Source organism: Gobius niger (assembly GCF_951799975.1).
Source record: "Gobius niger genome assembly, chromosome: 12".
Taxonomy (NCBI): Eukaryota; Metazoa; Chordata; class Actinopteri; order Gobiiformes; family Gobiidae; genus Gobius; species Gobius niger.
Genome location: NC_136863.1, coordinates 26329011 through 26473189, shown reverse-complemented (window position 1 = coordinate 26473189; position 144179 = coordinate 26329011). Strand labels below are relative to the sequence as shown.

Here is a 144179-nt window from a genome sequence, read left to right as displayed (position 1 = left end):
AGTGGTTAGCACTAGTGAGGACGGAGAGCGGAGACATAGAGCCTGATGTAACCATGATTTAAAGGTAGGGTTTCATAAACATGACCTATCTATGTCTTCAGATCACAATCTGTTTATATAATGGTCAAGGTTTACATTTGCACATTCCCAGCCCCTGTTCCCAAGCAAGTCCTGATCAGTGCTAGCACAGCCTCCAGTCGTTAAAGCTCAGCGAACTCTGGACGTTCTGGGCTTGATGTACACTAATATTCAGCTTCCAGGCAAGGAATTTTGTGTGTGCCAAAAATGTGTGCCCCTTAAATGTTCAGATGAAATGTTGGTTTTACTGATAACAATTGTAATGATTTATTCTCAGTTATAAAAAACATTTGACATGACACAAATGCTGTTTTGTTAACTTTACATTATAGCTTTTTGTTTTGGTTCTTAACACAGTTATCCTATCAAAAAAACAAAAGAGCTGAAGCCTGAGACAGACCAGAAGATGTTGTTCAGACCACAGACATCCGTGCTCTTTGATTAAAAAGGCAAAGTAATGAAGGCTAATGCCTAATCAGGCCTTACAGATTTATACTGCTCTGGGCACAAAGGAATTCTTGAAAATGTGTACGGGCCAGATGTTGCGCATGGCGCAAGATGACGTTGAATACACGTCATCTTGCATGTGGCTCAGCTTTTGTGCTATGTGCCTGCGCCACTAGAGCAGAACCACTTGCCTTAAGCTAAGAGCACATCCCACAAAAAACATTACCTCTTTAAATTGACATAATGTCCATAACTCATTGATATTTCACATGATAAAACTATACAGACTATACAGAGTTTAAAAATATTAAAACTAAGTATTTTCATCCCCTTGTGTTGTTCCAGCCAAGTCCTAATGTGTAGGATGAGCTCAGACCTGTTCACCACAACTGCCTCTAAAATCCTGCACTGTCACTCAAAAAGGTGTTAATTCGGGTTCCAAGTGCCGTCATGCACGAGCAGTTACGCATAAGACCAGAGTTGGCAGTAGTGAGTATAAAATGACTAACTTGCATCTAGCCCCTTTAAAATAATGTACTGAAGGTTTTCAAATGACACTAATGAGCAGGACCACATACCCAGAATATCTGCAAACTTGACGTCGGGGCTGTGCATGTACTTGGCCACCAAGGAGCGCCAGGTGACCCACTTCATCTGGTTCCCGTCAAAGTGGAAATCATACAGAGTGGGCAGATGTGCTGGGTAGAGAAGACAGAGGTGTTTACTATATCAACAGTGTAGATGATGTCCACTAGAGGCTTCTTCTCGTAAACAAGTTAGTCAGTTTCCCAAACAAAAATAGTATTTGTCAGGGCTCAGCTACGGGAGGAGCTATGAGATCTGTCTGTCTATGACTACAACTTGGATATTTTTCAACAACCAGTCACAGTTCAAACAGAATTCCACTTGACATTTCCATGACCCTCAAATACCACCAATTAATATCCACAGCGCTATATTTTCAGAATGGGATTTTGAGGAGTGTTGAAGGCTTATCAAGACGAGAATACATATATATTTTAATATATTTTATACAATTTAAGGGTCTGGAAATTCTATTTAAAAAATCCATGACTTTCCCAGGTTTTCAATAGCTGCATTTCCATCACTGGATTTTACGGTTAAGGTTAGGGACAAGGAAGGGACAAAAGAGAAGGTATCCGGGCAAGACTCACAGCTAACACATGCCTTCTATCCCAACTATTGTTCTAACTAATTGATGTTCACTGGAGAATAAATCAAATTAACTGCTAAACTCTTCCCAGAAGATGGTGAAAGACTGTTGTGCCACGGAGGGAGCTGTGCAGGAGGAAGAGGAAGGAGGAGGTGGATCTGACCAGTGCAGGACACCACGCTCTGAAACAAGGACACGCCCAGGAGGCGCTGCACTGTTTCAGAGGATCCGAGGAGACTGAAGGCAGCCAGGTTTCTTTAGGTGCTACGGTTTTACTGACCTCCAAAAACATGCTGCTCAGGTTGACCCACAGTGAGGGCGTGGCTCAGTCGCAGCGGCTCAGGACTAACACCTGAACACTATTTCGTTGTGCGCTTGTACAATGACAATAAAGCATTTACTTAATTACTTAAGTTATACTTTACTTATCCCAAAAACAAAAAAAAGGGAAAAAGCCCTCACCTCGAGTGACATGAAAAAACGCACAGTATGCCCTCTGCTGGGTAAAAGCTGCAAGTGCAGAGCACCATGCAGCTTACTGCAGGTAATCAGGAAACCACCGCCCTTCTTTCACAAAAACTCTTTGATGGAAACACATGTACATTTTCTTTTGTTATGCACATTTGTTATGCATATTGTATGTTCAGTAGATGCACATTTTCTCTGACGCAACTTGTGACTGTATGAACCCTGACAAGTACACGCATGCTGTGATAGAATGTGCCCGGATGACTGAGAGCTTACAAAGATGCCTTCACCTGGGATCTGAGCGGGCCCAGCTTTCTCCTTCTCTTCCTGCACCAGCGTCAGACATGAGACCTTTTTGACAAACTCATCGAACGTGGCCCGCTCGCTCTCCAGCAGAGTGGCCCCCAGGGAGCAGTAGAGGGACTCCAAGAAGAAGGCCTCCAACACGTCCGGCCCCGGAGCCTCCTCCACCAGCAGGGCGTCCAGCATCAGGCACAGCTGTGTCACCTGGACAGCCACATGTTAGCCTGGCAAACACTACAGCCAAACCAGCCATACACAGTGATGAAAGTAACAAGCACAGAGAGAACCAATCGAGAGGAATGTGAAGGAAGACTCTCTCCACCACCGGGCTCATCTCTGTATTTTCATTATTTCACCCTAAGCTGAATAAAGTTGGTAAAAATAAAAACATGTTTCAAACGGTGTATTTTTTAGAGCAAAATATACTAAGATTATACTTGCTGTAATCAACAAACCAATTTAAAACTTTAAATCTGAAACCTCTGTCACACATGGCGCACTGTGTTCTGCAGAGTGAACCATTTCAGACAGTACCGGACTGTCTTGTTCACTTTGCGCCCGACTTCCACGAGCTCCATGGAGCGCTCAATCTCTAAAGTCGGACAGAGGCTGGTCACTTCCCCGGAGCAGGGCCTGAGCTTAGGGTCTTGCTGAGCTTGGTTCCTTTGGTGGTGCGTAAAAAGAGTGGTGCGCTAATGCCCCCAGCCATGTGTGAGGGGGCGGCGGCTAACGTGCACCCAGTTTATTTATTTTTTCCCACAAGAACGAACGCTTGCATCCAGTGAAACACGCCCATTTTAATTTTATATTTCTATTGTCTTATTGCACTGATGTGTCCACACTCTTTCCCAGAGCCCTTGTTAGAGCCCCTGCTAGTAAGTTTGACACTTTGCCCTCACCATGTTAAGGTCAGTCTGGGGCACGATGGTCTTCAGCTTCTTGCCCTGTTTGCCATCCACCATGCCATCAATGATCAGGTCGATGCAGCAGGGCACATACTTCTCAAACAGCGCTTTCAGAGGCTCCTGTTCCTGGGTTTTCACACAGAACAACTAGCTAGTGTACGAATCCAAATACATAGTGGCACTTATAAAGGGATGATCATTTAAAACTCCTCCAAGACACATCTGTCTGGATGGTACCTTCGGTGGCCTGGTGTCCACCCATCTCTGCCAGTACGGCCTGTAGCGCAGGTTCTTGGGGTCCACAAACACCATGCCACAGCGCGACACAGTGGCTGGGGAGGCGTACTGCAGGTCCCCCACCTGAAACACACCGACACAAGCGATGTTTACATGCTCGGAATGTGAATATAGTTCTCCGGAGAATGGTCCACTCTCTTCACTCAGTGCTTAATGTACATGCAAGTCAGAAAGGGAAATGACTGTGGATATGGCCTGGGATACATTCAGGGTGTGTGGGGAATAAGCTTTGGTGCTACAAGTTTGGAGCTGTAATTGCTATGATACTGTATTAAGCTATACGTTTTGCCAATAAATACAAACCTTTAGTTAAATTAGAAAATGCACTTCTCACTTGTTAATTATCTCTTTATGGAGCCAGATTAAGTTTAGTTTAGTTTATTTGTTTATTTGAGCAGTTGACAATCTGCTCAAAAGGAGTGGGCTGAAGCAAAAAGCTTATGAGCACCAACCCTTGAAATTAGTTTAAAGGTCCTATATCATGCAAAATCGACTTTTTGGAGCTTTTAGCCCTGTTGTTATGCTATTTCTTTATCAAAAACACCCCCAGAGTGGTTTGTGGCTTCATTCACGCAGCTCTCCGCAATCCTCCTGAATCCTGCTCTCTGAGCAGCTCCTGTTGAACGACTGAGTGTTCAGTTGTGTTGTAACAGCGGAACGGAAGTGCTCCACGTCTGTAATGTAATGTCTTAATTCTATGCTTACGGCCTGATTTTAATTTGAAAAACAGCGTTTTCATTATTTCTGTCGTAAGAGAGAAACAAAGAGAAAAAAATAAAATAATAATAATAAAAAAAATAAAAAAGGATGTGCCCGAGGTGCTTCCAGGTCAGCTGAGGCCAAAACAAACACCCCTGAGCGTCTGAACAGATCAGTCATGTTTGCGCTGCAGCTGCGAAGATGGAGCTCGTTGTCATCTATTCTGGACACACCTGTTCTTTATTCTTAACTAACGATAATGTCACGGACGGAGAAAAAGAAGCGCGTTTGGCTACGAGGACGAGGAGTTTATTCAACCTTTTTCAGGAAGAGGCCACTCAGCTGTTTTTTTCTCCGGGATTCAGCGACTATCACCAAAATATTGTTTCTCTGTGACTGTCACTGATGGATGTTTGGTGAACCTTCGCCTGAATCAAAGTGTATTAACTTTTATAACCAACGCGAGTCCCATAATGTAAACAGCGATGGACCAGAGTGGTGAGTCAGTCCAAACGCGTGTTAGCTTGTGTGTTAGCATATTAGCATGTGTGTTAGCCATTTATGAAGCTGTGTTGCAGATGTCAACTCCGTATAACTGCATCGTGAAGTAACTTCACTTATTGCTGTTCATTTATATTACGGTAAAGTATGTGCGGAGAGAGGGGGCGGAGTTAACGGAATCGAAGCGTTTTGTCTTCCGGGTTTGAAAAATACCTCCAGAAAACACTTATATTTATCACAAAAATTAGTGCTCCATAGTGGTAGAGGTACAATATATCATATAAATGCCTATACTTAACTTTGGAATGGCTAAAATAGCATGATATAGGACCTTTAAGATTGATTAGACCAGTGGTTCTAAAAACATGTCCCACTGGTGGTACTTGGGCTTCTTCAAGTGGTTCTCAAGGGTCTCAGGGTCATCAGCTTTATAGTCTTGAGTCAGGTTAATTAGAGGTAATTTCATGAATAATCTACAGGTATTAGTGCATTTAAGTTCATTATACTTCAGTCCGAGTAAGTTACATTTAAGATCCTTTTTGAGCCGGTTTAGTCCTGATTTAATATTAATCTTACTGGTGGCACCTGGAAAGTCAAATGTTTAATGATATGACACTGCCTGTGTGAATATGCCTCCAAACTCAACACTATTTATAGTCACATTCATCGCTAATTAACAACCTAAGTAACCGAAAAATAATTTTCCACATTATTTAACATCAATATTTTTAAACAGGGAGAGTAAAAACCTATGAGTCAAAAATACAGTAATTAAAAAAATATATATATAGTTGTACATAAATTCACAGTAGTCACAAGATGGTCGCCAGAGCTGGGTGTTATTCCAGTATCTGGGCAAGTCAGATGGCGAGGAGAGTGTCCCACCTCGAAGAGCAGGGCACAATGGTTCTGCAGGCGGATGCGCTCCCCGTTGGCCAGTGTCAGCAGCTTATTGTCGTCCATCACAGAGTTCATGTTCTCCACCCACAGGGCATCCACGTCCCCGTCAAACAGGATGTACCTGCCACAAAAGAAGACAGAGCTCTACATTTATGCACATTTTTTTTCTGCTGACAAACTGTATGCCTGATGATTTTAAAGTATTATCTTCTGTTCCTGCTTATTAATTTGGATGTTCCTTTGGAAGTCTCTGTAAAAGTGATGGTGATTAACAGATTATTCCCTGATCATGGCCAGGGCAAGAGGTTTTCTGTATTACATCCATAAAGAAGTGTCACTTAGCACACTGTGGAGATGCTAGCTACTCGGCCGTGCGGTGTAAGAATTTTGTGTGTTTATTTGATGCTGTTTACGAAGGTTTCTAGTGGCTCTCACCCTCGGCGCCCCTCTCGTTCCCCCCAATCCCCCCATGGTTCCCCGAGCTGATGGAGCCGACCGAGCCACATTCGTGGCAATTTCAGACTGCAAATGTTTAATATTTTAAAGGCAGTGTAGAATGCACTAATAGTAGTTTTTGTACTACAATTATAACTGTTTAATCTCCATGGACATTCACAAGTACAAGCTTGTAGATATACCAAACCTCAAGCTCAGAACCTGAAGACTTCAGTCACTAAGCTTTAACTAATGGAGGCAATAATAATGTAGTGCAGTGCATTCCTCACACTTTCTTAATAGCGTTCTACAGCCATTAAAGCTCTGAAACATTTTACAAAAAGAAATATTCAAATAACAGTAATTGATAATAATGACATTATTACTCTCTCCTGCCCTGCCAAACCAGTAAACCTTGGGGAATATCCAGCGTAATAGTGACTTATCAGCTTGCTTTTAGCCACTTCAGGTTTGACTTTTCACATTTTCAAAATTCAAAATGTATAGTAATAAACCAGGGTAAAAACAAGATACAAGTCACAATTTTAGCAATAGGTATGCTAACAAATCGGTGACACTGTGATAACACAGTTTGAGAGTAATACGAAACTAAACGCGTCTGGTATTAGTTTATGGGATTTGAAAATGCAGTTCAGGCTCAATCTATCTATCTATCACACGGGAACAATCCAGAACATCCAGGTCAGAGCGCTCTCTGCAGTAGAGGCAAAAGCAATCAGAGTGAACAGCATAAACCTGCATGAATGAGAAGGCTTTAAGGTTCACTATCTGGTCGCACTCGTCCTCACCTGCGCTCCTTCTTGTCAGTGGGCCGGTTGATGTCCCTGAAGATGTTGGACAGAATGCCGTCAGTCCAGTCCCTGGTGTCTGGGTCCAGGATTCCGTACAGCTCGATTACACTCATGGCTTTGGGGTTCAGAGGGTACAGCTTGGTCAGAAGTCCCAGCCTGAGGAGTAAAGGTCAAAGGTCGTAGCAACAAAGGACTATTGCATTACAACAATTACACCTAAATGTCCTATATTAGTACTCATTATTTGTATTCAGGCCTTTACAACTGCTGATGACACTTTAGTTGGACCTGGCCCGTACACTCTAGCCTCCTTCTTGAAGGCACTGAAGAGACCTTTGCTTTTCAGGAAAAGAGCAATATTCTCAGCTGCTCCCACTCTGTGCTGGAGGTTCCTGCAGCAGGATGCAGTTCTGTCTGTGTACCACACAGAGATGCAGCTGGCCAGGATGGACCCTCTGTAGAAGGTGCACATGATGGGGGCCGGGACTGAAGTCCATTCTTGATTGCTGGTGTAGTGTTTGTGGACCAGGATAGGTTCTTACCCAGGAACTTGGTGCCGGTCACCCTCTCCACAGCAGCACCGCTGATTGTCAAGATGCTGGATGTTTGATTTCCCAAAGTCCACAACCATCTCCAATGTCTTTTTCACATTTTTCCCTGCTGTAATTTGTCTCATCTCCATTGCTGATGAGACCAACCCATGTTGTGTTGAGGTTTGAGGTTGGAGTGATAGTTCTGGAGGAGCTACTGCCAACAATTCCTTGTTGTGGTCCAGAAGCCAGTTGCACCGTGACGTGTTGAGCCCCAGGGTGGACCAGATTGTGTAGCTGCTTTGGCATTAAGGAACTAAAATCTAAAGACAGCGTTCTGACACAAGAGTCTTTAGTTTCAAGGCGTGCGATGCAACAAAATGTAGTCAATACAAATCAGCGCTCTTGAGCAGAAGAAGAAAACTGCCTTAAATAAAGCAAAGTAAAACATGCAAAGGCACGTTGATTTTGCATGACAGGTCTTTAAATAAAAGTAGCGATCTGAATGATTGGGCGAAAAATTGGTCGCTTCTCTTGGGAGGTGTTCCATGCATGTCCTATTGGGAGGAGGAGGCCTCGTGGAAGGCCGAACAGCAGGTGCAAAGCGAGCGTCTGGATAAAGCCGCGTTAGCGAAGGCTCTTGACGAGAAAACTCTGTTCTCACAGAGTCTCCAAGATGCGCTGACCGTCAACAATGAGACTCTGATGGCGATTAGAGCCGACATCCATGCTCTAAACGCCCAAAACCAGGGTCTGAATGAGGAGAACAACCGGCTTCAAGCCTCCATGTCAGACCGGGACGCTAAAATTCTCCTCCTTCAACAGGAAGACGCTAACGAGCGAGAGAGTACGAAGACAAACTACGGACAGCTCAAAGTAGCAGACGCGAGTCTTCGTAAGAAAATTAAAGACCTGGAACACCAGGTCGGACAGAAATCGCTTTTGCTACAACGGCAGGACGAGGAGCTGGCGGAGAATCATCTCAAGTTTGAACTGTTCACGCTGCTTGAGATGAACTACGCCGCCCTGAACGAGGACGTCCACCAGATGGAGGGGGAAATGAAGACTCTTCGAGAGGAGCAGCTGTCCATGAAGGAAGCCAATAAAACCTCCACAGAGGAAGCTCAGGAGACCATTTTAGCTTTGAGGAATGAGATAAAAGTCCTCAATAAAGATCTGGATTCACAGCAGAGAGCGAACCAGACTCTGCAGATGGCTCTTGACAAAAAATGGTGTCATGCAAGAAGCTACAAGACCAGGTCCATCAGACAAGTCAAAACTGATGGCAGAGGAACAGAAGTCCCTCACGCTACAAGATGAAGTCACCAAACAATACGACAGCTTGGAGGAGAGTGTGAGAGACAGACTCCACGCTCTCCAAGAGTCTCATTGTATGTTCCAGACATTTCAAAAAGAGACATTAGCAATGAAGACGGACCGGGACAAGGCAATGGAAGAAACGGACAGGTTTAGGGAGGAAGCAAGCGTTCTCCGTGGACAAGTTGAGAAACTGTACGGGAACATGAAAGAGACATTAGCAATGAAGACGGACCGTGATAAGGCCATGGAAGAGGCCGACAAGTTGAGGGAAGAAGCAAGGGTTCTCCAGATAAATAACAAGGTTTATGCTAATTTATGCTAATCTGGAACACAGCGCCAATGTCTATGTGGAAATGAAGTCTGACATAGAGGCACTTCGTAAAGACAACATTAGCCTTTTACGCCAAAATATTGCTTATGAGAAGGCGGCGAAAGCAGCAGCCGCACAGCAGAAGAAGAACGAACAACAACCAGATCTGCTGAAAACCGTGGAGCCAGAGAGGAGCACAGCACCTCAGGACACACGGGCCAACAACTACGCCTCGCAAGACTACAGGAACCGGAGGCAGAACGACCAGAGGAATGATTCCGACCATAACATGCCCAACGTTCAAGGCCGGTGGAGGAGCAATGGCTTCAACGGGAGACGTCAGGAGCAGCAGGGTCAGAGGAGAAACGGTCACAGGGCCTGAGGGGAACATCTCTCTCGAGGTCTGAGGGGAACAGATCTCTCTCACGAGGTCTGAGGGAACAGATCTCACTCTGGAGATCTGAGGGGACAGATCTCTCTCACGAGGTCTGAGGGAACAGATCTCACTCTTGAGGTCTGAGGGGACAGATCTCTCTCACGAGGTCTGAGGGGACAGATCTCTCTCACGAGGTCTGAGGGGGGACTCTTCTCTCCATTCCTGTCTTCTCTCTCTCTCTTCCTCTTTCTCCCTCTTCTCCTCTCTCTCTCCTACATCCTCTCTTCTCTCCATTCCTGTCTTCCCTTTCTCCTCTCTCTCTCCTACATCCTCTCCTCTCTGTCCTCTCTCATCGCTGATAAAGCTTTTTGTCTTTCTCTTTGTTTCAGATGACCGGTCGTCGTATCACAGCCTTCAGCCCTTTCCCCGGAGGAACCGAACTGAAGCTCCAACTTCTGGACGTTCTTCCCCCCCCCTTATTTACTTTAATAAAAAGTATACAAACAAATATAAGTGTAGGTGTGCTTTCTGATCATATTAGTATCATTTTGCTCCACTGAGGGTTTTGTTCATTTCCTTCATAGCACGTCCTGAAACACGGTTATATGAAGGTCTACTACAACTACAAATCCTAGTAGTCATATACAGAGCTGCTGTTTGGATTAAAACTGCCTCCCACCCTCATAGATGTTTTGCTTGAGGCTCCAAAGATTCTCAATAGGGTTGAGGTCAGGGGAGGATGGGGTCCACATCAGGAGTTTCTCTCCTTTTTTGCCCATAGGAGCCAGTGATGCAGACTCTTCTTTTTGTACCATAGAAGAAAGTGGTCAGTCAGAGACAGGTCATTTTCACACCTTCAGGGATCCTAAAGGGGCTGACCAGCTCTCTCACCATGATTCTGGCCCAAAACATGACTCCGCCCCCTCTCTTTACTGACGTCACAGCCTTGTTGGGACATGGTGGCCATTCACCAACCATCCACTACTCCATCCATCTGACCATCCAGGGTTACACGGCCTCATCAGTGAACAAGACTGTTTGAAAATGAGTCCTCATGTATTTCTGAGCCACTGCAGCCGTTTCCGCTTCAGCTTCAATGAGCAGTTTAGGGGAGGCCGGGATAGAAGGTTTATGCACAACAGCAGCCTCTGGAGGGTCCTACACCTTGATGTTCGGGAGACTCCAGAGGCACTAGCAGCTTCTGCTGCATTTGCGTTTTCTGGTGGAATATGAACTTAATTATCACTTACAAATAAAGTCAAGTGTAAATCGGGTCCATATGGATATTTTTTCACAGCAGCAGTCTTTGTATCTTTATTTAGTAGAAAACTATATTCATAATTCAGCATTTGTTAAAGCACTTTCTGAATAATTAGAGAAAGGTCAGATTTTTAGGCCCGAGCGCCATCAGGGCTGGCGTAGGGCCTCTTGTAATCCCAAAGTGTGCGGAGCGCACAAAACGAGCGCAAAGCGCTCGCCTCCTATCAACGCACTCCTCTCGTCGTGCACGTTCCGTGCACGTGCACATGTATCAGAAAAAAAACATTGTAATTGGACAGAGTGCACGTAATCACCCAAAGTGCGCGTAGCGCACATAAAACGAGCGCGAAGCACTCCCCTCCTCTCAAACACTCACTCACTTGTCATGCACGTCTCGTGCACATACATATATAATGCAAAAATCAACATTGTAATTGTACAGAGCCCACAAAAGTCAATGGGCGACTGGTCACCAGGACCTCTACCATGAGGTAGGAATGCGCGAGCACTTTCCGAAAATATATAGTTTATGGTACCCGCGTAAGCGGAAACACTGTTTTCGTGTGAGAATATTATTAGGCCCGAGCGCCATCAGGGCTGGCGAAGGGCCTCTTGTAATCGTATAGAGTGCGCGTTCCGTGCACGTGCACATGTATCAGAAAAATAACATTGTAATTGGACAGATTCCAATGTTTTGTCAGATTCCAATGTTTTCACAAATGGCCTCTCAGTTGCGGCCTTGTCATGACCACGCCCAATAATGAAATGATGATTTTGAAAGCCACATGGGTTTGGGACATTTTGGCCAAAATTGGAGACTTTCCATTGAAAACTCGGGGATCAGGGGCCAGAAGTTCAAGAGGTACGATTTTGAAGGTTTGAGGTTCGGGCCAAGATGGCCGACTTCCTGTAGCATTTAGGGCGGGGTCATAATATCATTTTTTACATGTCCTGACGTGGTCTATGTCCCTGAACAATGTCAATTTTGTACGATTGTTTTTCTCATTGATTCAATGTAAACTGCCTGTTTGAGGGGGCACCACTGAGCCATCTTTTATAATTTTCTCTCGCGGACCCCCCCCAAAATTAGAGCTCGCGGAGCACTACTGTCTGACCCCTTTTACTTGTGTATTGGTTCACGTTTGCTATGTGAATTCTTGCGTTTTCGTCCCCCGTTATTGATTTTAATTAGTCCCTCGCGGGACACTGCGTGTCCGTTGCTCGGGCCTAATTAAAATGAGTTATACCTTGCAGCATTATTGTTCTCTTACTGAAGTAGGAGAACAAGTAAACAGGTGTGTGTAAACTGGTACAATCAGGGTTCAAAAGTACCTTGTCTGTGCCTGGCATAAGGTGCTGATGACCACAGACTTGCCTCCGCCTGTAGGACCCACCACCATGGTCGTGTGCCTGGTCATCATGGTCTCGTACATTTGCACCACTTTGTCCACCTTAAAGACAACAGGGCAAAGCAACCTACCAGTCAGGACCACAGTCAACAAAGTCAGCTAAAGATCTTACTTAGTCCACCTGACCCCTAACCCTCAGTCATTGTAGTGCCACACAATACAGCAGATTATCACAGTCATTCTGTTGATTCAGAAACACCGCTCACTATTTTCTCCAATGTGGCCGACGCTAGAGATGGAATTGTTGAACTTTTAGCGAAATTAATAATAAACTGGAGCTACAGCAGCTCTGAGACTTTAACAAAGACACACATCAGTGTTTCTAAACACCCAGGATTAAAATCTTATTTCAGTGGCTAGATGTGTGCTGGGAATGTGTTTGGGCCTTGATGATGCCCTGAGCATACCCTCCGGAGAAAGCTAATGCTACAAGCTAAAGCTCCGACCGATCAAGTGAAAACGATAAATATTAGGGCTGGGACGGTCCACTTTTGTCACCATGCGATACATATCACGATACCCAGGGGCCGATCCGATATGTATTGCGATACAGTAAATAATTATAACAAGTGATATGTTTGATACCTTAAAATGTGTAAAATGTTCTGTGTTCAAAGTTTATAAACCACATGCCATTTGACATTTACTGAAGTGTTAAGAGTGTGTGATAGAAAATGCCTCCAAACACAAATATTGAAAATATTGCGATGATTGTTAAAGTGTCATCTATATAAAGAACCATTTAACAATGATCACACACTGAGCCGGACATGACGCATTTGTGGTCTATCGCAGACTTTTCATCAACAATGACCTGTTAGATCGTTGATTCCGTATGAGAGAAAAGCTGTGCGTTCTTTGTAAAATTGGCATGTCTCTGTTGTAAGCCAAGCTTTATATTAAATGCACATTTATACTTTTGCTGTTTCTTTCATTCCGTGTCACTTATGGCGAATGACATGTGTTGCTGTATGCTAATCAGAAGTGTTGCAGTTCATAATTCTTGATTATTAATATCCAATGCATTATTAGCTCTAAAAGTGCTTTCCCAATTTTATAATTGCGCTACATCGAACTGAAAACGGTTAAAGTTATCTCTAACGCAACTTTGAAATATTTTTCTGTACAAGAACTTTCTCAATTTGAATGCCCCTGTCCTGTGGTGAACTCTGCTGAGGCCCTGTGCTGCCACGGCGCCCTCACCTGGTCAGGCAGCAGTACGTATCGGTTGTCCTGTAGGGTTAGCTCCACTGCATCGTTGAAGTCGGGGTAACGGACACGAGGACAGTCCAGACCAGGGAACAGATCTCCGATCAGCCCCAGGAACAGAGGCACGTCTTCAAACACGAACTTCGGCAGGTTCATGTCCCGCAGTGCACGCATCAGCACCACGTCCTACACACACAATATATTTGTGTTGCCATACATGTGTCAGGATGGGTCAGAAGCAGAGGACGCATACAACATTTTTGCATGTTACATGATCTAGAATCTGATGCAGATTCAGAATATGGTGTTGGTCTGTGTATTTAAGAACAGAGAACCTCGTTTAGATGTGGGGAGCCTCTCTTCAGCTCTCCTGCCATCACCAGCACCGACTTCAGCGCCCTCAGCCCAAAATCGTAGTGCGACTGCTTGGACAGCTGCTCCCGGGACAGTTTGTACAGCACCGTCATCTTCTTAGCCAGGACCTGAGCGTGAACAAGGAGAGAGCGAGCATGTTCAGAGTGGAGGGAGAGGATCTACAGAGGAGCAACACTCAGAGAGCAGGCTCGCAGGTAATGAGATAATTCATCAAATTGAGCCAAAGCAAGACTAAAATTTAACTAAATTAGGAAAATCATGATTTGGCTGTCAACAGTAAAAAAATTGCAATGTATTATGGCTTCTTGCGATAACTGTAGTTTGCTGAGCCTCAGCTCAGGGGGGAGAGGAGGACAGGGTTGGAGCACCTTAGCCATGAGGAAGCCCTCGGAGAAGAGCATGATCTCACAGATCTGCTCCAGGTCCGGCACGATGACCACCACAGGCCTGAACAGGGCTTTGACGGACTCAGGGAGCTCCGTGCGCCCGGCGTACCCAGGGTTCATAGTGATGAAGATGCCCATGCGGCTGTCCAGACTGATCTCCAGTCCCTCAAACTGCACACACACACACAAACACCAGTACTGCTGTTAAACCCACAATATGGAATAACTGTTCAAATGTAATAAAAGGCTCACTTCATTGTGCAATAAAATTCATGTAGGAACAATTGTCTCATTTTGAGATGATTAATGATCTATTTAATGTACGGTAATACTTCATAAATACAGACAGCATCTTTGAAGTTGCCCATATATGGTCATGTTCAAAGCAGCCAGAGGGGGAAAACAAAGAGACTCAAAAATCTGAAATTTCTCCCATTTCTCCCCACCATTACTTTAACAAATGCTGAATTATGAATATACTACAAAAAGCTACAGAGCCCATAAAAATGGACAATGCTAACCAGGAAGCTATGTTAGCTTCATACTACATATGCTAACATTAGCAACAAGTGCTGTTTTTCACTTCTACTGAACAACATGCTGAGAAAAAGCATCCATGTGGATCCGATTTAGACTTTATTTGTGTGTGATACATATGTTTATAGTCCACCAGAAACCGGTTAAAAAGAGTGAAGAATTGTGATTCCATGAGAGGTTTTCTTCCACCGGCTGGGTCACGCCCCCTTGTATGACACGTTGCAGAGTTTCTAAAACATTTCAAACCCTTCCAATCATTTGTTACACTTTTATAAACATCTAAATAGTGACTACAATTAAAACTCAGACCATGTATATGTGCTAGACCCTTAAGCTGGGTGTACACTGCACGATTTTGGCCGTCGGCGACGACACTCGTTGAGAAGAAAATCTTAGGTTGTACAGGCAGTGTCAGGCAGTGTCTGATATTTTGGAAGGCTAGTCTCAGAGTGAGTGAGTGACGAGACAAGATCGATGCCAGAGTCATAAACAACAGAGGCCAGGCAATGAGCGGGTCTGACTCCGCAGTTTCTGGCACTTTTCCACAAAAATAAACCCCGCTAGCATGTGGCCCTTGCCCCAGCTAAACACACACGCTGCACACGTACAATTGTCTCTTTGAACCATCGCACGGTGGAGAGGAGCAGCTCATGATTTTACAATCCCCATGTCGTGGTGTACACCCACCATAAAGGACAACGATGGTGTCTGTTATAATAATCTGCTTATAATGGATTAACAGTGGTTGGTAAGAAATGTATAAATGTTTCATAAATATTAAATGTATTTACAAATGCCTTACAACATGTTTTATGTGCAGTTTGAACACTTGAGCACTGCCAATAAAAGACATGTAGCATGGCCCTCAGGATCTCTAGAGGAGTGTGGATTACCTGGAAGCGTTGGAGGTGCAGCATGAGCGCCTTGCGGATGGTCTGGATCTGAGAGGAGATGACTGAGAGCACGGAGGCGTCGATGCGGTTGAACTCATCGAAACAGCCCCAGGCCCCGCACTGAGCCAGGCCCGACAGGATCTTACCCACCGCCTGAGACAGACACACACATGAGGTATGGAGCACTCACTTCTCCACTAACACTTAAAAACCTCTGCAACCACAAGTACACTTTGCACTTTACAGGTTGACCACCTTGTTACACCTTGTTACACCTTGTACACCTTGTACATCTTGTACACCTTGTACACCTTGTACACCTTGTACACCTTGTACACTCCGCTGTGCGTCGTTCATTATAACCGTCTAATGCACGGCACGGAGTTGTTTAATCTGCTTATACCATGGTCCCACAAACTTAACATTTATAATGATTTACTAATTTCACTATGACTACCGGGACTATTTTATGTGGGTTATTAGCCGGTCACTGAAGGCCCGTCTCAGAGCGAGCCAGTCTCCGCAGCTATTACGAGGATCTCAGTCAGGTTCAACATCAGCAACATCAGCACAGAATCACGACACAACAGGACTAACCCGGCACTTTTCCGTGGAAGTAAACACCGATATGCGGCACTCGTGGGCAGGAGTTATTTCACTTTTACGCTGTTTAACCTGAAGCTAGCTAGATAGCTCAACGAGCTCAACTGTTTATGGAAACAGCTGCGGTGGAGTCCGCTTACACCTGGGCCCCACGAACTGAAACTATTATGTTTGACTTTACTAATACAGACAAATATGCTTAAAGGGATATTTCATGATTTTTGACATAGGGCCTCATTTCCTAGTTACCCAGAGTGTTGCTGGTACCTGGAGATATTTTTTTTTTGTAATTCATGCAGTTCTTATGTTTGAAGAGTTTCGTGGCGCTAGGCTAGTGCAAGGCTAGCGTTTTTCTACGATGTCAGCCAGGCTGCATTAAAAACAGTCTTACCCACTCCACAGTGCACCTGAGGCAAATCATTTATAACGCCAGACTAACCATATACATGTCTGGTGTTATAAGTGATTTGCCTCAGGTGCTCTGTGGAGCGGGTCAGACTGTTTTTAATGCAGGCTAGCTGACATCGTAGAAATGTGTTAGCCTTGCACTAGCCTAGCGCCACGAAACTCTTCAAATATAAGAACTGCATGAATTACAAAAAAATATCTCCACGTGCCAGCAACACTCTGGATAACTAGGAAATGATGCCCTATGTCAAAAATCCTGAAATATCCCTTTAAATGCTGGGATCATTTTATGTACACCTGAAAATTATGAATAGCGCCTTAACCGTTTTCAATAGAAATGGAAAGTTCATATTTTATTAATAGTAGGCTAACCTAGCTGCTCACTCTCCTCTATTTCCCATTTATCAAACGTTTTGTTTTGGCCAAAAGCGTTGAAATGAACCACAAAATCCATCTCATACGTTCCTGTCAGTCACTAATTACGCGTTTATCTGATTCAGCTGTGCTATGCGTTGCTATGGCGATGCCCACAGCGGAGTGATATCCCAGTGATTTAACTACCGGACTACGTGTGCGGTTATACCAAAATAATGCACCAGCCAATCAGAATCGAGTATTCACCCAGACCATGGTATAATCTAAATTATAACCAGCTTGTTTTATGCTTTTGTGACTGGCGTTCTCATACTTGTATAATTTGAACTTTGGACACCAATGAATGAAACAAAAATGTGAAGAATGTTTACAGACGATATCTATTTGACCAAATGGACCAAGACAGGTGTCCAGAAAATACCTCCAGGGAAGAATGCTTGTGACCATTTCTGATAAATGTTGGAAAATACATAGGAGTTTCATGAATGTTATACTGTTATGTATGTAGTTTGAGAGTGGAGAGGGATGCAGACAAACTATGCAGGATTATTGAAACACGCATATACAAAACAACACTGCGCATGAAGACACACTGATAATGCATTTCTTTAAGAATACGATGAGTTCCTGATCTGACCTTGTAGTCCATGCCCTCTCCGCAGTTAGTGACCACACAGAGCAGCCCCAGAGCCTTGGCCAGGTCTTTGGTAGACTCAGTTTTTCCAGTCCCTGCTGGTCCGGCCGGTGCTCCACCCAGGAACATGGACAGGGCCTGTGTGCACATCATGTCCATACAACAATTCAGGCGAGGAATTTGGAGGCATTAGAGATGGCTCAGTGTGGGCATGTTCAAGCATTTAGTCAGTTTCCAAGCCTAATGCCTAAGTCTTGCCCTTTTTTTTTAAATCATTCTACACTCTGATGGATCTTCAAATAGTGCTTTGCTCTGGACCAATCAGACGACTTGTTACAACCATAAAAGCACTTAGGCGTTCTCTGGGAATGTTTTTTTCCCTCTATATTCCTGAAAACCTTCAACTATGACTTACTTAAAGGAATAGTTCACCGTTTTTCCATACTGAGATATGTTCTTACCTGAACCTAAATGAGTTGATGTGTACCTGTCTGGTCTTTGTGGGTGCCTTCAGTCACGCAAAACGACCAAAGATGTTGTCAGGATTTGGTCTCTCCCAATGTATTCCTGTAGCTCCAAACGGGGGTGAAGTTGGAAGCTACCACGCTCCTCCAAGTGCACGCACAAAGACCAGACAGGTACGCATCAACTCGTCTAAGCTCAGGTAAGAACATATCTCAGTATGGAAAAACTGTGAACTATTCCTTTAAGGCAGTTCTACTTGGAGGCTGACTGTACATTTTCACAGCACAAAAGGACCTGAGTGAGGGTGAGGTAGATGCGGTCGGTCAGCGGGGTGATGACCAGGCGTCCGTTCAGACCCATGTATTCATATCCATAAGAGAAGGAGGCGCTGCACTGACGCACAAACAGGTCGTCATGCTCCTTCATCCAGTAGAACTTTAGCTGACACTCCCACTCAAACTCCCGGGCGTCCATGATGCTGAGGACAAAGTTACACAGGCACATGTTTGTCTTAGTGAGTACATCGACTGGTTTCAATAGACTCTCCTTAATTCCTTTGTTTCTATTATGGTGCAGGTAGATACTAAATCTGTTTAAGTTCACTTTTATTCAGCATTTCTAACTCATTACCCAGACCTTTATTGGCTAAATTAAAATCTCACATATTGTTGCTGATTTGGAAAGGTACAGTCTCCTCTCCACATTGGAACAAACCTGAAACAACCAATCCATCCAAAAATGAGAACAATATAGCAGAGGCGCGTCCAGACTTTTTTTCTGGGGTGGAACCTCAAGGGGGTGAGGGGGCACTGGTAATAGATTAATGCGTTAAATATCAGGTTGTTTTACAGCTTTAGGTCTATTTTAAAGAATTGTATGTGCTGAACACTTGCAAACAAAATGGGTCAGCATTAATTTAAAAAAAAAAGTAACATTAATTGTGTCAGCTTGCACTGAAGCATTAATATTAAACATTTTGTTTTGTATTCTACTTTGGTAAAGATTCCAGTCTTAACAATCAGTGATTGGCAGCATAATAGAAGATCTTCTGATCTTGTGGGTGGGAGAGGGGTGTGCTGATGTTGCACACTGATGTAGAGGAAACACTGCTACAAATATTCGGTAACGCTTTATATCAAAGTGTGCTCATTAAGTTTTAATAAGGTATTAATAAGCATTTATAATATGCTTGTAAAGTATTAACACACTGCTTAGTATATTTCTATCTGTTAACATACAAATAGGCCATTAAGAATACACTTATTCATAGCCAACCCTTAACCTAACCCGACCTAACCCTGACCTTAACCCTTACTCTAACCCTAAAATGATTACTAATGCTTATTAATACTTAATGAGTACACCTTAATCGAAAGCCAAACCCAGAAATCACGTACACATGCCACTGATATATAACAACCATTCATTTCCTTTTCAAACATCAAAATGTATGAAATAATTTTGGTGCCTCATTAAATTAGGAGGAGCGGAGGGAGCTGCGCAGGAGGATGGAAAGAGGACCAGTGCAGGATCCAACGCTCTGAAACGGACAAACCCAGGAGGCATTGCACTACAACTATACAACTGTACAACTATACAACTGTACAACTATACAACTGTACTATGACATATAAAGCGCTTACTCAAAGGATAGACCAGTGTTTCTCAAACTTTTTACACCGCCTTCAAAAAAAGTTGACCTTCCAAGCACCACCCAGCCTCGTTCAAGATCTAATCAAAACTGCGTCTAAAAAGGATGTGATATTGACATAAAGTGGAATAAATGATGTCCAAACTGGTGTAGACATGACTCAACCAGAAAAAATCTCACAAAGTAAATGCTACGAAGTGGAATTTACCCTAATTCAAATGAATCAAGTCTAAAATGACAGATGACTGAGTACCACCTGAAGAACACAATTACCCCCGTTGGACATGGACTACGGCTCGAGAACCACTGGGATGGAGCACTGTTGGAAGGGTATCTAAAATAAATATATAACTACAACTAGTGCTGTCCGTCGGTTAAAATATTTAATGGTGATTAATCTGATGATTGTCATAGTTAACTCACAATTAATCACATATTTTCATCTATTCTAAATGTCCCGTGAACTTTCATTGTAATACTCTTTTCAACATGGAAAAGTGGATAGGCTTGCTTTGTGCTGTACCAGTGAGTCTTCCTGAGTCTTGACCAGTTGAAGGCAGTTGCAGAGCTGCGACACATCATTAATGTGGGCGGCAGAAAAATGCAACAAAACCTCAGTCGCAGGAAATCATGGTGTGTCAAATTTTGAACGCACAGGAGAAGTGTGGGTGATTTTACCAACCCAAAATGGACACACAGAACGCAGCAGCTAATGACAGAGAGGAGAAAAACACCTTATCTCCTCCCTTTTCACTTTCACTCTGCAATCACAGCCCTACACAGACCACGCCAAACAGCACAACATTATATCACCAAATGTTCACAAGAACCACCTTTTCCAGCTACATTCCAACCACAAACAGAGTTTAGCGGCTCTGAATGAGTTTGGAGTCAGACTCTATTCAGCTGCTTCTCTCACTGTCTCCTCCGTCTCGGGGCTGATGTCCACCTCCTTTTCTTACTATATCCACTTAACTATGTCCCACTATTTCGTGTCGACTTTTATTTCCATTTGACAGAACGATAAACAAGTTCAGAAAGACTCAGACCTGCAGCACTGAACTGTGTTGTGCTGACAGTGTTCAAATGACACTACTGACTAGTCACACGTGTTTCCCACGCTCAGAGAGGCATATCTTTACGGGTCAGTTTTTCAGTTTTTTTTAACCTGCGCAATTTAAAAAAAAGATGCTGTGATAAGTGATTTGTGTTAACACGTTAATTTTTGACATATTTAAACATAGGTCAAAGGTGACTTTAGCTCCTGTTCAGAGCCTCGTTCGTCTCCACGGCTGTTACCTGTGGAAGACGAAGCTGTCGGTGATGTCTCGGGCGTGCACGTCGATGATCAGCACCGTGTTGAGTTTGCGGCGGTCGTTCTTCTTCATGGGCTGAGTGATGCGTGTCACCAGCTGGTCGATCTGCCCGTGGAGCTTCTTGGCGTAGTTCTTGAGCGCGTCCTTCTCTCCCGCCTGCACCTGCGTGAAGATGTCCTCCACTTCCCACGTCCACCACACCTGGCTCGCGGCCAGCACCACCATGCCCTGGTACTGCAGCATCCAGTCCACCCTGGCACACAACAAGCACCCACAGTGAAGGCAGCGACCATGAAGGCAGTGCTACACAGGGATAAATACATCAATATAACATTGTTCTCACCATATTTGGTGAGTTACAATATATCGGACACACAGTATAACGGACATCACTGAGGTCTTCTATCTACAGCTAAAATTAAAAATGCATGGGAAATTAAAGTTCAATTTTCGTTATTTCCCTAATTAAGATACATTTTTGCCTCGTCTTGAGTCTGATGTATATATTTTTAAGTTTTGTTTTAAAAAAGAAATTGTGGTGAAAAACGAATAGGTAGCATTCACGTGACATCACAACATTCTAAAGAGCCTATAGTTTAATGTGTGACATTATGACATCACCACATTCTAAATCGTGAACGGCACCTATTGCTCGCAATTTGTTACAGTTACCGCATTAAGGACACTTTTTTAACAATGACATTTCTATGACATTACTGGACTGGAACATGTAGGGGAGGAAAATACATAATTTAACATTTTTAAACTCTGTATAGTCCCTTTAAATAGTGACCTAACGTTTGTAGTAAACATGCTGAAAACCCTAATGAATAATAAAAGACATTTATTCAGGTGCTAAATAGTGAGAGCAAGCTGAAAAATAAAATATACTGTTTTGTGGCCATGCTGCACCAAATTTACCATTTGAAATTGCCTGTATTAGAGCCCCAAATAAACGACAGAATGCTACTTGTTTTGCACATGAGCAAACGTTTGGTAAATGACCTCCTTTGTTTCAAGAGCCTTGGTTAGCTTAGAAATGATTCATGTTCCTTATCCACTCACTTTTCAAAGAAACGAGGTTAACCAGAGTGCATCCTCTACCAAAAAACAAGAAAACCAAGTACTTTTAATTAATTACTTTAAAAGGAATAGGTCACAGTTTTTACATACTGAGATATGTTCTTGCTTGAGCTTAGACAAGTAACTATCTGGTCTTTGTGCATGCTCACAGTCACGCACAACGACCAAAGATGTTGTTAGCATTTGGCCTCTCCCAGTATATTCCTGTAGCTCTAAACGGGGTGAAGTTAGAAGCGACCAGCTCTTCCACAGACCAGACAGGTATGTATCAACTGTTCCTTTAAGGCGAGACACTGTATATATAGGGAAAATCTCAACATTGACCACTGCATAAAAAATGTAAGTTTTCACCTGCCGTGTCTGGCCTGAAGTACCAAAGGTATGGGTTTTCTTTTTGAAGTACACAGAAGCTATTGTGACAGCACTCACTCCTGCTCTGCACGGACCTGGCAGGAGGGCTTTGAAGTGCACGTACCGGCTGCGGTCCGCACAGTAGAAGAAGATGGCCTCTTTGGTGATGAGGCGATTGGTTCTCTTCATCTCCAGCAGCACTGCAGTCATCCACTCCTCCACACGCCCCTGCACCGGGACAGGCTGCTTCAGCACCATCATCTCTCCCTCCGCAGACACCATGGCTGAAACCACAGTCTCGCCATCACTTTCCCCCTCGAACTGGAGCGACGCAATGTTGTCGTACATCTGGGACACATAATAGAGAGACATTGTGTGAATGTGGATAGATCTTCAAGAGATGATGAATGAATATGTGTATTTAATACTGTGCGTGTACCTTGATCATGTGCTCCTGTACACAGCTGGGGTCGCTGCTGCCCAGGATGCTGAGCAGCTCGTCGTCAGAGATGAAGAAGAAGCGGGGGAAGGCGTTGCGTTTTGAGTCGAGGTAGTCATTCAGGCTCTTCTGACACTTCTCCATCCCGTCACTCAGACCCTGCAGCTCAGCCAGACGATTGGCCACAAGGCAGCGGCGCTTGATGTTGGGGTCCTTCACCGCGTCACTCATGATCTGCAGAGAAGTGCTTCTTCAGAGTGTACAGAGGACACAGAACTCCTGTCCATACAAACAACACCCACCGCTTTGAACTTCTTATCGATGTTGTCGAACTTCTTGGCCTCCTCGGGCAGCTGTGAGCGGATGTCTCCTCCGATAAAGATGCTCTCCAGGTACATCCACTTCCTCTGCACCAGCAACCACACCTGCGAGCACACACACAAGAGCATGTACCCCATTTGTCCACACAAGACCCTGCACCTCGTTTGAAGCAGAGTGAAGAACATTTTGCTTCCTTGCTGTAAACTGCGTTCATTGACAGTCGCGAAAAGTAGCACCAATGCTAAAAATGAACTTGGCTAGTTGTTCATAGCATTCTGGAGCTGGTACAGGTCCACGTTGCTCCGTAAAGCAAGTAAACGTGCAACAGAAACACATCCATAGAAGAATGGGATGGATTAGGATTAAAGTTAGCTCTCCAGTTACAAATAGGTTTGGACAACTAACAATTTAACAAACTATCAAAATTGAATTGCGATTCTCTAACTCTGTCATTAAATCTATCCCTTGACCTAACCCTCACTTCCTTCTTGAAAAATGCCCCCCTTCCCCATTATACTGTTAAAGTCAAATCTGCTGCCTGGCCCCAGCCTGGGTGTGCCCGTGGTCAATCTAGACCCCCTCAGTTAAAGGAACAGGCCACCGTTTTTACATACTGACATATGTTCTTACCTGAGCTTCGACGAGTTGATGCTTAACTGTCTGGTCTTTGTGTGTGCCCTCAGTCACGTAAAAAAAAAACAAAGATGTTGCTCGTATTTAGCCTCTCCTCCTCTCCTCTATGGGGGGAATATAGAAGCGACCAAGCTCTCACGTTTTCCCTATTTGAATACAGTTACGTGAGTAGTCCAAGTATAGTCACGCAAAATTAAACGTATTCAAAGTGGATAAAAAGGGGTACTATATTGTAAGGCGTAATAACACCTTAGGAGAACTTCGACGACAGTAAAGTGAAGATACTGCGCAGACGTGGAAGTGCTCCTAAGGTGTTATTAAGGCGTAACCGTGTTTAAATAGCGGAAATGTGAAAGAGCTTGGTTGCTTCTAACGTCACCCCCGTTTGGTCCCATAGAGGAGAGGAGGAGAAGCTAAATGCTAACAACATCTTTGCTCAGATAAGAACATCTAATTATGCAACAACGATGGCCTATTCCTTTAAGCTGGATCAAATCTCTAGCCAAATTTGGCCGAATCACGTGCCTGGTCACGTGTGCGATGCATTGTCCTGGCGTTCATTGGCCTGCTGCAACATGTGCACCAGGAGCGCATATGCTTGTGCAGTGAGAAGTCTTGCAGCTCCTTTACACTTCTCAAAATGGATAATTTAGTATATCAGATGTGGACAGTTGGACCCTCTTTCTGTAAAGTGTAATGTGTGATATTTGATGCTAAGATGAGTTTTGATGAGAGTTCTCCCTGTGCAAACAGGTGACTGCAGTGTTGGGGCTGTTGTGGTTGTAGTAGTGTTGTTGTGATTGTGCTCAGTTGTGCACCTCGTGTCAAATTAAATCTTCCATTCTACAGGCCGGGTTTAGTTCTGGATTAGTCCTAGTTCAGACGATTTAGTGTAGATCTGGATTTAGTTTAGTTCTGTCACACACTTTTATCTTGTTCATCACTTCGTACCAGGAAACACAGAAAAGTGTTTGGCCACATCAGTACAGTACAGATATTTTTTTCTTTTTACTGGAGTGTTTACTTGACTGCCATGATTGTTTTGGACTTCAAACGCACTGTGTCACATCCGTGTTTCTCTGAGTGGTTCTCTACAAGCGCTCCACTCAGCGCTTGTTAATTCATGCAGCTCAAATGAGGGGTCCAGACTGTCTCCCCGTGTATCTTTTACATGGAGGAAGACTCGTCCCTGAGCGGAGCAGATGTACCTCGATGGTCTCACTGATGAGCGACAGATTCTTCTCCCACTGCTGGATGGTGGTGAGAAAGGGCCCGACGAAGCGGCTCCCTGCCATGCTCTGTAGGTTCATGCTGTCGTTGTCCACGCTGAGCAGCACGTCATCCACCGTGCCGATGATCGTGCCCCGTTCCTTGGTGCCTTTGAAGTATGGCTGGACAGTGAAGACCATGCTCTCCCAGGTCTCCACCACCTCCTTCACTCCCTGCACACACACACCAAACACTGGGGTTTCAAAATGACAACCTCTTAACCTCCGCCTCAGAGTCAGAGCAGGGGTGACCAAGCTCCAGCCTGAGGACAAGTGGCTGAATAAGCACAACTTGGCTAATCATCTGAGCCGCAATAGGCTCAGATGGTTAGTGTCTTTAAACAACCTGGCATGAGAGTGGACATATCATCCGTGACTGAAGGAAAGCAACATTTTATGTTAAATTTCATATTATATGTTTAAAAAATGTAAATGTTGTCAATAAAAAAAGACGCCATGAGTGACAATAACATGACACTAGATATAGTTATACAATAAAAAGGCTGAGGGCACAGTGCACTAGTCTGTGAGAGACACCTGAAGAAAGAAGTCATGGAACTTGACCCTGAAGTGGACAGGACTGTTGTAGATGTAATAGTCACAAGCATGCGTGTGTTCTCATCAGCAGCTTAAGGCAATTCAAGATCAGTTGTAGTTCTAGTGAATTTTTGAAAAGAGCACATCCTACACACATTACCCTGGTGGTCGTGGTTGTCCATGGACGCCTTACCTTCTCGATGCTGAGCTCCTTGACGGCAGATGTCACGATGTCTCCGATCACATTGCCGTACTTGTGAAGCTCCATGGCAAACATGTTCTCCAGAGTGAAGCTCTCAGGGTTCATCTCAAAACTGGTTCCTGTCCGCTCCATCAGCTCCTTCCAGTGTCTGACGGCAACAAGAATCATCACATTATGTGTACTGTATTGTTTTTAGATATTGTAGATTTCTTTGCCCTTGTTGTCCCGAGTTATTCCTATAAACACATTCAAATCCAGTGGCCCAACTGATTAGGGCAGCACAGTATTTGAAAAATATCAAACTTTATGGACATTGTGATTAGATTTTACTCCCAGTGAATGCCTTTCAACTCCTACTTGTTTATCTACTTCCACATGAGTAAAATGATTATTAATGTAACTCTTCATTGAGTCTATATGTTATCTTTTACATTGGATTGGACGGTGCACAGACCTGTCCCTCAGGGCTTCGTTCTTTAGGTCCAGCAGCAGTGGCAGAGACTCTTTAAACTCTTTCATGCGTGCGTCCAGGAAGAAGGAGACGGGCAGCGCGCGCACGTCTTTGGGCAGCTGCCTCAGCCGCTTCAAGAAGCCGTCGATGCCCTCCTGAAGGAGCTGAAGGTTCAGATCCACCCACAAAGTCTGGGACCACCGGGCCTTAGCCTCCTGTGACACAAAGCAAGATACCACAGGTCAAATGTCTCGCACTTTAACCCTCAGGCTCTTGGCACCGTTGTTGGCTTTGAGGGGTCCTTTGTTGTTCATTGTTGTAACTTTGGGGTTTCTTGTGCTAGGGTGAAGATATCTGACAAAGGTGCGCCTTATGAAATGTGTTACAAGATACAAGTGCAATTGAAAATAAATACATCATTTACCCTGTGCAGGAGAAATGCTCACACTCTCACATTGTTGACCCCATTGACTACAAAATGTTTCAAATGTCATGTTGTTTTTGATCTGTGTTTAACCTAGAAACTTGTCTTGATGAGCATTTTTACTATACAGTAATTGACAAATTATATTATATTTTGATCAGTTTACTTTACAGTTACAGGGAATCCAATTTCATGAAAAATCACAAGAAACAATAAACATACTTGCATTGTTTTGTTTTTTAACAGTGCATTTTTTTCCTACACGCTGGCATTTGGAGAGTTAAAACTAGGGCTGGGAAATGCTTACAATGCACTGCAAGGGAAGGCTGCACAGACGGGGAACAGGGCTTGTATAAGATTAACTGCAATTCAATATTAGGAATAATTGTGATTAAAATTCTGTAGATATCCGATAAATTAGTTAACACAAACTAAGTTCTTCATTTTTAACATTTAGAGGTTTGTTAAAGAGGGCCTGAAGGTTAAAAGTGAACTTATCCTGCATAAGTGGGGCTTGAAAACATTCTTATGGATACATCAGCATTGATATTTTATGATCTGGGAGAAGTGGGCCCCATTGACATGCCTTTTTTATGTTTTGTTATGTTATGAGTTCACAAGAATCTGCTCAGATTAAAATGAAAGAAGAAGAAATCGCTCTCTGGTGCCCCCCACAGCAGCACAGACCTTCTGGGCTCTGTAGATGTCATAGATGAGTCGGAGTCCGCGCATGTCCTTCTGCATGCTGACCTCCTCCGGGTACAGCGTCACCGGCAGGTCCAGCAGCTTCTCCGCACTGGTCAGTTCCTGACGCTGGGACACCAGCTGGGACAGCTCACTCTCATAGCTGTCCATGATGGTCAGACCTGTGGACAGACCGGACTTTAGGCTGCGGAGGAACCCATCATCAGCTGTGTCAGAAAGTACCTCTCTCCAGGTTGTCGCCCACAGCTCCAGGCCCGTGCATGTTGAAGCTCTCAGCGAAGATCATCACCTCCTGCTTAAACTCGTCGATTTTTCCTTTGGTGCTCTGAAGGACAACAGAACAATGATGTTATTGTCACAGTGTGCACAATGTGTCAGCTCTGCATGACGCTCAAACAGGTCACGATGAAAGGGAGAAAACATTTTACAAACATTCTCAATTGTAGGTTTTGCTTCCAAGCCAGTAATTCTGTTTATGTTAGGACATTATTTTCTTACATAGCATTTGAGTTACAGAGTTCATTTTGGGCTTTACATGAAGCAAATAAATTGGAGATTTGTACTTTACACGTGAACAGTTATTTGATTCAATCAGGAGAAAATGCAACAAAATCATCTGAAGAGAAAGTGTTTTTTTGTCCTTCAAAGATCTGAGTATCCTGTCACAAAACATGTGTCTATTTTATTCATTTGTTTATTTGTTTAGTCAAGGTAGTGCATGTTAATGAACACACATGGGTATAAACATCATCTGAACTGAGAGTGAAGCAGATCCTAAAAAAAAAAAAAAAAGAAAACTTCTGTAAGGACACCAGACTACATGATCAGGCTAATTAAACCTACCACCCTTAATCAATCCTCTTTTCACTTTTAGTACATTTTCTGAACTAGACAGTTTGAATGTGTGGGGCATAAATCCATCCAGCTCTTTTGCCCTTCTGTTCTAAAAACCAGTCCACACAATCTCAGCAGGTTAGGAGGAGCTTTACCTCGGTGAAGGACGTCTTCACTGTGGTGAGACTGCGATCCACTCTTCGGGCTTCAGAGAACAGATCCGCCCAGAACTGGGAGATACTGGCCGCCAGCTGCTCCTCCCCCTCTGGAACCTGTGTACATTGTATTAGTACATTTGTACTTAAATATTCAGTGCACCCCTTCGGAGAATGTTACAGTAAAAGCAGTACTTTGTGGAAAAAACAAGACTTTGTGCTGTCTGGATATGGTCAGCTCTATTTGTCTCACTAACAGTTTTAGGGATACACAATATTAAACACCAAAAAAGCAACAGTATACCACCAAATCACTGAGGGATTCTACAGGTGGCAGCAAGTACAATTTAAAGCTTTTTAATCGTGAAACTGAAACTGACCATAACCCTCTGGTAGACTAGTTCTGAGTAGTACTTGTTCTGAGTCTATATCACCTGGATGTTGTACATGCGCAGGGTGCGGTAGCGCTCCTGGATGTCGCGCCGCCTCATCTCCACGTGCAGGGACAGCTCGGAGAAGCGGATCTCTGAGATGGTCCCCAGCACACACTTGAGCTCGTCGAATGAGTCCGGGCTCTGCTGCAGGTTCTCCGACAGCGTCTGGGAGGAGACGGGAACCACATGACCATCACAAGGTCCAAAAGAGGAAGGAACTTTACAGGAGCGTCCAGAAAGGCTCCACACTTCACTGCTCTCAAGAAACTGGTATATTTTATCGAAGTAAGTAATTATATTTTTACTCCCCCCAACACTGCTCCTAACCCTTATGTACAGTAGCTAGCACGGCAAGAGTTATGGAAAACTAAGTGTTTTCTATGTTCTGAAAGAGTTGCACAATCACAAAGTAAACATGCTCAACGTTAACTTCAAGAAAGAATTCTTTATGATCATCTGATGTTTGAAACGTTGGCCGTCTACAACAAAAAACTCCAGTTGCGCTGATCTAGTGGACTGGTTGATCATCTACATCAGTGGTGCCCGAAGTGCGGCCTGGGGGCCAAATACGGCCCTCAGAGCAATTTTTGGTGAATTCCTGGCTTCTCGTTGAATTAGAACATTTTATTGTTAGAACGAGCTGGCATTATTGTTCCAAGCCTAAATAAAGGTGTGGGGCTCTGTTGAACTTCTGCTAAATGCAAATAGATGGAATTTTTCACTACATTTAGCAGTGATCACCGGCCCTTCACGCTGTATAAGCTTATGTGGCCTTCCATGAAAGAAGTTCGGACAGCCCTGATCTACATCAACATAGGGAGTAACCAACGTGTTGTGGTATTTTTGTGTAGTATGCATTTTGTCAGCTTCCATGATAAATATTAGCCACAATATTATCATATTATATATAATTAGATGGTCAGCCCTCGACTACAGCCTGGAAAGTGATGGTCTGTACCGTGAGCTGCTCTCTAAGGCTGAAGAGGTCCTCCCGGGCTGATGTGTTGAGCAGGTTCCCCAGAGAGGAGATCCAGGTCTGGGCTGCCTCCATGGCTGAGTGGGCCAAGAGCTCCAGGTTCAGGTGGATGCTGTGGTCCACAGTGAACAGAGCCTCCTGGGCCAACTCCTGACGCATGCCGGCGAAATACTGCAGCTTCTCATCGTACTTCACCACGCTGGGCCTCCGAGCGGCAAACTTCTCATTCACGATGCTTTGGTTCTCCTCCCACAGCCGCCTGCAGCAAAGGGGAAAGGACCACATTGTACACAAAGCTTAAGGATCGGCCAAAAGTTGATTCAGACTGACAACCTGACTAAAGGAGATGTGGAAAGCTCACTCAACTTCACACAATCAAAATCCCCCCCCCCAAAAAAAAAACATACAGAAGGAGTGAGATTGGACCACAGCTAACTATTTAGACTTTGTCCACCCACGCTTTCATTGTAAACAACAGGAAAATAAGGTAAATGCACAATGAAAGTTATTGATGTTGTTGATCACGCTCAATTTAGATCACCTTTGTGCCGAGGATCTCGAGCGACTTCCCCAGTTGGGAACGCACGGGAACGCTCACTCAACTCTCACTTCCCTGAGACATCACATCTCGGGAAACGAGCTCCACAGTGCACATGAACGCACCAATCCACCACCATTTGGACAAAATGCCCTGATGTATAAAGTGCTCTTCTCAAAAACCTGACATGAGATCTCCACACATTCGGTCATTCAGCTTCATCCTAATCGCTGTTTAAATAGCCGGATAACCAAATTGGAAGTTTCAATACATCGAGGTACGAAAATATTGCGATAAACGATATTATTGAGGACCTTTTAAGGCCACAGAAACTAACTTTAAAGCTTAAAAATGTCAGTAAAGCTTTATTCGAAAAGGATTTAATCTTAAACTATCCCATATTAAATTGAAACACAGTTGACTTAGGGTAAAAAATAAACAAACAAAAATGCAAATAAATGAACTGCAGAACTTTTTCCCCCCGCAACCCTTGAACGCCTCACTCCCACAGCCTCTCAGTGCTGCTGTAATCATGCTCCTTGTACATGTTGGATTATTAAACAGATACTATTTCATGAGGATTAGGTCACTCACATGTTTATCAGTTCACAAACTTCTCCCATAATGCTAAACTGTTAGCTGCTACATTTGCGATCTCTGAGTCTACACGTGCTTGTGTTTATATGGTGCGGGGGCATGTGGGGGTGAGGGGTGAGTTCACTGATGTTTGAGAGTAGGTCAGCCATGCCAGTCCGGCAAAATGGGGTGGCTTAGAGTAGCATTAACCAAAGTGTGCTGATCAGACTCTTTTAGTAGCCGAGTCTCTGCAGGGGAAGGTTTACCTGTAGCGTTTCCAGTGGCTGAGCTGTCTCTCCAGGCAGAAGAGCAGTCTCTGGATGTTCTCGGACACACTCATGGCGATCTCGTTGATCTGCGGGTGCTGGACCACGTCGCTGTAGAAGTTAAAGGTGAGCATCTCGTTCTCGTCTCCTCCGACGGCCTGAGGGGGACACTCGAGGCACGTGCCACGCATCCAGCGCACAAAATGCTGACAGAAAAAAGTCTCTGTTACAACCGGGTTAAAGGCAACTAACCGGAGGTGGGTAGTAAGATTTAAATTACATATCACAATATCACATGATCCAAAATTTGGGTTGGCGGGCCCAGCCTGTGTCCCACAACCTTCCTCGTCTCACTATATTTTGTCAATGTCAAGTTCAACTATATCTAAATAGCACATTTATAACCCAGAGTGCCTCACATGCAAGGAAACAACGTTAGAAAACACAGGAACAATATAAGAAAAATATTTTTTTTAAAGAATCAAATGTAAACGCCACAAATCAGACATGCAACTCAACTTGAATTGAACACCGATCAGTTTTAAATCATTCTAAAGATGGAGCAGCTCTAATGCTCGGCGGAAGGCTGTTCTAGATCAAAAGCTCCATCTCCTCGTGCTTCTTCACCAGGACCCGGACGTGTTCACGAGCAGCTGATTGGCCGACGTCCCACAGGAGCCTTACCTTGGTGCTGTCCACGCAGTCCTGCACACACTGCATGATGAGCCAGTAGATCTCGTTGCGCAGAGGCTGGATGACGATTTTGGGAGAGGACAGGATGGCGTCAATTTGGAACAGAGGAGCGTCCCCCATGAGCGCAGTGTTGAAGGAGTAGAGGTTCCTGATAGCAGAGGAAAGCGCGCCGTGACTTTAATACAACATGAGTTACCTTTTGAAGCTACTGCACTTCTGGCAGTTGTTTTTATCACACATTACTTCTACACTAGAGTAATATTATTTTGGAAGCTACAGCACTCTCACTTGAGTAAAAAAAAAGATTACTCTTCCCACTGTGACTAAATATGTGACAAAAGCTTCAAGTGGAAAAAAAAATCCTTTCAATTTGAATTAAACGTAAACTTTAACCCATTGTTATGGCGCATTGCAACTATTTGAATTTTCTTGTGATTTTATATTGTGATATTGGTTTCAGATTTTATGCTGATGTTACAACTTTGTATCAGTATCGGCGAGTACCTAACCCAAACCTATCCGACACCATACAAAGCTTTTGTAAAAGAGGACCCAGTACAGAAGCAGCCACAGCCGCTTACTGTGCAGTGGCCAGTGCTCTCATCAGTTAAACACTGGCTGCAGGGGCTTATACAGCATGTACAACCGTGCTACCACTTTAATACCTTCATTAAATCTTTATAGTGGAAGCAGAACATAAGAAGCAGCATATGTCACAGTGCAGCACTGTGTTAATAATGAGTTATGCTTCTGGGCCTGGTTTTACTAACACGCTGTGGTGTTGGACAGGTACTTGGTATCAGCAACTACTCTGAGGTCAAGAGTCAGATCAGATTGGTAAAAACGATATTGGAACAACACTAAATTCCAAAGTGGACCTGGGGCATGGGCAGATCAGAGGGACTTTACCTGAGCACCATTTTGATGAGAGAGTCCAGGACCCGGCGCTCCCAGGCGGCGTAGTACTCTGCCATGCACTTGGCCCTGCCGCTGCTGCTCCCCAGGATCAGCTGCTCTGTTTTGGTGATGAGAGGCCCGATATCTGCGTACTTCCGGGTCAGTGTGCTCACCGTCTTAGCCCGCTCATGGCTTATATGCTCACAGAAATGCTTCACACCTGCAGCAAGAGAAAACCCGCAGGAGCATCAGCCAGTCGGTCAAAAGTGTTCAAATAGGTCGGGATACCCTACCCTAATTTAATTTCATTGTTATTTTAAGTGTCAGTGGACATTTTAGGATCATTTGGACCAAGACTGAACCTCAGGTCATCTTTTACCTTTTAGGGGTAGGGCTGGACGATGGGGCAAAAAAATCAATCGATTGATTTATTTTTTCTCATTGATCGATCTTGATTCTAATTTATTTCTAAATGCTTTCAAATGCTTTCCTTCAGTTTAATTTAAAACACACAGGGCCAGATCTTGTGACTGGCGCAGTCTGTGCGCAACTCTAAACGCAATGTGGTGCACGCGGGATCTTGCATGTGGCGCAGGTTTTGCGCAACCTGCACCACTAGGGAGAGGGCGTTATTTATAAAAAAGAGGCCGACTGAGGCGTGGTTTATTACAAGCAGCACAATTGAAAACAAAAGCGAAATTGCCTTGAAAAGTCTGTTTGAGCGTAGGTTACGCACGGGCTTACTTTGATACTGTAGATCAACGCGCACACCCCTAACACCAAAACAACAACAGTTTTCCATAAATCAACCACACATGCCTTCAAGTGCCACAACACCAGGTCTAATCTGTGTTTTAAGGAGACTTTTCCATCGTGTGTCAGTGTTTACCTCCTGGTGATGCTCCTTGTGTAGCCACAGCTCAGTCCAAAAGAAAGAAGCACGTTTTACAGGGCGCATAGCAACTTTTTTTTTTTTTTCCAATTCAGCCGCTCCAAGAATCCTGCAGCTGTAGCTCAAATGTTCCAATACGCTACAGTTTTCTTGCAACTACTGCATGACTCTGCAACTCCTCCGCAGCCGATATGACAGTTTCTGATCAATTAAATCCTGTACATTTCGTAACTTTGCGCATTTGAACGGTGTCCAACGCTGAGGCTGCTGCCTCTCTTTCCCCGCCCGCTCGTCTTGGATCTGCAGCGAGTGGCTGCAGCAGCGGAGGGACAGTTTTATTTCTTTAATCTTTATTAAATATTGCGCGCTGCATCACGCATGTTACGCGTTTACAGGAGACCCCCCCCCCACAACCCACCGCCTTCCGCAGGTCTGGGGAAAGCATGGGGAGGGGGCGGCACCACAACATCACAATGCGAGTCTGTCCCCCCCTCCTGTCCTGCCCACTTTTTGCGCCAGGTATGACACTGAAGATTGCAAGGAGCGCCACCCGTCTGCGTCCTCGTCTTCTCTACAGCCTGCGCTATGAACCACAAGATCTGGCCCACAATCTTTCATTGCCTCGTCAAAATTGCAAAACAAGCTGCTGTTTCTGCCAAAGAAATGGGAGTTTATAACCAGACGATTATAAACTCCCATGACAATTATTGAGATTGACCAAAGTAGAGATTGTGATTTTGATAAAATTTCGATCAATTGTCCAGCCCTACTTCATAGCCATTTCAAAAGCAGTTTTTACAACAGAGCGCAGCAGTTCACTGGCCCCGAGGGAGCGCACCTTTAAGGCTACCTCACAAGTTTGGGGGAATTATCGCCCGGAAATGGTAAATGGTCTCAACTTTTAAACGCTTTCACCCAAAGCACTTTACATCAAGGAACCAGTCACCCACTCACACTCTCATTCACACACCGCTGTACGCTGACACCAGAGGCAAGGGAGGTGAAATGTCTTGCTCAAGGACACAACGACAATGTGCACCTGCAGGAGCCTGATAATGAGACGAGCAGGGACACCACAATGAATCGTGACCCCTAATGTTGAGAACCAATGAGTTAGAATTCTTAATCAACCTTCAGTACACATTTGAACTCATCCTGACAGCCTGTTCCTTCAGAACCCGTTAGCAGAGGACCATGTTCATACATAAGACTGTGTTACCTAAGAGCTCGGAGCTACTCAGCATCTCTTGCGTCTTGCTGTGCTGGGGGAACTTGATGAGGTTGCCGTTTTCCAGCGACTGCAGCTTGGCCTCGATGTCTCTCTCGTTCTTCAGGATCTGACTGACCACAGACTCGAACTTGGAAACAGCCTGGACGCCTCGTCTGATGAAACCCGAGATTCCTAAAAACAAAACATTGCTATTTACTATATTATTTAGAGCAGGGGTCCTCAAACTTTTTTCTCTGGGGGCCACATTATCGTTCCTGACTGTGACGGGGGGCCGGGCCGGGTTGGCTACAACATAGAATTGTATGACCCAGACCAAAATGCAGCAGGCCTCATTGTGAAGTAGAGATTACTAGCTTGGCACAGTCATACCCCACTACTATATCCACAAGAGACTTACTTTTTTTATTACATACTCAGGGATTTGTGCTCTGCAAGTCAGGGGCCGGTTTAAATCATCATCATCGGGCCAAAGGACACAAAATTAACTGGTTCCGTGACCCACTTTTGGTCAAGTGGGTCACTGTTTTACATCATCATTTTCGTATTTTGAATTAACTTATAAAGTTAACGTTTTTGAGCTATGTCATCAGTTTCCAATACATTCCGATTTAATGCCAGTTTGAAACCAATTCAATGCTTTGTAATGTCATTTATAGCCTTGATTTTGGCTCAATTAAATTAATGACTTTAATCAGTTAATGTCTGAAATGAATATCTGTCTACATGCATTTATTTTTCTGAAGATACTGTATATCTAGCAGCATAGAGGTTAAGGTTAAGGTATACTTTATTATAGTGTTGTCGCAATACTAAAATTTAAAGGGACTATATGGAGTTTAAACATTTTCAAATGATGTATTTTCCTCCCCCTACATGTTTCAGCCATGTCCTAATGTGTAGAATAAGCCCAGACCTGTTCACCACAACTGCCTCTAAAATCCTTAAGCTTAAAGAGGGGGTATTATGCTTGTTTTCAATCACATAGCACCAGTCTATAGCACACTACAATGATGATGCAACCTTCTGTTGGTCTGTAAATGCAGTAAATTAGAATAACTGCCTTGTATAAAATTGCTCTCTCAAAATGGCTGTAGTGAATGTCTTGAAATAGGCCTCTGTCTCTTTAAGAACCTCTGACCCTTTCCGGCACGCCCCCTCCACACGCTGTCTGTGGCATCAGTGGGGAGGGGGTTCTACTGAGGAGCAGTGGTTGGTTACTCGGCTGGTGATGAAAGCTCAGAGGCGTCTCCAGGAGGTGGGGGCGTTCCTAGGAGGACTCAGGCAAAGCTATCCCTAAAATGGCTGCCATCAAAGTTTTTACAGATTACTCAAAAATACGTGAATGTGCCAAGGCAACACTTCAGGCATGTTTTTAATGAGGGAGTGACATAATAACATGATGTAGAGCTTGAAAAAGTCAATTTTGCTTAATACCCCCCATTCAATATAGAAGGTGCAGTTACACGTATCACCTTCGGTGGCAGTAGTGAGTAAAATGGCCAACTTGCATCTAGATCCTTTAAAACTCAATTTCGACATTGGAAAATAAAACTTCAGCCTTGATACCAATTTTGATACCACGGCAAAAAAAAACAATAACTTTTAAATATACACTTTTTTTTATTTTTGCCTTTTCCATCTGGAACAGAAGAAGCAGAACAGTGCATTCATTCAAAGCACAAACAATGTGAAAACTGTATTCATGAGTCAAGTACAGATTTGAAACATGTAACTGCACAGCTGGCATTGGTATACTTTCATTTTGTTGAGAATGTTTAAAAGAAAATACAGCTTAATAGCCAATGCTAACTGATACATGTAAACCAATTCTATAAAAACGCCTGCTCCTTTCCACCTGCACCAGTAATCAGATCCTACACTTCGACAATGGATACATTTAGTTTGAGATTTTTATTCAGGATTTAAGTGAGTACTGTAGTCCGAGTGTTGAGCGCAGCTGCAGGTTCCTTCCGCCCTGCTCTCTGGGAGTGGAGTAGGAGGGGGAGGAACTGCTCTGTGTGCAGCTTGGAGGAGGAGACAGAAAGTAATGATACCTGCTCAAACCAAAATATAGCTTCGATGCCACTTTTAGTATCGATTTAGTATCAGGGAATCGATTTTTTTGACAACCCGACTTTACTTAATTATTCCTGTGGGGAAATTTGTTCTCTGCATTAGACCCATCCTTCGATATCACTGGGGCAGCCGGTAAGGAGCAGCGTAGGACGTGCAGCTGTGTGTGTGTGTGTGTGTGTGTGTGTGTGTGTGTGTGTGTGTGTGTGTGTGTGTGTGTGTGTGTGTGTGTGTGTGTGTGTGTGTGTGTGTGTGTGTGTGTGTGTGTGTGTGTGTGTGTGTGTGTGGAGCATACCCAGGGACTTCCAGTTTAAAGTCTTGCAGCCGAAGTGCATCTCGTTCTTCACGTCCTTGATGTGTTTGGTTAACATGACCAACATGGGCTGACTTAGACTGTCCATCACTGCGTCGTGTCGGCTGGCCAGGCTCCGCAGCTCATCCACAAGCCTGCAAACAACAGCGGTGAGCAGACAGGGAGGGACTAGCAGGTGTGGGCAACATCAGGCCCAGGCACAGAATCCAGGCATCTGACCCTAACCCAGATGCCTGAGTTGTCGAGAGGTTGCATCGCAGCGTGAAGTGTCCCATTTTGGCTGGGAAACTACGGTATTTCACCCCATCTTGGAGCTTTGTTGTGGTGATGCTTTGAGCCAGTACTTACAACAATAAAAGAGTGTTTATTCCAAGTAGGGCTGAGCAATTAATGGAAATCGAAAAATTGTAGTTTTGGAGTTTGGATGAGACAATGGAAGATTTTAGTGTGTTAAGTGAAAGCGTCTGTCTTTTGTTTGAATAAAAGTTATGTCTAAGTTCATGAATCCGCTACATTTATTTATTTTTACTACGAAAAAATCGAATCGAAACATTGACCTGCTGCCTTTCCAAGTAAACGTTACCATGACGCTTGCAAGTGTTGCGACCTCCAAGAAGGTCCCGTAAAAACTGTCTGTTGTCAGATTCTGAGCTGCTCTTCATTCTTATCCACAGACTGTCCTGGCGCGGCATCAACACAACGTTATTGGAGGCTAACACTAAGAGAAGCGAGTGGTCACCTCACCCGATAAACTTGCCCTCCTGCAGAGCCATGGTACTGGCCAGCTCGGGGACGTCGTAGCCCATGGACACCAGCTCATTCGTCTCAGCCACGATCTGCCTGATCTCTGGGGCAAAGTTCACCGTGAAGTGGACACTCCTCCGCACACAGGCCCCGGAACCGTCCGCAACCTGAGAGAGGACGACAGTGATGCCATGTATCCAAGAAGCCACGTTCCATTCACACCTGTATTGGACGTTTACCCCGTGGGTCTTGGCCTCAGTGGCGGCGGTCATGTTCCGGCTGTGGGACTCGAGCAGGGGCTTCTTGAGCAGCAGAGGGAGGCTGCTCTCCGTCTCTTTGAACCAGCCCTTGTGCTTCTGTATTTGGTAGTCCCTCAGCTTCAGCCCCAGCTCCGAGTACTTCTCTTTGGCCTGAGACGACATCATCAAAACGGCAGATGATTGCCTTTGAGATTCTCCTTTTTGTATTTAATGAATTGCAGTAAAAACAGCCGTGCAATGTCTTTTTTTTTTTTTTTAACTGAATGCTTTTGAAAGACATTTAAGGGTTTCATTTGGAACCCCTTACCCCCAACTGTAACCAAAAACATTTTCTCCAGTTTGGCTTTACCCCAATTTAGAAGCTTCATGCCCCTGGGAGTTTACTGCCTATAGGCCAGGTCATTTGAAAGCTAAGACCTACAAAACTCACCTAAGCTTCTTCCTTGTTATGATTAAATTGATTTAGTTGCATTTTTTTGTCATGTTTTTGTTTCTTTTTGTTTGAGGGAAACAGCAACAAAATCTAACAAAAACAAGGAAAGGTCTTAGATTTCAAATGAGGCATTACCCTGGCCTATAGGCTGTAAACTCATCAATCAAGAAGCTTTAGGATTTGGGTCAAGCTTGGCTAAGACGGAGGTTAACAGGTGAATGGAGTTTAATGCCCCGTGGAAAACCCGGTTATAAGACTTTTGAATTTGGTGTCTATATGTGCTACACGGTCTTAAATAGCCCGAGAACATCCAATAATACAAAAAATCAGGTATGGGGCATTTAAAGTGGAGAAGCTAGCTAGAGTGTGAGAAATATTGTTTTGAGGAAAGTGGATTCAATGAAATAATGCAAACGTTATTGTGTAGATGAGACTATAGTAGTGTTTCCAGGTGAAAGGTTACTTGAGTTACTTGAACAGAGCACTTTGTGTCATATCAGACAGTAGCTAATACTTGACATTGGCACACTTATTGCTGATATGTTTCAGATAAATAAAAGGAAAGATACCAGCTGTCCCTGCTGGCAGTTCATCATGTCTGAGTCTTTGAGGAAGGACAGGATGGTCTTCTGGATGCGATCCATGAGGGAGCGAGCCCACCTGATGGAGCCCGCCACGGGAGGCTCCACCCGGAACAGCTCCGGCCTCTCCTTTCTCGACTCAAATATCTCATTTATATTCTCCACCTACAACAGAAAATACAGGCTCCTTTTAACATCCAAGAGTCACATGCATTTCAGAACATGGAGAGCTCTAATAAAGACAAGGTAGTCGGAGCTCTGATCAAAATAATTCTGGGTTTCAGAGTTGTTCTTTACAAGCACAGCACACCTCATTCGTTTGTGTGCATAACATAAGCTGACGGTAGCAACACAACCCGCACAGTCATTTCTGATTTCCAGACACTTCTCATTCTTTAGTTCAGCAGTTCATTAGTTCGAATCTCTTTAGGCCTAAATATTAATAGACAAAACACATTCGGGGCATCTCGTCATAGAAGGGGGCGTGGCTTCACCGAGGGGGAAAATAGAATCTTTTTTAGCCTTTTTATGGTGGAATATGAACGAATGTATCACACATAAATGAAGTCAAGGGTAAATCGGGCCCATATGGATATTTTCTCACAGCAGATTGTTCAGTAGAGGTGAAAAAACAGAAGTTGTAGCTAGCACTAGCTCACCGTTAGCATTAGCCTGATGCTAACATGAAGCTGTTAGCATTCTCCGTTATTTATGTATTTATGGGCTGTTGAACCACTTTGCTTCTCTCCCTGTCTTTGTATATATATTTAGTAGAAAACTATATTCATAATTCAGCATTTGTTAAGTTAAGTGAAGTTTTTGAATAATTAGAGAAAGTTTACATTTTTTCAAAGTAGTTTTCCCCCTTAACTGTTTTCAAACATGACCATATATGGGCGATTCCAGAGACGCCGTCTGTATCTATATGGTGCAAACTTTTGCTTATATTATCGGAACCAGAAGAAATAGACTTACCTTTGTTTTTGTTGTTGTTTTTTAGAATCTGCTGCTTTTTGTCTTTCAAAAAAAAGGCTAAGTCAGCCCGATGCCCCTCATGCAGCGCCCCCTGCAGTCATAGCTCAACACTGACAGAACATAGACATCTTAAATTTTTTTTTACCAAAAATATTGTTGGTGCGCATCGCCATTGTCCTTACAGAAACCCATATTAATCGACCTCTATTATACCTCTCTATATTTCTATGATTTGAAACCTTTACTATAATAATAAATGTTTAACTATAGGCTCTTTGAGAGATTTATTTTAAAAAAAAAGAAAATCAAATTAAATTACGTAAGACATGCTTCTCTGGCTCTAAAAACACTTCCAATCGTAAAATGTGCGGATTTAATCATATTCTTGTGCTGGACCAGAACTGTAAATGACTGTGTGGGCTGTGGAGCTACTGTTAGCTTGATTCTAACGTTGTGCACAATTAACAATCGAAATGTTTTTTTTGCCATAACCAGTAAGATAGCAATTAGTGTCAAGCCGAGCACACACAGATAATAGTGTCACGAAGAAATCAACTCCTCCAGGAAACATTTACCTTCAGCTTTAGCTTTGCCCTTCTATTACAGCCATCCAAATATAGAACATAAATCTCAAACTCTAAGACAAGTCAGAGTACCTACAGGAGCTGTGCATGTCGATGGTAGATTGAGGAAACCCCGGAGCACCAGAAAGTGCATGGCTTCAGGGACTTTTGTTCGAATGTCCAGAGGATCACACATGCCCTGGGGATGTTGAATGTGCGTACCTCTTTGCAGTACTGAGCCAGGATGTCGCTGAACTTGTGGAGCAGGTGGCTGTTGATGGCCTCTCTGGTTCTGATGTGCTTGAACTTCAGGAGCATGTCGAAGGCAGCACCCGAGGAGCGCAGCGTCTTGAAGGACTGGTCTATGAAGAGGATGGCTTCTGCTTCAATGTCCTGTGAGTTCCACCACAGACAGGCTGAGTGAGAGGACTTACCTGTCATCATTACTAAAACCACTCAGAAGAACAATGTGTTTTTCAATATTTACCATCAGTACATTTATTAGCATTTTTTTTGTGTGTTACACTGTTTTTTTAAGAGAGATTTTCATGTGTTGCTATTAAAATGTTAATTAATATATGATGAAGTACATTGAGACAAAGGGATTTTGTGATTTTGATGTGACACATAATGGTTAGCGATATTAATGGTAATCGCAATGTCTCAGTAAACACTTTTGGTCCTGCATTTTGTAGCGAGTGAAAGCTCTGTTATCTTGAAAAATAAACTCAATTCTCAACATTTGAAAGACAAATAAAATACTTTCTATTCCACTTCCTAGAAACGCCCCAAAGTAAGTAAAAAGTAAACTGTGTTTGGTTTTGCCCCATTTAAAACATGTATAACACTCCAGACCAGTAGGTGGTGCTATGCATTCATACTGTCACTGACTCACAACAACGAAGCAGGTTTCTGTTGCCGTACCGGAGGCAAAAATATTTTTCCTAGGATAGTTGGTAAACGGTGGACATTCATCATCCAGTCAGAGCCTAATTTAAGATTAGGCACCAGCCCACAATCCTTAAAGTTAGTGGCTCGGGCAGGGTCAGGGTTAAGCTGATTGGTTGATGTATGTGTGACGTTTCACTCTCATGACTTGTGACTGGTTGATCTACCAACTATCCTAGGAAAAATATACTTGCGTACCGGAGGGGAATTTGGGCGTCATCTTTATGTTTTTGAAGCTGCAGTTATTACTGAAAACACAGTCATGATTTAACTGAGTGACTTTTGGTTTGGAACAGCAGCAGCTCGGGCAGCATGACCACCACGCAGGGGGCAGCCATTACTTGGTTTCCAATAATGTTGATTTTTTACAGCAATATATTGCTCCTGTGATAACGCTGGGTTAGGTATATTCAAAGAAACCAGGCGGATTTTTGTAAGAAACATTTTTGAATTCTTGTATATTAATGAGAGCCGTTAGCATCAGAGCTAAAGACGCGGTTATGACTGTGTAGTGATTGGAAAATGCAAGTGAATTCTCCATTACTGCTGGTGAGCACCTCCAGACCAGTCTTTCTGGGGCAGGAATTGGCTGGTGAGGGGGTGTGATGAAGTCAGTGCACTAGCGTGACGAAGGAAAATATCAAGTCGTAGCCAATAAATATTTTGGCAAGCGTGCGACTAAACTGAAGAGCATGTCCAAAGCAGTCAAATGAATATATCACTTAGCTCACCTCCACAGTGGTGTGGAAGTCCTGCATGATGCTCCTCCAGTGAGCCATCCTGGAGATATTGAAGGGATCGAAGGTCACGTCCTGAATGGGCAGCACCAGTCTGTCCACGCGGCTCATCACCTCGTCGATGTGCGTGGCGTCTCGGATCACATTCTTTAGCTCTGGTCCAAATATGTTGTAGAACTCATCCAAAACCTGCAAGCAACAAGCAGAGAAGTAAGAAGAGAGGAAACACCACTGCAGGTTGGACTGAAAGGAAAGGACTGACAACCGTATGGATGATTCAAGGAAGTGCTGATAACCCGTTCTTTTATTATTCTTTATGTCAACAAATGTGTATAAGGTTCTTCTAGAAAAATACTTGGTAACACAAAAGTTTGTTAAAACACCTGACAAGTTTCAACGGAGTAGAAATTGCTGGAGCTTTAAAAGAAATGGCCCTAAAACAGACTTTTTATCTAGTAGTGGAATACAATCGGTTTGGTCCTTTATTGTGATGTTAAAGCAGACATTTGTAATAAACCTCTGCGCAACACCCATATACGTAATTATAAATCCTTTCTTATTGATGAACGAGCAGCTTACTGTGACCAGTTTTGCTTCCTGAAAGTTGAGAAATGTGCTTGAACTCATGAACTCATCCCAGACGGTGAAAAGCTGGGATTTTAGAAACATTACGAACATAAATAATTCAGGTATAGGTATTATATAGTGTCGAAAAGGTTCTCCACAGAGGTGGTCCGTGACACTAAAATCCTCAAGAGTGCACGAGTTAAAAGATCTGCAAAAGGTGTACAGTAACAAGACTATGTTACTCACTCAATTTGGACCAAAATGATGCATTGAACTTTTGAACCTGTTTGAAAGTGAGCTTAAACTGTGCGATTCTGAGGGGATGACGACGCTAATACTGTATAAATCGCATGACTATTTTTAGGTTGGGCCAAATTTCAGCATCACCATGTGTCTCTCTGGTGTAGTGGACTGGATGGTACGAGCCAGGAGAAGCCAAACACTGGATGGACAGAGCACGGAGGTGAGAGAGGGAAATGCACCACTGATAACTTCCTGAACATATCGCCGTACACATGAAAGTCAGCAAAGGTTTAGAGGATACTGACTGTAATATAAGCTTGGCTACTTATCATTTGTTACTGAAGCTAGCCCTGCCAACAGTTTATTGAACACTTGAGTGTTAAAACACGCCTGTGATAGAGGATGGTAGGACGGACCGAGCCTGTATCCACAGAACAGCCCCACTCTGGTCACATCCCCCGTACACTGTGAGCAAGCTACCAAAATGGCTCAGTGAAAGGCCAGTTTGAGGAGGGATCCTGCTCTGCCTCTCTATGGCCAGGAGAGCCCAGGTGGAGCAAACCTTCAGCTGTTTTTTTGAGATTTTTCTTTGAGGTTGCATTGGTGAGATTCTCCTCTGTAGCGATGGGTGATGCCACATTTTTCTGAGACGATACCAATACTTTTGGTGTCATTTTTGTCTATATTGATATTGATTCTGGTCATTTTATATGGGTGAATGTATTTCAATCAATGTAATTTTTTAGAACTAGGTATTCTATATATTATTAATATGTCAATTAAAATGGTATTACTTTATCTGGTTAATTAAACAATGTCAACACTCCGACGGACAACTGTGAGGGCCTCCTTCATAATCGTTTTGTCTTGATTATGCTTTTTTGTGTAGTAACCAAAGTTGAATTTGGATTGCTTTGCACTCAAAAGGACGCCCGTGCCCACTTAATAGGCATGGGCGTGCCTATAACTCCCCCTGGGTCACATAAAGAGACACATGTTTCCTTGGTCAGCAGTGGCATGTGTCGTTTGGGTCGGTAAAACAGCCCATGCTTCTCCTGCGTGTCCAAAATGGTCTTGATTGTCTACTGCAACTGGGGTGTAGTCGCGTCCTCCTGCATCCCACATTACCTCCTTCAAATGTGAGTGGAGTTACTTAACCCCCCACACTATGCATTAAGTTAAGTTATACTTTATTATGCGACTGCACTAAACTGACATATAACTGGTGTAGTGTCCTCAGCTTTAGAGCGATACCTGGAGCACGGTGTGCAGGTCATGGCACACGGAGGCCATGTGGTCGGTCCTCTCAAACAGCCTCTTGCGATCGAACTCCCAGCGCCGCACTCTGCCCAGCTCCTCAATCTCTGCCCGGACCTCGAAGTAAGAAAGCCTCCACTGCTCCAGCACCTGCCTCGCATTGGACATCAGGGACAAGGAGCCCTCCCTGCTCTGCCTGTGCAGTCACACAAGAGCATCAGTTAGGGAGAGGGGCCATGGTCCATGTGGGGAGAGGAGCCACGAAATGTACTCAAGCAACATTAAGCTACAGTGTCGGGTGATATCTCTGAGTACAATCTAATATTTCCAAAGTTCCCCTGTGGTTGTGAGAGTAGGCACGCACGTGAAGAGCCGGTCCACGTGCACGGTCTGGTTCACGCGCTCACACAGCTGCCAGGCGATGCGCTCCATCAGAGGCACCATGCGCTCGCTGGTGTTGTAGTGGCAGGAGATGATCCAGATAGTGCCCAGGCTCTTCATGAGGTCAGGCAGGGTCTCCAGCGCCAAGGCCAGGCTCTTCCCAGTGGTCAGGTCCTGCATCACAAAGGAATATGCAGTATCTGACCGTACAGCTGTTCCCACACCAGTACACTTTATGAATTTGTGGACTAATACACAATACTTTGGTTTTAAGTTTGTGGATGAAATATTTTGAAGTATTCTAATGTGATGATCTACTCCAAAAATGATGATGATGTTGCAGTGGGATTTTTTTTATATTTGCTATGTATTTGAGCAGAAGAAAAAGTTTTGGTCAAACAGGAAAAGAAAATGATTTCAGACCCTCCCAGAATCAGCTGCTCTTTCCTCCCCATTTCAGTGAATCTCCACTCTCTTATGTTATCAACATGTCTGTTATTGATGTGAACATAAATAAATCACAAATAATAATAGAGTCATCGGATTTTATGCCGATACCAAGTATTTTACAGGTATCAACATTGTATATTGTGCTGAAAACTGTATGTGAACTGTAATCTTTTATTTCATAAACAGTATAGAGCAGCGTTTCTCAAACAGATTTTTGTTTAGAACTCCAGTAATTTATGTATTGGTAAACCCAATAATAAACACAGTCCAAATTTGACCTGACACTTTTTTTTGTTTTTTACAGTAAAGTCACTTAACACTTAACTCATTCACTCACATTCACTGTCCAAAATGATCTGCCAAACTGGAGGAACACGAGAGTGAAAGGGAGCAGGGGTGGGGACAGCGTCACAGATGGACACCGAATTTTTGGACCTGGTGGGCGCCGGGCCAGGTTGGATCAGCACTCATTTTAGGATTATTTTTCCTCTTGCCGTACTGATAATAAAGTGATGTGAATAAACTGCTGTCCTCTGTTTTGCCAAAGGGAAGAGCACAGACCTCTGGAGCACACATGCCATACAAATGTATCTCCTATTATTCCATAGTTGTAAGAGAAAACAGCGGCTAATGCTGATCAGTAGCATTAGCCCCGTTTTTTTTTATTTTGCTCCTCAAAAAATCTAAATTACAGTTCAACGTTCAGCCATGACGAGCAGCACACATATTCAGCTTCAGACCACAAAAATATAAAATATTCAGTAAATACTTGTGGTCAAATTTACACTTTTGTGGACGGTAATATGTTTATCAGCAGAGTTTAGTGATTAATGTTTCGATTGATCCCGAGGCGTTAGGGCAGGACTAAACTCCTCTTCTAAGGACTGGTCCGTAAGACCAGACCTGAGAAAGGCCAAACATCTTCCATTATACCTAGTTCAAATCACCAACTCTGATATTGGCAGTGGCTCAGGATCATCATAAGCTTCCATTTAATATGGACCCAAAATGTAACCCAAAATGACACACTTCTCTGTATATGTGGATACATTTGAACCTACCACACGCCCCACATATCCTGAACATCCCTGACCCCAGGAGCTGAAGATGTCTGACCATAAAGTGCCTCTCCAGCGTGCTGATGAAGCTAAGGTTTTCCTCCGCCTCCACACGGTACTTGTGCAGCTCGGCCAGCGTGGCCTGCAGGGTGTGGAAGGTGACTCTGTTGGAGCGCTCCATCACCTTCAGGACCCTCCCCACAACGGGCTGCTTCAGCTCCTCACTCAGGGCACTCAAGATGAACGCCCGCTCCTGCCAAAAAGCAATCTCCGCCAACGGCCCGGGAGCCTGGCAACATGGGAGACACCAAAGAGCAAGTTACAGTCAAGGTTAAGGTCATTTATTAACAAAAAGGTGAGGACCAAACCCCTTTTATTGAATGTGTGGGGGACGCCCTGAATGTTCCCAATCCTAATGTTTACATTTTAGTTTCTGAAGGAAGAGCATGTGTTGAAACACATTTTTACATTTCTGCTACAACAAACACAAATCTCAAGGCGATTGCATGTAATAACCATTTAATGTTGCATTTATTTCTAAACCTATGCCTCCATACAATTAAGCTCTTTTAATTCAACTTGAATGCAAAGCGATGATTTTAGTGAGTCCCTGAACGCCCTTTTTTTTACTGGGGTGACACAGTGGGGCCAAAGTCTTAAAGCTTAAATGCCTGCATTGTGTTATAAGTACAGTGTTGCAATAATGACTTGTGTCACAACAATACCTTAAAATGACAGACACAGACAGAGCTGACCTGTGGTGTCTTGTTCTGCTGCTCCTCGATGACCACAGTGATCTGTGTTTGCCAGTTCATCAGACACTGGTCCAGGTCGTCCAGTAGCTCAGTCTGCCCCAGCAGAGTCTCAATGTCCAATTCCAGATCCACCTCAGGCACGTGCAGCTTACGGATCTCATCTGTACAACACATGCACACAAAACTACACTGTTCATTTTGAAAACAGGGCTACAGCTGGACAAACCAGGATCTAGGAAAAAAGGACTAAACCAGGGCAAAGCCCATGACCAAACAATGACTGCAAGATATGAGAAAAAAAAATGCAATGTTTGCTGTCTGTTATGTGACTATTCCACAGCTATTCCATTTTGCCAGCCCATTATGGCTGCATTCCCACATTGTATCGCAGATGCGCTACCTTTGAAAGAGCAAATTAACCATCTCCACCTCAGCGCAGCACCAACACACCCAGGGTTCTTGTCAGCACAACTGAGTGTAGGGGCCTACGCTGCGTTTCAACCAACGAAGGAGGGATTATCTGTTGTTTTTCCTTTTTGAATCAATACCATCATAATAATACCTGATTTAAAAAAAATGTCTGTTATTCAACTTAAAGTGTGAAACTGATATGACAGACTCATTACATGCAAAGTGAGATATGAATAGCCTTGTTATCATTTTGATTATTACGGCTCAGCTTATAAAAACCTCAAATCAAAAATCTCAGAAAATGTGAATATTTTGAAAATGGTCTGTAAGCTATAATCATCAAAATTATAACAAAGGCTTGACATATGTCACTTTGCATGTCCTGAGTCTACATCATATATTCATGTCACAGTTTACTTGAATTACAGAAGTAAATGAACTTTTGCACGAGCTTCTCCTGCACTCGTGCCTGAGGTACTTCAGCCTGCCTCTACGCTGTGAAAAAGATCCTGGCGAGAAGCCTGACACCCCTCACCTGCCCCCGCACCATGTCAACACAAGCAGTTAGCGGCTAACTCAGTCACAGAGAAGCATTACGACAGACTTTTGCAAAAGATCATGAACTGACAAACATCTGCTCTGATGCAGCTGAAATCCTCATGAAATGTCCGTTGGTTAAATAATATCTACAGGAGGCGTCAGGTGAAGAGGTGTTCATGGGTTGCGGGAAATAAGCACTCTGCACTGTAAATATAGGGCAGCTGAAAACTACATGGCGGTAACTATGGCAACTGTCTTTATGCAGATTTCTAGTCTTAGTTTGTTGCTAATTTCTCTGTAATGCCTGGGCCAATTCACATGAAACAAGAACTGTCCAAAAGTTCAAAGTCCTCTCTTTCAGCTCATATGAACTATGGCCTATTCATTTCCTCATAAAGGCGTCCAAAAGTGGAGACAATATTCAAAAACATGTATGTGATGTTGGTCAGTAGAAAGCTTTGTGAATCCCGTCACTGTCCAGGGTTCTGACGCTTCCTGACGGAAAAATAAAATCAGGAGTGTGTTCAATGAGGGCAGCTTTAAACTAGGTTAAAATGGAACAAAATCAGAACAATCATGAGTACAGCTGAACACACTGTTATTTTAGATTAAGGCTGTGTTGGCAAACATGTATACATCTCCTCAGAGTTTTTGTGATGTGTTCTGACTTTTAATGACACCTAATATGGCGATAACTTATATACTTATATTGTGCAGCCCTAACGCAAGACAAACCTTGCATCTGGAGTTGTTGGTGTGAGGCGGTGTTGACCAGACCCAAGAACTTGTGGAGATGCTGCAGCGGCTCATCGCGCTCCAGGAGCTCCTCATGGATCTTCTGCTCAGTCACTTCAGTCTCAGCCTGCTCAGCCTCTGAAGCCCCCCCTGACCCCTCAGTCTGAGCACACAGGTCCACAGCAGCACACTTCTGCTGGGGCAGGACCAGCTGGACACACATACAAGGCAGAAACACAACGTCACAAGCTTTTCTCTTCAATAGTGATGTATTTCACTCGCCTGAACCGAGCACATGTTCTCCAGTTTGGCATTACCCAAATCTAAACACTTTTTTAAAATAGTGTCAATATACTGTAGCAATGAAAACGAGGATGGAAACACAACAGACATGTGGCAAAAACGCAACAAATAAGTGACAAAGAACCAAAAAAGCGTGACAAAAATGATCCTAACTTTATGATAAAGTTAAGATCAGTTTTGTAGGCCTTAGCTTTCAGATTAGGTATTACACATTTGCTCGCCGTAGAGAAACTTTTAGAATTTTGTTAGATAGAGCGTTGAACCTCTTAACTCCCACCTTAACCGAGCACATTTTCTTCAGTTTGGCTTTACCCAAATCTAAAAGCTTCTTGAAAAAAGGGTCTTAATAGCCACAAAACCAAGGATGAAAACACAACAAAAAAGAGCAACAAAAAAGTGACAAAAAACAACAAAAAGACCAACAAAAACACGTCAAAAAAGCATCAGCAAAAGAGAAGAAAGCAAGCCAAAAAAAGTGACCATCCGTTTTGCAGTCCTTAGTTTTCAAATGAGTCATCACACTGTTGCTCTGCAGTGGAGAAGCTTAGATTTGGGTAAAGCTGAACTGGAGAAAATGTGCTTGGTTAAAGTGATAATAATAAACATAGTAATTATTGTTGAACAATGCACATGTACTGACACAAGAGGCTGTAGACCAGGGGTAGACAACATCAGGCCCGGCGGTAAGGTGGATGAAGTGTCTTGCCCAAGAGCACAAAGACATGGTCAAATAATCCTTCTACCATCTGAACCGCTGTCGCCTAAATATAGGTTTAATGGTTGGTTCTTTGTGATGCTTTTTGATTCACAAACCACTTTATCTTCAATGATTTTGTTTTCTGTGAACAATGGACTCATTCGGTGGGGGACAGGGCAGCCCCCTCATACGTACATGTGTGAGCTGGTTCCTCAGCATGACCAGGGGAGATCGTTCCACCAGGCCCATGTTGAAGATCGTGGGCAGCACTGAGTCGGCCTCTGCCATGTCCAGAGGCTCCATCACCACTTCTGCACACGGCACAAGTACACATCAGCTCGTCAGCTCCACAAATGGCTACAAAAACAACTCTTACCACTTGTAGAGCGGTGGAAATAGAAGATGCGGAATTTGCTGCGGTTCTCTGGGAAGCAGTCGAGCTCCATCTGAAGCTCGGTGTGATAGACCACCCGGAGCTCCGTTCTCTGAACAAAAACACCAGTGTCACGACAGCCGATCCAAATGGCTCAGGCCTTTGCTCTGTGCCTTCAGGGGCTAGAGCATTCTTCGATGATAAGAACATATTGTGGTAGGTGGTCTTACATAGATGATGGTTTCTGGAGCCTCTGTCTCCTCCGTCTCACTGGCCTCGGAACCTTCAGCATCTCCAGGCTCCCTCTGTTCCACATCCACTGAAAGTGCACAACACTTTATAAAGGTCTTTGAAAAGGTCTGGCTTTTCTGGTGTCTGTGAATAATTGGTTGATACTGGACAATAATAGTGTCAGAACAGGCCTAAATGTCTGCCATCGTACATTGTGATTATATTCATACTGATACTGCTTTATTACCATTGCTTTCCCGATTAAGTGGATAAGGCAAGACGGAGATTTAAGTGTTCTTTATTATTCCCTGAACTGGTATCCAACCTCACCTCCGACCCCCGTCTGGAGATACCAGCCCAAAGTTTCATTTGAATCTCATTCGCGCCTGTCATCCTGTGATTCTTTTTGTCGGTTTGATGACATGCAGTGAAACCTTTTCTGAGGCGTAGTGGGGTTCACAGCTACAGTTATTCTGATTTGGGACACCAAGATTTGTCTAAAGTTCACCTTTACCTTTGAATACAGAGAGTGAGCACAGTCTATCGGTCATCTGTTGTTTTGACCCATGGTGTTTCAGGAGTATCACGTAAAGCATTGTCATTATGCCGAAGTTATCATTTCAACTAATGTCATTCTTGTCTACCTGTATAGTGCGCCTCAAAATAAGGTGTTGGTTCTCTTGCTGTTCTTGCTGCTGTACGGAATGACATCATGTCTTTGCAGCAGTAGGGGATGATTGTATTTGAAAAACTACAAGACAAGTCATGCAGTAAGTGATGTTTTATTCTGGGTACTTGATAGATTGAGATGGTTGTGTCTGTCCAAAGAAAGCACAAGCATACAGTGTTTGAATGGCACAGGTACATCATACTGTGTATATACATCCTTTTTTTTTATTGACACATGTGGGGTTGGTGTCATATTTTGAACCATGCTGGATTTTGTATATCAGCACTAAAAGGTGGAAGCTCTGGAGCACGGGAGAGGCATGTAGCCGGTCCTCCCGCCACACAAGGTACTTCACCCCCTTTGCCATTGCCTCCTTGGCTTTATTAATTTGCTGTTGAGTAGATTTTCCTGGACACTTTTTACAATTTATTTTCACAATTTAGCCAATATTGCCTTCACTAGATGATCTATGACTGAGAACAAACAGTGGGTGATGTCTTTGATAGATAATGAAAGCTAACAGCCCAGGGCCATATCCCCTGGTTTGTTATAATTAAAGCTATGGGCCACTCAAATGTGATTTATGATAATGTGATACATCATTTATCACATTATCATTTATGTGTAAGTGAAATAGCATCTGCTTGAGATGAGCCTATTATTGTGTATGGCGCCATCTAATGGACCTACAAGGGAGTCCTTGGGTCTTTACAGGACTGTCCTGGGACATGCCGATAAATAAGCCCAAACTGATCCTACCCACGTTAAACAGCAACACCGGCACTGGTAAACATTTTATTTGTACAGTCCATGAAGAGTAAATGAGTGTAGATGAGTGTAAATCTATCCCTCACCGATAGGAATCTGCTCCTCCACCTCCTCCTCTCGCACGCTCCTGAGGAACAGCACATAGGAGTGGCCCGGCTCCTCGGTCACCCTGTTGAGGAAGCGGGTGAGAGTGCGTTGAGGCTCCCCGTCCTGCAGCTGCAGGAGCCGGTCAAAACTGTTGGCTGTTTCCCAGGGCCCCAGGTTGAGGGCGGAGCACACGCAGCGACGCATCCACTCCACCCGGAGGTCCTCGTACATGTTTCCGAACGAACACGATCACTTTACGTTCACTTTTATTCAGCTTTGACTCCGGAGCTGTTACTCTGCTTCGTCCCGCTGAAGTTAGCAGTAACTATGGTAACGGAGCAGAGCGCGGGGCGTGCCCATGGCAACCAAGGCACGCGCTCAGGACAAGCAGATCCATGTTCTCAGGTTTCGAACCTGCGCTTGTTGTATGCAAGTTATTTTATATTATGAAATAGGCTACTATATCTGAGCGTGCATAGATGTATTAATATCTCCAAAACATGAAATAAAAAATAACTAAATACATCAAGAAGAAAGAAAGAGGAGAAAGACCACGTGACATGACTAGTGCTGACCACGTGACATTGTTGTGGTTCCGTGTTCTCCGCTGTCCGCTCTCTCTTCCTCCGCACGGTCGTCTCTCACGGTGCTTAGCCGGTGCATTAGGCGGTGCTTGGACACAATGCCGAGCTTCTCCGTGAGCCTGTTGCTCCTCGGTCTTTCCTCCGCAGCCTCCCAGCCGAACTTCGTGCTCCTCTTTGCCGATGATCTGGGCTACGGGGACCTGGGCTGCTACGGACACCCGACCTCCCTGACTCCCAACCTGAACCGGCTGGCGGCGGGAGGACTTCGCTTCACCGACTTCTACTGCAGCAGCCCGGTGTGCAGCCCCTCCAGGTGAGGCGCAGAGTGTCTCAACATTCCAAACAGAAGACTCAGATCTCCGTAGCACTGGGTGTCCAATCCAAGAATATCAATGTTTTATTTCAGGCTCATTACATTGTAAATACACTTACGTAGCTTTTGTTTTTGCGCCTGCGCGTGTCACAGTTTAGGTCCAGAAATCTGCATTATTTGCCACAACGAAATCTACCTTTAGCTGCAGCAAATGATATTGTATGATTTTGCTTTGATTAAGAACAAATGAGGAACATACATGTTAAAGGAACAGGCAGAGCCATGGGAAGATATTTTAGTTAGGGGGTGCTGAGGGATAAAATTTACCCCCAAAATATTTTTTCTGTGCATAAATCCTATTTATTAACCTCTTACCTCCACCTGAACCGAGAGCATTTTCTCCAGTTCAGCTTTACCCAAATCATGTAGGCCAGTGTAACACCTCATTTGAAAGACCTACAAAACTAAATTGATCTTTTTCCTCACATTAGATTTTTTTTCATCACTTTTTTTGTTGGGCAGTCATCTAATTTTTGTCAAATTTTCGTGACTCTTTTGTCACTTTTTCGTCAAATTCGTATCACTTTTTCGTCCATTTTTCCTGAATTTTTGGTCAAAATTTTATCACATTTTTGTCACATTTTCAGGTCATTTTTTTTGTCATTTTTTGTCAATTTCTTGTGACATTTTTGCCACTTTTTCATCAATTTTTCGTCAATTTTTCATCAAGCTTTGTTGCTATTTTCTCACCTTTTTTCCAGAAGCTTTTGGATTGGGGTGAAGCTGGAGAAAATGTGCTCGGTTCAGGTGGGAGTTAAGGGGTTAATATTGCCTGCAGTTCACACACTATCCACCAGGGGGTGCTGCAGCGCCCTCAGCACCCTGGGTTCCCACGGCCTTGGGAACAGGCCACCATTTTCCATACTGAGATATGTTCTTGCCTGAGCTTAGACAAGTTGATGCTTACCTGTCTGGTCTTTGTGCGTGCCCTCAGTCACGCAAAACGACCAAAGATGTTGTTAGCATTTGGCCTCTTCCAGTATATTCCTATAGCTCCAAACGGGGGTGAAGTTAGAAGCGACCCAGCTCTTTCACGGGCACAAAGACCAGACAGGTACGTATCAACTCGTCTAAGCTCAGGTAAGAACATATCACAGTGTGGAAAAACGGGGGCCTGTTCCTTTAAGACGATGAACATGCATGATTTGTATATGATTCCATTACACAACGTGTCGTGTGTTAAAACTGAAGCCTAGATTTATAGAACAAATAACATTTACATTTGTTTATAGAATTTTGTGGGATTTCTGTCTTTTTCAAGTCTGTGGCATGCACACTGTGTTTTAAGTTTTTTCTCTTATGTTAGTATACTGAAACCTATAGAGCAGTGGTCCCCAACCTTTTTTCCTTAAAGCCCCCCTACACATGCTGCAGTCAGGCCACGCCCTCCCAGTCCAAAACTGTGGCCCCACAAATGCGCTTAAACATATGAAGGATTGCCAGTACACATTCATGCCAAGCATCCAAACTTTTTACACACACAAGGAATAAGCCGAATCGGTAACACTTTACATTACGGGCCGGTAAGTGCATGGTACTTACAGTGGTAGTTACAGTGGTACTTACGGTGGTACTTACATGGTAATTACAGAGGTAATTCTAGGTAATTACAGTGGTACTTACATTGGTACTTATGGTGGTAATTACAGTGGTAATTGCAGTGGTAATTCTAGGTACTTATTGTGGTACTTAAAAGATACTATAGTGAGAATTACAAGGTATGTACTGTGATGCTTCTAATCTAGATACAGTGGTAACTCTTAGTATGAAGGTTGTACTTCTTGTTTTCCCAAATGCTGCTTTCCTTGAAATCCAATCCAAGCCAATCCTAGAAATTACTTCTGTGTGTAGAAGTACCACATTTACTACCTATGAATTGCTGCTGTAGTATCCCTGAATTACCAATAAGTACCATAGATGTATTACTGTAAGTACTAGAAACTATCATTCAAAGTACCAAAGTAAATAGAAGTACAACCTTCATTACTAAGAGTTACCACTGTATCTCTTAGTAATGAGAGATACAGCATGCATCAAAACGCAGACGATAGCGTGACATTTTGCGCTCAGTAGGAGCGCACTTTGTGATCTTGCCACTCCAGACTTAGCGCATTTAAGTGGGTGGAGACACACACATTTTCCTCCAACCAGATCGACTATGAACATGTGCTTTTGTTTTGCTTCGCGTTCACGCCAAGCGCGTGCCGATCCGCACCACAGCGGACGCTGTAGCTCTTTTTCTCTCGAGACGTGAACATCGTTTAGCTCACGATGGGGTAAATAAAGTTTTTAGTTTGACCTGTGAGAGCCTAAGGCTTAAGAAAGAACGCAAGACAGCGCACAGGTGGCGGAGGCGAATGGCACATATAGCTCCGCCACTCGGAAAATAATTCGCCAAGAGCCTGCGCCGCCCCGTGCGCCGCCACAAGATCTGGCCCTGTGTCTCCCTGACCCTAATCCTAATTATTGGTATTCTAGGTACCACAATAAGTACCTAGAATTACCACTGTAATTACCACTGTAAGTACCACAAAAAGTACCAAAAAGTACCACTGTAGTTACCACTGTAAGTACCACAATAAGTACCACTGTCATCATTATTAGTAATTTTCACTGTAAGTACCACGGACTTACCGGCCCGTAATGTAAAGTGTTTCCAGAGAATCTTTTTAAATGGTGTCTTTTTCCTGTGATTTGGTGCCTCTTCACAGGGCGTCTTTGCTGACGGGCCGTTACCAGACGCGCTCAGGCGTCTACCCAGGAGTGCTGTACCCAGACTCTATCGGGGGTCTGCCCCTGAATGAGACCACCATCGCTGAAGTGTTAAAGCCTGCGGGGTATGCTACAGCGGCCGTGGGCAAATGGCACCTGGGATACGGAGCCAATGGGACGTACCTCCCAACCAACCAGGGCTTTGACCAGTACCTCGGGATTCCCTATTCCCACGACATGGTGAGTGTGATGTAGATAAACAAACTGGAAGAATATTATTTTTGCAATTTCTCTGACTAAAAGTGTGAGATGTGTAGTCTGGGGCGTGGTCTTATCACCACAAGTTTCGAGTGGCTTAAGTGATCAGAATAGCTCCTGCAATAAGTCGCCAATAAGGAGCTGATGGGGCTCTTAATGAAAGGAAATGACAAGCGGATTAACCAATCACAGAAGCGTATGGTCCGTCCAACATGCCGTTTTACCAGAGATTGATTTAAAGATAATAAAACTATACAGGAGTCTGAAAAACAGCAGCATCTTTTGTCAAATAACCACATTATTAACCAATAATCTTAAATGCATTTGTGGTCATGTCTTTTTGAAGCTCTTTTCTCCCATCACCCCAGGGCCCGTGTAAAAACCTGACCTGCTTCCCCCCAGATGTGAAGTGTTTCGGACAGTGCGACGTTGGCACCGTCACTGTCCCCCTGATGAGAAACAAAAAGATTGTGCAGCAGCCCGTCAACTTCCTGGAGCTGGAAAAGGCATACAGCGACTTTGCCACCAACTTTATTGTGACGGCCGCCCAGAAACAACAGCCTTTCTTCCTCTACTACCCGGCTCATGTAAGCAGCACTAATGATGAACTCAATCAGTAGCTTTAAGGGAATGGAAATGAATACATAGAATACATAGAGGTGTATGAATATGAATGAATTCTCCTTGTGTGTCCTCCAGCACACACACTACCCCCAGTACGCAGGCACCAGGACGGCCGGGAAGACTTTAAGAGGCCCTTTTGGAGACGCCCTGGCGGAGTTTGACCACACCGTAGGAGACATCATGGCAGCTCTGGAGAAGACAGGCGTCGCCAACAACACACTGGTCTTCTTTACTTCTGACAACGGGTAAGTGTATAGTTCATTAACCTCTTAATCCCCACCTGAACCACGCACATTGGTTTGGCGTTACCTATATCTAAAAGCTTCTCGGAGAAAAAGGGTCAAAATAGCAACAAAAATGCAATGAAAATGAGGATAAAAATGCAACATAAGAGTGGCCAAAAATGTGTGACGAAAACGCAACAAAAGAGCAATAAAAATGTGACAAACAAAGCCAAAAAAGCCACATAAGGGCAACAGAAAAGTAACAAAAAGTGACAAGAATGTGTGACAAAGAGCCATAAAAAAGGGACAAAAAGAAATGCCAAAAAAGGATTTTAAAAGGCAATAACAAGACAAAGAAAATTCATTTGGATCAGTTTTGTAGGTCTTAGCTTTCAAATGAGGTGTTTCACTGGCCTGTAGACTGTAAACTTTTAGATTTGGGTAAAGCTGTGCTGGAGAAAATGCACTCGGTTAAGGCGGGTAATGGCATGGTGACAAAGTGGTCAGTCACCTTGCCCAACAGCGAGAGGGTCACGGGCAGAGTTACCAGTTCCGCATTGGGCGCCTTTTTAAAGATGCACTAGACACAATTTTTGCTAAAACACAGTTATATTTAATATTATATATTTATAGATTATATATATATATATATATATATATATATATATATTTAGGATTTTGCTTTCTTTAGTCTGTCATTTTTTTGGTGATGTTTATACTTTCACTTCCTTATTGGACACTGACAGGAAATAACTTTTCTGCCCTTCATTGCTGCTTTATTTGCTGCTTCACTGACATAAATCGTTATAACTTACAACAGGCGTTATGTTTGTGTGACTGAAGCCTTACTCTGTTATGTGTTTGTCTGTGTTTCCCGTTAGGCCTGAACTAATGCGAATGTCTCGAGGAGGCAGTGCTGGACTCCTAAAATGTGGCAAGGGGACCACGTATGACGGGGGCATGAGGGAACCTGCTATTGCCTATTGGCCTGGAACCATCCAGCCTGGTTAGTACCCAAGTGAGGAAAGGTTCAAAAAAGTACAAAAAAGGTGCTATTTATATGTACCAGGTTCTTTTTATTTAGTTTTTAGAGTGATTTGTAATATATGTTTTAAAATCCAGATTCAGTTCACTTCACACATTACTTAACACTTCCAAGGGAATTCATAATTCACGGCTAAATAATGCCAGAATCACATTCATTTCAGAACATGTTTGTAGAGCTCTAAAGTACAGGTGCTTCTCAAACTTTTAACTGAAAATTATCAAAGGTCAGTAATGATTTATTCATATTGATAAAGGAAATATTTATTGTGCTTTATTTTTTTTTCTAACAGTCAAAACAAAAGGTGCAGATGGATTACTTTCAGTGCAGTGTATATTAAAGGCAATATATTTTAACATGAGCTAAAAAAATAAATGCGCAACTAATAATGAATTTGATTTGATGAAAGAGAAGTAGCTGTATGACGGAACAAACAGTGGGAGTTCTAATGAAAGAATTTATCATGTCAATTTAACATGATAAATATTTTTATTTCTACAAATTATTTTGATGTTTTCATTGCAGCTGCACAGTATAGAATCTAATGATTATTACTACAATACCATGTAATCTATATCATATTAGGCACAAAATCACTCAAGTCTTCATCTGACTGAGATTTACACACTTTTTGCAAACACAGCCTAAAACACAAACATATTAAGTCCTGAGGTTCTTTAATTGGTTCTATCTTTAAAACATAATTGAACATACTGTGTTGAAATTGCATTGTTTTTTCTCATTTAGCGCAGCTCTAGTTTTCAGACTATGTTTTTTCTGTGCTCCCAAATGTTTACACTGAAAGGAGCTGTTAATGTTGTGTTTTTAGGAGTGACTCATGAACTGGCCAGCACTCTGGACATCTTACCAACCATGGCACGCCTGGCAGAGGCCAAACTGCCCTCCGTCGTACTGGACGGGGTCGACATCACAGAACTTCTCATCCAACAAGGAAAGGTCATTATTTGAGTTTTGTTCATGAATACTTCTTTCTGCATATAAATCAATCAACATTTTTAATGAAAAGATAGTAAAGTTAGAGTTTGGTGCTGTGTGGGATGCCTTTTTGACGCTCGTAGTAGAGCTAAGATGTTATGCTCAAGCCCAACCTGAAATTTGGGCCAGGTCTGGCCGAGCAGGCCCGTCTTAATGTACCCATAGGCCCCGGGGCTTAAACAGAATTGTAGACCCCCACCCCCTTCAGCGCAAACCCTAACCCTAACCCTAACCTATAACCCGAACTAACCCTAAATCCCACAAAAACCCTAGCCCTGCTACTCCTACATGTGGGGGCGGGCACACGTGCTGGCTATTGTTACGTTTCAGAAGGTGAGTTTATGTTTAGACCTTCTTTAATTCTTTTTTTTTTTACTTGAACTAGTGGTTTACATCAAACATCAACATCTCACTGCCACGATGAATGAAAGGCTCGATGCCAAAGTGCAAGCTCATTTGAAAGCTAAGACTTACAAAACTGATTGTGACTTCTTTATTACGTTGTCCCCGTGTTTTTGTCACATTTCTGAAGCGTTTTTGTCTCTTTTTTGTCTGGTTTTTGCAGAGGTTTTTGTCCTGTTTTTGCTGCTTTTTTCATCCTTTTTTTCCCCTTGCTTTTTTGTCCTGTTTCTGCTGCTTATTAATTGTGTTATTGTTGCTCTTCTGACACTTTTTTGTTGTGGTAATATTCCTTCTGTTTTGACGCTTTGTTCAAGAAGTTTTTAGATTTGGGTAAAGCCAAACTAGAGAAAATGTGCTACAAATTACAAAGACAAAAAAAAATAACATTTACATGACAGTTTATGCATATGAATGGGAATAAAAATGTCCCTAAGACTCCAGGGTCTGTGGGCCCTCAGATGTGGCGGGAGGGCGTTCCACAATGTGGGCGACAAAGACATGAGTCAACTTTTCGGCATCTGCAGGGGAGAGACTGGGGCAGAGTTTTGCAATGTTTCTTAAATGATAGAATGAAACATGACACTTACACCAGCTCTGGAACAGCAGCCCAGGCTCCTGCTGCACAACTGTGTGTCTGTTATTAATTCATTATTTCACTCTGACCCCCAAAAGCACTCTCCACATTACCCAGCAGGCCTGTGAAGCTCTTCTGTTTGGTTAAAGTGTTTCTTGATGTTTTGCAGAGTAAAAGAGAGACGATGATGTTCTACCCGACTAATCCCAGTGAGCTGTATGGGCTTTTCGCCGTCAGGATGGGAAAGTACAAGGCTCACTTTTACACACAAGGTGAGCAGCTTAAAGCAACACAAACTTGTTTACCTTAATAAATCCTTTCCGTAGTCCCTCTGGGGGTCATACAAGTGTTGATGGGATGATTGGGGGGTCTTTCATCTCCCCCTGGTGTGTCTGGCCAGAAAACCACAATTGAAACTTGACTGCCACCAGACCAACCAATACACACTAATGGAATCCCAAAGAAGAAGCTAACATGCTAACGGGCAAAGCTAACTGCAATTGTGTAATTGGATGTACAATATCCCTCTGTGCCTTTGTCTTTTCTGTTAGTGTAGTATTTACTCTCACGGACAATTAATGAGTAAAAAAATCGGAACTTGCTACGACACCTACAGTGGCGCTTATGGCCTCTAGGGGCAAGAGTTACTTAGTACTGCTTCAAATATCATTTAATACTTCATACAGTGAGTTTGTTACCACCCAAATAATCGGAACATGTGAAGGACACTAGGAAACGGTTAAGAGGTTAAGAATTAAACAAACTCAATTCATTAGTTAGCTCGTCTTTGGTCGTACGACGGTTCTATTTTAAATCTTTGTCCCAGTCCCACTGTAGGACCTACAACCTGCGCTTTTCCCCACAAAGAGCAATCACTCATATGCGAGCCGCATATAATGTGTGTCTGAGACCCTGATCTAAAGGAAGCAAAATATATTCACAAGATATTCTCTCTCTGAGTGAAAGAACTGAAGCGATCATTTGGGATGGAACGATAATGAAATTTAAAATAATAGAATAGAAAATAATTGCGTTTAACGATAATATCACGATAGTTGCCTATGGTTTAAAAAAATCACTGAAACTGCAACTGATTTAACAGAAATGTCTCTTCATTGTCTTATATAAATGTCTTATTGAGTGAAACCTAATAAAGTATATTTAAACAAACTCAACTCCAAACTCATCAAAAGAAAACAAAATTGCTGTAAATTACAAACATAGAACGAAAACCAGCTAAGCTTTAGCCATAACTGTTGCTGGTCATATAACGTAGCACTACATGGTGAATATAACGATTATCTTCTAGCGTGACGATCACGATTATTAAAAAATGTGGTGATCGATTAATTGCCAAGTTTTTTATTGCGATTAATGATATTATTGTTTCTTGTTTATCGCTCGCACAGTTTCATTTTCACCGTGACAAGACAAACACAGCTGCACATGGTTCTTTTGGGACTCTTCCCTTTGCAATGTTATGTAGTTATGCTGAAATGCATTGGAAGGATTTGCCTTCTGCACATTGGATTATTATTTTGTGCTTCAGTCTTTACTCAGGCTGGGTTAAACCATAACAGACAGAAATCTTCTATCTTTAGATTCAAGTTTTGATGCTGTTGGTCCAGGAACAGGATTAAAGAAACTGACTTTCAGCAATTCACATTGTTCCACATTCTTTTGTAAAAATCTTTTCCTTATTAAAAAAAAAAAAAAAAAATCCCAATGTTTGCCCCATATTTCTCAAGTTTTTTGTGTGTTTTTTTTACAATTTTTTCTTCGTTCTCCCAACTTTTCTCACCTAATTTGTGCTCATTAATCATTACTAGTATTGTCCCTAATTTCCCCCATTTTGCCCTATTTTTGCCCCATATTTTTCTTTCAAAATTTTGCTGTTAAACAATTTTCCTCAATTGTCCTCACACATTTCTTGACATTGTAGATGAACCCAATTAACAGATCTTATTGTTCTGTTTTCTGATTCCAGATGACAAATATTTTAGTATATGTTGGTTTTTAGAAAAAGTATTGTCCAAGTATGGTTAAAGTACTGGTATTGATTTACCAATGATTGGTAAACAAACACTGCAGCTCATGAGACGTGACGGCAGTTTCTTACAATGCATCTACCATGAGCTTTTATGACCAGGATAATTGTAAAAGTGGTTTATCTTGACATTCCTCACGAATACCCAAAAGCAACGTATGAAAAGTGAAAAGAATGTGATTTTCAGGTGCCACCCACAGCGGGACCACGCCGGACGCCGACTGCCCGGTGTTTGCGGTTCTGAAGGCCCACGACCCCCCTCTCCTGTTTGACCTGGAGATGGACCCCTCCGAGTACTACCCCCTGTCCGTGACCGGCAGACCCGACCTCCAGGCTGTGCTGGAGAAGATCAGACAAGTCAAAGCTCAATTCGAAGCCACAATGGTGTTCGCCAACAGCGAGATGTCCAAGGGAACGGACAAGAACCTGGTGCCCTGCTGTAACCCTCAGTGCAGCCCCAAACCCACCTGCTGCAGCTGTGCATAACCTTTAACCCCTGAACTCCCACCTGAACTGAGCACATTTTCTCCAGTTTGGCTTTACCCAAATCTAAAAAAAACAGACAAATGTGACAAAATGTTACGATCACTTTTGTAGGTCTTTCAAATGAGGCGTTACACTGTTGCTCTCCAGTTGAGTTTTTAGATTTGGGTAAAACCGAACTGAAGAAAATGTGCTTGGTTTAGGCGGGGGCAAGAGGTTAAGAGACAAACTCAGGGATTACATGTTTGCTTTTATTCGTTTTTATATCCAACATTGGTAACATTGGTCACAACTTGAAAAAGTCCTTTTTTATGTCATATTTTTGATAAAACAAAACTACAACAAATCAAGAGATTTGTTTTGTAGAAAAAATAATGCCGTGTCCAGTAGGGGGCAGCAGATAAATGTAAGAAAAGCCCAGAGCAGTGATGCTGCTGTTATGAAGCCTTCACTATTTACCATTGAACTGCTCCGTTTTACTATCGTCTCTTTTTCCACTTCGTATCATGTAAAAAGAAGGAGCCAAAATGTCTATTTTTTATCGGTCAGAGAAGATACAGGGAGCAGTTGGTCAGCGGTTTGTTCCCGACTTTCTCACGTTAATTTATTAGTTTTTAGTTTATTCACCACTGGAAAGGCTCATCTTTACCAGCGCACGTGAAGGCAGCATCATGTCCACCTCTGGCGGCCATCTTGTGACTGTCCTTTCTACTCAAGAATGTCCTGTAAACAAATGACACTTTTATTTTTATGATTTTTCTTCTTGATGACTTCGATCATTTGACTTGTACAGATTTCTGACAATACTAACGGGAAATATCCAGGAAAAAATCTGACTGAATTTTGTTCAGAATAAATTAAATGATTGAAGGATATATCCACAGTGTGCTGACTAAAGATACTGTCATTCTGTATGAAACTTCATGTTCATATTTAAGTGATGGTTCCATAACTGTTGCTGTGTCACCAACCGTACTGTACCAATGGGCCAGTTCGTCCTTCTTCCTCTGTCCGGTTCCATTATTGTCTTTTTTACCATTTCAACTTTTCTTCTTTGCCTCTGGCAACAACAGGTCATATCACTGTAAGGTTTTGTATGAATTTGAAATTCCTTTTTAGATGTATTTTACTGATTAATCTCTTAACCCCCACTTTAACTGAGCACATTTTTTCCAGTTCAACTTGACTCAAATCTAAATGCCTCTTGGAAAAAGCGTGAAGATAGCGACAAAAACAAGAGTTAGAAGCAGCAAAAAAGTGATGAAAAAGCACCAAATTTATGACGGAAGAGTTGACGACAACGCGCAAAAAAAATCTTGAGTCTTGGAGGTGTGCTGTAAACTCCAGGCGAAAAGCTTTTAGATTTGGGTAAAGCTAAACAGAAGAGGTTAAGTCATACATTGCGGTGATCATTGCATTATATGGCTCTTTGTAAACTCCTTTGTTCATGTAATTGTGTCGACTGGACTGAGTTTGTCGAGCTGAGGAGGTTCTGCTTTTGTAAACAGAAGCTTCGTCTTTGCTCTTGTGAACCAGGAACATCCAATTACCAACAGGGTTTTGGTTGATCCTGTAAATCAGCCCGGGACAGGGCTCTCCAATCAGGAGCTCTCCAGACGCCACACGCTTTCTTCCTTTTTTGACATGTTTTGGTCACCTTTTTTTGGCTTGATCACAGTTACATTACACAAAAAATGCAGCCATAACACGCATTGCAAAGGTGACAAAAAGGGGCAAGAATGTGACAAAAAGGTGAAATAAAAGTGACCAAAAAATCTGCAAAATGTGGTAAGAATGTGGCAAAAATGCAACAACAAAGCAATGAAACGACTAAAACGTGATAACAAAAACAAGGATGAAGCTTAGATGAGTTCTGTCGGTCTTAGCTTTCAAATGAGGCATTACACTGGCCTATACAGGCTGTAAGCTCTGCAGTCAGGAAGCTGTCACTGACGGCTGGTGAACATGGGCCTGTAGATACTCGAACAGATCAGATTGTGGATGCAAAACAACTTTCTCCAACTAAACTCAAGCACAAAACTAAGATCATCGTTTTTTTTGGCCAACAGACACAAAGACAAAGTGTTATCAGTCACCTTGAGTCTCTCACACTAATACCAAAAAATCAGGTTCGAAATCTAGGAGTAATCATAGACTCAGACCTGAACTTAAAAAACATGGCTAAGATCAGAGGAATAGTGTCAAACCAGACTTAGAGAGACTTATCCATGCATTTGTCTCCAGCAGGTTAGACGACTGTAACGGCTGCTCACTGTCAGAGCTGCAGAACATCCAGAACCAAGAAATACGATTATATTAGTCCAGTGCTCCGGTCTCTGCACTGGCTTCAGTCGCTCAGAGAATAGAATTTTTTTCATGGTTTAGCACCAAAGTACTGATGGAGAATTATAGAGTTAATTCAGCCATGGCACATTCCTTTCGAATCTTATCATATTGTACTGTCAAAGGGGAACATTCAGGCGCCGACCTTCTACATGACTTGTGGCCTAGTCAACGTGGCACATTGTCCGAGAGGTAGACTGTTAGTGCCTACGTGTAATCGAGGCTATATAGCTCTCTTCATGTGGAAGTATCCCCAGACTCTGAATGATCAATGCTCTGAACATTGTGTTGACTGTTCAAATGTCTCCAGGACTGTAATACGGTAATAAACTTCTACCATGTAAGACATCCAGACCGTGTCCCGTCTCTCCATCCACATCTCCTCCGGACTCCTTTAGTATTTCCCTAACAAGTACATCTCTGACATGTTACAGCCGTATGAACCATCTCGGGCCCTGAGAACTTCAGGGAGGGGTCTCCTGGTGGTTCCCAGAGTCAATAATAAACACGCTGAGGTTAAAGCTAAACTCTGGAACAGTCTTCACGAGGATGTGAGACAGGCTTCAGCTCTGACAATGTTCAAATCCGGGCTGAAAACAGTTCTTTTTACTCGTGCATATGACACTGAAAGTATTTTATCTGCACTCCTGCCTTTTACTGTAATTGATTCATTTTTATGTATTTTGATGTTTTATTGATTTGATCTGTTTTCTTCTAATGTTTTGCAACTAAGAAGCACTTTGAATTGCCTTGTGTATGAATTGTGCTCTACAAATAAACTTGCCTTGCCTTTTAGATTTGGGTAAAAGTAGATTTTTATTTTTTGAGTTGACTTTAGCCTGTTTTAGTTTCTAATCTTCTGTTCCTCTTTGTCCTGGACCTGCTTCATCTGAAAGACTGACACACACTGCACTTATGGTTATGACATGAGGAGCATTATTTCGTTTTGAAACTTTTTGAGTTCAATTATAAAGCTGATGTATCGACATGGAGCTTCTTCACAGACTGGAACGACTGTGACCCACGACCACACACCACAGTGCACCGGTGATTCCATACGGCCGTCTCTGATTCATTCAAACAATATACACTGGACTACAAGGGTCTGATAAGAACAGTTTTCTATTCTTTTATGGGAGGCTTTTTGTTGTCTAAATATCTCCAAAACATGGCCTGTACATCCATAAATGACTTTATGAAATGTTTTGCCAAATAGAAAAGACTGACTGCTTAAATTCTCAGATCCGGTAAGTTAATGATGTGTACAGTATATGTCAGGATATGTGACAGATCAGACCCTCCCGGATTTGCCAGGATACTGTATCAATCTCATTACACAGTATCTTCCTGAATTTTGACTCTTCTTATCCAGTGATAGACTTTCAAACAAGGGAGAGCTAAAACTTCCAGATTAATGGAACTGGAATTATATCTTGACGAAACGTGAGCTTTTAAAAACTCCCAACCACCACCATAACCAAGCAGACTTTCTCCACTTTGGCACTAATTTTTATTAGTGCCAAAGTGGAGAAAGTCTCCACTAAAAGTGATTTAGATCAGTGATAATTTTGACGACATATTTTAATTTAAATTTAATCTTAGTCTTTTGACGAAAATGTACTTCGATTTTAGTCTAGTTTTAGTCTAGTTAAAGTGATAGTCTGGAAGTCTACATGTTTTACATATTTTATAAAATGTCTAAAATGGACTTGGTCTTGTATTTTGATGTTAAGTAAGTAAGAAAATACACAGTATATAATATTTAGTCCCTCCATCCAGGACCTCAGCAACTTCAGTAATGAGATGAGCTCTTCCTGCTCTCCACAATTAGCAAAGAAGGGCTTTCTGGTTATATATATATATATATATATATATATATATATATATATATATATATATATATATATATATATATATATATATATATATATATATATATATTCCTCCCCTATTAAAGAGGGGAGGAATTTGATTTTTCACTTTATCTCTCCTCACTTTGCAAACTTACAGACTATCACTTTAATTAAGCAGAGGAATGGAGCAACATTTGGATATTCGACAAAGTGAGCTAAATAATTGTGTAAAACGGGCAAAAATAAATACTGAAAATCCAGCCATGCAGTTGAAAGTACTTTTAGGAATTTATGGCATAAAAGACCAAGAAATGTAGACTGAATGCCTACAACAACAACTGTAATGCTTTTCATTGACATTTAAAGGTTGTCTGGTTAAAGAGGGGATCGAGGAAGTTGGAGTCAGTTGGAGTTGTTGTACTTCTATAATGTACCGTACGGTATATATGTTTGAGCTCCCCATTGTTTCCTTTTCAAACATGAACTTTACATTGGCAAGAGAAAGTATGGACCAATGAACACAGCAGAGATTTCAGACATCAAGCATATATTTTATTCAGAAGACCAAACCCATGACAAGGCAGAGTGATGTAATGCTTTTTTTTTTTTTTTTGTATTTTCTCTTTTTAAATGTACAAGGTCTTGATTTTCATTTCATTTTTTTCAAAGATACAAGTTAGGATATGTTGTTCTCTCACATACTCTTTTGCTCCAGGGTACGGTGAAGGGTTCTGTCGGGAGTTTTTTGGTATTGTGGTTACGTAGCCGGGATCTCTAGCTTCAAAGCTGTCTGTACTGCTGAGCTCTGTGCAAACTATAGGTATATTTGTGAATGTACATAGCAAGATGGCAGCTAAGACACGAGTATGGCCTGGGGGTGTCGCCGTAGACGGTCTGGGATTCCGAGACAACACCTTTATTTAAAAAGTTTAAAAAAAACATTTGTGAAATCATATTATTGCAGATCACAGACATTGGTGTTTGTTGTTGTTGTTGTTTTTTCATTCATGAGAGTGCCCTGCTTCGGAAATGCCTTTAGATTCATGTACATATTCAGTTTAGTACAACGTAAAAGACACAGCACAATCTTTTGAGTCTAAAGTCTAATAATATACGTGATCGACAGCAACACGGATGTTCTGAGGACGGACACGCGTCCTTCCTGTCAGTAAATGTGGGGCGGATTTGGGACTGAAGTTGTGGTGTGTGGACTTTGTCAGATGTTTGTGATGTTGTTACTAAAGGGCCACAATCAGAGGCGGGAAGTAATCGGGTATATTTACTCAAGTACTACTACTTAAGTAACTTCAAAGAGTAAATGACACTTTTAATTCTACATGAGTAGTTATAATCTTTATACGCTACGCACTGCAAAGTTTCATGTTGACATGTGAAAAACAAATTCAACTTTTGAACTGAGTTACACTTTATCTTTATTATTTCTTTTTTTTTTTTTGAATGGTGCATTAAAAGAAATCGCAGAATCTTCTCCTCGGGTGGAGTGTTAGATCGATGGGGGAGCAGTGCTGAGTAAGCTCACGGCTTACATCACCCCATGTTTCTGCTCTCACCCGTTTTGACACCAGTCACTCTTGGATCTTCACACACGAGAAGGGATTTTCATTCACTCCATAGCCGGAGGTGGTGAGCTGCATGTGTAGCCACAGTTTCCCCTGGGGCAGACAGAAGCGCTGCTGCACACATCTGCACACATCTGCACCACCAGCCTCTGGGTCATGACAGAAAGAAGAGAGTTTCCTACACAGTGTGGGATGCAGGATTAGGAACTCAGTCTCCAAGTAGAGCTGCTGCTCCTTCATGTTGAGAGGAGTCATCTGTTCCAGTAGGGGGGTGTTCCTGGCATGGCAGGAGGAGGCCCCAGAGGAAGACCTTGGACACACTAGAGCAGGGGTGTCCAAACTTTTTTCTTTCATCACCACATATCGAAGTGAACATGGCATGGACAGCCAAGGCTCAGTAATCACTGCAGTGAAACATTCACACAGGTGATTTAAAAGAGGTTTAAACCATGCCTCACTTGGAACCTAAACAGCTCTGTCTCACAATAAAATGTTAGTTTCGGAGATTTTAATTGTATGGAATTATTACATTTGCCGTAAAAGTACCATCTCTGGAGATGTGTGCCAAGTCAACAAGAAGCCTGAGGGCCACCAAAAATTGGTCTGAGGACCGCATTTGGCCCCCGGGCTGGACTTTGGAACCTGTGTGCTAAAGGAAAGCCCCAGAGGACCTGGAGGAAGTGTCTGGAGAGACGGAAGTCTGGGAATCTCTGCGGAGGCTGCTGCCTCTGCGGCACAGCCTTTTATAAAGCGTCAGGAGGATGCGTGAGTATATTTCAAATTCAGCTGTAGAGTTCTCAAGTAGTATTTCAAACAAATACTTATGTTAATAACTTAAATAACTATTTGGATGACACTTCTTATGTCAACTCCAGCAGAATGACTTGAACGTAACAGTGCTCTTGCATGAGTAAATAATGTGGCTAATCTTTCCACCTCTGATCATAATCCAGTTCCTTTTCCCTCACCGAACAGTCCGAAGTATGTGGATGTCTACGCTACAGTGCCCATTAACTGTAAGGTTAACTTGGATACTTTTGTCCTATAGGCTCCTCACTGTGAAGGTCAGTGCATTTCCAAAGTGGACAAAAGTACAACGTGTCTAATATACAGACAGACATCTATAGAAAATGTCGGTTACACTGTTGAACCCTTTCCAGTCCACACGGAGTGGTGCTGACAGATCCTTCCCGTGTACATGACCTGTTGATGAGCACTGCTATGTATACTCTCTATACATGTATTTACAACACACACACTACACGTGGTACGCACTGACACGGGGGTACGCTGGGGCCGACCACAGACCACTCCTCTCTACTTTGTTCCGATGCCACTATCAGTAAAAATCAGAAGAGCAGTTTGTCAATAATGAACAGATACATATTTACACGAGCATCCCTTCCTTTGCCGACGTTCGAGCTGTTTGCCATTCGCCTGGATATGTGTGCTGTGTTAGTGTGTGTGAGTGTGCGGTAACCCCTACTAGCCATGCATTGAAAAGTGAAACAGCAGTAGGTACATTGGAATTATCTGAAAATAAAACCCTTTAAAGAGCTGCTCAGCATCTTAGTTTTATATAATAGAAAAAGAGAACAGAAACAGGCAATCGCTCCATCGAGGCGACGGAGAGGGACGGGTTATCAGTCAGATGGACATCCCACACTTGGCCCGCACTGACAGCGCCCTCTGGTGGCAAACTTCACGATTGACAATCTGCAGAGGCATGGTGGTTGTCGCGGCAACACTCCTTACTCCAGGTAGATGTCCTCTGTGGGGCAGGCGTACTCCAGATGCTCCTGGTAGTACTCCTGGAAGGCCCGACTGTGGAGACAGAGAGACCAGTCTCTGATCAGCTTTTGAAATAATATGTGGGAAATAAATGTATTCTTTAAAGGTGCATTATGGCACTTTTTATGCAGAAAAACGTTGATATCAGCGCTAGGGTGACCAGATGTTCCATATCAAAAATCGGGGCACAATGGGAATTTGGCTTTTGTCCCCGATTTAGTGGTATTTTTTTTGTGAAAGTGTAATAAATAAATGGTCCATAGACTTTTGAGCTTTTTTTTTTTATTGGATCATTCGCTATGGAAACATTATGATGCACAAGTGGCCAAAAGTCATTAAGTAAAAAACGCTCCTTCTGTATAAAACTGGGACAAAACAAGAGTTTTGGAGAAATTCAAGGGGACATGGGACAAAGGCTTAGAAACTGGGACTGTCCCGGGTAAACTGGGGCTATCTGGTCACCCTGATCAGGGAGTCTTTGACTTTTACAGACCCATGCTAACCACTCAAACCACTGTATGAGTGGTTAGCATCACAGTGGCTTCTACGACACTTAAGAGCCAATTATTTTGTGGGTTTCTGGTAGGTTGCCTGTACATTTGTGTACAGACCTTTTGAGATTGTACTTAAATAACAAAGTAGAAGTGTCCTCTGAGCTAAATGCTAACTCAAATTCAGTTCAGTTTTTGCTTTTCGTGGGGTCGGAATCACATCCAACAGCCACTAAACATTATCTAATAATATGTTAATGATAAACCACAGAAAATATACAAATGCCATGAAAAGTACAAACCTCCCCATACATTAGTATTGTGCCTGGCTTCCCTATTCATTTGTATGGAATGAAACGCTCAATTTGAATAGGTCCGGGATTCGATGGTGAAAAAAATGTGCACATTTGAAGTAACGATCTCAGAGCTAAAGGCATTTCCATGATTTGTATGGGTTTTCACTGCTGATGGAACCATCTCCATGGTTACGAATACATCCCATCCAGAAAACATACTGGTACCCTAAAAAAGGCCACTGTGATGGAAAGTATGACAATATAAATCTACGTAGACTCACCCAACGCTCTCTGCTACAGGTCGCATTGACTCCTGGGACACAAAGACGTGGCAGGCGAATCTGTTGAGCATCGGGTGCTTGGTGATGAAGCCGAAGTAGCTGCGGAGACAAACACAGTGAGGGACGCAGCTCCTTTAGCACCGCTCAACACCCCCGCCTTGCTCTTACCAGTTATTCCTGGGATGGCACCCGCAAAACGAGATGTTCTTCATCTGGAAGAAGTGACTACATCTGTCAAACTGAAGACAGAGCAGACAAGAGAAGAACGTCAACGCAAACTCATTCCATCATCAAGTGCACTGGTGAAATGTATTCATACGTAAATGTTTCAGTAATATACAAAACAAGCTGGTAAAGGTGGTTTTCCTGTGTAGTTAGGGTAATAGGAGTTTTTCTGTCAGTAGAAAAACAAAAGCTTTCTAGACGGGACAAATAGGCTTACGCAAAAATAGTTGAAAGTTGGTTGTGGGCAGATATCTCCAAAGCAAAGAGGGTTTGAGTACCTCATTAAAGGCGTCATATTCGTCCTCCAGACTCATGATCAGCTTGACTCCCTGCAGACTGATCTCCAGCTCACACAGAGAGGGCGGCCGCACGTGCACCGTCCGCTTCCTGGACATGGCAATCTGAGAACAGAGAGAAAGGCACTGGCTAAATGTTTGGCTACTCGTCTGGGGCTAAGTCACATATAACTGCTTCGAAAACTGCGTCCAAATGACATAAAAGTGGTCCAAACCTGTTCCTAATACGTCTGTTTCCTAATATTCTTCACGAGTTGCAGTGTAACTTTTAACTGTCACCATCACAGAAGCACAAGCGACCTAGACTCTTAGTTCACTTAGTTTACTATAGTAAATGTGGACAAAAGAATTTTAGACCCATGTTTATTGTTATATAATCAGCTCATTGCTGCAGAAATCACCAAGGTACGCCTGAAACGCTGTAACAACCTCCACTTGGGCGACTTCGATCCCCAATGGAATTCAACTACACGGCTCACTTCCTGGACCTGCAGTGTCGTTGCAGAGATAAGCAGGTATTTAAAAGAGAATTTAACAGCAACACTGTATAGGACAATGAATAGACTCTGTAGATATAGTGTTGTTTATTTAGCAATCAAGGTAAATAGCAAGAGCTGAATTGTATTTTATAAATCTGAAATGTTGATTCAATAATGCCTCTTATTCCTGGAACTGTTACTACGGCTGAACTGAAGAGAGAGTTTTCAAACACAAACTTAAAGGCTCTTTAATCAGAGGTCAGACATGTGACTGTCACTGACCTTCTGGTGTGTTTATACTGACGCTCTGTATTATTGTGATTTTGTGTTTTGATATGTTTGATTTTTGTCTAAAGACCCAACTAGGGACGGACATTGAGAATTAGCTTCAGCTAAAATAGAATGTAGCAAAGCTTATATTATATTATGTTATATTATGTATACTCCCTATTCAAATAGCGGCACGGTAGCACATCGGTTAGAGCTCGTGCTTCACAGCTAGAAGGTCCGGGTTCGATTCCCACCAAGGACGGGGCTTTCTGTGGAGTTTGCATGCTCTCCTCGTGTCTGTGTACGTTTCCTTCCACTAAAAACATGTACAATAGGCCAGGATGAATGAGAGTGTGTTTGAGAGTGCGCATGGGGGACGACAGATGGAAATTAGCCCAAGGCTATAATCCGGTGAGGCTTGTTCATTAACATGCACTGTCCTGACCAAATAAACCAAATAAACCAAAACTTAAATCAAATAAATATTCAGCACAAAAAACCCTTCCACTGCCCCGTCTGTCTGGGACCCAAAGTGTAAGGGTCTTTGCAGGTCTTTGTGTTAAGACTGTTTTCAGTGGTGTGGCCCAGGTGTGGCATATGGGGCCAGGCCAAGGCTTTAAGCAAAATGATATTTGAGACTTGAACACTTCATTGCATTCAAGTGAACATTATAATATGTGCTTACTGAATATACAGCATACACACATTTGTTATATTTTGAAGATATGTTTATTAGTAACATTGAACTGATGCCCCATATACAGTACTTCCTCGGCTCGGATGGCACTTGGGTTGGCCAATCAGAATCCAAGGATGGTCTGTGCTACATGTGATGCCTTAGCAGAGGAGCTCATTGGTCCTCCATCCAACAACAAGATGTCACCTGGGTAACCATGAGTTTGTTATTCCTGCCCACATGTCTGTTAAAAAGGAGAAGGTTACTATATAACCCAGGAGTAGGCAAGTTAGCTCAGTGGTGAGCCGATTTCTTTCCTTATGAAAAGTTCCAGGGCCGAACTTCCCAAAGGTGGCCCAAAGTAAGGCTGCTCTTTCTCCATATCCCAGGTTTGCGTATCATAATTGTCCTATGGGGGCTAGGGGCGTCCTCTAGGAAATTTGTAGGTAATAAACAGTATGTTCAGCCTTTTTGGGGCACATCAACACGTATTTGACCCTTGATTTGTGCAGTAATATTTATCAACATGGGGCCCAGTGGTTCCATGCTGGAGGGCCGGATTTTGCCTGCGGGCCTGATGGTGCCTACCCCTGATACCCTACCCTGATACTACCCAATGTTTTATTGTTAGGGCTTTGCTAGGACAATATGCATTGTCTGTTCCAGTTCCCCCTCATCTCCTCACAGGGCCCATAAGACAAATGTAATAGTCTAGTTGTGCTAAATGTCACTTCTTTTCCATCATAGTATCAATAAATACAATGTTTCTTTGCACGATAACCATCATACTAAAACGTGGCATTGTGACGTCATTCATTGTGTGTTCTGTTCTCAGACGTTGTCGATCACTCACTGACCTTTTGCATGGCGGCACACAGAATGCCGTTTCCTTGGTGATGAGGTACTTCTACTGAGCCCAAGAACTGGACGCAGAAAGTCTCCATCCAGGCTGGGTTCCTCTTCATCCCTACATCCACATACACAACGTCAGCTTATTAACGACATACTACTATTGTTCCTATGCTCTCATAACTCCACCCACCCAGCAGCTCCTTGGACTGCCCTATGACCTCTGTGGCGTAGAAGGCCGGGAAAATGCCCCTCTCTCCCGTCCGCATGTTATAGCCTCTGTACCAGTAGTCGTCCTCCTCTTCCTCCACAAACAGAGGGTCGTCCACGTCCAGCTCCAGCTCGTCTGCGTGTCTGGGGATGAACCTGCAGAGGGCGTCAGAGAACATGCGCCAGGCTTTTATTAGTGCCTGATGGGAAAGCGCCTGTGTGCTTGTGGTGTCGGGTGGCTCCCAGGGGACTCGGTGGGTGTGTCCGAGCGGAGACAAAGGGAGCCTAATGTGGAGCTACAGGAGGAGAAACAGTATGTCATGTAAGTGCACTGGAGAAAAGGCCTGTCAATGGGAGACGTTCAATTATTCATAGGAGATCGGTATTCAGTATGTAATGTAATGATGTCATGGTCATGATTTGACTGTAATGTCATAAGAAATAGTGATTAACAGCCTGTATAGTAATCATTTCAAAGTTTGTCAACCCTCAGTTGATTGACTGTGTTGTCTATGGAACCAGGGTCAGACCTGCTTTGTTTCTGTCCAGCTTCAGAGGTGGGTAAAGTCAAATAAAAAATAAATAAAATATTCACTCAAGTAAGAGTCATGTTTCTTTGAAACAGTACAAGTAAAAAGTATAGTGACCCAAACAATCACTCAAGTAAAAGTAAAAAAGTACTTGAAGAAAAAATTACTTGACTACTGTGACTAAGGGAGTAACTGTTTGAGTGTAAAAGTCAGATTTATTTTCTATAAATTGTGTGAAATAAAACAAAATATCCTGTGGAAATTGTGATATTTGCAAAGGAAATGGCAAAAAATACAGAAAAAAAAATGTAAAGAACAAGAAGTACGAGAAGATCAAAATGAAACATTTGCTGCTTAAATATTTACTCACAGTGAAAAAGTACCAAATATTTTTGCTTATATTTTTGACTCAAGTAGAAGTAAAAAGCAATGTATGATAAAACTACTCTAAGAAGTACAATTTCTTCCAAAAGTTCCATGTACTTGCGTACTGCCTGCATCTGCTTGTCTGTCTTGGTTTAGCCCTGTGTTCGTCTGGGTTATCCTCGGTTGCTCCTGGTTTAGACTGAACCTTGTTATTTTAGTTTTTTTTTATCATTACATAACATTACAGCTTACAAGCTTACAAGCCGTGCCTAATGACAGGCTCAGAGAGACAGGCCCAATGACATTTGAAAAATTGGGCCCATTGAAAGGTATCATTCAATAGCCCTGACGAGAGAGTAAGACTTGAACATTTGCTAAATGTTGGGCTCTTCTGTGTCTGTGGGACAAAAACCCTTTCTTCAAGAAAGAAAACTCAAAGAGAAAAGCCATCATTGACGCTAGTTGTGTACGGACTGTTTGCATAGCGGCGATACCTGAACATTGACAGTGTAAACTCTAAAGAATGCTGCGATGTCATCTGAAACCCAGTACTGCACTGGCAGATCCAGCTGGTGTCTAATGTGGTAATTATCAGCCTCCAGGCAGTCTTTCAATTCTGCTGAAGCAAAGACGTCAGCGCTTTAATCTGATGAAGTCCCTGGTGCTGCACACCGCAAACACTAGGCCTACTTACAAACAGTGCTGCTCAATTATGGGTCGCAAAACTACTTTCAATTGGTCTCAAGCCTTTGCTATAACAGAAAATACAGCTTTTTTATTAAATACACAACACAGCAATCATGTTTTATTTGAGTTACGTCATGACACGAGAACACAGCAGAATTAGGAGATAGTGTCCAACAATGTCCATTGTAACAAAACAAATGAATTAAATGGGATCCATTTAATAAAAATGAACCAGTGGAGATTTTAAAATGAAATATTTAATGTGGGAGTTCTTTCTAAATGAGCTAATTTCTGCAGAAATGTTCAACTCATGACATCAGACCCCTCATTCTGCTGTTCCACAGTTGTGACGTTGTGCACAGTAAACAGACTGACCTGTAGACTGCTCTGTGTGTCTGGTCCCTCTCCTCTCCATTGATGGTGCAGGAGAACAGGCCAAAGGATTCTGTGCCTGGAAAAAAAAAACATCAGTCTGATATGAGATTTCAAATACGTTTTCTGGCTGCCAAACCTGTGGCTGATGGACAAAACAAAACAATGTTGCGGACCTCCAGGACAAACAGACTTAAAGCCACACTGCGTGACATGTGACCTCATAAACAGAGTATAACCCAGTGAAGACAAAGGTGAGAGTCGTTTCTGAGTCACTCACTGGAGGAGCGAGACGTGCTGTTGACAAAAACATTGAGGAACTTCTTGGAGAATGGAAGGTCTGCTTCAGGAGAGGAGTCCTCCGAGGAGCTCAGCAGGTCAGGGCGCCCCGCGTCCTGGTCCCTGCCGTAGATCACATCTCTGGGCCTCAGCGGTTCCTCGTCACAGATGGTCGAGAGCTCGCTGTCATCGCTGAGAACTGAGGTGCACCTGAAACATAATCCAGGTTATTGTCACAAGCTGGCGCCTAACTCCAACCGTGAGCTGATGCACCAGCCCACCGGACTGAACGGTACTTATTCCATAGTAGGGCTGGAACTAAATATGGATCGCAATACTTTTTGCTGCAATACCATGTATTGATACTTTATCAAGTATGTAATATTTTCAATACTTGAGTTTGGAGGTATTTTTTATCATCACTCCTTTGTTTTCCAGTAACAGTTACCCAGCACTTTGTTACATTTTGTGAAAATGCACTTTTACACTTAATAAATGACAAATGGCATTTAGTTTATATGCTTTGGACACATGACTTTATACACATTTTAAACATTTTACTTATTATAATTACTGTATCGCAGACGTATCGGATTGGCCCCTGAGTATCGTGATATGGACCGTATCAGCCCTATTCTATATATTTAATATATTAATTGAAATAATACGGTATATATTTATAAATATAGTTAAACAGTTATTGTATTTGTTTTGAACAGTCTGTCATATTTTCCCTGTAGTTTGAAGTATTTCTAGTAAAATGGTAAATGTTATATAATAACACTATATTTACACTATACAATACGGTTAAGCTTAAGGTGTACTTTATTGTCTCTGTAGGTAAATGTGTCCTCTGCATGAGCAGTGGGGTCCCATCTCCAGATATGGAGCCAGACTGATGCTCAGAATCACCTGGCTGGAGGATTCACCTATTGTGTTTTAGTGGTAGGGGAAACAAACACAGACACGGGGAGAACATGCAAAATCCACACAGAAAGGCCCCGCCCAGGTGGGAATCGAACTAGCTACCTTCTAGCTGCCCAAATAAATAACGCTAATACTCTATTATAGTCTACTACTAGTATTTCGATAACACTTATATACACTACATATTCAAAAACTGAAGTGTGTACACTTGTATTTCAGGAAATGTTTTTGGTCCAAAACAGTGTCTCATGTCCCGAGTCGTTTGATGAGTACACCCTGCCAATATTTTTTCAAAGTCATCACCAGATTATTCAGTATTTAGTAAGGTGTTGGGCTAAAAAATAAAGCTAAAAATCTCTCAAATGAAAAAGAGTTTCCCCTTCAAGTACCCCCTGCTAAGTACTTAAGTGTGCCCACGGGCCCCATGTAGATGGAATATTTTGTTCTCTGCCAAAGACATTACCTCTAAAATATCGCAACCTGTGAGATTTGCAAATTGAAAGTCTAAGATTATTCAGATTGAAATTATTCGATTATATTTAGATCTTTTTAATGGATTTTCTTATGAATTTTGTGCCCGTGTCTAAGTTTGCCCATGAGATTAAGCCTTTACTAATAGCTCACCTATTTGCCCAAGTCTCTCCTGGATGAATGGCAGTAAAACACAGTCATGGGCCTTTTACCTTTTAAGGCTGACGAGCTCCAGGGTGGTGTTTTCGTCCACCACTAGAGTGTACTTCATGGAGTCATAGGCCAGTCCATCGTCCTCGCTGGGCTGCTGCTCTTTCTCACACAGTGGTAGGTCATGCTCAGAGGGAGGGCACTCTAGGACGCTGGTGTCGATGGGCGGTGAACTGTCCAACTCCAGCCCACTGCAAGCACAGGTGGGGACGTAAGAACAAGCTACATATATACTTAATGTTTTTATAAATGTGCAAAGATGTGGACAGAAAACAAACAACCATAAAAACACTTATGTATTATGTTTTTATGTTGAGGCACATTGAAAAGCAAACATTAAAATCTTCATTTACACAGTTTGATCAATAATCGCTCTAGTACAGAGGACCATTCATTTATAACTTATTACACCAGCGTTACCCACCTCTGCTTGTAAGACGTCTGATTCCTCGTTTTACTCAGGTAAGGGTACGAGTCTCCATCTTCCTCTTCGTCATTGTCAGTGGAGTACGTGAGACTGAAGCAGCGGTTGGTCTGGGCGGTCGGGATGTCTAGTGTCAGGCTGTTTTTGACCTCCGTGATGCGTTCGAGGGAGGCCGAAGATCGAGTGTTGACTTGGGGCTCTGTCTCTCTGCCTTCGTCCTTGTCACTGATCACGCTCTCCGTCAGGCTGGGCGACTCCAGGTCCCTTCTTTGCTGTAGCATCATTAAGTCATTGTTTGGCTCTTCAACATCCTCCTGCCTTGAGTTTTTACAAAGCCGGTCTGAGGCGTTCTTCTCCGCGTCTCTTGCCTCCATGAGATTAGTCATGTATAAACTCTGGACGTTCTTAGTACCAGGTTCCAAGCCATCTTGAGTTCCGTCATCCTCTTCATCTGCAAGATCCCCATCGCCAATGTCTGAAGACGGTGAGATTGTATCGGACACTGACGGCTTCCTCTTCAAGCACTCTTCTGGGCAACTGATTGGGTAAGAACCTTCCGAAATCAATCTATTCACCAGGTTACTAAGCAGCCAAGGCGAATCTGAATTCTCACTCAAATCATCCTCACTGTCGGAATCGGATTCCCCCTCGCTTGTCCCGTCGTAGTCATCCGAACTGGGCATGAGCCTTGGTCCAACTGGAAGGTAGAAGGAGCGTTTGAAGCTCTCCAAACCATGGTCTGGTTCTATCTGGAGCACCATCTGCCTAGAAAGACTATCCTCACCAACTTCTGCCGGGGGTAGGGTCTCATCGGGATCAGCTTGGTGCTCACAGGTCTGATCATCATCGTAAGACTCGGTAGGTAGGAGGGGGGAGTCGTCCGGGGACGGGGTTGCGATGGTTGGCGATGGCAAAGGAGATGGAGATGGGACCATGGAACCTTCTTTGATCGGATCTGGTTGACCGAGGAGGAGAGTTTCTTTCAGTCCGACGATACCACTGTCCTGCTCTAGTTCTGTATCCGGGTCAAGTTCTTGGTCTGACGTTGGCGAGCTGGCTTCTTCGATGGAGTTGGTGAGATGCGAGGAGCGTCCGCTGCTGCTTTCGTCGCTAGTCAGGTCGAGCTCTGTCTCTGAGATCGAGGAGATCATGTTGGAGACGACTGGACCACCGCAGGCAAATGCCGCTTCGATCTCCTCTTCAACGTCCGAGTCAGAAGCTGGAGAACTTAAATCCCTATCTCGATCTGAGGTCATGTATACTTGCTGGTTCATATCTGCAATGCCAGGGTCTGAAGATGGGGAGGTGTAGTCGTTCACCGGGGCTTCCATAGCGTGAATCGAATAGGCATCCGAGCTGTTTGACCTGTCAAGAGCTTCTGAACGACTAGAGGACAGGTAGCTGGAGAAAGACACAGGTTCTGGTGGCTCGATGGCCGGGAATTCTATGTACGAACAGCGGCTTTCCTTGCACGTGATGATGCACTCTGTTTCAAAGTCTTTGTCCAGCTCCTCGTCGGACAGGGGGGTGTCGGCTCCTTCGGTGGTGCCCATGGGCGCCGTGGAGGACAGGCATCGGCTGGTCCCATCGGGGTCGGCATCGGTCTCCGGTTCCATGGCGGACTCGCTGGTGATGGTGTAGGTATCCGTGGGCCGGCGATTGTTGGAGTGCTTGAGATTGTGGTCGCTGTTCAAATCGTGGTCCACCTCGGTGTCAGAGCACTGCGAGTGCTCGTCCACGGACGGCACCCTGTTCTTCTGGATGGAAGGGTCGGCTTTGTTTTCATGTCCGCTAGTGCAGTGGGATTTGTGGTGACCGAATGAGCCTGCAGGGGGACAAGAACACAAAAGGAAGGACTGAGTAATGAATTTTATAACAGATCCATGTGAAAAGTAATGAACAACTGAATGGAAAGGTTTTCAATCATCATTACTGAAGAGCACATCTATGTAAGTCTGAACCACGTGATAGCACCACATACCTGATCACCTATGAAAAGTAATTGACAACAAATTGATCATCCTTATCTTTTCAATATACACACACCAAAGTTATATCACACAGACTCCACAATTCGAGGTTTATACAGGTAGCAGTATTTCAAATTCAATTATTTTTAATGCATAAATTTGACATTTTTAATGCCACAAAATGTAAAAAGTGGTGCCGAAATTAAGTGAAATTTAGAACAAAAGGAGCAACTTATATATATATATATTTTGTATTTTTGATTAACCACTGTAGTAAAATAGTTAAACAATGTCATTCTTTCAAGAAAATTGGATTTAATGTTAAAATTAAAGGTGCATTATTGAACCTTTTATAGTAAAAAGTAACTTGATATTTGTCCTTAACTGACAGTGCCTGTATGGGTGGTTAGCAATGGTGCCTTTACTTTCGATCACGGTGGTCTGTACAACGCTCCAGGAGAAATTGTTTTGTAGCTTTTCTAGTGAGAGGGTCTGTCAACAGTGAAAACCTAGAAGAAACTCTAAAAACAACTGACGCTGAAGCCACCGTGATGGAAAGTAAAGGCCAACCGAGCTAACCACTCATACAGCCACTGGGTCACCACAAGGTCAAACACGCACTAATAAAAAGTAGTTTTTATTCTCATGAAATGTTCCATAATGCACCTCTAACCCTAATAATTATTAAACAAGAAACAAAACAATCTCCTGCATTGTATCAAGACTATCTCTCTTTCTTTTATTACATTCATTATGTCTTGTTGATAAGGTTCTTTCAGAAAGGCACGAGGTGTTACGAAGCACATTTTGTTGAAGTAAGTATTTAAACCACTCTACCCAAACCTGCTTACCCTCTACTATACATTAAAGAAACAGGTTGAAGAATATTTAGGAACACACTGAAATGAACAAACCAGCCATGATCAATGAAATCCACACAATCACACTGCTGATTGTGAACCACAGATATGACACATGAATGTATTATAATAAAATGAAATGTTTCATGCTGGTCAGCTCCTAAAGACTATCACACAGACACAGCACGAGACCTGACATCACAGCACACCACAACACAAATGGAGCTGCAGGCTTTCTGGGCGGCCATGTTGTTACCGTATTCGGGCCTCTCCCTCCTGTTGCCCTCCATGTCGCACAGAAGGGGCCGGTTGGGGGAATGGGAGTTCCCGCCCTCCCCTGCCTGTTTGGGGGGAGTACCTTTGTTCTGGGGCCCTGGCGCCTGGGTGACCGGAGAGGATGGGCACTGGCCTGTCTTGTGGCTGCCGTCCTCCAGACATGAGTGGGTAGGAGACAGATGGCCTGTGGGGAGCACAGCGCTATTATGTTCACAGTAATCTCATTTCAGCTAGCGCTTCAACGGATGATATGTAGGGGAAATGTTTTTATTTTGTTTTGGGGGGTTTTTATCACATTTTTCATGCACGTTTAAAAGGTGAGAGGGATGTACTGAGCCTTGGTAATGATTTTGAGCTTACACATCAAATATATTTAATAAACTTTAGGACATAGGACATGGCCATAGTGATACATTGGAACGAATGGCAACTCTGTGTGACTGTCCCTTCTAACCCAGGGCCATGTCATCAAATGGAAACACCACTTATTTCCATGATACTGTTTTTTTATATATATATATCTTGATTAAGCTATTTCATCACTCTTTGATCACTGTGACTGACCTCATGTCATATGTCATAAGGTTTTGCAGTTTTTCTAATTTTCTTTTACTTTTATAGGAGGCTTTAGCTCCATTTGTTCATGGATTATCCTCTGTCAAAAAAATGTTATTCACTTCTTCTGTTCATATCAAATATAACATTTGATTCCTGCTTTAAAACAGTATTTCTGTACTTTTAAGACATGGCCAATATGTATTGAACATGGGACAGAGATACAGTAAAGACTAACCACTGAACCCTAGGAATGACTGGAGAAAGCAAAGCTAATACGGCTAAACATCACAAAGAAATGAGCTGATCCTGACTGAGATATGAGACTTAGAAGTAATAAACCAGTCACAAATAATGAGTATGTCTCACATTCTGCACTTGGATCAATGAAAATGTTACTCCTGGTTTTGCATTGGTTGCTAGTCATATCCAATCTACAGTTTAATTAAATATCTTTGTCACACATCCTTCCCTGACTCAAGTGAAAGATTACAGTCACAATGGCATTAAGTTTCACCTTTTAAAAATCTGAAATAAACCAGTGCTAGCATACCACTGGCATGACTCTTAAAATGTCATATGCTTAAGTCTTACTGAAACAGATCTTATCCTCTTTGCTGTGCAGCTGCAATAAATTGAGTGAATAAATAAGCCCAGGAGCTCATGCCTTGATAAATGACAGTTAACATTCAAACTTACACACTTATTTACAATGGGTTTTTGCAAGATCAAGACACAAGACCCAATGACAACCGGGATCCTCACCTTGTGATGTTGGGTTACGTAAAGAGTCCTGCCAGCTTCCTTTCTTTGGGGAGAGGCTGCTGTTGTTGTTCAGTGAGTCCTGTGACACAAAGTCAAGGTTAAAAAAAAAAGAAAACGAGTCTCGAAGTAGCATGCACTATCCCTTTAGGGTGACACTTTAGATTACAGCCCGAGAGTTCCATGTACAGGTACAGGCAACAAGAAAGTACACATGTACACATGTAAGTACAGGTTATACATACAAAGAGTAATAAAGGTGTTCAACGTGTAGGTTATGTTTAATAAAATCTTAAGTGTTACCCACTTTAGGAACATGGTTTATCCCAGTTACAGACAAAAGGACTCAATGCTTCTCCGACTTGAATCAAAAGCTTAGCTCAAACTGAACACCTTTAGATCCACAGACGAAGGCTCTGACCTCTGACCTCTGACCTCTAAGCGGACCTGGGTCAGTGGGAAACAGCAGCAGTGGGCGACCCTGCTCAGTGCTGGCTCACCTGGGACACGGCGTGGGTCAGGTTGAGGGTGGTGGGCCTGCTCTTCAGGGTGCCGAAGGTGGGCGAGGGCGGGGGTGAGGCTGAGGGCGAGGGCGGCGCATCAGGGTCCACCTCTTCATCGTCATCGTCCTCCTCGTCCTCCTCGTCATCGTCGTCGATCATCTCGAACTCCTGGAAGTCGTCCTGGAAGGAGCAGACCGGGTGGTGCAGGTCGCTCTTCTCCAGGATGAGCGAGTCCTGAGGAGGAGGGAATAAGAGACCGAGTCAGAGGAAGGAGGACAACCCCCACCTGAACCGAGCACATTTGTGCCAGTTTGGCTTTACCCAAATCCAAAAGCTACTTTTAAGAAAAAAAGTGCAACAAAAATGAACCAGAGAACGAGGAATAAAACGCAACAAAAAGAAACAGAAAAGTGACACCCCCCCGCCCCCCCAGACAAATATGCAACAAAAAAGCCATAAAGGAGTAATGGAAAAGTGACGACAAAGTGACAAAAACTCAACAAAAAAATGACAGAAAAGTGGCAAAAATGTGTATTTAAAAAAGCAACAAAAATGCAACAAAAATGCCACAAAAAAGTGATGAAAAAGTGAAAAAAAAAAGTGTGATGAAGCAGCAACAAAAAAGCCATAGCAGCAAAAGAGGAAAAACGGAAAAGTGATGCATCAAAAAGTTCTGTTTTGCAGGTCTTAGCTTTCAAATGAGCCCTTACACTGGCCTGTAGGCTGTACAGTTTTAGATTTGGGTAATTATGGACAGGAGAAAATGCTCTTAAGGCAGGGGTTAAGAGGCTAAATACATAATTAGTAAGTAAGTAAGTAAGTAACACGTAATAGTGAGAGTAGTTTCAAATACATGATACATAGTACATAAGTACATACCATTTACATAGTAAGTAAATAAATAACCAAGAAGGCGCACGCTAGTGCAGTTTTTAGCACTCCACAGCTGTAAGGTCCTGGGTTCGATTCCCACCTGGGCAGGGCCTACGCCTTGCGTAGGTTTCTTCCGGGTACTCCGGTTTCCCCTACCACTAAAAACATGTACAATAGGTCTGGATGAATGAGAGTGTGATTGAGAGTGTGCATGGGGGACGACGGATGTAAATTAGGTCATGGTCACAATCCGGTGTGGCTTGTTTACATGCATGAGACCCATGTACGTTCATTAACATAACGTACAATGTACTGTCCTGACCAAATAAACCAAGAAATGATAAATAAGAAAGCAATTAAGTAAGTAATAAGTGTATTTGTGCATGCATGTAAGACAAGAAGTAAGTAATGAAGTACTGTATGGAAGTTCATAGTTTTATCAACAACGACAAAAGTAAAAATGTAGGGCTGGCCTAAAAATAATCAAAATAAACGTTTGTGGATTTGCTAAAATAATGTTGTAGATGGAAAATGTCTGTTCTCTGAATCTCATATGTGGCAAAGGAGACCAGGCGCATTACAGTTCAGACTTACAGCTCCATACAGAGCAGCTTCTCTCATTACATCTGCACAGAACTAAACACTATGGTCTGTGCTTCTGCCGTTTGATCTCACTCTGTACTGCTGAACATATTCAAATAAACAGACAGTGGCGTGTGGTCTTTCCATAGAGAAATAGTGGCCCCATTAAATCATTGTGTTTTGACAGCGCGAGGCTTGTGTGCTGAGGTGAATGCAAGCGTCTGTGCTATAGCTGCTGTAATAGCCTCTCAGCAGTGGTGAGAGCAAGAGACATCATGTTCCTCAGCTACACAGACACCCACACAATACTACACCGTCTTCAGCAGCATTTCACTGCAGTCTTTAGAGAAGAGCCAGCCGACTATATAGTGATCAAAACTATAAGTAAGTGTTTCAACCAATCAAATCTACAATCATCAGAATTGAGCACCTGCATTACAATATTAATCTAATTCTAGATCACACAACTCACATCCCCATTAACAACAAAATACTATTTGGATTTACTGCATATCAGAAGATGGAAAACCCAGTGTTCCAAGATGCAAGGTTATTGCAGCGGTCAGCAGTTGTGCGTTACACCACTGCGGCCTGAAACTGATGAAGTGATTGAACTGTGTCCCCTTTGTGATCATCGGACTTTGTTATTTGGCTGACACTGGGTTCTCAGTGCACCAGTGACAGGAAAACACTTAACCCGAGAGCTCACTGCCACTATACTGGCCATTATTAACATAATGTTGGCACCGCTGTTCCAAACATGGACTTCTCACTAGTGTTATGTTAATCAGCTATGCTAAGGGGCTATAGAGTGACTGTAATGTCATATCGCTAAGCATGATGGGATTTGCAGCAACAATAAACAAATGGAGATTTTAAAATGTACCATATGTCAAACTTTGTGCAAAACATTTGTTTCCATTTTCAAAAAATGTGCATTAAGGCTCATTTGCAAAGATCAAAAAACACCTCAAGCGAGCGGATAAACTTTTAATGTGAATTGAAGGTTTTAATTCTGTGTTTCCATCAATCGTTACTTATGTGAAACTGATGGGAACGCAGTTGTTGACACACCAGGTATTAAAACTGATACCTGGTGTAAAGTTTAAGATTTGTTTTAATGTTTAAAGCGTAATCCACACAATTTCTTCAGATCTGCATCCATCCATTCTAATCAGTATTCAGTACAAGATTGATCGACGAAATGATAAGACTAATTTACTCTCAAGTCTCAGTTGTGTAGCACTGAGACTACAGTGTTCGTGATTATAATTATATAGTTGATCGAATTGTTAAATGAATCTGAAAAACAAATCAATATTTCTTTTGGGTCTAACATTCCGAACTGTCCGGTTTCACTCTCTTCACGCGTTGACCCACGTCGTCCAAAGTTCCGGGTCCTTAGAGAACATAAAGAATGATAATTTCTTCTCCATCATGTTAGATGGAACAGCCAACTACACCACAGTTTTTAGGGCCGATTGACTGAGAACTTTATTCAGTTTTTTTGTACACAATATTCACAGACAAAAGAGCAATCCAATGAGGCCATTGTTTTCATTGTTGCATTGTGGGTAATATCGGACATGCACGGATGTTTGGAATTGAGAATAGTTAATCTGCTAGTGCTATAAGGAAAAGGTGTGGCTACCAGCAGGGCTGGGGTTAGGGTTAGTTAACCCTAATCAGGATATAATTAGGGCTAAGAACGGCAAACGTAGCATAAGTTGTGTTTCACTCACATAGATCTCACACATGTTTTAGAAACTAGAAGGTCTTGGCTTTCAAATTAGACATCACACTGGCACATAGGCTGTAAGCTCTACGGTCTATACACTTTGAGGTTTGGATGTAAATAATTGTTAACCCTAGCCCTAACCCTAAGGTGGCAATTAGGTGGTAAATCGGATGGATAATGGGTCAAAATCAGCCATAATGCATCATCAAGATTTATACATGTGTTTTTCTCAGAAATAAACCAACAAATAAACCAGCCTGACCATCATTAAAAGCAGGACGAGGTGTCTAAGCTCTGGGAAGCATGGCAGATGGGATCTCTTTTTAAATGTAGTCCTGGACCCCAAAGGTTACCCCATTGTACATGTTTTCAGTGGTTGGGGGAAGAAACCAGAGCGCCTCCAGTAAGCCTTATCAGACTCATCACTGTACCACGGATCGTTGCGCCACTTGAATTCCAGCCAAGCAGCACAAACACTGACAGTCCATGCCCATGGAGGCTGCCCGGGCTACGATGTACCATGTTCTGGACGGAAAAGGAGACATCTGACCGACCGATGCCACAGAAAGAAGACTGGACTACAATGAAGTGTCATACATTGGCCAGGATCAATACTACCCTCACATTACCAAGGTCATCTCACTCCGCCTCGACTCACAGGAAACCAGCTCTGCTCCAGAATCCTCCATTTTAATCCAGCCTGGCTAATCGTGTGCGTGGCTAATCGTGTGCGTGGCAAACTGGCACAGCTGCTGATATCAAGAAGCAACACCATGTCCTGCTCTGGTGAATTTAAGAAGAGCTTTGAAGCTATACCAGGGAAGAAGGCCATGGAGGATTATCGAACTGTGCAAGTGACAGCAAAACCCATACATACTTCTCAAGTGACCAGAGGGGCGTAGAGGTCAGCTGTGCACGGTCAATAAGAGTCAATAGAAAAGAGCGATGCAAAGTGCTGACGCCAGTTACTGCACTGATGTCAAACAGCAGGATGTTTCTGAGGGCTCTGTGTGGCCTGGTCTGGGTAAATGTAAAATAATCCTGTGGAATTGTGGTTTGTGATGTGGCGCGGCAGATTACCGTAAGCCCCTCAAATGAAGACCTCCGAGGGGGGAAGCTTCGAGCTGGAATACGATGTTTTTGCAAAGCAGAAAATACATGGTCTTGTCTTCAATGGGAGACGTACCCAGGCTCAGTCTTATTCAGGAAGTGGCCACACTGCAGATCTGACTCCAGCTGACAATGGCTTTGATTTCTGTTCTGATTTCTACATACCATAGGGCTGGGTACAGTACTGGTACTTTAACAATACTTGGTGTACGATAAGCTTGTTAAAGCTTTTTGTTTTCTGTTTTTCTGTCTATTCCCATTTTATTTTCTTCCATTGACAAAGATGGAATTCCCGCTTCCAGGAAGTGCTTACACAAAGAGGAAATGCTTTGATGACAAAAGTGGGCAAGAACTCCCAAAGGTCAGGTCCACTTCTGATGGATGAAATAAGGCGAGGCGAATATTTGGGATTCCTTCCATTCAAAGACTGGCTCATTTTATGTCAATTCAGTGAGTCAGTAAGTGCTTTATTTGTCATTGTACAAGAGTACAACTAAATAGTATTCAGGTGTTAGTCCTGAGCTGGTGCTGAAACGGAGCAGTGCGTCCAGGGTTTGTCCCTGTTTCAGAGCGTGGCGTCCTGCACTGGTCAGCTCCTCCTCCTTCCTCTTCCTCCTGCGCAGCTCCCTCCGCTCCACCATCTTCTGGGAAGAGTTTAGCAGTTAAACTGTTTTATTCTCTAGTGACGTCCATTAGCCAGAACAATAGAAGGCTTGTGCCTTCTATTGGTCTGGGGACCAATTCATTTTCTTGTAGGAGAGGTGTGGTTAGCGATCGTCCATAGCCGTTTGTTGGGTGCTCTGAATGTCTCTCATATGTATCGCATCATCGTATCAGACGACGTATGACGTACCCGCTGTAAACTTTCGAGCTAAACTATTTAGAACATGGTCTAAAGCTTGATCAAAAGATGGTGTCCGTTGGATCTGTAAATAAACTTTTTTTTTTTTATCCATAAACAAACTACAAGCTTCCATATATCGAATAGCTCGTCATCGTCTTGCCGTCCCTCCTCTTTCTGTGATTGGTCCCAAATCCATGCGAAGATCTTGGCCATGGTCCCCAGGCTGCTGTGCAGGTCCAGGCCCGGGCTAGTCCCAAATAGGGATACCATTCAAACTGTTTCTCTGTTTCCACTAGTGTGAGCACATAGGGAATGAAAAATGTTCTCGTGAAGCACTATGTATACGCTTGGTCTGTACAAAAAAACAAATCCTTTCCTCCCTCTCACACAGAGACATCAAACTGAATTTGATACGATCCACTGGGAGCACAGGGCCATATCAGAGACAGGAAGTGGAGATCAGGGAGGAGACGGGACACAGCAGCAGGGCGTTGGTTTGGTCCACACTACTGTATTGTCAGGTCATGGTCCCACCACACTACTGCACTAAGTGCTCAATTGTCGATTCAAATTTAGCTTGAAGTTGCTCTGAAGTGTTGATCTGGCCCTGAAGGAACCAGATACCACCTCTGGCTGACCCCTAGTGAAAGAATTGTGTGACGCTCCTGATCAAATCAACACAAGGAGAGGCCATCCAGTAGCCAATCACTGTGACCGATCCTTCAACCAATGCATAAGGGGAAACCAAACACAAGCAAACTGGGTTATAAAGCCTGTGTGTTGGTTTGTGTACACTTCCACAACGTGAATTTTCATTGACTTTACATTGACTTTACATTTACTTAAAGTTTAGACTGGGCCTCTACTAGACCAGGCGACCCGAGGGCAAAAATTAAATCTGACCCGTGCCTCATTTTCCATGAAAAATCCGCACCAGTATCGCGTGGCTCTGTGGTGCGTAGCTATGTTTATGCTGCTCCGCTACTATCATCTCCGAGTGGGCTAAAATGTAAACATGGCTTATCGTTGGACGGACTGACCAAACAGAAGCACGAGGACACATCGTGTTTTCGGAGTTTTGCTCGGATTATCTCATGGAGGAGCAAAACTCTTCGCGGTCGGCGGCAGATGGACAGCGTGTTTCCCTGTCTTCATTGTTACAAAGGGCCTGACCAGCGACTTTAAGGTAAGGACAGCTTTATGGATGTGTTTGTAAAGCAGGTGATGAAGCTTGAGTGAAGCGTGAGTTTGGGGACTCAGGTTCACACCCCCTTCTTGAAATGTGTCCCCCCCACCTTCGAAACGCCTCTGATGCCGATGGCCCTACTATCTTCGTCAACCAGCATCATAATCGGATTGGAAAATGTTACAGTTATAGGCCATGAGGATGTCAGTATAGCACATTACAGACACTTGCAGAGTCTTGAGAAGAGTTTTTAGTAAAACCTAATCCTGTAGTTTGGAGCTCTATACAAACAAGTTGTGAAATGGTTAAACTGTTCTGTTGCTTATTATTTATATCTTACTTATTTGTCTTAGATATATTAATTTATCTTAGATATTTTGTTACATATTGCTTTTGCTTTATTCTACTGTTTGGGGGCAACTACACTGCATTAAAAGTCATATACTGTCTAGTTGCTCCTTTGGTTTGATATTTGGAAAAGTAATCTGATTAGTGATTACAGGTTACTTTAAAAGGATGAAGCCCGGCTGTTATGGTCAGCTGCACTCATGTGTTGGGAAAGATCCTCGAGTTTGAGCATCTGTGCTGCCCTTCAAGTGTTTTCCACATGTTGTTTTCTATTGTTTCCTGAACATAACCAACAATGCACGCAGCTGCTCACTCTGGAGGCCGTTCCATTAGAGCTGAAATGCGGCGGTGAGAGGACGCTCAGCTCCGTTTTAGAGGAGCCCACCTCTGAGGAAGTGAACGAAGTGGACAACAGAGAAAGGCTCCTGGACATGAAGCCAATGAACTCAATGTCTGTATTTCCAGTCACACTTAGACGTTTTTGGTCATTTTTTCTAAATTGCTGACATTGTGTAATTGATAGTTATTATAATCGAATGCAATTGTAATATATTGCCTTGTTGCTTATAGCGGATTAGTGATCCGTTACTCGCCAACGCTGGTGGGGGAGAGGAAATCTGAGCTGTGTGTCTATAAACTCCTCTGTACGAAGGAGGTAAGAGAGCGCATACGAGCAGAGCGAGGAGAGAGAATCTGCATAGCAGCAAACTGCACTGGGTCAGCCCCCGGTGCTGCAGACAAGCTCCACACAGACAGAGCACAGCCACCGGCAGAGCAGGAGAGGGCAGCGAGGAGAGCCTCATGAAGAGGTGCAGGCAGAACCAGACCAGTCCACTCACTGTTTCAAACTGTTACCAAAGCACTTCTCACCTCTGACGACAACAATCAACACCCACAGATATTCCTCAGCATTAACTCGGAGAGAAACCTTCTCTTTGGGGATAAATAATTCTGATTTTGACTCTTAACACTCAAATAAATCAATATACACTCATTTGGCCTCTGTTGTTTTTGAGCATTCATACACAGAGTGGTATGGGCACTTCTTTATCGTATCACATGATCATTGCACACATTTACTGAACAAAGAGATCATAAAGGGCTCACCTTCTCGTATGGGTCCGAGTCGTAGTTGAGCCCGATGCCACAGTCGTCTGTGATCTCCGACAGGTCTTCATCATCGAACTCCTCCAGGCTGATGTCGTGGGCCGGTCTGCAGGAAACAGGAGGCAGAGCAATCGACTTTAAAAAGCAGCGCTAATTCACAAAGTCATTCATGTTAAACTGGACCCCCTGCCATTCCGCAACGGTGGAATGGCAGGGGGTCCAGGGCTGAATAAACCATAACACACGACCAAACTGCAGAAGGCAAGGCTGAACGGGAAACATTTGACTTATTATTGAGTGAATGTCAGTTGTATACCGTTTGTGCTGTGTGGATCTGAAACGGAAGTACTCTTTGCTGTTGAAGTAGTTGTCACACCTAAAGAGTTACAATGAAATGCTCTGTGTGTGAAATGTGCCGCAGCAGGATGCGAGCCCCGGCTAACTCGATGTGCTGCTCATGGTCATTTCCTGTCCTGTTTCACTCCTATGGAGAGTGACCGGAGTCTCGCTGAAATAGGACTACATGGGATGCATTGATCCGATGCTGGTAATGGATATAAAAGCCAATCATGGAAGAAGAAAAAAAGAAACTTATCAATTGTGACCTTCAAGCCGATTCAGTGTCAAAATAAAGGATTTCCAGACAAACAGATACAAAAAGTTTAGGATCATAAAAGGACAGGCTGTCCCAGGCTCCCACACTGAGAATGGTCATTCTTCCATTTGGTACTACATACCTGTCTGAGGCAGCTTTCAGCGCCCTGGCTGTCACAATTATTACAAATATTAAACATGACTGAAATAAAAATAAATAAATAAACATTACACCAAACATTGCATCACTAGTCAGAGCTATGCAAGCCCAAAGAACACATTACAGGAAAAGAGCCTAAGATACTGGTGCGGATAATGCCAAAATATAATTTTTTTTGGAAAATGAGGTGCGTTAGTAAGGGAATGGGTTTTGGGATGGAGGTTGGGAACCATTAGAGTATGATTATTTTGATAGTATCTCACAGCCTTGATAAAAGCAAGAGATTAGTGTATTTGTTCCCGGTGCCCGCATTAGCCCTCTCCAAAGCCCTGCCAAACCGATGCTGCTGGGTATAACTCTGTGTCTTGGTGAAGTATTAGCAGAGGGAGCAGACTCCAGCACAAGTGAATAAGCGTAATGAGCCGTGGCACTGAGAGCGTCCCGATGACTCCCCCCTCATCTCGGTGTCGTTGATCCAGCCTCTCTGTTTCACAGCTCCCAGTGTGTCCAACAGAATGCTGCAATGCAGGCTCCGCCGAAGAGAGGAACTCCTCCATGTCACAGAACAAATAAAAGCCATATACGCACGTCTGCTACTGGGCAGCAGAGTGACTTCCACAGAGCCGGACGTGCTGATCACAGTAAACGACAGGGTCAGACCGGACACATAACCAGCCTCGCATGGTATTAGTCAGCAAATCAGACAGCAGCTCCAGCTTAGAATATAATGCAACATAAACTACAGCAGGGTTCACTGCCTTTATACAACTAGTTCAAACAAATCAACACAATTTCTAGTGTTTTCTGCATGTGAGGATTTGTACCATATCATTTGCACAAATAATGTCTCTTATGACCTGACCCTCTGACCCTCTGGCAAGACAATGCTTTGCCCCCCCTTGAAATTCCTGCAGCACCAATCTCCCAATTTGGTGAAATGTTTTGCCTGATTACTCATATAAAAGTGCAGACATGATCATTATTCAACCTGCTCCTCGCTCAGTGCCCAAGAGGATGAAACTGCTGCCTGTGGACACGCGTGTGCTCACATACATCAGCCCTCCATCTGTGCTCGTCCATGAAAGGACTGAGGGACTTTTATGCACAAAGGTGACACTGTGACATGAGCAACACAATGTTATTGTACTGGGCTCTTTGTAAGTGCATAGTACAGCTCTAACACAAACACAGTCAAATATAAATATCATAATGTTAGATACTGGGATTCCAGCAGAATTAGATGAACTTGCTTTATCCGGGGCCGGGTTGCGGGGGCAGCAGTCTCAGCAGAGATGCCCAGAGTTCCCGATCCACGCACACCTCCTCCAGCTGTTCTGGGGGGACCACGAGGCGACACCAGGCCAGGTCAGAGACATAGTCCCACCAGCGTGTCCTAGGCATTCCCGAGGCCTTGTCCTAATAGGACATGCCTGAACACCTCCTGAGTGAGGCGACCAGGACATGCCCCAGACACCTCAGCTGGCTACTTTTGACGAGAAGGAGCCGTGACTCTACTCCGAGCTCCACCCAGGTAACTGAGCCACAAAACACATGGGGACTGGTTGGGCGAACTCCCACAAACCCTCGAGCACCCGATGAAGGGTACAGAGCTGGTCCAGTGTGCCACAACCACAACGAAACCGCATTGTTCCTCCTGGATCCAAGGTTCGACTATCGGCTGAGGAGTGTGATCCTTCTGAAATTGGAGCACACCCTCCGATCCCCCTTCTTAAAGAGAGGGACCACCCCCCCGGTTTGCCAATCCAGGGGCACTGTCCCCGACCGCCACACGGGTCAGCCAATACAGTCCTACAACATCTCTCAACTCAAAAGATTATTTTTTGAGACTGATCTGACTGTCTTTAATCATTTCAGCGCTCTGTTTGCCTCCTCTACAAAGTTTTTCTCCATAAAAGCTGCCAAATATTGTTTTAAACCATACCGTACAATTCTGTTGCACACTCCCCTTTGATGTTAAAAATGTGAAAAGCCAATGCCAAAGCGTAGTAAAATAGGAAAAGTAAGGACTTGATTTAATCTGGCAATGTCTTCATGCTTCGAACAGGCCCTGTCTGCTGGTCTGAACTCAAGTGAAGAGAACGTAACAGTAAAAAGGCCCCGGGGCAGAAACATGGTCAGTCGGACCTTCGCACTGCGGACAGAGTGATCCCAACCAAACCAGACGCACGCAAAAAAGAAGATCAGCATCCCGTCCCCACAGCACGTCGCTCTTAATTATTCAACAAGAGGAAGCCGGAATAGTACACATGGATTTGGTCTTAAAATGGGGTTATGAAGCTGAAAAGATTCTACCGCAGCAGCAGAACTGGCAGACTCATCATCTCCACATCACCAGCACCAGTGTCAAGGCCAAATCTGGGACAAACTTTCAACTTTCTCTTCCACACATTGGATCAATCTTTCCCGGTGGATGACAAATCATAGTAGGGTGACTTTATGAGTACAACTGCGATACAAGACACAAGGGCTGCAAGGTTCATTGATATTGAATCGCAATTGAGGTTTTGACGACTGCAATAACCTAACCTCTAGAGGCTGAGGGTTCTTTTCTTCTTCTTCTGTCTCTGGCATTTGAGTCATAGATGTTACAGATCTGAACTGTGGAGCAATCGCGGATTTGTGAGTTTACAAACACACGAAAGTTGATATTTGTGTATGAATGGTCAGCATGGCGCCTTTATTTTCCATCACGGTGACCTCTACAACGCTCCAGGATCAATTGTTTTGTTTTGGGGAACGGGTCCGCCAGCAGTGAAAACCATCCAGACGATTGATCCTGGAGATAATTTAACTGTACCAGTGTCTCATACCGGTGTAAATGATTACTCACGAGCAGGAAGTAAACAGGCTGGAGCACAGGCCGAGAGGGAAAACAGCGGCGTGGAGCTTGTCAAAGCATCGGCAACTTTGACATCGATTTAGGCACTTTTCAAACCTCTATTAAACCTCTATTAAACCTAAATGTGGTGTGACCCTCTAGAATTTTAATAACGTCACCTTTGCGTCATGGAAGTTTTCTGAAAGTACATCCAACAAAAGTTAAGTCCCACGCCTCAAAATAACTTTGTATAATAACGTCTTCTCTCGGGTCTGTTTAATGACAGATCACAAACACAAAAGCTCCGTCTAAACCTTCAGGTCAAGCAGGTTTAGTCCAATTACAGAGGACTGGCCAACACTCAGAACACTCACGACATAACTCAGGGAAATATGTTGAAGAGCGTTAGTAAATCAATGAATTTAATGATATCATATCGCCATATTGTGATTACATACCAACAAATCTCATGATACATGTTTAGGTCAGACCCTACAGAGTGGCCTCCAGGACAATACAAATATCAACCTTTTTTTCACATAAAAGCAGGGTTGCAAGGTCTCCGATGCCACCCGTGCCCAAAAGTATTTGAAAAGTCGCTGAGGAATCCCCACAATTCCTCGTAATGAAGGAATAAAAAAAGGACAACCCTAGAACCGATGGCCTCCTTAGCAGCAGCTCAATTGCAAAACAGAGGCCCTTGTAGATTTATTCATAGTTTTAAAGTCCTTTAATTTCTCAGCACAACTCACACACACACACACACTCAAAGGATGAAGACGTCACACATCACGCTCTCGTGTTGGAGCATTGTTGAACAAAATCATCCGAGCCGGTCCTAATGTCATCAGAATTGTGGCGCTCTAAGCAAAATCGGAGATGAACAAGTCAGCGCATTACGTCTATAAAATGATTGCGCTCATGTTTTTACAAAGGCGCCGTACCCTCTCCCCGTCTCTCCTCCTCTCTGCACGAACGGTGTTGACACATGGGCTCTGTCCTATCTGCTACTGTCATCTCTCATACTCTCAGGACACACCTTTGTTGTCAGAACGGTGGCAGGATTCTGGCTGCTCTGCTGGTGCGCATGTGTCCATCAGACGGAAGAATCTGATGTCCCTCTTACGGGATCTAGCATATCTGATTTGTGACTCTTTCAGAAAATAAAAAAAAATATTCAAGAGAAAAATCTGCATCTCTTAGATTAGTGTGGAGTGCACAATGATGAGGTGGCAAAACATGTCCTGTACATAAACAAAACAAGGGGTGTTTGACACAAGTCCAGGAGAGCATGGGTCAAGTGACATCGGAGAGAAGAGGTTGTCTTTAGTAGCAAAAACATAAAGCTAATGAAGAAATTAACTGATACATCGTAGTCAAGGTGATATGCACCGCGTTTCAAATTATTATACAAATTGTATTTCAGTGACAAAATGGTAAAAGAAAAAAGGTTTTTCAAAGAAACTCATGGATGGTTTTGTGTCTCAGGGTTCTTTGAATCACTGACATTAATCTCACAGACCTGGGATGATTAGTTGTTGTCAGGTTAAGCCCATTTAATGGAAAAACTACTAAAAAAGGACATTCCACATTATTAAGCAGATCATCATTTTCAAGCAATATGGGAAAGAAAAAGGATCTCTCTGCTGATTAAAAGCGTGAAATAGTTAAATGTCTTGGACTAGGTATGAAAACATACTGATAAGAGATTTGTGGCTGATTCAGAGCACACATGGGTTTGTGCAGCTAAAGGCACAATGAGGACGGTTTCTGCCAGACAAATACATGGAGTCTCCGGAACATGAAGGTGTAGGACCCTCCAGAGGCTGCAGTTGTGCATAAACCTTCTATCCGGCCTCCCCTAAACTGTTCATTGAAGCTGATGAACAGAAACGGCTGCAGTGGCTCAGAAATACATGAAGACTTATTTTCAAACAGCCTTGTTCACTGATGAGTGCCGTGTAACCCTGGAAGGTCAGATGGATGGAGTAGTGGATGGTTGGTGAATGGTCACCGTGTCCCAACAAGGCTGTGACGTCAGTAAGGAGGGGGCGGAGTCATGTTTTGGGCCATAATCATGGGAAGGGAACTGGTCGGCCCCTTTAGGATCCCTGAAGGTGTGAAAATGACCTCTGAATAATATGTGGAGTTTCTGACTGACCACTGTCTTCTATGCTACAAAAAGAACTGTGCTTGTGTGGACACCCTCCTCCCCTGACTTCAACCCTATTGAGAACATTTGGAGCCTCAAGCAAAAACATCTATGAGGGTGGGAGGCAGTTTTCATCCAAACAGCAGCTCTGGGAGGCTATTCTAACATCCTGCAAAGAAATCCAAGCAGACACTCTCCAAAAACTCACAAGTTTAATGGATTTAAGAATTTTGAAGTTGCTATCACACAAGAGCTCCTATGTTAAAATATAACTTGACCTGTTAAGATGTTTTTTATTGAAATAGCTTTTGATTTCTGTAAGTATGACCTCCTAATGCTAAACATTCAACAAATGACCATTTTCAGTTAATTACAAGCTTTAAAATGTATTGAAACGATGAGTTGCATAATAATTTGGAACAGTGGATTTTGAGTTTTTTTACTATATTTATTTTTGAAAAAAAATACTGTTTTCATGGAGAGTTTTTTTCAACCACAGTCAAATGATCCTCTAACAGCAAATTATGCTGACTTTCATTTGAGTTGACAGTTTACAAAATCAGAGAAAAATGTAATTTGCATAATAATTTTGAATGCGGTGTAATGCTCATGGGGTCATTTTATATCCTCGGTCTAAGACGCACATGAACCACTGTAACAGGAGAAAGGTGTTACCAGGTGTTACACGTGTGGAGATGAAAATGGTTCACCGATTGTTTTCCGCTAAGGGCGCCTGTCGGTTAAAGAAAAACAAGAAAACATGCATCCTTAGTGCCCAACACTGCATACGTACATGTCCATAATTGAGATAGACCATTAATTAAATTAAATTAAATCAAATTACCTACCCAGAGTAATTATTTTGCTGAGGGAACAAGGTTACAATGTTTGGTTTCAAGGTCAAAATGTGACCCCTTTATGACACACACACACAGAGATTATGCACTGTTTGCACTGGATGAAAACCGGAACGCATTTATCTTTATTACCTCCTGTGCGTTTACGTAAATGTCACGTGGAAGATGAATAGGCTTCCATCCATCATGTTACAAATCCAATCTGTGAAATAAGCAAAAGGTGATCCTGCCGCGGCCGTGCTCTGTAATTAAGGTGCCTTTTAGCCCGCGGCCTGCGCCACTCGAGGCATTCAAGGACGCTTTAGACGGGCTGGTCTCTGATGCGCCTCCACAATCAGCCTCCCATCCTGAAGTCATGTAGAACCACTGCAGCCACACACACACACACACACACGCACAGCGCTCCGACGGCCGGTGAGTCATGCCTCTAGCCTAATGAAGCAGCTGCACACAGGATACAGTCAAAAGACTTAAAGCAGAACTGTATGACAGCACTGGTATAATGTCATACTACGGTTTGAAGATATTGTTTTTTGCCAGTAATAGTCACTGATGGCTTTCAGATCTCTTAATAAATCTCACACACAAACTTTCAAAAACAATCATTATATTCATGGTTAATAATAATAATAAGAATAAATAAATATATAAAGATAAAGTCATGTCTACAAATAACAAAGGTAAACATACAAGTACATTTAAACTGGCTGCTTTAAAGCCCACCCTCATGTTAAGCCTTAAAGGGACTATATGGAGTATAAAAATGTTAAAATTATGTATTTTCCTCCCCCTACATGTTCCAGCCATGTACTAATGTGTAGAATGACCCGGACCTGTTCACCACAACTGCCTCTAAAATCCTACACTGTCACTCAAAACGTTGTTACTTTGGGTCAAAGTGCCGTCATGCACGAGCTTAATATATTAGGTGCAGTTACATGTATGACCTGAGGTGGCAGTAGTGAGTATAAAATGGCCAACTTGCATCTAGCCCCTTTAAGATGTGGACAAAAGCACACAAAAAACGCTGTATGACCAAATATACTTTAACAAATGAAGAACAGTGTGCCAGTTGAGTTCATTTGTAGAATATCAATCTTTAAATAAATGTTGTTGTTACTGTACTCTTCAGGTGACTGTGTTTCCCACAGATGTGCAGACACTAAAGGGACACAGACGATCCGAATTTCAACTATGTTTGTCAATACAAGGTGCTTCTATTTGGTCTCTAAACACTTCTTTTTTGTAAAAATGTGTTTGTTATTTGTTTATCTGTATGCTGTATGTTGGTGCTTCAATCCTCCAGCAGTCTGTACATTTTGTCAGTGTATCATATCATATTCTGTCGTCTCATGAACGTAAATATATTCTGTCAAGTGGGAAACACATCACAAACCAAAGCCTTACACGCGAAGCCCCAGACGACGACGAGCCGCACATGAGTGACAGCGATGTTTCAACACGGAGGAGACACACATGCCACTGCACTGAATGTGAGCTTTAAGCCTCTTACACACAGCCCGTAAAGCGCCCGCCCTCTCCCCCCAACGCTCGGGACGCCTTCAAAGAGTCGCTGCTGCTGTAAAGTGGAGCATCGCCTGCTTAACATATCAGCATTTCAACGCCAAAATAACGTGCCGTGGGAGAATGGGAGGAACTGGGAGTGAATAATAAATTAGGAGATGAAACGGTTTCGATAAACAGGTCAACAGTTTGTGCATTCTGCCGCGAGCAAACACACTCTTGATAGTTTGAAAGTTACAATAACTGTATACAAAAACAGCAGCAGCTAAGTTGTTCTCTTCCACAGCAGATCTGAACTAAGAGCATGTTTCACATTCATATTCAGGTCACTCTGCACATTCAAACACTTCCAGGAGCTTTCATATTTGAGAGAAAACTGAAATACGAACTGCTAAACAAAACAAGACCCTGTGCATTTAGAATGGAGTTCTATATCGCGGCTGCATCACCAAATACTATCGCTGAAGGTATCCGTATCACAAGAGGCCAAAATACTGCAATATTATCATAATATTCAAAACAGTTATGGCAGACTGCATCTCATGTCGTTTCTATGGAGATATTTAATTGTTTCCAGAGGATATTGTATTGCCTAAATGAGTCGTGATTGGTTGGTTGCAACTTCATTCAATTGAGATCTATTGAACAGTCCTATTATTAAAGGAACAGACCACCGATTTTCCATACTGAGATATGTTCTTACCTCAGCTTAGATGAGTTGATGCGTACCTGTCTGGTCTTTGTGCGTGCGCTCAGTCACACAAAACGACTAAAGATGTGGGTGATGGTATGGGGTGAGGTAAGAAGCTACCACGCTCTTCCACGGGCACACAGATCAGACAGGTACATATCAACTCGTCTAAGCTCAGGCAACAACATATCTCAGTATGGAAAAATGGTGGCCTGTTCCTTTAACTGCTTTAGAATCCTTCTTCAGTTATGATACAATTTCAATAAAATGTTGAGGAAAATCTTCAAAAAAAAAAAAAAAGCAACATAGCACACTCGAGTGTCCAGTGTCCAAAGGTATATTAAGTTAACTAAAGATAATGATCATGATCTGATGAAGGCTCTGCCGAAACCTTATCTTTAATCTGTATCTTTAAGCTAATGGCAGGAAACGACATAGATAGAGGTGCATGTAAGGGCACAGCGGACTGTTCTCCTCTATTATAAACTATCTTTATTCTTTACCCTTTCGGTAACACTTTACATTACGGGCTGGTAAGTCCTTGGTACTTACAGTGGTACTTACAGTGGTAATTACAGTGGTACTTATGGTGGCATTTACACTGGTAATTCTAGGTACTTATGGTGGTTCTTACAGTGGTACTTACGGTGGTACTTACAGTGGTACTTACAATGGTACTTATGGTGGTAATTACAGTGGTAGTTCTAGGTTCTTATCGTGGAACTTAAAGGATACTATAGTGAGAATTACAAGTTATGTACTTCTAGATACAGTGGTAACTCTTAGTAATGAAGGTTGTACTTCTTGTTTTCACTAATGCTGTTTTATGTTGTTTTATAGTCACACAATCCTAGGAATTACATCTGTATGTAGAAGTACCACATTTACTATTTATGAATTGCTGCTGTAGTATTCTTGAATTACCAATAAGTACCATAGATGTATCACTGAAACTACTAGAAACTATCATTTAAAGTACCAAAGTACATAGAAGTATGACCTTCATTACTAAGAGTTACCACTGTATCTCTTAGTAATGAGAGATACAGTGGTAACTCTGTGTCTCCCTAACCCCACTGTAAGTACCACTGTCATTACTAGTAATTACCACTAAACCACAGACTTACCGGCCCGTAATGTAAAGTGTTACCAAACTTTCATTTGAATACATTTCAAATGATCAAATATAAAGAGAAAGAAGAGTGTATGGCTGTCCAGGCTAGCGGATTGTATCCACAAACACACTCTCATTCATCAAGGCCTATTGTACATGTTTCTAGAGTAGCACGTACTGTGCTAACTGTGAAGCACAAGGTCAAGGTTAAGCCAGGCTGATGATCACCATCACCTGGCTGCACATGTGTTAGTGCTAACCGCTGTGCCACCATGATTGAATCTCTTACTATTTCTATGTGAACTGATACAGAAGGTCATTGTCTGCTGTGGTTAATCCAGAGTATCCTTCAGTAATCACTTTCTAAATGTGACAATATAAATATAGGCTGTCAACAAAGCATTCCACCAAATTAGTATCTTAAGTTTGTGAACCTAATAATGGGTTGAATTTGTCCCGATACATTAGTTATTTCAATTCAGTCTACACTGCAGAGAGTACCAGTCCGATACCAAGGGGGGCTGAATAAAAACAAAATTCTTCTACTAAAGGCATGAAAAAGTAATCATGAATCCTTTCTCTGTGATTTATTAGGATTAGGGTTGTTTATAGTCTGCATTTAAAATCTTGTGTATCCGAACAACCTTATGGCATGTGGGATTGTATGAGCACATTTCTTGTGACAAAATAAAAAAAAATATGTGCGTTAAGTTGGTCAGCCCTTTTCTGGCGGACTAGGCATTTATCACACACCAATAAAGTCAAGCCAAAATCAGGTGAAAAACAACAAATTGTTCGGTAGAAGCGAAAAACGGCACTGCTAACATTAGCATACTTCCTGGTTAGCAAGTGTCTGTCTGTTTTTGAAGTATTTACAGGCCGTTATCTCTGAATCTTTATTTATTCCAAAGATATATTCATAATTCAGCATTTGTGAAAATAATAGGACGTACATTTTTTGTCTCTCCTTTGTTTTCCCTATAGATGCTTTGAACGAGACCATATATGGGCATTTGCAAAGGTGCCGTCTGTATCTATTATCCCATTCTAGAACGTGAAGACTCCAATGGCCAGAACGGCAAATGAAATAGGGTTCGGGGCTAATGAAAACATATTCAACAAATGCCGCTATCTTTCAATTAAAGCGTAATAAAGGCTGTGGTAAATTGCCTTTCTTTCATACGGCTGGTCACTGGGGAATAGCTCCGTCTCCGCTGAATGATTGGCTCCACTGACTTGATGAACGGGCCGCTCTCCTGTTGAATGGTGTGTCATTGAAATGGCCCTCTGTCAGTCCTGGACGGGGAATGATGGTGTTGTAAATTGTGCGGGGGAAAGGCCCGGTCGCCTGCTGCTGTTGGATTATCATCTGTCAGAGCTCAGTTATGAGTTATGTAAAAGAGATTAATGTTGAGCTTATCATAATAAACGGACAAATCTGTGACAAAGGGAAATGAAATGTCAAAATAGCGGCTCCAATGGGCTCTCGGCACGGAATGTACAGCGACATGATGCTAACTTCCTGTGTCCTGAACTGTAGGTGTTTTAGTCTTTAAGCTAAAGGCTAAAGCTAACTTGACATATGATAGATGTTAAAATGGCGCCCCAGACTGATCTGCTTCAAAAACAATTAGCTCGACCTTTTCTTATTTAGAAAGTCATGACCACACAGGATGTTAGCCACATTCGTCTTATTTTGAACACTTAGCCTACACCGTCTTTCTGCTGGCACTAAAGCAGGCAGGAGATTTCATATTTTACAACATTGCAACGCTGTTGAATAAGGTGATTTTGCCGATGATAGCATTTAGCTGCTGTTAGCACAAATTTAGCTCTTGGGTAAAGACACGCACATCCACAGTTCTAAGTCAGTGTGCTGGATCAAAAAGTAAGAATCATGAAGAAATAGCAAAAGAGCCGCACAACTGTTGGCTCCCCAGCTTTTTAAATATTAGCTCACTGAGTGACGTTTGAGGCCACATCGTCTGGAAACGTCCCTCGTGAGCTAATATTGGGGAGCCAACAGTTGTGCAGATTTTTCGTTATTTCTTCATGTTAGCACTTAGCTTGCCTTCGTAGCTCGTCTTTTAGCTGCTTTTTTCCTCTAGTTTTTGCCTTGGCACCTCTGAATAATTCCATAAACCTCACCAAATGGCAGAATTTGTCCACAGTGTTCTCAATGCGTCTCACAAAAGTGTGACCGTGGTTCTGTTGTTCCTTCAGTAATGTGTATTCCTCAGCGACTGCGGTCCATTTCTGATGGAAACAGTCGATGAGTGAAACCGGGCGACAGCATGTACGCTGTGCTATGTGGAAAAACACCATTAGTGGTGTAGTAGGCAGCGTCAGGTCTGGGGGCAAAATGCCCCAACCTGCCTTAGTGTATCATGTACTGATTTAGCTACATTAATCCACACTAGCCCCTTTGTGTTGTGATATATATATTGCACCGTGACCAAAACAAACAGTTGATACCAAGATGATACTTCAACACATAGAAAATGACAAGTTTTGGCCTGAAAATATGCAGATTGTGTTCATCGTGTTCATACCTCAATCGTCTGGCGCCCAAAGACAAACAAAACACAGAACATAATGTCGAACATAATGTGACCTGACTGCACTGTTTCACCAAGACACACAGTATTTAACTCATTAACCTCATATCGAAATGGACACAGCCTTTGTAGAGCTGCTTGAAAACGAGTGGGAATCCGCCCTGCTACAATCTATGAAAAACAAAGTGAAGAGTTTTTTTGTTTTTTTCATCACGGGTGAACTGCAGGAAAACTACAGCTCATTGTTCCTGCGCTACATTAAAGATCAGCTCGGATTACTGTCCAGTGCAGTCGGAATCGATGGAATGAGAGAGTGCGGACTCAGCTGAGGTCACTGGTGGTAGTCATGCAAACACTATTGATTTCAAAAGGGCAGTTTGGGAGATAAGGATAAGGGACACTGACCATTCAATTCACATGATATGATCACTGACCGCTAAGATGCTATTCGAGGGCCATGTAAGTGGACATATACATAATTATGTATTATAAACCTGCTTTTGGACACCACAGCGTTCATATTTCAGGTCTGATCATTCATGTTTGTGCATGGTATACCTGATTAAAGAATGCAAATGCACAAAAGCAATAACAAGCCACTGTGTTTAATTCCTCGGCAACATATCAGTGGGGCCGCGATAAAGGCAGGGAAATCAACTTTCTATTACAGTTTGCTTTTTCATCAAGGATTGCCATCACATGCAGTTATTGGAAAGGCGTTCATTTCCAACAAAGAAGCCAGATGGATGAAGTAACTTGGCCAGAAACACGACAACAAGCGTCTCTTAGGGTTGAAGAGTGGCATGCACCAGTGTTCAATTCAACAACTAAAATATTTCGTCAAACTAATATTTTTTCCCACTAAAATTGGACTAAAACTAAATCTAAAGCTGTTTATGAGACTAAAACTGTGACTAAAATGTCCAGATACGTAAAAAAAACATCCAAACTTCCCATGACAGTTTTGAGCCTCACATCATTTCCATTCACTGAGAAAAATGATAAATGTTAAACAATGCAAACGCCAAGTCCCAGCAGTGTATTTCACTACTAGGTCGTATTACCCATTTACTACTACTTTGATAACAAATGATGTATTACCTTATCACAGTCATAGGTGAAAAAAGCATGGTTAAAAAAAGAGATTATTGTTTCCTGGGACCAAATGGGGCCAAGTTGGAACAAACGATGATGTATTTGTAATGGGCTGAGCTGAACCAGTGGAAACTCTCCTGCTCAATGTCATTAGTTTATTTTGATGTGGCTAACAGACTTTCAAACATACTGGGCCACACTTGTGTCAAATTTGATGCTTGTATCACAAACACATTTTGAAAAAACAACAACAATAGAACTGCAGGGGTGAGGGGCTTCATCTGCTCCACTAATACAGTGTGATTGTGCACCAAATATCACTCAGATCCATTGAACATGAACCCTAAATCTCCTCCTCTTTGGGCATAATCTAATCTAATCTAGGCCTCCTGCAAACATGCTTTATTAATCCACACAAATGGGAAATTCCAGGTCTGAAATACACAAAGGGGTCATTCCTGCATTCTCTCATTTACATAACACGTTTGGGCCCTAATTTCTTTAACACGGCATATTTCAAAAGGTAAATTGATGCAACAAAATAGTAGTATTTTCAGACTTGCACTCACTCTTCAGCACCGGTCTCCTTATTCCCTCTTGACTAGCATGCCATATGAACATTACACTTCATATGTGTCCATCATACACAAAAGGTCTCATGTGTCATTCACCACCATACATCTACCTGCACTTCACACCTTTTCACTCCAGACATAAATGCTGTTTGTTGTGACTCCACTTTGTTGTGTCTTTCTTAATTACATTTAATGAAGTTAGTTTTAGGGGGAAATGAAGCTGAAAACCCCAAACCAAACTCATCTGTAATCCATCTGAAAGTGACTCAACCCCCCCCTGGAGATCAATAAGCTCCTTATTAGCCCTAAAAGCCAGCGTTCCTCTTAACCTTACAGCTTATCGATTTCTTTTGCTGAGCTGAACCCTGGTCACTTTGCCCTCCCTTTACACGCATGACATATTGTTTTGTGGCGTGTTTAAAAAGCCTAGACAGAGATAGGGGCGGTTCGCGAGTGCCCTGCCCTTGCCTTTACTTTGGGATGCTACTCAACAGGGCGTGGGCCTTTCCCTTTCACACAGAGACTGCGCACTGGGCGTGAGGTGAGGGCTGCTGCTGACGCCGCCGCTCTCTCATGATGTGCCGTCCTTTCTCACAAACATGTCAAAGCCTGGAGAGCGCTTGGCGAGGAGCACTTTCCCCGCGGCCATATTGAATTCGAACACAGCGTTCCCCTCAAAAACAAGCAAATCACCAGGTTCTGCTGAGCGACACGGCCCCGAGAAGAGGCCCTTGTCGCCTCAACATCTAGCATCACACGGACCCCCCTTAGCATCGCCATGACACACCACGCGGCGCGATCATCTTTCCCGTCAATGTCAATGCGTAAAAGAAGGAGCGCGTTATGCATCTGGGTGCGTGTGTGCGCGTCCCTACCTGCATCCAGGAGGAGAGAGGGAGTGGAAGGTGGAGAGGGAAAACATCTCAGCCCTGTCCGCCATCTTCTTCGTCCACAAATGACTCACACACAGCGACTTCGGGATGAGAGGAGGGGGGAAAGGAAAAAAAACAAATCAGCGAAGGCGCGCAGTGCAGTCCATGCACAGGGGGACCGGGGGTTTTGCGGGGTGGTCGTCGGGATTCCCGGGTTGATTGTTCTTTAAGGCCCCAGCTCGGATGCCCCCCTTCGGCCGAGAGCCTTCAGTCACAGTCACACCAGCTTGCTCAGCACCATCCGATCTGCAGTCGAGCATCCACACACACACGCACACACCGGGCGCGGGAAGAGGAGGAGGAGGAGGAGGAGAAGAGAGGAGGGAGGGATCACACGGAGGATGCGATGGCAAAAGGGGGAAAAAAAAGAAACAAAATTTAACCCCCCCAAAAAAGATGTCCTTCAGAAAATGGCAGTACGGCCAACGGTCCAGTGTCCTCCCGGAAAACAAGAACGCGTGCCACGGCCAGGCAAAAAGCGAGCCAGCAGTGCGCAGACTGGCAGGGGAGAGAGGAGAGGCGGGGAGAGGGAGGGAGGGAGGGAGGAGGGGGGACTCTGTAACGTCAGTGACAAGAGAGGGATGCAGTCACACATCGCTTACAAAGATTTTGTCAAAATGAGGTGGATACGATTTGAGCACATGTCAGTTCTGCACATTTATCAGTCGGCATATCTATTCATTTATCATTCTGTACATTAAAAACAAAAAAACGGACTGTTGCTTTAAAGCTTTTGACTCATCTGGATCATAGCGACAACAGTGATACCCTCCACTCGTGATTGGAAGTGTGCTGACTAAACAATGGAGCCAAAGAGGAAATGGAAAAGCGAGATCGATTTAACCTGATGTACTTTAGAAAGCAAAACAGGACACTATAAGTTTGTTTATGATTTCTTATATATATATATATATATATATATATATATATATATATATATATATATATATATATATATATATATATATATATATATATATATATATATATATATAAAGAGAGAGAGAGAGAGAGAGAGAGAGAGAGAGAGAGAGAGAGAGAGAGAGAGAGAGAGAGAGAGAGAGAGAGAGCCTTGACCGTGCTTTTGCCTACTGTGAGAAACAGGCAATGTTTTACTATAGTCGACTGATAATGTTTAGCCTCCACTTGTGCCGCTGTCTGTGGTGCTGAAACCGACAGGATCCTGAGCGGCGTGACCACAAGGGGTCGCTACCTCTATTTGTATTCATTTTTAGGGCCGAGCGCCATCACGGCTGGCGAAGGGGCTCTTGAAATCGTATGGGGCCTTTCCGAAACCATTCCCTCCTCCCTTCCCCTACACCCTTCCACTCAGGACTCAGTGAGGGCACCTCCAGAGCTGTGACTTTCAGACGCTCTCTCCCTCGCCCCCACGAACTGCACAGCCCATAATGTTGCAAAAATCACTAATTCGACTGATCATACTTTTAAATAAATAAAAGGTTCTCTTATGAGTTAACAAAGTTATTCAGATTCAAATATGTTGTATTTACATTATATAATTTAGCTTCTTCAAACTCACAAGTGAGAATTTATCCTCTCATAATAAAATCATGTTAAGTTTCACTGTTGTTTTCTTTTTCATTAATAAATGTCTATATGACGATAAAGTTGTTCAAATGAACACTTAGGTGCTCCTAAATAAATGGAACTGAAGTAGTTTGGTGTGTTGCTCGTGGGACTGCTCTCAGTGTAACACACACCTGTTAAGTGTGGTGTCGATGCAGACTCACCCACTCCCCCTCACTGAAGGATCCGTTTCGGACAGAACTCCACTCCACGGGCACGCACAAACTGAGTGTTAGGGGTGAGGGTGAGGGAGGAGGGAGCATTTTGGAAAGGTCCCACAGAGTGAACGGAGCACAGCGCACTCCCCCCAAAGTGCGTAAATACGTAAATGAGGATGAAAGAGCAAAAAAATGTGTCAAAAAAGCAACAACAAAGTAAAAAAAAAAAACGCTACAAAAATGGGACAAAAACGTGACAAAAATGTGACAAAAAGTGACGACAACTTGGCAACAATGCATGGAAACACAAGGAAAAATTGTAGATCGATGTTGTAGGTCTTAGCTTTCAAATGAATTAGAATTAGAGATGTTTAAATGTTTCAGCACCATCTGCAGGCCGTCATCAGAAACATGTACAGATTTCAACATCTCTGATCCTTTAGGTCTGACTCAAATGAACTCTGAAAGTTATTGGAACACAAGTAGACACAATGAACATTAATAAGTAAATCTGACTTTTATCCTCAAACAGTTACTCAAGTAACATTTTCCCCTTTTTTTTACTTTTGCTACAGTAATTATTTTAGTCACTACTTTTTACTTGAGTAAAATTGTTTCAAAGGACCAAAAATAATTACTCAAGTAAAAGTAAAAAATAAGTACTTGCAGAAAATGCTACTGTGAGTAACTTTCATAACATTCATTGTGTTCATCAGTATCACTTGTTGGGTTCATTTTGTCACTAGGGTTAAATATGTTGAAAATCTTTTACCCTTCCATGTTTCAGCCGCCATCTGCAGGCCGTCATCAGAAGTATCACCGGCGTGCGGTGACGTGTCACTTATCAGCTGTTTTTACTTCTGCTACTTACTAATTCAAGCACTGGATAAAAGAAGCTATAGAAATCAGGAAACGGAGGAAACCGACACCATCAACCGTGACGAAGGAGCGTTTCTCCTGTCCCACACCTGGACACCCTCCTCCAATGATTACGCCCCCTGTCGCCCTGAATCCACCGGGTGGCAGGGGGCGTGACCAGCCTGTCGGACCTAAATCCTATAAAAATCCTGATATTTCCACAGAAAATGGCACAATTGAAAATACAAAACACAAAATCATTCTAAAGAATAAGGAGCACACGATGAACTGCATCTAATTTAATCGCTCAAAAGAAGTATTTGTCGCTTAAATATTTACTCGATAAAGTAAGAAACAGATCATTTTACTTAAGTAGAAGTAAAAAGCACTGATGATAAGTTATTCTAAGACGTACAATTTCTTACAATGTAATCTTACAAATACCAACAATGAATCATAGCATTTATTTAATAACGAATGGATTATAAAACACAAGCGAGCTGAATGATGGTAGTAAAGGCAGTATCTTCAGACAGCTACAAACATGTAGGCGGCTGCATATATGAAAAAAAAACACCTAACCCCCAAAAAATTGCTACAAAAGGTTTTTCAATGGTTTTCTGTAGTATCACGTGTGCTTATTAACATACTAAAAGTCTACCAAAATCTGACCACTGGAAAGGTCTAATTTTCAAGAGGGTGGCGAGATCCTTAAAATGCCCATTACTCCTTTATTATTCATCCTAGACAAGCCCTTTTGGTGTCTAACCCCATGTTTTGGGTGTCTAGGAATCCAATGGGCTTGTTCAAATTGTAGTCACATGATCACATAATTATGATATACAAATCGTGGACAAAGACTCTATATATATAACATTAGCGAGTTGTCACGGCAACGACAACATTTTCAACGCAACCTTTGCTTCCCAGAGGCTTAGAGGGGCAGGGGTGGGCTCATTTTAAAGCCTCAACCCTCTTCTTCCCAACGCAATAAAAGGTACGTCATTTACTCACAGAGATAATAATGGCTACAAACCCTCCTTACCATTTTGCCATCTCCTATGTTTAGTTCTTATGTGTATTATGCAAAATGACATGGCTGGCTGTTCACAAGTTATTTTTTACTTATAAACTGACGAACATGTTCATTTTTCCATCGTTTTATACAATATTTCGTGACACTCTCTGAAATTAAAGGGATAATTCAGGATTTTTGACATAGGGCCTCATTTCCTAGTTATCCAGAGTGTTGTGGATTTCTGGAGATTTTATATATTTATTTATTTTTAATTCATGCAGTCCAAGCTAGAGCTAGGCTAGTGCTAGGCTAGTGCATGTCTATGGTAACTAGTAGCCTCCATTTAAAACCTCTTCAAAATCATGGGGTCGTCCTCCAAACGTTGCCATATCTGATTTGTAGAAAGCTCCTTTGTGAATTCAGGAATCAGGAGGCTGATGCTGCTCAAATATAAGTTCTTTTAAATGCAACATTTTTATATTTAAAAAAATATTCAGTCAACATGGACATTTATATTGGTATTCTGGTGTTATAAGTGATTTGCCTCAGGTGCACTGTGCTCGGGTCAGACTGTTTTTTAATGTAGGCTACTAGTTACCATAGACATGCACTAGCCTAGCACTAGCCTAGCACTAGCCTAGCACCACTAAACTCTTTAGTATATAATAAGGACTGCATGAATAAAAAGAAAAAAAAATCTCCAGAAATCAACACTCTGGATAACTAGGAAATGAGGCCCTATGTCACCGTGACCGTTGCCTGGTCAGCTGGATGTGACTCTATGTCTTAAGTCATTTACAGTAACTTCAAGAGCTTGAGATCATGTTGTGTCACTAAGATTTCTGGGATTCTTGGTGAATTCCATTTTTTTTTTAATTTTTTTTTATTGGTTTGTCCTCTTTCAGTGTTTTTTTTATTTTATTTTTTTTATCAATTGTGAGCTTGCTAGTTTTTGTTAGCATTACAATGACAGTTATCCTGCAATGTGACCCTCCCAGTGAAGAACCGGTCTGTTAAAAATGTGTTGGGAAGTTGTTCTCTTCAATCCCAACACTGACAACCTGGCCCTTCTGCATCAATGTTGGCAAAACATGTTCAGCCTAAATGCTATTTATTTGTAGCGTCATATCCACCAAGACAAAAAACAACAGAAACAAAACTCAGTCTCATATATTTGGTTTAAATTAGTTTATTTTGTCTTTTCCCCTATATGCTTTACAGTGACAGAGGAAACGGGAAAACAATTCAAACAATAATTCAGAAAGGGAAATGTACTAGACTTTATTTCTCTACAGTGATGTACTGGATTATTATTATTATGCCATTACAAATCAAAGAAACTTTTAACCAGTGAGGGATCAAATTTGTACAGTTTGCTATTTTTGAGATCAGGAGCTTTATTCTTTGGGGACCACTTTCTCACCAATTGCAAAAGGACCCAGGGTGACCAAACCTTCCCATTCGAAAGCTGGAAAAGGGAAATAGAAATATGACTTAGTAATCTTACTAATTGTAATTTGGGAAATGTAATTTGCTATGGCATTTTGCACTTACCTTTTTCGCCAGAAACATCCCGAGTCTTCCTAGATATTGTCGGAGGACCTCCAGCACCCTGGCTCCAAATACCAGTCGAAGGCCATGTTTGTGGGAATGTAGGCTTTGACCCGCCTTGACTGGAACCCCCTGAGGTAACCACGTAGTAGGCGGAAGAATATGTCCCACTTCCTCCTCCAGATGCACCTCCTTTTCCAGTCCACTTGCCACTTCCTGTCCCAGTCCCTGTCCCAGTCCCTGAGCCACTTCCTGAGCCACTTCCTGTCCCAGTCCCTGTACCACCTCCTGTGCTACCTTGTGTCCAAGACCAATGGCTGCTTCCTTGCCCACCAGAACCACCACCACCACCACCAGATGATTGGCCACTTCCTGTCCCATATCCTGTCCCAGATCCTGTCCCAGATCCTGTCCCAGATCCTGTCCCAGATCCTGTGCCACTTGCTTGCCAAACCCACTTGCCATCGCTTCCTTTCCCAGACCCTGAGCCACCCCCTGTCCCAGACCCTGAGCTACCCCCTGACCCAGACCCCGAGCCACCCCCTGTCCCAGACCCCGAGCCACCCCCTGTCCCAGATCCTGTGCTACCTTGTGTCCAAGTCCACTTGCCACTCTCTGTCCCAGATCCTGAGCCACCTCCTGTCCCAGACCCTGAGCCACCTCCTGTCCCAGTCCCTGAGCCACCTCCTGTCCCAGACCCTGAGCCACCTCCTGTCCCAGACCCTGAGCCACCCCCTGTCCCAGTCCACTTCCTACCTCCTGTCCCAGACCCTGAGCCACCTCCTGTCCCAGACCCTGAGCCACCTCCTGTCCCAGACCCTGAGCCACCTCCTGTCCCAGTCCATGAGCCACTTCCTGTCCCAGTCCATGAGCCACTTCCTGTCCCAGATCCTGTGCTACCTTGAGGCCACTTGATACCCCCTGTTCCAGACCCACCACCTCCAGAGGACTGGCCACCTGTCCCGGACCCTGTGCCACCTTGTCCCCATTGGCCACTTCCTGTCCCGGACCCTGTGCTACCCTGTCCCCATTGGCCGCCAGACTGTTGTCCACTTCCTGTCCCAGACCCTGTGCCACCTTGTCCCCATTGTCCACTTCCTGTCCCGGACCCTGTGCTACCTTGTCCCCATTGGCCGCCAGACTGTTGTCCACTTCCTGTCCCAGACCCTTTGCCACTTTGTCCCCATTGTCCACTTCCTGTCCCAGACCCTGTGCCACCATGTCCCCATTGGCCGCCAGACTGTTGTCCACTTCCTGTCCCGGACCCTGTGCCACCTTGTCCCCATTGGCCGCCAGACCATTGGCCACCAGACTGTTGTCCACCAGACCCAGACCCACCTCCTGTGCCGGACCCTCCACCTGTCCCTGATCCACCTCCTGACCAACCACCATGGCCTGACCCACCACTTCCCCCTGAAATCCCTGAACTGCTTTCACAAGACTCACAAGCTTGATGGGATCCACTGGCCTCCCTCCACCTAAGACAGAAGACAACAACAGTTTGTTTTCAGTAGCAATGGTTCAGACTTTGCCAAATGTGTGCCCAAGTAGACTAAATACTATGTCTTAAGAGTCTCAAATAAATATTCATATAAACAAAAATAAACACATCTAAAATAACACCCATTACTGTTTGGTTATAAAGAAAACATTCTTAAGCAAATACTGTATGCATTTTAATTCAAAGTTGATTCTTGTTAATTGTTTGTTTCAGACTACTGACACTTACATGTTGCCGGTGAAGGAACAGGCTCTGTGTCGTTCATGAATTGCATGTGCTGCAGACGTTGCTCTCAAGTGGCAGGTAATGTACATCTGTTGGAACAGTTCATTAAAATGTGGTTGATGTATTAGCACAGGCTTTGAAAGAAGGCAGGGAGCTCACCAATCCGGACTCCACTCCTTGGAATCTGAAGGCCTCCAGCTGGAAGCGCAGCTTATTCTCTACAGAGCGTGGCAGAAAGGCTGAGCCAGAGTTGGTGATTCTGGCATCCACGAAACACCTGTATGTACGCACAGTTAGACAAGGCCACAGAGAAGTATATTTTACCACAGTCGACTCCCTCACCCATGATTGTCAATGAAGACATATCGGGGGTTGGAGTTTACATCGGGTGCCAGAGTAGCGACACAACTGTCAACGTAAACGCGAAGAGGGACGTGGAAGTACTGCATGACGGTTGCCTCAAGGTGAAGCATGTCTCCTAAGTAGTACTGGTAACTTGGTCTTTCAAAGCCCCAGTCAGCTGTGCAAAGAAAACATGTCATGATGTATTACATGTTTTATTTAAAGAATGAGTTGGCTGACCTACCAGTCATGAGTTTGAGTGAGAAGTAGAGGAACTCCTCCGACACCTTCACTGCAGAGAAAGGAACCCAATGTGGTTCCAGAGCAAGGCTGCTCACATTCTGCCTCCTAAAGATGTAAGAGTTTGTGTTAGTATAGGCTGAACTATGAAGACGTGGTTTTGGTGTGATATGTGATGTACCTTGGGTAGTGGCATTCCACAATGACAGCGGCTCTGCTGGTCCTTACTACAGGAGACTCACTGCTCACTTGAGGATTGTAGTTCAGAACGTAGCTGTAGATGAAGGAATCGTCTGTCAACTGGAGGAAAAAGGCAAGCCGTGAACATTTTGGTAAGGCTCTACAGTGCAGTCAGACTGTCCTTACCGTCAGATCGCTGCCACAGTTCTGCAGTTCATATTCAAAAATGAGTACTTGAGCATTGCTGTCCTCCCCAGTAACCGCACAATCTCCCAGAGTGAGGCCGTTGGAGTTTATGGGTTGTCCTATTCCAAACATGTCCCTCTTCACCTCCACATGGACAAAGCTCTCCATGCACTGCACTGCCACAGTAGCCACAGGGACCGGGTGTCTGATCTCAAAGCCCTCGGGCTGGCCTGGAGTCTCAGGCTCAGGGTCACCAGGGTACGCCCAGTTCAGCGGCCTGTTGAACGTCTCAATGTTCTGCTGGTCAGGGTTCCATTGTGCTCCACAGAGGCAGCTTAACAGGGCTAGTGCCAAAAGGCACGTAGCAGTGCACTTCAACAGCATGGCTCCAACAGCAGGTGAACTGCACAGGGTGCTGTAGAGAAGCCTAGAGCCACTGCTTCTCCTTTTATACGTTTATCTGCCCTGAGGCCCCACCTACTGGCAGGCTCACCACCCATATGCGTGTTCACTGCATCTGACATGGCTGTGGACAACAGGCGATAGGAAAGAATGCCAACAGCTCGGAGGTCACAGCTGATGGATGCAAACATCGTACAAAGTCTGCTCAAATAAGTGTTATTTATTATATCCGTACTTTTACTGCACAGAACAATTGGCACCGGGTTTTACTGAATGTCACGCCAACCTTGTTTTAAGTCTTCCTGTCCTCCACATGAAATGCCAAACAAATATTTGGCCAAAGTAAATTTGTTAGGCAGAACAAATCAATAAAGCAGCAATGGCTGTTTCTAAAACAGGTCAAAGTCAGTCTGCTTGACCTGAGTATGAAAATAAGGTGTGTCTCATCGATACTTGTCTTGTTTTTCCAAAAATGCATTTATCTATTTGTTATTCAATCACTTATTTCAGTTTGGTCAATTTACAAATCATTTGAAACATGATAATGAGCACACATGACTCATGCATGTAAACGTGCCACGCTAGGGAGTAGCCAAGGGTTGATTCCCACTCGCACTCTTAAACACACTCTCACTCAACTTAGCCTATTGTACATGTTTTAGTTGTAGGGGAAACTGCAGTACCAGGGTGGAACTTACAGACACAGTGAGAACATGCAAACGCCACAGAAAGGCCCCGTTTGTCCTGGACATCCAAATCAGGACCTTCAAGCTTCAGTCAAGGAGAACCACATTGGAAAGAACTGTTTTATACTTTATGTGTTATCCTCAGTGAGTATTTGTATCTGTATACTTAGAAGATAAGCTTTGCACATCAACTACTAGAGGCCAGTGTGTAAGAGATGAGGGTAAATCCCAGCGTACATGAGTAAAAATAATACTTCCCGCACACTGCCAACTTTGCAAAAATAGTTTATTAGGATTAGGTCAACGACCTTCATCAGGCAAATTGCTGAAGTCTGCCTAGTAGGGTGTGACCGGCACCCAAGGGTGCCCCTCTTAAAGGGACAGTGTGCCAAAACTGATCAACCCACTAGGAGGCCTTTAGGAGCCAACGTTTGTAAAGTGTGGATCCACACTTTGCTTGAGCAGTTTGTCATGATCTCTCCCTCTGAGTGGAGGGGGGACATGATCAAGGCCATAGAACCTCAGAGAACAGACATCATGATTGTTGTCATTAAAATGTTTAACAGCGGGGTAATCCCGATCATTCCTCCGGGTGGAGCTCTTGTGCTTGCTAATGGTTGTTTAAGTTTTCTTGTAGTTTTACCTCCATAAGTTAAACCACAAGAGCACCATAACATGCAAATGACATGAGTTGATGAACACGTGATTACACTTTTTATAGGGCATTTTTTTCCAGTGTGAGGATGTACAAAATGATTTGGTTTGACTGTATAGTATTGGGCACAGTTGCCACAACGATAGTAACAATGTTTGTGAGGCTAATTTAGGATTAGAATTGAAGTTGGCACAGACCAAAACATCTCTATGATTTTTACATCTTTTATTGACAAAAAGGGGAGGCAGTTTAAAAATGGAGATTTCAGGGTCTGATTTTAAACTGTGCCAGTGTTTCAAAAAAAACAAATGTATTTAATGGCGGGTGTGTGAGCAGACTATTGAGTGATACATGTTTTTTGCCTCTTTATGCTCTTTTTAAATACTTCAGAATGGGTAGGTACAGTATATGCATCATCTATCCAGTTTTTGGGATACCCTCATTGCTCAAACCTCATTTTCACGTCTATTGCTTTATTAATAAAATCTTCCGTTGAGTGGCAAATTCTCCTTAACCTGAGAAAGTGACTCATGGGTAAACCTTTTTTCAAAGGGCCAGGATGAAAGCTGGAGGAAAACAATAATGTATTTTTATTTGTTTCTTTACGATACAATGAAGTGATCACAGTATCATGATTTCTTTTGAACCACATATTCATGACTCCACTGTGCTGTGAATGTGAGGTTTGGGTCAAAATGATTCAATAATAATATAAAACCTTCCAAGGTTTTCACCCTTGGGTGCCAGTCACATGCTACTTAAGACTGGTCATCAGAAGCCTGATGAAGGTCGTTGACCTAATCCTAATAAACTATTATTTTTACTCTATCTGTATACTTATACATGTATTAGCCAATAAATTCATATCATATCAAGCTGTTTTATTTATTTATTTGATCACGACAGGTCACATTGTTCATACATTAATTGTACACAAATGATAAATGTGCCAGATTATAGCAGAACTGTGTAGTCCTGAAGCAAGTAAAGACTTTACCTCATTGGCTGGGTCGGGAGTGAAGCCATTATGCCCAGAGTCAGCAACGTGAGGCAAGAGGATTCTGAGGAATATTATTACACAACTCAGACATAAAACACATGTCTAAGTACTAAGTATAAATACGTAAAACACTGTCAGTTCCTCAAAGATTTCCCATTAGGTCAACATTGGCATTTGTAAGTGAAAGATGAAAGTGTTGCTTTACTTCGGCCATTAGTGTTTTGGCGATTAATAAAATCGTCCCTCACAAAGCAAACGCACTTACCCCTGCATTATGTGATACTGGTGTCATTACGATATCGAACATATTGTTTAGTTTAGTTTTTCAGAGGTCAGGTTAGACAGGACGCTACGTGTGTGACCAGCCGGACAGGTCACAAAGACCTGTTTGACCCTGGCCGCTGTCAAATCGCTTTTTATGCCTTTTTTCTTTCTTTTTAGACATTTAAGAGGTTCTGACCACATCAAAATATTAGTAATGCAAGTCATTGCTTATGATGTTTTATTATGTATCATTAGTTTGAAATTACCGTCTGAAATGAACAAGTATTCTGTCCTGACATCCTGTTGCTTTGCACCAGATAGCAGCTAGTATCAAGGCCACCTGATTGGCAGCTGAGCTTAGCAAATAGGATGAGAGCTGTTCAACGCTTATAAAAGACAGGACTGGAGCCCCTGATCTTTGACAGCTTCTGGTGCTCATGGTGGATCAGTTTGTACTGTGAGCCATGGCAGTCAAACTCTTCTCCCTCTGTCTTCTGGCAGTGGCGCTTCTGGGCAGTCTTTGCCAGGCGCAGGAGCGGTACTTCAAGCCTTCGACACCCCAGGGTCCTCAGAAGCCTCAGCCGCCGACCCAGCAGAGGCCCCAAAAGATCAACACACAACAGACACAGGGCCATCCTGATATTCCCACCTGTCAAGTTCCTCCACAATACAAGATCCAGTGTGGGCTTCCGGGCATCACTGCGTCCGACTGCCAGGACATCAACTGCTGCTTCGATGGACAGATGTGCTACTACGGCAGAGCTGGTAGGCTAAATCTTTCCCCTCTTACTTCTTCCTTCCACAAACAAATACTTTAACTTTCATTTCCTCGAACAGTTACTCTGCAGTGCACAAAGGATGGCCAGTTCATCGTGGTGATTGCCAGGGATGCCACGTTGCCCAATATTGACTTGGATTCCATTAATTTCATGGGCACTAATGAGAACTGCCAGCCTGTGGCCACAAGCTCGGCGTTTGCTATCTATCAGTTCCCTGTTACCGGCTGCGGCACCACCATGACGGTAAGCTGACATGGTCATTTACGAGAGGTTGACGGTCAAATTAACATCAAACATGACACATTTGCTGCAGGAGACCGACACCAACGTCATCACCTATGAGAACAGGATGTCGTGTTCTTATGAAGTTGCTGTTGGACCCTATGGAGCCATCACCAGAGACAGCCAGTTTGAGTAAGTACTGTATACTGCAGATGTAACACGTTCTAAGACCCCATTTTAACACTGTCATTAGAATATTTCTATGATCATATTTATCATTTGTATTGTTATTTCATATCATTTACATACAGTAGTTGTTTGAAATTACAGAATTTATACAATATCACTCTTTTAATACACAGTATATTGAATTCATCTCATGAACCCCAGGACAGTTCCCTGTGGCATTATACATTATTTTGCTCATCAAAATGGATGGCTACTTAAAGTGATAGTCTGAAAGTCTAAATATTTTATGAATTTCATTAAATGTGCAAAATCGACCACCTTTTGATGTAAAGTAAGTAATAATAATACATTATTTTTTATCCTTCTTGGATCTCAGCAACTAATCAGAGTATAATATCCTCCTGCGGTGACCAATGAGACGAGCTTTTCCCATGAACCAGCCTGTCAAGTCCAATCAGGAGGAGGGGGAGGAGCTCAATCGTTTACTTTTGAAGCTTCTGTTCCTGCTCTCCTCAATTAGCAAACTAAGAAGCGCTTTCAAATTTCACTCTATCTCTCCTCACTTTGCAACTTACAGACTATCACTTTAAAGGGGCTGGAAGCAAGTTCGCCATTTTATACTCACTACTGCCACCTTAGGCCATATGTGTAACTGCACCTTCTATATTAAGCTCGTGCATGACGGCAATTCGGGCCGAAGTGACACATTTTTGAGTTACAGTGCAGGATTTTAGAGGCAGTTGTGGTGAACAGGTCTGAGCTCATTCTACACATTAGGACATGGCTGGAACATGTAGGGAGAGGAAAATACTTAATTTTAACATTTTTAAACTCCTTATAGTCCCTTTAAAGGCCCTATAGCTGACAGATTTTTTCTACATTAATGGAACGGTATTTGTTTTGTCCTCCTTCAGTTTATTGAAAAACTAATAATTGCATGAGCGCTTGTTTTAATTCCATTTCAATTTCATGATCTTCCCGGCTACAGCGGCCCTGAAAACTCACCCTGCAAGTTGTGAAACGCGCTTATGAACTCATCACTCATCAAAAGTTAGAAATGAGTTTGGAAACAAGTAACATTCTAATTCACCTGCTCCCTCTTTCATTCTTAGTAAAAACAAAAAACAAAACAAAACTCATGTTCAGGACCTTCAAGTTAAAGTAACCCGAGATGTGAGCTAAGACGAACATGTTCACCTTTTGCTTCATCTAATTTCTGCTCTTGGCTGTAGCTTGCTGGTCCAGTGCAAATACACTGGGACTTCAGTGGAGGCTCTGGTGATTGACGTGGGTGTCCTGGTTCCTCCTCCTCCTGTGGCTGGTCCTGGACCTCTGCGTGTGGAGCTCAGGCTGGGCAACGGAATATGCACCGCCAAGGGCTGCATGGAAGGTACGCGAGAGCATGGATTTACTCAGACTATGGCCTAAAAGGTCATGTGATAGGACCCAAAATCACCTCAGTATGACAAGCCGTGACCCAAAAAGCCATTCTCAGCCACGATTGTAGTGTTTTTAAAAACCTTTTTGATGAATGTGGTGTTTGTCGTGAACAGAGGACGTGGCCTACAACTCCTACTACCTGGATGGAGAATACCCTGTCACCAAGGTGCTCAGAGACCCTGTGTATGTGGAGGTGAGAATGCTGGAGAGAACCGATCCAAACCTCGTGCTGACCCTGGGCCGCTGCTGGGCCACCTCCAACCCCAACCCCCTCAGTCTGCCCCAGTGGGACCTGCTGGTGGATGGGTGAGTCTGCGTTTTACAGATTTGTCTCTGTTGTTAAAAGTCATAATGGTAACCTCCTCTGGTTTCGACTGGCAGCTGCCCGTACCGTGACGACCGCTATCTGACCAACCTGGTCCAGGTGGACGGCTCCTCAGGCCTTCAATTCCCCAGCCACTACAAGCGCTTCATTTTCAAGATGTTTACATTCGTGGCATCTGGTTCGGCTAATCCCACAAAGAACGTTTTACAAGATCCGATCATGACTCCTCTACAAGAAATGGTAAAACTGGAGACAAATGTTCCCTGGGCTCCAGGCCTTGTCAAAACTCTGATGCTCATTGTGCTGTGTTTCCAGCTGTACATCCACTGCAACACAGCAGTGTGCCGACCCACTAATATGGACAACTGTGAACCCAGATGCTTCAGAAGGAGTGAGTATTCAGTGTCATTCTCTGGAAGACTGTGTTGTAGAATATTGAAGAGACACACGAGCTGCAATGGTCTGTTCCTTTGCAGAGCGAGATGTCGCTGCCTCAGTGAAGAGCGTCTCCAGTGACGACAGCACCACCGTGACAAGTCCTGGCATCATCTTCACCATGACCACTGAGCAGCAGTGATTAGGCTGACTAATGTAGGACAATTTAATTCAACAACGCCCACGCAAATATCCTGAACATCAGTGATACCAAAACATGTAATAAAATCAATTACAAAATGATTCAATTCAATCATATTTCCATGTTTCTTTGAATATTATAAAATACGAATGTACACAAGGTAAAAATAAAGATGATTAAAAATCGTCCGGTGTAATCTATTTGGGTAACATGGATTTTTTCTGAACAATTTAATATTATTTTAATTTATTTTTTTAAGTTCATATTCAGAAATATCCTGATGAAACTCCAGGGGGAATAACATTTACATATTTACACACATGTTAGAATATGGATGGCACAGTGGTAGGCACATTTGTTGCCATGTGTATGAAATGTGTGGTATAAAAACACATGCCTTGTTTGTGGGGCAGCTGAGAGGAGTAACGGAAGCACAGTCAAAAGCAAAAAGTCAGAGGCGCTCGAGTCTGTAGCAAAATCAAATGTTGCAAAAATGCGAGTTCCAAAATCTTTTCCCTCTCGGTTGGATTCATTTAATTTGCCTGTTATTGCTCAAAAAGTCTTTTCCATTGATAATGAATCTATTCTGAGACACTTTTGGAGCTGTATGACTTTTCATTAATTGAAACAAGCCATTCGAAACACACTGGAGAGTGTTTTATAATCTCTGAAAGGAATTGGAAATTGATATTTGACCATAAACTTACATCATCATTTAGGATTGTGCCAGCGTCATCCATCAAATCTGATACATCAATAATATCTTTGTCCACCCATTTTTGGTTGAAATTTAATTTCTTGCCCTTCAAAATGCATTTGTTCCATATTATACAGCTGTGTGGCGAGATATTATGTTTGTAGCATAATTTACATGCGAGCAACACTTGCTGGTGAAAACTGAGCAATTTGCTGATTCCAAAATTACATTACAGTTTAAATTCAAGACCTCCAATTTCCTTGAATATGCTGTAGGTGAGTACCATAAAGAATTAGATTTTTAATACACTCTTGTAGCCATTTAATTTTAAATGAGTAATTCAAGTCCAAAGAAAATCCAGCATGTCAATCAACACCCCTTTAGATTTGGCTCCTGTAAGACCAGACTGTTTAAGATGATGATGGTTGTTCCTCTGTCTAAAGTTGGTGAAGATCCTGATGTCTTTAACTATGGAGTCTTTTACATACAAGGATGAAGCGGAGTAAATTACTCTCGATATTCCTTTGGCCTTAGACAGAAACACTCGGCCATAAATAGAAATATCACGTTGCAACCACATGTTTAGTGTTGTACTAGATTCTTTTAACTTGGGTGATAAAAAATGTGTTCTTGTCTTTCCAAGATGTCCTCACGTATATGAATTCCAAGATATTTTACAGATTTCTTGACTGAAATATTGCATATAACTTGTTCCATTGTATTGAATAAGCATTCAATTTCACATTTGGATTTATTTAGTTCTAAACCCGAAGCTTAGGAGAATTGATCGATAAGAGAGATAGCAGTTTTGACCTGATGTTTATCCTTCAGAAATAGAGCCGTATCATCCTATTTCCTTTTCGAAGATAGGAATACCTTTGATAAGTTGGCTATTTTTGATATATAATGAGAGCACTTCTACAACCAATTCTAAGAGAAATGGCGCAATGGGACACCCCTGGCGAACAGACCTGTGGTTGGAGTATGGGAACAACATAACTGAGCTAGATATATCTCTATAAAGCATTTTGATTTGCAGAAGTAAAGTTTGAGCCAAATCCATGTGATGCTAAAGAACTAAAAAGAAAGCTACGCTCCATGGTATCAAATGCTTTATAAAAATCGAGAAAAATAATGAGGGCCTCTGATTGGATAAGTTTGGGGTAATTGATCAAGTCTAATAGTCTAATATTGGAGCTAATATCTGTTGGACATAAAGCCAGTTTGAGTTTTGCTGATAATTTCCTGTAGGTTAGTGTTAAGGCGTTTAGCAAAAATCTGAGCAAAAATGTCCATCCATCCATCCATCCATCCATCCATCCATCCATCCATCCATCCATCCATCCATCCATCCATCCATCCATCCACTTGTCCGTTGCCGGGTCATGGGGGCAGCCGTTGGAGCTGCCCAAGTCACATTGCACCAGCCCCTTATGGTGGTGGGTCCACGGGAGGTCGGCCTCATGATTAACCGGGCCTGTTGGTCTCTCATAAGGGGCTTCTGAACTCTCTGTCTGACCCGTCACCAAGGACCTGTTTGCCATGGGAGACCTTACCAGGGGCACGAAGCCCCCGACAACAGAGCTCCCGGATCATTCAGGTGCTCAAACCCCTCCACCATGTTAAGGTGGCGGTTCCAGGAGGGGAGCAAAAAAAAAAATAAGTGTAATAATCTATATTTAGCAAAGTAATAGGCCTCCAACTTTCAATGAGTAAAAAAACCTCTTTTCCAGGTTTAGGTGTAAGACAAATTAGACCTTGTTTTCACAGAGGGCCAACAGATTTGACAGAAACAACCAAGAGAATACAGTCAGTGCAGCAGCAGCGACAAGGTGCAACAATTGCCTACCAAGGACTTTGTGGGAACAAAAAGTATAAACAGTAAATAATAAAGTGAACAGACTGTCAGTGTTAGCAGTTTGACAGCATATTCCCTTACTTCAAACTTGAAGTTCTCCCATTGTAATACATTGTCCATTTCAGTGTTGTGAAATATCTCATCCGATAAACTCTTCACATTATTACAAAACATGACATCTTCCAGGAAGCAGTTAATACATTTCCAGTATCCGTGTAAATGTTTATTATATGAATTAATTTATGGTCCACTAATGGAGCATAGTTATGATTTGTATCTGCCACAGGCTGGAGGCAAATTGGGGATAAACCATATCATCTATTCGAGATTAGTTTAGTTTAGTTTATTTGTTCATTTGAGCAGTTAAAATTCTGCTCAAAAGGGGTGGGCCGAAGCAAAAGCTTATAGACGCCCACCCCGAAATCATTACAATAAAAGTGTATATCACAACAATGGTACCAAAGAACATATTACAAAGTACTAGAGCCTTGGAACACAGCATGCGCACACGTGAACACAACGTACCCGTCTGTGATTTAACACATTATAATACAATGATACATTAAGCAACATCATAATTGGATTTGCCTCCTTAGCAAGGAACCTGTTACATTTCAAAGTGGACCACACTTACAAAGCACTTAAGGGAATGTTCATGTATTTAACAGAATTTAGCAGAAGAGAAACGAAGCACAACTACAACAACAACAGTCTCGTTACATATACAATGTTTGGTACAAAGCAAGTTACAAACGGCGAACGATTGTCAGTCGAATGGTTATCAATCAATCAATGCCAATGAATTATGTGATATGTAGTAAGTATTTAAGCCCTGCATAGTGTAGTGCGTTAAAAAGCCAGGGTGTCGAGTGGGCTAGTTGAATGGGGCGTTAGCTCCCCATCAACAAACCCCCACCCAGCTGCCCTAACATCTGTTTTTTTTTTTCTGTTTTTTTAAGAAGATGTTCCTTTACTGTGAGGTGCATTAAAAGACGAGGTTCATGAGCCCGTTGGGAGGGGCCTCTCAGCAGATTTGTAGCTCGCCTGCCCTACTTCTTATTTGCAATTATAAACAATAGAATGACAACCGTTCAGAGCAGCAAATTGATCCTGCTGCTCCCCCTAGTGTCAACATGTTTCTTCTTCTCTGTACTTTTCAAAAATCTTTTGTTTGTATTTATATTTGAACAGCTTAAGGTTTGGACATCGTTTCATCTCCATCTCCAATTTATTCCACAATTGTACACCATTAACTGTCAGGCTGAAACTTTTCAAAGTGGAGCTATGACTCTGAGTCCTAAAGTTTAATTCATCCCGTAATTCATAACGACCAGTACGTTCTTGGAACCTTCTTTGTATTTGGTTTGGTAACAGTTTATATCTTGCTTTGTATAACATCTGTACCGTTTGGAACTCAACAATGTCGCAGAACTTCATGATCTTTGATTTGAAAAATAGTGGATTTGTGTGGTCTAAAAACCCAACTTTATGAATTAATCTGACAGCTCTTTTTTGCAGCAATACTATTGGTTTAACTGTGTTTTTATAGGTACTACCCCAAACCACAGTACAATAGTATAAATAGGGCAAAATCAGTGAAGAGTATAGGGTATGTAGAGCTTTGACGTTTAAAATGTGCTTTGCTTTTGCTATTACTGCAATGCTTCTTGATATTTTAGTAGATATATATTTAATGTGTGATTTCCAAGTGATTCTGTCATCTATAATGACTCCAAGAAATTTGATTTCGTGCACCCGCTCTATAACAACACCCTCTATCTGAATTGCCTCCTGAGCATTAGAATCACAGTTGCCAAATATCATCATTTTGCTTTTACTCAGATTTAGTGACAATTTGTTTTGTTTGAACCACTTATTGACACTCTTGAGTTCCAAGTTAACAATCTGACACAGTTGTTTTAAGTCGTCTCCTGAAGCAAAAATATTTGTATCGTCTGCAAACAAGATAAATCTAAGAATTTGAGATGTTTTACAAATTTCGTTTATGTACATGTTAAACAATTTTGGGCCCAGAATGGAACCTTGAGGTAAACCACAGACAATATCTTGACAACTTGACTGGTATTCACCTATTTTCACACATTGTTTTCTATTTTTCAAGTAACTGGTGACCCACTCTAGAGCTACCCCCCTAATCCCATAATGTTCTAGTTTATCAATTAATATATCATAGTTTATTGTATCAAACGCTTTACTTAGGTCAATAAATAACCCTATTGCATATTTCTTGTTATCTACAGCATTAGTTATTTCATCAATTGTATCAAAGAGTGCGTGCGAAGTTGAATGATTATTCCTAAAACCAAACTGATTCTCAGAGAGCAAGTTATTTCTTTCAATAAAGCTGTCGAGTTGCAGAGATTGCAGAGATCTGTTAGCATTTGACCAAGTAAACTCAGATGTATGAGGGTGTGAAAAACACCATGCATCCGCAACAGTCAGAGATATACAGTATGAAGAACATTTGAACATTGTTTTTGCCTGTGTTGTGTTGTTGTAACTGTAAAGATTACAAATAATTCATTTAGCATTATCCATTTTAACAATTAAGATGAACCATCTACCATTGTCGGATCTACTAGCTTCCATTACGTCTGCACAATAATTATTGAAAAGTATAGCAACCTCTGGTCCATGTACTTTTGCATAATCATTATATTTTTGATTTTAAAAGGAAAATGCAAAATCAAGAATTGCGTTTTTTACATGTTCTGCACTGATGCAATAAGATATATATATTTTTAATTTCCACGTATCAGACAAGTACCTCATAATCGAGTATGCAAAAAAGGAAAATGCAACAATGAAGCTTTTATTGATTTCGTTGAATCCTTTTCTGTGTCAACTCAAATACCCTGGCTGTCCAGTCTGTGACATCACCCTCACTATGGGCACAACTTACTGTAAGTTCAGCAAATTGGCAAACAGCCAATATGTCGCTGGGTTATGAGACAGATGCATCAGCAGGCTGGAAAGCGTAGGCTTAAACGAACAACAGGTAGCCTATATACAGAACGAACACTCCACCAGCCCTTGCTGGCTTTGGATAGCAATAGGTCGGCGCGGGCACTTGGCCATCTTTACGCATCTGTTTATGCCTTTGTCCTCTCATTGCGGAGTCTGAGTGCGCATGGTAACAAGTGAATTTCTCCATTGTGAGATCAATACACGATTATCTTATCTTATCTTCTCTTATCGTATCCGTGTTATCTCCACAGGACGCACTGTGCGCCTTTGGCAGGAGCGCAAACATGCAGATGCGCTCCTAGAATAACCGTGCGTAAACGGCACGTCACATGGCCAGAGCGCACAAGTGTCTGTGAACGTGAGCAGAGCGAAAGCCAGATGCTGATCACTGGTCAATGGTGTTTTGGTGTGGTGGCTAAATGGTGGCTAAAATTTTCTTTTAGCCAAGAGACTCAGATCCACTAAAGTTTAATTAGCGCAATTCTCCTAATCAAGACCGTTTCACTTCCGGGAATTCGAGTTGACGCAGAAAAGGACATAACATAATCAATAAAGGTTAATTGTTGTATTTTCTTTGTTGGCAGTGTCTATTATCAAGTGAATGTCTTATAGACAAATGAAAAAACAAAAAAGTCAGTATTTTTTATAATACAGCAGTACACAATATGTAAAAACTACATTTTTTATTTAGACTATTGCTTATACTGTAGTACACGGACCAACCCCTGCTGACTGTTGTGTACCATGGTTAAAAACAAACCATTGAGACTTGCATAACTTTGTGTCATTTTCGACTGAATGAGTTTCTTGTAAAACAGATTTGTGCCCTCCTCTCTACATAACAAAACAATTACCTTTCTCTATATATGATTTCTAATACTTCTAACATTTAAAGATATACGATTTAAAGAACAACTAACCCCCAAATCAACTTTTTTTTCTAGCTAAGTTGTATAAATGGGTATCTTATAGTGTTGTCTACGTGTATATGTCACTATTTTAACAATTTAGTGCAAATTTGTTGAAATCCTGTCTTTGTGTCCCAAACCGTCTGTGTGGCGCCATCTGCAGCGAACTGTCGGTACTGCATTTGATTTTTTGAATTCGGCACCCAATTAGCGGAGGGGAGAGAGATGATGTCAGGAGGCGAGAGATGATGTCACGGGCCCTGCCGCTCTGGGGTATAAAAGGGCTCAGTCTCGCTCACGCCCCCGTAGCGAGTTGGAGTTGGAATAACGAGAGAATATTTTCATCGATTGTCAGGTTTGCGATTAGTTGTCATAGCATTTAGGTAGATTTTATTAGGATAGCTTTTTTATTATAAATAAGTGTATAGTTTTAGTTGTGTTAGTTGTTGAATATTGTAGTTTTAGTCACTAGTTGCTTTTATTGTTAGATTAGTTTGCTCAGTTTAGCTTAGGGCGTTTGTTAGTATTGTTTTTAGTGGTCTATCGTGTATAATTTAATTGTTAGTTGTTAATTGTACTGTGCGCATGGAGAAGGAGGGGTTTGTGTTTTGTGTCCCAGAGATTGGAAAAAAATGATGCGCTGGGCCAGAAAAGGTGAACGGAGGAAATGACGAGGTGGAAGAAAAGCATTGTGAACCATCTATATGAACCATCTCTACTGGTCACCATCAAAGGCTGTGGCTGAGTGGACATCTGGGCAACTACATTCAGAATGTCCACGGAAAACCCCCTGTTCCCTCGCTGTCTTCACAGGCCTTTGGTTGGGGATGATGCAAGAGTGTGGCCAAAATCAAGTATGTGTAATTACAACTACTCCTCCCAATATCTAATTTATATTGATGTATTTACACTTCACATATCAATTTATTATTCTTTGTAATTCTTTATAATTCTTTGTAGGCACAGCAGCATGCGAGAGACTCTTACTCTTTTGTTAACACCACGTTTTTTGAAAGATTAAGCTAAAATAAGCCCACAATACCACACTTCAAATATTGAGGAATCCATAGTCTGATTCTCACAATAGTCTGGGCCTCTTATTCAAAGGAAGGCTGGCCAGGTAATGATTCCTAAAGGTTCAACAAATATTCACTAGTTATTTTATCACTTTGAAATGTTTAGAAAATAGATACTGCATATTAATGTTTATTTGTGAAATTTTAGGGTGCAGTTTGGTGCCTTGAATTATGATTAAAAAAGGCAAATCGTCATAGTGTATCCAAAATTCAAGCGTGGAGACTACACAGTGAGAGCCATGAAGACCAGAGCTACCTCAGGTATGTCACATTAAAAACAACACAACCAATGCTTTTACAAGGACAAATGTTTTGTGCTTTGTTTACAGTCTACTTTGACCAACTAATGGCCCTGCTGTTTGAAAGTGTGGTCGAGGATCCTCTCCCATATCAGGAGCACACAAAGGACCTGTGCCTGAACCATTCTGTGCCCATTGGACAACGTAATAGATTAAAATCAATGTTTCATGCAAGATTTAATTGTGGGCAGTAAAAAAAAAATGAAGCCTGTATATGTTCTGTCAGATATGTCACAGGAAGGTATATGCAGCACCACTTTATGTTTCTAGAAGCTGAAAACTTACTGCATGTATATTTATTACAGTTGGTATTGTATAACATAACCAGTCAACTTTGTCTGTTCAATTTGTTTATTGCACACATCTATGTAGACCAAGTGAGTGCCACATGCAGCTCAACCTCAAGTGAAATGTGAGCTGTAAGTTTGTAGTAAGTTTTACCAAAGAAATTGTGCTATAATTTGGAAATTGCACTGTTGTAAGAGCCAGAAGTGCAGAATCAAGTACTGGTACAAAACAAGATCTATAATTTTCATTAATATTTCAATATTCAACTAAAAAAGCATACATATAAATACTTCATTATAGTCTTTACTCTACAGTGTCATCATTCAGTGGTAGTTTAGTGTATGTGTTAACGTTGGTTAAACCTTTTAGTTCACTAAATTTAGTAATAGAAATTACTTCAGGCTATTTACTTGGGGCTAACTGGCTCTTTGGGTTCACAATGTTACAGTCAAGCCTTTAGAGAAACATGACCTGAATGATTCTGTCTCACATCTTCAATGGCAAACCAAAAACAATTTCAAAAAGACAGCGTTCCTGCTCAATAATACAGGCCTACATTTATTTATTTGATATGTTTTGTGCACTTTGCTGTAAGAAAAATAATAAAAATCTTTGTAACACAAATAGCCACGTCTCTATATCACACACTCTGCTGAGGACACTGAGATACATCTCCCATGTTCACGTAGACCACAGCAAAAGTCTACATCTAAAATAGATCGGTAAATTCTGAAGCAGCCAGGACAGTTACGTCCCTTAGCTGCGATGCTAACGTCGATCGAGCTCAATGCTAAGCCGCTAGCTTTGTAAATGACAGAGGAATAAATGACCCAGCGCCTCAGGTACAAGGCCGCTGTCTGCCACGATGCCCCCCCTGTGTAGAGAGAGCTGTCGAGCTGTCCCAGTGGAACAAGTTGCTAAATAAGTTAGCTCGCTGGAACTCCATGCTCCCATGCTCGGACTTTGTTTACGAGGAGCGCTGCAGGTGCAGCGTCGAAGTCAGAAGCCTCAAGCCCCTCCCACCCCTCACCCCTCCCGCGTGCCCCTTAGTCCTCCAGGCAACGCCCCCTTTCTGTTGAGATTTTCAAATCTGAGGCTCTGATACTGAGGCTCTGGAAGGAGGGGTTAGTAGCCCTTTAATGAATTAGGAAAGAATGACAGAAACTCCACTTCCCATAAATCTCTTCCTCTGACGTCATCTGTCTTCTGATGAGGCGCTCCAGTCCGGGACGCGCTGTGATTGGACGTTCGGCGCGTCAGTCCGCTTATTTCCGGGTTCCTGTCTAATCCTCACGCGCTGTGGCATTGGGGGGCAGAGGGTGAAACGTTAAAATCCAAATCCGATACGTCGATCTCCCTCCGCCGCCTCCTCCCATGCAGTGCGCACTGTCCTATGTTTGGCTCTTCCGCACAGGCAGCTTTGGCGGTGTGCGCGCGTCAGCAGCTTTCTTCAGCAGCCGCTCCCGACGCGTTCTTCACCCTGGACCCGCTTCACTCTCCCTGAAGAAACACACGATGCAGTCTGGCCACGAAAGTGCGCGGAATAACGCGGGCGTAACGGGTCAGGACGCGGGTTTCAGGTGCATAACGGCGGCAGGGGCAGACCACACCGGACCGCCCGTGGGGATTAGGCGAGAGGGAGACACGCTGGATGTAGCTGCCGCCGTCCCGCAGAGGCTGAGGACCCCCAGCCCGCACTTGGGCAACAATAACGGGGATGACGACTCCGAGGCTGAGGCGTTCAAGGACGGCCGGACTGAAGAGGTGGACCGGGACACCAAGAGCAAGGCGCACGCGTGGTGCAGGGACTTTCTGTCAGGGTCGTGGAAGGGCATCCGGGTGGAGGATTTTCAAATCAGCATCGTCAGGTGAGTGTGATTATGATTAGGCTTAGATGATTATGGTTATCATAGACAGAGTGGGTCCTGGAGAAGGCTGGGTCTCAGTGTTTAAGAGTTTAACTGACAGGTCGTGGTCACAGAGTAAACCACGACAAAAACACAAAAGTGACACAGGTGATGAAAACGATGTCAAAGTGACAAACGCAACAACATGACAAGAACGCAACACAAAAGCCACTAAGAAAAACAAAAGTCAAACAAGTGAGACAACACAGCAACAACACGAGGACAAAGATCCATTTATTTTTGTGTTGCAGGCCTTAGCTTTCAAATGAGGCGGGACACTGGCCTGTAGGCTGTAATAAGCTTTTAGATTTGGGTAAAGCTGAACTGGAGAAAATGCACTTGGTTAACTCTTAATCACACCCAAGTACATTTTTGTGCTCTCTAAAGTTTTAGCACATTTTTGTGTCGAAGGGACACAACGTTAACGTAACTTTTTTAAAGGTGTGCTTCAGGGTTCAGGTGGTGGGACGCTCAGAATTCTTTGTTGGAGAGTTAAAATGCAGATTTTCGGAATAATATTAGGTTTTTGGGTTTTTTTCTAAGGCAGATTTTTGGGGATTGTTATTGGCCGATGCCGATAGGCTCAGCCAATATTTTTATTTTTAATCCAAGTAAAAATAAAAATATTGCCAATCCCCCCACCCCCCTCGCCCCCACCCTCGAGTGATTCATGCGCAACCACTGTTGATTGACAGGTGCACATTTAAAGGATCAAGTATCTGTATCTGCTATTTTAGCCATCCCAAAGTAAAGTATAGGCATTTATATGATATATTGTACCTCTACCGCTATGGAGCACTATTTTTTGTGAGAAATATAGGTATTTTCTGGGGGTATTTTCCAAATGCGGATAACAAGACGCTTCAATTCAGTTAACTCCGCCCCCTCTCTCCGAGCGGATCTGCCCATGCATTATTAGCAGTAAAATAAATATAAAAATCACAGCAATAAGTGAAGTTACTTCACAATACAGTTATAAGGAGTTGACATCTTCAACACAGCTTCATAAATGGCTAACACACAGGCTAACACACAGGCTAACACACAGGCTAACACACAGGCTAACACACAGGCTAACACACAGGCTAACACACAGGCTAACACACAGGCTAACACACAGGCTAACACACACAAACACGCATTTTGACTCACCACCGCTCTGTCCTGGCCTCTCCATCACACTCCATCCACTTTGAGAAGATTCACCAAACATCCATCAGAGACAGTCACAGAAAAACACTGTTTTGCTGATAGTCGCTGAATCCCGGAAAGAAATTCCAACTTGTGGCGAGTGTCCTCTTCTTTAGGAAGGTTGAAAAAAGTCCTGTGCACCTCTCGTAGCCAAACGCACTTTTCTCTGCGACATTATCGTTAGGTAAGAATAAAGAACAGGTGTGTCCAGAATAGTTTAGAAAGAGCTCCATCTTCACATCCTTCAGTGCAAACATGACATCTGTTCAGACACTCAGGGGTGCGTTTGTTTTGCATTTGTTTTCAGCCTCAGCCCTGACCTGGAAGCGCTTCCTTTTTTGTTTTTTCTTTTTAAGCTGTTTTATAAGTTATAATCAGTCCGTAAGGCATTACATTACAGAAGTTGTGCTCTTCCTGTTTGACACTATGATGTAAAAAACCTCAGAGTGTCACAACTCAGTGGTTTTCCAGCAGAGGGCGGAGCAGCTGCTCAGAGAGCAGGATTCAGGAGGATTGCTGAGAACTGTGTGAATGAAGCCAAAAAAACACTCTGGGGGTGTTTTTGATAAGGAAATAGCATAATAACATGGCTAAAGGCCCCAAAAAGTTGATTTTGCATGATATAGGACCTTTAATAATAAATAATAATAATACAAATAAAAAAAGATTCTGCACAAGCCAAACTTTATAAAAGTGACAAAATCCATGTTGTCGTCGCTCAGTCACATGTCAGTGTTAAAGAGCCGCCTCAGGAAACGGATTAAATGAAGGCAGTTTGTGCTTTTGTTTTCATTTAGTAGAAACTTAAGCCACATGGATACTACTGCTGTACTTGTTGTTGTTGGACACTATACAGTAGGGGGCGACATGCGCTTTTGTTTGGCCTGTCCAAGAACTTTAAAGAAGAAGAAAAACAGCTGTTGGTGATGTCACTTCCCTTTCCCCTGTTTAAGGACGGACGGATTGTTCAAAATGCTGCTGAAGCTCTACTTCACTAACAGAGATCTAACAGTCGACCTATGAAAGGTTAAGGATTAGTTGCTAGTGTCAGTGCTTAGAGGCTACAATTTGATGGTTTCGGACGCAGCCTCTGTCCCAGCTTTGATTAGCTGCCGTTAGCATTAGCATGCCGTTGCCAGCCACATCATTTCTAATTTAGCTATTGAATTCTCTAGGTTCAGTGGTTCAAAACAGCTTGTATTGATACTTAGCTAACAAACTTCTGTGTTCTTCTAAGGCCGAGGAAGTTGTGACTTCACTTTCCATCCCAGAGGTATTGTTTTTTTCGGCGCTAGATTGGCCGATAGCTAATATTGTAAAATCTGCAAATATCGGCCCAATATATTGACTGGCCGATATATCGGTCGACCTCTAAATAATATCAGTCATTATGTCCCCATCTTCTTCTCAAGTAAGAACTAAGGTCACATGATTCTCCCGTCCTAAAGATGTCCAAAAGTGTGATGTTGATCAGAAGAAAGGACCTTCAGCAGGTCTGGATCTGTCTCTCGCTCTCTTTATTTGCATTGGCCAAAATTAAATTATGACATCATCAAAGTCTAGAACGTTGCTGTCCTTTGCTCTCTCGCTCTCTGTCCACTTTGGGATTCAGAATGACAGTCCGTGTTTTGAGAATAAACAGTAAACTAAATCTGTACATTTGTTAATGATTTCTAACTAAGCTGTGAGCTAAATGTGGTGGATGGTTGACGGTTGAAAAAATCTGGATTGTTCATAACTTGTGATGTTGGTGGCTAATGCTAACGGCTATTGGAAAAACACACTATCATTAGGATCGAACACTGCTTCTCTTTTGTGTATTTCTATGGCTACATGATTCAACACAAATACCACTCATCTAGTGGTATTTATTAAATAGGTTAGATTCACAGTTATTAAACCTGCTATTGTTTTGACTGAAAGTCCTCTGTACTGACCAACATAAAGCACATGTTGGTGAATAATGTCCGGTTGCAAAATATAATGAAGAAGAGCTTTTGGAAACAGAACAGACTCATTCCAGGTGTGCAGTATCTCTATGTCAGACACAGGCACCTCCCACTCATCGTACAGTATTGGTCAGAGTTTGTCATGATCTGAGTTAGAGATAGGTGACATAATTGAAATGCGTGCTTAAAGCTTCACTGTGTGTCAGGACCGTCCCTCCACATCCTACAAAGTTCTCAGCCGGACCCATTTTCGGTGGTCCCCCTAGCTCCCCCTGCAGGCTGGATGTCCCTGTCGTAGATGTGTGCTCACTGCTGTTGTCTCTGCAGTGGTGGACTGAGTAACCTGCTGTACATGTGCTCCTTACCGGACCACGTGGCCGCGGAGGGAGACGAACCTCGGCAGGTTCTCCTCCGAGTCTACGGCGCCATCCTACAGGTCTGTCCATACATACGCCACACCCACACAGGTTATTTTTCCTATTGGTGGAATTAAAGTTGTGGTAAAAGCAGACATTAGTAAAAATCGAGTTTCTTACTACGGCTGGGTATCGTTACACTCTTCCATACCAGTAATGATACTTAGTATTTGATACCAATACGTTTTTCCGATACCTATAATGAAATATTTGTTGTCTAGAACCAGAAAACAGAACAATAATGTGTGGAAGATCTGCTACAATATCAGCTTGGAGCAGAAATAAGAAAAAAAGTGGGCAAAACATTAAATGAAAAAAAAAAAAATTGGGCCAAAATAGAAAAGAAAAAATAATGTATTTGAGCTGAAACAACGAAGTCACTTCCTTTAATGCTGTCCCTGGACCAACAGCATCAAAACTTAGATCTAAAGATAGAATAAAAAACATTTCAGTACCTGCTTTGAATATTTTTATTTTTTCAATTTCTTTTTTTTTTAATGTATGAATTAGTTTGTATTAAAACATGAAATGACAGAAAAGTTGCAGTCCAATCCAAAGCATGCTGTAACAGAATGATTATCTGTGCAGGGCGTGGACTCCTTGGTGTTGGAAAGTGTCATGTTTGCGATACTGGCAGAAAGAACTCTTGGACCAAAACTCTACGGCATATTTCCAGCCGGACGATTAGAACAGTATATCCCGGTAAGATGCATTTTGTTTGTATGTTTGTATGTTGCACGTGAGCGTGGATAATGACAGTATACTGTTTTGTTATACAGTCGATCAGAAGTTTAAACAGGCCACCGTTTATCCACACTGAGATATGTTCTTCTGAAGTCGATGCATAACTGTCTGGTCTTTGTGCGTGCGCTCAGTCACGCACAAAGACTGAACATTTCTTCTCCTCTCTGTTATGGGGCCAAACGGTGGTGAAGTTAGAAGCGACCAAGCTCTTCGAGCTCACAATCCAAGTATAGTTACATGAAATTAAACATATTAACCGGATATATCGGGAAAACATGGAAGAGCTCTTGATTGGGTCTTTACATCGTAAAGTGCTTTTGTCGTGATAATCTTATTGAAAACGAAAGTTGCGTATGTAACTACGGTTCTATGAATCCTGAATGACGGTCAGCAGGGATGAAATAGTACCCGCATCACAATTCTTTCATGGCATCATACATATTAATTATGCTGCAGAGCTCAACTGCTTCCTCCATATGGGCCAAAAGGGTGGAGAATTCAGCTAAGACTCAGTTAATATTTATGCCTTTAGGGATTTGCATCAGTACAATCTGTTTTCATTTTAAATGCATTTCTGAGAAAAGGCCTTTGACCTTCCAGTACCAACAGGCCTAGGTCAAGATCAAGATCGAAGTGAGTCTTACAAAGGGTCTAATTAACAATAAATATTAACACCAAGATTTTTGAATTGAAGCTAGATCTAGCTAAAAAAAAAACGTGTAATATGTCACATGATTTGCATAGGTCGCACTAAGGGAGATCAGATGAAGCTGAAACAAATACTATCTGTCAATCTTTCAGAACACTCGAATGCGCACTGATCAGCTTTCAGAGCCGCACATCTCAGCTGAGATTGCCACGAAGGTGGCCCGTTTCCACAATATGGTGATGCCTTTCAACAAAGAGCCCAAGTGGCTCCTGGAGACCATCGACAAGTGAGGGCCACACTTTGGTTCAGGAGAGTCTGGAGGTTTCACTATGATCACACTGTTTCCTCTTCATTTCAGATACATGGATCAAGTGATGAAGCTGCACTTTAATCGAGAAGCACATGTCAAAAAGTATAAAAAGCTGATGAAGCTGGATCTGCCGGATGAACTGGAGAGACTGCGGTCAGTCCATATTCCAACACACTGTTCTGAAAGTGTTCCAACATTCCAGAGCAGGCACTTTATATTGTACAGTATCAAATAAGACAGTCCAACTTCCACCCACAGAAATCCATTCACATCAGTGATACAAATACTGGCATTTTATCAAACATTTACACGCTTTATGCTACGACTTCACCAGGTTTCACGCAATAACAACTTTGTACATAAAGAATGATCCTCTGGCTGCTCCTCCATGGCCGTGTCTGCCTGTTTTGCCCATTTTCCACATTGTTTACAAGTAGCTGATTTTATTCTGGAATTCAGCGGGTTCTCTTCCCTGGCTGTGCCTGACTTCCTGTTTAATGCGTGTGATTCCCTGGGTTAGGGACTTCAGTTCAGAATCTATATGATTTCAACTAGTGATGTACAACATTGTATTTCTGTTTTCAGTTCAGAAAATATCATAGTTCACATGAAGAAAACAATAGCTATTTTAACAAAGTCAGAATTGACCACTTTAACCAACACATGGTACAATTGAGCACTTTTCTCTCTGCTTTTAACCCCTTTTTCAATTTTATCAAAAACATTTATGAATTACAGTGGGCCCTTGCAGTAATGGCGTTTTCTTCACTAGGAGAAACTGAAAGATTTATTTGTTAGTTCTGCACAAGCAAGTGTAATTTAAGACAAGTTTTGATTTAATCTCGGGTGTTTTTCTCAGTGAAAAGCCCTGGCCTGTTTGTCACGCTGAGCGAGCGATCTCCCGGCGTCCCTCACTCAAAATGCAAAAGTGGGACAATTTGAAGATGGTGAACGTTAATTAGACTCACCTCTTTTTTTTTTTTTATTGTCATATTCACTTTACTCAATCCCTGTCTGCACCAGGTGCTCTGTGACCACTGGCCACATTTGAATGAAACAGCCTGCATGTTAAGCAGGTGCACTATGCAACATGTATGTGAATAACAAAACTTTTTATTTGTAACTGACCTTTTATTGGTCAGCTTTTACTTTCCATCACAGTGGCCTCTATGAAGCTCCAGGATCAGTTGTCTTTAGAGTTTCTGAAGGTTTTCACCGCTGACGGAGCCTCTCACTCAAGTTGAATTAAATCGGATTGACATCTAAAAAAGTCGATTGTAAAAATGGTTATCAAATCAACCGTGTTAAAGCTTTTGTGTTGATTGCAGTGGAGCAGGAGATACATGACAGAATGAACAGGTAAAACAGGCTTTGTTCTGTCTGTGCCTGGCAAGGACCACAACAGGTGGTGCAATTAAAGGTGTTTAACAGTGAGAGGAGCGCTGGGTGAGACTGTGGGTGGGGGCTCCGTCTTGCGAGTGTGCAGCTCTTCGGGACCCCCTTGGAGCAGAAAAACCCTAAAGTTAAAACAAACCTAAAGGGAGGCAGGGTGTGGTCGTCTTCTTCTGTCGTATGTCCACTGAGGGTGGAGCCACTCCAAGGTGTTTGTCGTCACGGTCCGTGAGATCTTAGGTGTGGTTGTTGAATCAGGCTTCTGGGTAATCAGACAGGATTAGTTGGCTGACAAGGATGGGTCAGTTGAGGCGTGGTCCTGCTCCTGAATCCAGTCAATAAAATATTTACTCCATCAGTGATTTTTTTTTGTTAATTCTCCCATTTTTATGAATGAGGGATAGTGAATGTGTACTGTACAAGCGAAAACACAGCACGATACTGACTTCACCACAGCAGAGACTTCAGTTTGTCGGCTGATGAAAGATGCGCGAATGTGCTGTCCTGAATGTGCAGCAGCTCCAACATGCAGCTTTATTATAGGTTAAAAGGGTTAGGCACATGATTTGGATGCATTAAACGGAATCCAAATACTGTCATGCATGGTTTCTCTCCCTCTTTTGCCCCTCAGACAATACAGAAATATAATTGTAGGTGCCTAGCTCATTCATTCATTCACAAATAGTGACGTATTTTATATCCACGTGTCCTGAAGGGTCCCCGAGATGACGCTCTAATCCAAATATGGGATTTTTCTTTCTGGGAGAGACCCAGTACGGAAGAGCGGAGAAATTTGTCACGCATGCGCACACGTTACAAAACTTTAGGGCTAGTTTTCGCTCCACTCATGGAGCAGAATATTCGCTTTAGTAGCTCGTACATTCTCCAAACTTTACAGGCTTGGACTTATTTGAAGTTCCTTTCAGAGGGATTTTTCAATATCTAATCCCCAGCCCGATTGATTCAGACAAAACATTTTTTTTAATAAGCCAATAAGTGAAAAAATCTGTAAAAACTCAAAGATCCAAAATCCCCTATGGCAAAAATCTTTGTTACAAACATGTCAACCAAATAAAACCATACATTTAAATCTGGGTCTATCCATTTTTTATATTTCGGCTCTGAAAATAGCTGCAATTTTTGGCCATTCACAAAACGTCTTATTTTTAAATGAAAACTGAAACGGTAGTTTAAATTTGATATCTCTAAATGTGTTTAGAGATCTGCAGGATCTTGCCTTAAACTATCAGTGTTTTGTCCAGTGGAACATGCTGTGCAGCAGTATTAGGATGTGAATGACCTTTAGCCTGTTCCTCCTTCAGTCAGTCTGATGTCATTATTGCAGAGTCAGCCTGTATTTATCTGACTTTATCAGTGTGCAGTATCAGAACAGATAAGTGATAACATGTGTCAATGTTTATCTAAGTCTGTTCTGAACGTAGAAGGATTTCTCTTTCCTCATGAAATAAAACATTCTGATGTGGTTATTTGTGACCCACAGGGCGTTACTGGCAGCGACGCCCTCCCCAGTGGTGTTCTGTCACAATGATGTGCAGGAAGGTAAGACGTGGTTTATCTGTTTCATTTGGAAAGACGCGGTTTCAAACACACGCCCCATGCATGGATCAACCCTAGAATTATGTCTGCTTAACAGGCCAATTACATGAGTAGGCTTTAGTAATTGATCTATAAAATATCATCAAGTTTAATCTGTCATGACTAAGTTAATATTTGCTGAAAGACGTCCCCTACATGAACAATATTCAGGCTCATGGGCATGTCCAAATATTAATGCAGTTAGATCGTTTCTGCTGAGACAGATGTAAATATGAACTTTATTGTTAATTCCAAAACCACAGTCTCTTAATGTCCAGTCCTCATGTTACGGAGTGTAATGTTTGGCTCAGACACATATGCATTAAGCCCATATTATGTATTTTATGTTAAAGACTTTTGTGTATAATTTCAGAACCATAACAGAGACTTATATTTTTTTAGTTGTGGAATCTGCTGAGTTTGTCTGTCAACATGAATGTACTGAATAAAAAAGCTCAATGCCTCTCATACAGCGCCCCCTGTTGTCACAGTTCAGCATTGATATGTTCAGAAGCTTTATTATGATGATATCTCTTGGAAGTATAAAGGTATTTAACCTCTTACGCATTAACCAAGCACTTTTTCTCCAGGTCGGCTTAACCCAAATCTAAAAGCTTCTTGACTGGAGCTTACAGCCTCCAGGCCAGAGTAACGCTTCATTTGAAAGCTAAGACCCACAAAACTGTTTGTGATGTTTTTGTTGAATTGTCGCCATGTTTTTGTCATATTTTCATTTATTTTTTTGTGTGTTTTTGTTATTTTTAGCTGCTTTCTTTATCACTTTTTTCCTTGCTTTTTGACACTTTTTTGTAATCTTTCCGTCATATTTTTGTCACTTTTTAATTGTGTTTTTGTCACTTGTTTGTCACTTGTCGTTTTTTCGTCACTATTTTTACACTTTTTCCAAGAAGCTTTTAGATTTGGGTAAAGCCAAACTGGAGAAAATGTGCTTGGTTCAGATGGGGGTTAAGAGGTTAAACGGATCATAATTTGGTTTTAATAATGTATTTTGTACCTGTGTTTGTTTTCTCGTGAAAACAAACACTTTTCATTCAAATCAATCACTCCCGGAAGTGAGCAGTCGAAAAAAATCCTAAATCTGTGAAATACAAACTTTTACAGAATCAAACAAGCAGCTGTTACTGAAGTATAATGATTTAATGTGTTATTGTGTTTCATGTGTATTACTGTTAATGTGTTACATTTAAGATACTCTGTCTGGTTTCAGGAAACATTCTGATTCTGGATGATGAGCAGAAATCCCCTGATGAAAGACTCATGCTGATAGACTTCGAGTACAGCAGTTATAACTTCAGGTAACAGCCGTCACCCACTCGCCGTAATGTTACTGGACTTTAATGTGTGTCTTTGGTTTTAGAGGGTTTGATTTTGGAAACCATTTCTGCGAGTGGATGTATGATTATACCTACAAACAGTGGCCGTTCTACAAAGCTTCGCCAGAGAATTACCCCAGCACAGAGCAGCAGGTAAGCCCAGCCACTCCTGAACTCCTGGGAGAGGATCGTTTTTCAACTATGGGCCATGAGCGCTGTAGAGCCGCATAAAGGATCATTTGAATGACTGTTCCTCACTCCTCACTCTCCAACCACTAGAGGCAGTAACACGCTCGTCAGTATATACAGCTGTGTTCAAAAGTTTACATTTTTTTAAATTAAAATAAATATGAAAGATAACTAATTTTTTTGTTCACTCTTCACAGTTAGTGGTTGTATGAAGCCATTCATCGTCAAACAACTGAGTTATTAACTGAGCTATTTTCATCATAATGAAAAAAAGAAAGTACTGAAATGACCCTGATCAGAAGTTTACATACCCCAGTTCTGTGTATTGCCCCCTTTAGCATCATGGTCCGTCCAGAACAAACGCGTTGAAAGCTTCCAAAGCGTCAGGTGTACATTGAAAATACATGGTGGACGCGCCTCGGGGAGTCGAGAGGTCCCGCAGTGCGTCCCGCGCCTCCTGTGCAGCGCGTTTTGAAGCTTTGCGTGCATGATGAGCTTATGACGCCCCTCCAATGCGGCCAACACTAGAGTTGGGAAATGTTGAACTTTTTGGGAAATTTGCGAGCGTCGACCAATCAGGAGCTTTCCCCAACAGTGACGTACGTTGAGTGTAGCCTTCGGGGCAGATGCTCTGCCCGCCCACAGATCAGTGTTAATTTTGACAACATATTTTAATTTAGTTTTAGTCTTAGTCTTTTGACGAAAATGTAATTCGATTTTAGTCTAGTTTTAGTCAAAAAAATATCTTCAATTTTAGTCTAGTTTTAGTCGACTAAAATTGCAAGTAAATTTAGTCGACTAAATTTAAGACGAATTTAGTCAACTTTGCATTGATAATATTCATTATAATCATATTTAATGTTGTTCCTCTGCTTCCTGGAGCTGCTCCACATGAACAAAGCTCAGAGCTGATCCTTTGGCAGTGAATTTACATAATATGAGGCTCTTTCAGACGGTCAATAGAAGTTTGGATGATTTTAGTCTCTCCTTTTCATTTTTATTTAGTCTTATTTTAGTCGACTAAAATATCTGGACATTTTTGTCATAGTTTTAGTCTCATGAAAAACTTTTAATTTAGTTTTAGTCCAATTTTAGTCATCAAAATATCACTTTGACTAAAATTAAGACTAAATATTTTAGTCGACGAAATTAACACTGCCACAGATGTAAACAAGTCACGGAGGATTAGCTACATTGTGAACTGAAGCTACAGCAGCTCTGAGACTTTTACAAAGACGTGGCTAACCTAGCCTAGCCACTTGCCACCAGCACAAATGTCCAGCGTATGTGCTGGATATAGGCTTAAATACTAGGGAGATCCTGGCGTTGACCATGGGGGTATAGTTAAATATCCATAGGACATGGCAGTAGCAAAGAGGGACTAGTTAGCCCCATAACAGCTACGAACACACTCTGAGCAAGTGTCCAACTACGGGCTTTGAACGCATTTTAGATCTGAACGTCTGAACGCAGCATCAATGACAGCTTGGAGTCTTTAGTGGGAGTTGTGGAGAAGGTTCTGTATATAATCTAATGGCAAAGGTTCATTTTTGGTACTTTCTTTTTCATTATGCAAACTCAAATCAGTTGTTTCACCATAAATGGCTTCACACAACCACTAACTATGAGTGGAAAAAAAACTTGTTGTGTTATCTTTCATATTTCTAAAAAGAGTCAAAATCCAAAATTCTGCCAGGGTATTTAAACTTTCAAGCACAACTGTATAGAGGGAGATGAAGAGTTTTTAAAACGCTGAAAAATAACCACTGTGTTCAAAAGACTCTTGCAGTTTGTGGGGAAAATGCCCAAGGTCGAAAAGATTCAGACAAATTTAACCATTGCCCTATTACCACCCGCCTTAACGGAGTGTATTTGCTCCAGTTCAGTTTTATCCAAATCTAAAAGCTTCTTGACTGGACCTCACAGCCTCTAGGCCAGTGCAACGGCTCATTTATTATTTTTATTTGTAAGACCTACAAAACTGAACTTACCGGATCTTTCTCTTTGCATTGTTTCCGTATTATCGTCACTTTTTCCCCTTTGTCATCTAATTTTTCCCACTATTTTGTTGAATTTTTGTCACCTTTCTGTTACACCTTCATCGCCTTTTTTGTCACATTTTTGTTGCTGTTGTGTTGCTCTTTTTTACATTTTTGTTTTTTTGTGTGACTTTTTAAATTGTGTTTTTGTCACATTTTTGCTGCACCTTCTTCGCTTCTTATATTACATACTTGTTTTTTTGAACGCTTAGATTGTTTTTTTTTGTGTGGCTTTTTTATTGCTTTTCTTTTTTTGCTGCATTTGTGGCTTTTTGGGTCTCTTTTTGAAACTTTTTTTGTCTTTTCATCCTCAATTTCTTATTTTTGTTGCTATTTTGATGTTAGATTTGGGTAATGCCAATCTCGAGATAATGTATATAAAACTATGTAAATGTTTAATTACTTAAGTAGTAGCCAAAGGTTTCATGGTATAAACTGCATACAGAGTTGGAACTAGGGATGTACCGATCCGATATTCAGTATCGGTATCGATAGCCGATCAGGCTTTTTTAGAGAATCGGATTGGATCGGATTTGATGACTGAACAGGTCCGATACAAGACGGCCGTGAATCTGCGGTCCTGAATCTGCAGCGGCTGCAGGTTTACCGCACCACCGCGCTTCGAGGGTTTATCACAGCACAGCGGTAAACCTGCAGATGGAGCCGCTGCAGATCCAGGACCGACAGATTCACGGCCTTCATGCTATCGCTAAGCTAGGACACTGAATTTATTTATTTGATTTGATTTATTCTTATTATTGTGTCTTTCACTCTTTCAAGTGCTCAGCTCTCGTGGGCTTACTAGACACATTTCAAAACAGAATTAAAACACATGCTTCTGAAAAACTTTCTAATCATGTCATCCAATTTTTTTCCATCTTTTTTTTGGGGGGTATTCAACTTATTTTGTAACTTTTTTTGTAATGTTTTTTAATCAATTTTTGTCATTTTTTTTTGTCATTTTTTTGGTCATTTTTGGTCCTATTTTTTTGTCCTTTTTTTGTCAAAGTTTTCTCACTTTTTTGTCACATCTTCATCATTGTTTTCGTCTCAGTTTTGTTGCTATTTTCACAGCTTTTTTCCAGAAGCTTTTGGATTGGGGTTAAAGCCAAACTGGAGAAAATGTGCTCTGTTCAGGTGGGAGTTAAGGGGTTAAAATTCAAAGCTAAAGCCAAAACGTCTTCCATGTTTATGAAAAAAATACAACTGGTAAAACTAGTGGTAAAACTGGTAATATCCATAGGCAATAATATATAATGATATACAGTATATTATATAAAAATCTAATAATACAAAAAGACTGTATCGGATCGGTATCGGCCAGATGAAGAGTCAAAAATATCGGATCGGATCGGGAGCTCAAAAAAGCGGATCGGTGCATCCCTAGTTGGAACGCAGTGAGAATCCGTAAAAAAAGAAGAAATGTAGTAAAATAAAATGTCGCTCAATAAAATGGAAATCGCATGGTCCCTGAAGATGTAATTACATGGCAACTACAGTAATTACATGGCAACGGTCCACACCTCTTCGATTTCATGGTTATATTAAAAATCAATAGCTCTGGACCAATATGAAATGACCTGGAAACATGGAACAAAGAACATCCTTGGTACTTGACTCTGGACTCGCACGTGCAGCTGTGCAGTCGTCCTTCACTAAGAAGAAGAAGGAAAGTTTGCAGAGTGAGTAAATCTGCCCCTTTTGTTTTTGTTCACAGCTTCATTTCATCCGAAGTTATTTAGCAGAACAAGGACGATGCTTCGACTCTCCGACAGAGCAGAAACAGGTGGAAGACG

At 42.6% G+C, this 144179-nt stretch overlaps 6 protein-coding genes across 8 annotated transcripts in view; 3 read left to right on the top strand and 3 right to left on the bottom strand.

Annotated features, from left to right (window-relative positions):
* dnah10 (dynein axonemal heavy chain 10) overlaps positions 1–49124 on the bottom strand; it is an 81694-nt gene extending 32570 nt beyond the window's left edge. Inside the window, exons 1-40 of the mRNA XM_079567784.1 lie at positions 49007–49124; positions 47321–47481; positions 46624–46854; positions 45041–45231; positions 44674–44872; positions 42604–42798; positions 41147–41317; positions 39375–39551; positions 38352–38522; positions 38113–38279; positions 37351–37502; positions 34971–35153; positions 32872–33079; positions 31954–32110; positions 31270–31475; positions 29872–30148; positions 28914–29078; positions 28480–28596; positions 27713–27815; positions 27473–27651; positions 26365–26576; positions 25902–26058; positions 25112–25345; positions 23252–23374; positions 22950–23183; positions 22635–22858; positions 21060–21329; positions 18404–18587; positions 17648–17782; positions 15625–15777; positions 14177–14365; positions 13769–13915; positions 13428–13619; positions 12148–12266; positions 7017–7175; positions 5758–5893; positions 3613–3735; positions 3370–3501; positions 2458–2674; positions 1104–1223 (exon numbers count right to left, since the gene is read on the bottom strand). Coding sequence (XP_079423910.1) covers positions 1104–1223; positions 2458–2674; positions 3370–3501; positions 3613–3735; positions 5758–5893; positions 7017–7175; positions 12148–12266; positions 13428–13619; positions 13769–13915; positions 14177–14365; positions 15625–15777; positions 17648–17782; positions 18404–18587; positions 21060–21329; positions 22635–22858; positions 22950–23183; positions 23252–23374; positions 25112–25345; positions 25902–26058; positions 26365–26576; positions 27473–27651; positions 27713–27815; positions 28480–28596; positions 28914–29078; positions 29872–30148; positions 31270–31475; positions 31954–32110; positions 32872–33079; positions 34971–35153; positions 37351–37502; positions 38113–38279; positions 38352–38522; positions 39375–39551; positions 41147–41317; positions 42604–42798; positions 44674–44872; positions 45041–45231; positions 46624–46854; positions 47321–47481; positions 49007–49013 — 6877 coding nt within the window. The 5' untranslated portion in view covers positions 49014–49124. The remainder of the gene's footprint in view (positions 1–1103; positions 1224–2457; positions 2675–3369; positions 3502–3612; positions 3736–5757; positions 5894–7016; positions 7176–12147; positions 12267–13427; positions 13620–13768; positions 13916–14176; positions 14366–15624; positions 15778–17647; positions 17783–18403; positions 18588–21059; positions 21330–22634; positions 22859–22949; positions 23184–23251; positions 23375–25111; positions 25346–25901; positions 26059–26364; positions 26577–27472; positions 27652–27712; positions 27816–28479; positions 28597–28913; positions 29079–29871; positions 30149–31269; positions 31476–31953; positions 32111–32871; positions 33080–34970; positions 35154–37350; positions 37503–38112; positions 38280–38351; positions 38523–39374; positions 39552–41146; positions 41318–42603; positions 42799–44673; positions 44873–45040; positions 45232–46623; positions 46855–47320; positions 47482–49006) is intronic.
* A 3683-nt stretch (positions 49125–52807) lies between these two features.
* On the top strand, positions 52808–62500 carry arsa (arylsulfatase A). The gene is made up of 8 exons (XM_079568034.1): positions 52808–53032; positions 55804–56044; positions 56431–56649; positions 56762–56931; positions 57792–57916; positions 58785–58912; positions 60097–60199; positions 62162–62500. The coding sequence occupies exons 1-8, from the start codon at positions 52818–52820 to the stop codon at positions 62458–62460; spliced, it is 1500 nt and encodes a 499-aa protein (XP_079424160.1). The 5' UTR covers positions 52808–52817; the 3' UTR covers positions 62461–62500.
* A 6200-nt stretch (positions 62501–68700) lies between these two features.
* mapk8ip2 (mitogen-activated protein kinase 8 interacting protein 2) lies at positions 68701–106670 on the bottom strand. 3 transcript variants are annotated; one of them, XM_079567791.1, is made up of 16 exons: positions 106321–106670; positions 106112–106210; positions 91078–91183; positions 83287–83523; positions 82790–82868; positions 81450–81653; positions 78364–80188; positions 77942–78130; positions 76333–76541; positions 76056–76131; positions 74081–74253; positions 73896–74005; positions 71596–71718; positions 71261–71331; positions 71093–71191; positions 68701–70057 (listed from the first exon to the last, which is right to left on the bottom strand). In XM_079567791.1, the coding sequence occupies exons 2-16, from the start codon at positions 106174–106176 to the stop codon at positions 69985–69987; spliced, it is 3639 nt and encodes a 1212-aa protein (XP_079423917.1). In that variant the 5' UTR covers positions 106177–106210; positions 106321–106670; the 3' UTR covers positions 68701–69984. The 3 variants fall into 3 exon arrangements, with proteins under 3 accessions (XP_079423917.1, XP_079423918.1, XP_079423919.1); XM_079567792.1 differs by having other exon boundaries at positions 81552–81653; positions 106112–106670; XM_079567793.1 differs by lacking the exon at positions 81450–81653 and having other exon boundaries at positions 106112–106670.
* A 6081-nt stretch (positions 106671–112751) lies between these two features.
* On the bottom strand, positions 112752–114398 carry LOC306971949 (zona pellucida sperm-binding protein 3-like; the record flags this gene model as incomplete). Its single annotated transcript, XM_079568393.1, has 7 exons — positions 112752–112818; positions 113070–113155; positions 113226–113343; positions 113409–113586; positions 113653–113756; positions 113830–113948; positions 114015–114398. Coding segments are annotated over 7 exons (1056 nt in total), but the record flags the coding sequence as incomplete, so codon positions are not given.
* A 3087-nt stretch (positions 114399–117485) lies between these two features.
* Positions 117486–120553, top strand: LOC306971948 (zona pellucida sperm-binding protein 4-like; the record flags this gene model as incomplete). The annotated part of the gene is made up of 8 exons (XM_079568392.1): positions 117486–117786; positions 117859–118043; positions 118114–118214; positions 119444–119601; positions 119765–119957; positions 120033–120216; positions 120292–120367; positions 120453–120553. 8 exons carry the CDS (start codon positions 117486–117488, stop codon positions 120551–120553), a joined length of 1299 nt encoding a protein of 432 aa, XP_079424518.1.
* Positions 120554–129820: 9267 nt separating this feature from the next.
* Positions 129821–144179, top strand: part of chkb (choline kinase beta) — a 15028-nt gene continuing 669 nt past the window's right edge. The window contains exons 1-9 of the mRNA XM_079567823.1: positions 129821–130535; positions 134042–134150; positions 134719–134832; positions 135676–135809; positions 135882–135986; positions 138727–138785; positions 140050–140137; positions 140200–140308; positions 144101–144179. The exon at positions 144101–144179 is cut by the window's right edge and continues 22 nt beyond it. Coding sequence (XP_079423949.1) covers positions 130042–130535; positions 134042–134150; positions 134719–134832; positions 135676–135809; positions 135882–135986; positions 138727–138785; positions 140050–140137; positions 140200–140308; positions 144101–144179 — 1291 coding nt within the window. The 5' untranslated portion in view covers positions 129821–130041. The remainder of the gene's footprint in view (positions 130536–134041; positions 134151–134718; positions 134833–135675; positions 135810–135881; positions 135987–138726; positions 138786–140049; positions 140138–140199; positions 140309–144100) is intronic.

What these genes read in the sequence shown, in the direction of transcription:
- mapk8ip2 (XM_079567791.1), bottom strand. Translation starts at nt 106,176, where the DNA reads ATGGCGGACAGGGCTGAGATGTTTTCCCTCTCCACCTTCCACTCCCTC. An exon ending in ACACACAGAGCAGTCTACAG is followed by an intron (nt 74,254 to 76,055) that starts GTCAGTCTGTTT and finishes CGCCCTCTGCAG; the next exon opens with GTTCATCCCCAGACACGCAG. An exon ending in TGCCATCCCAGGAATAACTG is followed by an intron (nt 71,192 to 71,260) that starts GTAAGAGCAAGG and finishes TTGTCTCCGCAG; the next exon opens with CTACTTCGGCTTCATCACCA.
- arsa (XM_079568034.1), top strand. Translation starts at nt 52,818, where the DNA reads ATGCCGAGCTTCTCCGTGAGCCTGTTGCTCCTCGGTCTTTCCTCCGCA. An exon ending in TTCTTTACTTCTGACAACGG is followed by an intron (nt 56,932 to 57,791) that starts GTAAGTGTATAG and finishes GTTTCCCGTTAG; the next exon opens with GCCTGAACTAATGCGAATGT. An exon ending in GGCTCACTTTTACACACAAG is followed by an intron (nt 60,200 to 62,161) that starts GTGAGCAGCTTA and finishes TGTGATTTTCAG; the next exon opens with GTGCCACCCACAGCGGGACC.